This window comes from Equus caballus, chromosome 13, assembly GCF_041296265.1.
Source record: "Equus caballus isolate H_3958 breed thoroughbred chromosome 13, TB-T2T, whole genome shotgun sequence".
Taxonomy (NCBI): domain Eukaryota; kingdom Metazoa; phylum Chordata; class Mammalia; order Perissodactyla; family Equidae; genus Equus; species Equus caballus.
This window is the reverse complement of record NC_091696.1, coordinates 11,361,091-11,484,213: the sequence shown is the minus strand read 5'-3', so window position 1 is coordinate 11,484,213 and position 123,123 is coordinate 11,361,091. Positions and strand designations below refer to the sequence as shown.

Genomic DNA, 123,123 nt, shown 5'->3' with positions numbered 1-123,123 from the left:
CTTTTGTGTGTCCCTGGGCCCTCTTGTGGCTTGTTCTTAGTGCCAGAATCTGTGCTGCTCCCTGGCGCAGCCCCAGTGACATCCTGTGCACGCATGCGGCTGCCTATCGCTTCTGAACGGTCCTCCGGAGGCTGAGGAGCTGCTCTCATCCAGTCGGGGGCTTGACCATTGGGTCAGGCTCTAAACAGACATCTCAACACGCTGGGCGAAGACTGAAGTGTAGCCCAGGGGCCAGGGAGGCACCCGACCCCACCTGAGGGTCAAGGGCTTTCCTAGGGAAGATTTCCAAGCTGAGCCTTCAGAGGCAAATGGAAGTTAGTCAAGCAGAGGGGTCCAGAAGGAGGGAGGAAGAGAGAGCGAGACTTGGGGAGACCAGATGTGAATAGTCTTGCCCTGCGGCAGCCCGGATGGTGCCTGGGGGTGGCAGGAGGGACTGAGGGCTGAGATGCCAGTGAGAGGGAGACCGGCCTGGTCTTCCAGGCAGATGGGACCAGCCATGAACCAGGGCAGAAGAAGGGGGTTGGAGAGGAAGAGGTGGATTCCAGAAATACTCAGGAGTGACCCGAGAAATTGAGACTTCTTCGATGTGGGAGATAAGTCAGAAGGAGAGGCCGTGCCCGGGTTTCTGATGTGGGGCTGGGGGTGAATGCAAAATGAAGGCCCTTCTCTTCTGAATGTGGTCATATCACCCCAGCTTGCTTCAAAGCAGATCCCAAGGTTCAAAAAATGGTTAATCTTTTACAAAGATGGAAACCACCTGGTCAGTGGGAGGCCATCCTGTGGGCCCGCCTGACTGTGGGTGTTCTGCCCCAGGGCTGTGCTGGCAAGCATGGCGGGGTGTCACAGAATCACACAGAGAAGGGGCAGCAGGACCCGTCATCGCCCAGCACAGGCAGTGTCACGCTGGGCCCGAGTCACGCTCGAGAGAGTCATCAGCCGGACCCCAGCCCTGCACGGGCCAGCTCGTGACAGCTTGTGACAGCCTTGAGCAGAGCACACAGTGACAGCCACCTTGTGGAGAATCTTTTATTAAATGGCATTTCAAATTTTCTCCACGGCTGTATTTGGGGAAGTGCCTCCAAATCCATCGACCTGGAACGAAATGGCTCGGTGGTTAAAAACAAGTTCATTGTTAAAAAGGAAAAAACAGCAGCGATTGTGGGGATGACTCAAAGGTGAGTCATCAGGCCAAAAATCAAAGGAATTGGGATGACAGCAGGTGGAAACCAGGTGGCCCGGCACCACCCCCCTCCCTCTCACCGGCTGGCTTCACTTTTCTCCTCTGCATCTCTGAGCTGTCTGTTTCTCTCCACCATCCTGCAACCCCAGGCCAGCCACCCTTGTCTCTCACTGGCATGTCTGCAGCTGCCCCCTCACTGGTCTCCCCACACCAGCGTTCTTCATCCCCATTCCCCTCCCAGCATCCGGAGGGACCAGATTGTAAAGTTGATGGTGTCACACCCTTGCTCACAGCTTTCAGAGAATTCCTGCTGCAAGGACAGAATCCAGATTCATTGTCTCAGTTGTGAGGCCCCCTGATCCATCCTTTGCTCCCTGGATTCCCACTGCATGGGCCGCAGGGCCTTTGCACTTGCTGTTCCCTCACTGTAGAACACTCCTTCGCTTCGCTCCCCTGCCTGTGCATCAGTCCTCAGCTCCAATGTCGCTTCTTCAGGGAAGCCCCTCCTGACCCCTAGCTCTCCTAGAACCATCTTCTTTTCTTTCTCAGCACATTTTCTATTTTGTAATTAGACATTTAAAATATGAGTTTTGCATCTCCCCGGCTAAACTGTAAACTCCAGGAGGGCAGGGGCGGTTGTCACCAGGTGCCCCCAGAGCTAGTACAGTGCCCAGCTCCCAGTAAGTCCTTAAATATTTATTGACTGAATGCCTTATCAAAGGCAAATATATCTCCACACTCCTTTTCTAATATCAACTTGACTGAGATATAATTCGAATACCATACAATATACCTCTTTAAAGCATTCAATTTAAGGGGTTTTATTATATTCACAGAGTTGTGCAACCATCACCATGATCAACTTTAGAACATTTTCACACCTCCAAGAGAAACCCTGTCCCCATCCAGCAGTCGCTCAGTTCCTCTCCACTCCTGGGCAAGCACTCACCTACTTTCTGGACCCTTCATCGAAATGGAGTCACATGCTATGTGGTCCTTTGTGACTGGCTTGTTTCACTGCATGGAATTTGGGGGAAAGGAAACAGAAGCCCTGATGTCCCCTGTTGTGGGCTCTGTCACTCACTGCTGCTGTCACTTGGCTGAATCACTTCCTAATCATTTTTAATTGGGTGGAACTGCATTCTGGCGTCCAGTCTGGTAAAATTGGAGTCTCTTTCAACCACCCAGGACAGCCGCCAAGTAGGCTCAGTCTCCCCAGGGACCCAGGACCCCCAGCCCAGTGTATGCTCAGCCGCAAACAGCAGGAACCAACCTCAGTGAGTTAGGTGGGGAAAGAACACTCTAGAGGAGATTGGGGAGCCCCTGGAGGCTCCGACAGCCAGGCATGGAGACCACCCTAGGAATCCGAGCGCGGAACAAAGCTGTTTTCCCAGGGTCCCTCTGTGGGAGCTTCTGGCCCTGTCACCTCTGGAAGCTGGGCATGGTGGCCACTGCCCTGGCCAGAATGGATTGGCCATGGTACCTGCTTCCTTGTCAGGTGTGGGAGCGTGATGGATGGGCTCCCTGGCTGCACGGGAGGCTGGAAAGTCACCCACTGTGGCTGCTACCGTGGGAGGTGGGCTGGGCACCGGGGCGCCTGGGTGTGGGTGAGGGGGCCAAGTCTGCCCGGAGAAGGGACGCCTTCTGGGGATTCTCACAAAGACGTCATGTGGCTAGTGCTGGCTCTGGGAACACGTGCACAAGAAGGCAATGTCCCAGACACAAGGCAGGTGTGGCAGGGCTGGGCCGTCAGAAGGAATGGCAGCCCTCCCTCACGCCCGGGAGCATGACAGGCTTGAGCTTGGTTTACGATCACTGACTGACTGTCTGCAAGTACCACTTAATGACAGCATTTCATTAAATGCCGGGAGTTCTTCGGAGCCTCGCTGGCGTTTGTGACTGTCCGCCTTCTACGAGGGCCCAGGGCCAGTGTTGGGGTGACCACCGACTTCTCTAGGGATCAGCCAGGGGCATGTCGTACCCCACCTCGAGCCTCAGCATTCACGTCTGCACAATGAGGACGGTGATGGTCATCGCGCAGGGCTGCCGTGAGAGGCAGGGAGAGGAGGTGGTTGAAGGGTCTCATGAGTTTTTAAATTTTCTTTTGAGATATTTTTTGTTATTTCAGAGGAAGACCAAGCTGTGACTTTGACCACTCGTAGCTGTCAGCTCACATCCCCCACCCCCTCCCCAGGATGGGGACACAAGGACCCTCTGCAGAGCTCAGCCCCTTGCCAACGTCCAAGGAGGAAGCTGGAGCACAGAGAGGGCACATTCAGCACCTGGCCACACAGCTGGGCCGTGGGCTCCTGACAGCCAAGCCCGCTGCCTCCTGGGCCCCCTGGAGCCCCCTCCGCTCCCTGCCCACAGAGGCCAGGCCTGTCGTATGGGTGGTGCAGGCACCAGCCTGAAACAGGAGCAGAGGGACCTCGTCACAACTCACTGCGCACTCTGCAGCCCGCCCCACCCTCCCTGGGGGAGGGCAGTTGCCGGGCACCCACTTCTGGGCTGGGCGACAGGCCTAGGGACCAGCCCAGAGACCCCACAGGCCATGCAGAGGGCTCGGATCTGGTCCCTGTCCCCAGGGAGTGTCCCACTTGCTGAGAGGCGCACCACTGTCACAGACTGAGTCATGTTCCCTCAGAGCCCCGGGAGTGAGACAGGGGCCTGGGGGCCCCTTTGGCGCCTCCTCCGCTGTAAGCCCCGCCGGGCGGCCCTGACTGCCTCCCCGGGCCTCAGCCTGTCTGTAAAATGTGAAGCTCTCAGAGCTCCTGCCGACCGCTCCCTGTGCGCCAGGCGGGCTGGTTATCCACGGGGTGGGGGGAATGCCTTGCCTTTGACAACCATTCTTCTCCCTGACGTCTCACCTGAGGGACGGAGAGGAACCTCCCATCAATCATCCTGGCCTCTCCCTCCCTGTCTCCAGCCCCCTCCTTCTGCTCCCGGTGCAGGTGGCCCGCAGGCCTAACGATTGTTTCCTGGGAGCTCTGGCTCAGCTTTGCCCTCCAGTCCCTGTGCCTGGAGCCTGTCCAGGTCTGAGACTCCATGGGCCGGGCCAGTGGGAGAGCCCCCAGGGCAGGGGGTGGGCCGGGCTGGGGGATGAGCAGGAGGGGTGAGGGGCTGAGAGTGGGCTCAGGTCAGCAGAGGTCTCTGGGGGCCTCTTCCGTGTGGGGTCCTCTGCCAGGCAGAGCTGGGAGCGCAGACAAAACCCAGCACAGAAAGTACAGTGCAAAGGAAGGGGACCTGTGATAGGGCAACAAGGCGGTGGTGAGAGCCCAGGGCAGGCATCTGGCCCAGCTTGGAAGAGTGGGGGAACAAGGAGGACTTCCTGGAGGATGTGGTATCTGAGTGGAAGCCTTTGTTGAGGATGGAGGGGAGGAAGGCAGGGAATGAGACATCAGAGTGGGTTTGTTGATGGGCTTAGCTGGCCAGGATGAGGCAGGTGTGGAGTTGGGGGTCAAAAGGGTGAGGTAGGAGATGTGGCCTGGGGCCATGCGTGGGAGGCCCTGGATGCCACCCAGAGGAGCTGATCCAAGTGAGGCGGGGCAGACTGGGTTTGGGGAAGGCCTTCAGTGGCCCAGGTGGGATGAGTGACAGGAGAGGCGGGTCCAGGGCAGAGCAGGGAGGTGGCCTCAGCAGGGCCTCGGTGGACAGTGTCTCCCATGAACACCTCCCAGCTGCTCCCAGGGTTGGCACGGGGGTGCTGGGATGTCTGATAAGACAGAGGATCCCCCTCTGCCCCTGACAGCATCACTGCAGCCAGCAGCCAGTGCCAGGTGGCCCCAGCCACTTAGGCTCCGGTGCAGAGGGCTTCGGAGCTTCAGAAACACCTCCTCTCAAGGGCGGGCCTCTGCACAGCCCGGGGTGGAAAATGACCTTAGAGAGGGTCTCGCTGCCACCACGCTTGTCTCCCCGCTGGACCACCGCAGCAGCCTCCTCACTGGGCACCGCAAAGCCTTGCCCCCGGTGTTGGGCTAAATAGCATCCCCCAAAATTCATGTCTATGCAGAACCTGTGAGTATGACCTTCTTTGGAACTTGGGTCTTTGCCGTTGAGATGAGATTGTACTGGATTAGGTGTTTAAGTGGGCCCTATACCAAGCAGGACTGATGTCCCTATAAAAACAGGGAAATTTGGCCACAGAGACAGACACACAGATAGAACAGCATGTGAAGATGGAGGCAGAGATGGGGGTGAGGCCAGGGAGCACCAAGGATGTACGCAACCATAGGAATGAGAAGAGGAAAAGGGAGATTCTTCCCAGAGCCCAGAGCCTTTGGAGGGAGCATGGCCCCGTGACACCTTGATTTTGCAAGAACCGTGACAGCATAAACTTGTGGAGCTCTAAGCCCCCTAGTTTATGGTCATTTGTTATGGCACCCCCCAGCCCCAGTCTGCTCTCCCCACGGCAGCCCGAGGGGGCCGGGCCAAACCCTTCCTCTGCTCCAGCCCTGCAGTGACCCACGTCTCTCTCAGGGTCAAAACCAAAGTCCAGACAATGACCTGCACAGTCCCACAGCATCTGCACTGCCCCTTGCCCTCGAGGACCTCATCTCCTACAACTTCTCTTCTCCCTATTTAATCCCCCAACCACACTGACCCCAGCAAACCCAACGCCACCAAGATGCTCCCTCCTCTGGCCCTATGGGCACCGGCATTTCCACCCAGCCCTGTGTGGGTGCTACAGCTCCCTCCGGTGGCGTCTCCGCCCCTCCTTGATCCTGGGCCATCCTGTGGCTTTCTCTGGCCATAGAATGTGGCTGCAATGATGCTGTGTGACTTTCAGCCCTTGAGAGACCTGCCAGCTTCCATTTTTGCCCTCTTGGGCTTCTCACTGCCATGAAAAGAAGCTTAGGCTGGACCAGTGAATGATGAGCAATCTCACGGAGAGAAAAAGAGACAGCAAGAGAGGTGGGGGAGAAGGAAGAGAGAGGCGAGGGGAGAGGACAAGAGAAGAGGGGAGGTCCAGCCAGCCCCGAGCTGTTCCAGCCACTGCAGACATGTGGGTGAAGCCAAGCTCCCGGCTGGATTTAGCCACAGGAGGAAATCCAGCTGACACCCTAGGGAGCAGAAGAACCGCCCAGCTGAGCCCAGCCCACCCACGGGACCAAGAGAGATGATAAAATGGCTGTTGTTTAATCTCAGAGCTCTGGGGGCATTTGTTACACGGCACAGACAACTGACCTGGGACCTCGGCACACGCCTCCTTCTGCCAGTGGAGGACTTTCTCGGGGTCCCATGGTTCTCCCTCTCCTGGGCCATTCAGGCTCAGTTCATGTCACCTTGTTAGGGTTCCACCATCTCCCTGTCTGAAATAGCCCCATCTTCCCTAACTGCCACCTCCCAGCCCTGCTTTTGTGTCCTTGAAGCCTTATCACCACCAGACCTTCCATCAAGCCTGTATGTGTTTATTTAGTGTCTGTCCCTCCCAACCAGCTTGTCAGACTTGGCTTTTGTTCCCTGAGGTAACCCAGAGCCTGGCAGGGTGCCTGGCCCAGGGCAGGGGCCATGATGACCTGTTGGCGGAATGGATGGATGAAGTGCCCGCCCTTTGCCACCCTCCACATCTCCTCTAGAGCTTCTGCCCGCAGCCCATGGCCACGGCAGTCCCGGCACACGGTGGGCCCTCAGTGAACGGTGTGCCACTTGTACTGGGTGTAACAACTAGAAAGCCCTCAGTGTGCTGACCCCCAGCCACCTGGTGTCCAGCAGGGGGACACAGGCCCGGAGCAGGAAGGACGTGGCCCCAGGTTTAGGTGGATCAGTGACCAGCCAGTGGCATCTGCCTCTTGGCCCGGAAATTGTGAGAGTTTACTCAAAGGAGGCATTCCTCTACTAAAAGAGCTTTCTAGTTTATGATTCCAGGTGTATGATGCTTTAACTAGACTGGGGAGGTGGTGAGCTGCCTGTCATAAGGGATGTTCAAACAGACCTGGAAGGGGCTGGACCACTGTGTGGTAGAGATTTGGGGCCAGGGCAGGGTCAGTGAACCGTGGGGTCTCTTCCCCTTAATACTGGCACAGGTGGGTCTCTGTCAGGGTCTGGTGTGGCGGGGGAAGGGACTGGGTCATCTGTACATTCCCTCTCTGCTCAAAGTCCCAGGTCACAGATCTGGCTGGGGAGGGTCTAGAGAGCCTTGTGGCCCTCAGAGCCGCCCAGAGCTACCCCCGTGCGCCTCCTCATGACGCAGTGTGATGGTTACCATGGAGCCAGGGCCTTGTTTGGTGACACAGGGCTGGGTGGGCCTTTGGGAGCCTTTAGCTGGCTGCCCTGCATGACAGGGTGGGTGGGAGCTCCACCCTGTCTCATGAGTCACTCCAAAGGTAGGTCCTTAGGAACAGAATATTCCCCAGGGCTTGGCATGGCCACCTCCCTCGCCCTGCCCAGCCCCTCTGGGCATCCTGGGCCCCCTCCCTTCGCACTGCGCCTCAGTGGACCTGGGGATGTCTGGACCACGAAGAGAGGACACAGCAGAGAAACTGGCCTCTGCCCAGAAGCCACGACATTCTGGTCATCAGCCTGATGCTGTAAAACAAAATGGCACCCACGGGCCACCTGGCCAGATACACAGAGCAAGGAGGATCCGTATCAGCAGTGAAATAATTATTGAGTACAACTATTGCACCAGACCCTGGGCTCAGGCCTGGGGACACAGTGGGGGAACGAAAGAGACCCCGTCCCTGCCCTCAGGGAGCTACAGTTTAAGGGAGAAAAGAGGCATCCAGCAAGTAATGCTGTGGCCAACCGGCGACTCACGACGGTGAGAGATGGTTCATCCTGCGGTGGAGGAAAGCCTGGTGTAAAGTTACAGAGACTAAAATGGTCAGATACTGATGCCTGAAAAGACAGATTGGTCCAAGAAACGAGTAGCAAAGTCCAGAAGCTGACCTGCACGCAACACACACACACACACACACACACACACACACACACACGTGCACATCAGGCATGAGTGTCTCTGTGACCCTTGTGGAGTAAGGAGCATCAGAGTTCTTTGTTTTCTGTATCACAGCAACTCTGGTTCCTGGCATCTGCTCCTTCGGGCTGTGGGTCCAGTGCCGGTCACTTTGTGTGGCTTCTCTCACCTCCCGAGCTTGTGCCGAAGCCCCAGTGCTGACCCGGGCTAGCAAAACGGCAGGGAGCGGAGGGAGTCTCTGGCCTTGGGTTTGCCCTGGTCCCCCTGTTATTGTCGTCGTTTCTCCCACACAGTGGCACTGCTGGGAGCTCCTTTCTGGTGACGTCCACTTGTCCCCGAGTGAGAGCCAGCCGCCCGCTTGCTGGCCAGGCCCCTGTCCAGGACTGCGGGAGGGGGCATTCCTGGGCCTGCTGAGTCTTTGCTTGTCTGCTGCCTGACTCCTCTGTTGTCAACCTGCAGCGGCCCCAGGATGAATGCAGGACCCGGGTGGGGGGGACTTCCGGAGCCCTGTGGGTCTGAGAAGGAGCCCTCAGCCCTGCGCCCAGGGGCACAAACTGAGCAGGCAGGTGCCCCGAGCGGGCTGTGGGTGTGGACATACGAGAGCTTGTCCCAGATCAAGCTGAGAGCAGACACTGAGGACTGCCTACGTCTGCGGTGTATGATAAAAACAGCATTTCAAATCATAGGGAAAGAGCTGATTTTTCCGTATTTTAAGTTTTTTCGGTATTTTGGGTTTTTATGAAGACTTCATTGCATAGGCATGATTGATTAAACCCTGGGCCACCGGGATTAATTCCACCTCCAGCCCCTCTCCACGCCCTGGAGGTAGGAGGGAGGGGCTGAAAGTTCCAACCCTCCCACCACGTGGCTCGTTCCTTTGGCAACCAGCCCCATCCTGCTATCTCGGGGCTTTCCAAAAATCACCTCACTAAGGTAAACTCAGGTGTGGTTGAAAGGGGCTTGTTCTGAAAAATATAAAACACCCATTTCACCTTTATCACTCTGGGGTTGTTTCAGGGAACAAAAAGATGCCCCTTAGCAGCTCTGTGCTGGGCACCACAGAGGAAGATCATAATATGGTCACAGCAGCCACAGTAACTGGTACAAGACAGACTCCACACTGGCAGGGGGGCTTCTGGGGGAGGCGGCAGGAGTGGGATGGAGATGAGCATGAAGTGAAAAAATAAAAAATAAAAATGGCCTTGTGCAGAGCAGTAATGAACTGTGCCACAAACCGAGAAGGAAAATTAAGCATTTACTCCTTCAGGCCCCAAATAAAACACAGACAAAGAGTAAAGAGAGAGTCCTGCCAGGGTATCAGAAGACCTGGGTTGGTTTCCAGCTCTACACTGACCGCAGAGGGGCTGTTAGAAGCTCCTCTCTCTGGCAGGGCCTGTTTTTCTCATCTGCGTGATGAGGATGTCCGCCCTGCCCACTTCTGGGCATCTGAGCAGACGATGAGCAGATGAGTAAGAACGTGCTTTCAAAAGGATGAAGCAAGTTCTTCCCATGGTGTCATGTCTGCTTTCAACTGCCCTTCAAAAGGTAGACAGAGGGAAAAAAGTGAATATATATTTATTTATATATAATATAAAAATATATGTAAGCATATATATAATACCTACATATATGTATATAGAGATATGTGGATATGTAAAGAGAGTAACATAGTATATATACACAGTAAACATATATGTACATAGTAGGAGAGAGATAATTGAGAGCAAATATAGCAAAACGTTAATTGCTGAATCTGGGTGGAGGTATGTATACAGGCATTAATTGTATTACATACTTTTAACTTTTCTATAGGTGGGACCATTTCTATCATAAAAAGCTGGGAAATAAAGCCTTTCCAGGGCTCGGACCCACTCCTGCCCCCTCTCATGTCCGACCCTGCGCCCGGGCTGGGCTGGTCATGTTCTCTCAGAGGCCCACAAGTCTGCTTAGAATCCTGCCTGCCTGCCTCCACGTCCTACAACTGAATGCTGATGGCAGGATGACGTGCATCCGAAACCCAGCAGTATCACTGGCTTGCTGAAATGCCTGCTTCGTGGAGGGCCTTGTGGGAGACAATGGGAGCCCCCCACCCCCCACCCCTGCACCCCCATGAGTCCAGAGGCCAGTTCCAGCCTCTGCTGAGCTTTCAGCTGGAGCAGAGCACAGGCGTGGGTAGGGCCGCCCCTCGACATAATGATACGTTCAGTTGCAATGATTATAAGATGGGGGGGGGGGCAGGCCAGCTCCGTGGCCGAGTGGTTAAGTTTGCGCCCTCTGCTGCAGCGGCCCAAGATTCGGATCCTGGGCGTGGACATGGCACCGCTCATCAAGCCATGATGAGGCGGCGTCCCACATCCCACAACTAGAATGACCTGCAACTAAGATATACAACTATGTACCGGCGGGGGGGAGGTTTGGAAAATAAAGCAGGAAAAAAAAAGATTGGCAACAGTTGTTAGCCCAGGTGCCAATCCTTAAAAAAAAAAAAAGGAAGATTGGCAACAGTTGTTGGCCTAGGTGCCAATCTTTAAAAAAAAAAAAAAAGAGTGGGTCATCTTTAAGATCTTCTCCTTAACAACAACAACAACAAAAAGATGGAAGGGATGCTAGGTGCTAGGGGACCATTGAGTGGGAGACATCAAGGCCAACCAGGGGATGATTTCTAGTAGTGCTGACCCCCAGGATAGGTAGGGCTGAAGGACAAAAGTTCCCTGGGTCTTGCAAGGTCATGAGGGCCTGGCCGGAGCAGAGGGGTGGAGGTGCGAAGCAGCTGGAGCCCAGTAAGAGGTCGTCTCCATGGCCTTCCGCTGAAGCTCACCCCGGGCAGCGGGACCCACCGACCTCATTGGCCTTCCTGGGGCCTTCGCCCTGGTTTGGGCCCCCGCTCTCCTTGGGGCCGAGTCAATCACTGGTGAAATACAGTAATTTTAATCTTGAAAAGTCTGACACTATGTGCTAGCATGTCCGAGTAAAGAGTTGGTCACACAAAATCTAGCAGGTGATTACGTAGTGTCGGTAGGAATATTTTCCTCTTTTGAAGTTCACTGTAATGAACAATTGGCACAGCTTAAGTATTTTGGGGAAGAAAAATATACATGGGCTGGCAATCAAATAGAGTGTAAACGCATTATAATAACCAGAGAATATTTATAATTGTTTTAAAATATTTTAAAAAGTACTCCCCAAAGGAGTGGGCTGGGACACCATGGCCCTATCCATGTTCCTGAGGAAGAGAGTAGGGAGAGGGTGTCAGGGTCTCCTTCCCCTGCAACCTCTCCTCCTTGAAGCCTTCCCTGACTTCTCTTCCCCAGGGAGCCACTCCCACATCTGGGCTCTGTCTCTGTCCTCCATCGGTCCATCCATCCGTCCGACTTGTCCATAGGTTCACCCCTGAACTCCAAGAGGTCAGGGAAAGTTGTGTTCATTTCTGGGGTCCCACATCCAGCAGGGACCTGAGACATGGCAGGCACGCCATCAACATTTACTGAATGAATGAATGAATGAATGATGTGGATGGCTGCTTTACTGAAGGGAGACCAACCAGGGAGCCTCTGGAAGCGTGCAGGTGAGAGATGATGAGGACTGACCCCGGGCTGGGGCAGCGGGAAAGGTGGGGAAGGACTTGGGGGGCCTTGAGGCAGAGCAGCCAAGATGCTAGGGGGCTGTGAGGAGAGGGGTCGCTGACAAGGAGTCACAATTTCACCGTGTGGTGATGGGTCCATGCGGGACCCATCAGCTGAGCCTGGGGAGCCTGCGGGAGGGGGTGCAGGTCTGGCGGGGGAGCTGGCTGGAGTTCTGTGTTGGTCCTGTTGAGAATGAGAAGATTTGAGAGGACCAGGTGGAGCTGTCGGGTCGACAGGTGGGGACACGGTGAGAGGACTGGGCAAGACACGAAGGCAGGAACCGCAGCTGTGGAAGTGGATGTGATCCCGGAGGGAGAGCCAGGCCCGGGGGATGAGAAGCAAGCCCAGCACTGCGGCCAGAGAAAGCCCTGCATTTCAGGGACCGGAAGAGAGGCCCTCAAGGGCATGAGACAGAGCAGCCAGAGAGGTGAGAAGAGAAACAAGAGTGTAAGTGAGCTAGTTAAAGCGGAGAGACGAGGAGGCAGTGAGTGTATCTGGTGCTCAGCGAGGGTGGGGTGGGCGACCGGGTCTGCCGGCCTTTGTTAAGACAGAGCGGTTGGTGACCTTGATGAGACCCTGGGAGGGGGTGGGGGTGGAAACCAGACGGCGGTAGGGCTAGCATGACGAGTAGGTGGCGAGCAAGTGTAGACACCTAGTGTAGACAACCCTCTCAAGAACCTTGGCTTGAAGGGTCCTTAAATCCAAGTTAGAGAGAAAGATGACGCCTCTCTTCTCTCCACACCATGCTCTGTTGCTTGCCGCGGGCTGTGGCTGTGATGGTGATGAGTGCTGTGGTGCGGGAGAGGACGGTGACACGTCGCAATGGGGAAGGGCTTTGTTCTCACCTTGGGTCCTATTGTGTCATGTGACACTTTGAAACCAGGCTGGAGATGCTCAATGAGCAGCAGCACCTCCCACGGTCTGGCAACCACACTGCTTTTCTCTATGATGAGTCAGGGTTCCTGGGAATTGTAACACTGACAACTTCCACCTGCCCCAGTGCAGGCTGGGGCCAGAGAGGGTGAACGGTGCATGGCCAACCGGTTACAGAGCAGCAAGAAGGATACCAGACTGTGCCAAGTGCTGTGGGAGTACTGAGAAAGAAGGGATTCATTCTTTCTCGGGATTGGGGAAGCAGGCTAGGAAGACTTCACGGAGGAGTTGATATCTGAACTGGGTTTTGAAGTAGCAGTAGGAGTTTTCTTTTTGGGAAGGAAGTGATTCCAGGCAGGGGAATAGTAAATGCAAAGGCTCAGAGGTGTGAGGGAGCACTTAAAGGGAGGCTTTAAGAAGGAAGCAGCAAAGAGTGAATGAGTCTGATTGGGAGGACTCTGAGCTTTAAGTAGCTGGTGGCCTGTGATTCCCAACCTCTTCCTGCCTCAATGCACTTTAGGTTTCTGGCCTGTTTTGCTCATTACACAGGTTCCTTCCAGCCCTGGTCCTAGTGGGTCAAGGTGGATATCTGAATCCACCCAGTGGACTAAGTTATGTCACCTAGGGGACGCCTCCTCTTCACCTCAAAATGGAGACCACAGGGGATGACAGTCTGTCGGGTCTTTGGGAGAGATGACAGCGGGCAGGACGAGTTTTTGGAGGGGGACTCCGGCCGGGTGCAGAGGCTGGGCTGAGGGGGCCGAGGGGCTTAGAGCAGGTAGCCCATGAGCGGCTGCTCCACCAATCCAGCTGAGAAGCGGTCAGTACATGCTCTGCCCGCTCACTTTAGGCCCCCTCTGGGAACCTTCTGTCCCAGGAGGGATCGCCCTGCCCTAGTGGTGGCCAGAGAGATGGAGGAAGGAGAGAGGGCAGGCCACCTAGATAAGGAGGTGTGGGAGAGTGATTTCGGGGAGCCCCCTCCCGGAGCCAGGCTGCAGGGGGCACAGCAGAGCCCAGCAGGGAGTGCCCCCAAACTTGCCCTCAGTGTGACCCTCCAATTCTGGGCTCTGCCCTGCCTCACTCGGTGATCTTGGACAAGCCCCCATCCCCCCTCTATGCTTCATCTAGAGAATGAGGGCAACTCCCTTCCACACAGGGAGTGTGGGGAGCCCTGGTTGCCAGGCTGGGGACTGTCCAGATGAGGAGATTCCACAAGGCATGGCAGGGCTGTCCCCGGGGCTGCCTCCTCTGGTGGCCCCTCCTTGACCAGCCCTCCTGGAGTCGGGGTGGGGGTGTCCGGGCTTGTCTGTGAGGCAGCAACTGATTGTTCTCTTCAGACCCCTCCCTGGCGATGCTAAATCCATGGGGCCAGCTGATTCTGCCCCAAACCTGTCCAACCAGTTGTTTGGGAGGAGGGGGCACCTGGGAGGGGTGGCAGGAGGTTCCAGAAGCAGCCTCCCCCAGCCCAGCACAGACGGCTGAGCCTCTGGGGCTCTGGATGCTGCAGACAGACCCTCAGACGGACAGACAGTCGGACACTTGGCCTGGCCATGGGGCTCAGTGGGGGACAGTCTCGGCTGCTGATGCCACTGTTGCTGCTGTTGACCAGCCTCCAGCCCGGGGCGGGCCTGGGTGAGTGAGGGTGTGGGCAGGACAGGGGTGCCCACTGTGCCTCGGGCTTCAGGAGAACAGACCCCTCCTCCCCCAGCCACCTCTCGAGCCCCAAGTCTGGGGACTGGGTCCTGGGTGGGTGAGGGGAGACAGCCCAGCAAAGAGGTCATGAGACAGACACCTGCCCCCCACCCCAAGAGGAGGAGTGGGTAATGCTTCCTTGCTCTCTTTGGAGTTCTCATCCCTATGCATCCAGAGCCCCCACCCCAGCTCTCACCATGGCTCCCTCCTGCCTGTCCCTGAGGAGAGGTTTAAAGAAGTTGACAAGGACAATGCTTACCCCAAAGGGAGATTGCAGGTGTCGTCCATGGGTGGGGCTCGTAAACTGAGGGGTTTAGATGCAGCGCCCCCATCTCTGCCGCTCCACTCCTTTTCCCTCGTTAAGCGAACATTAAGTACCTGCTGTATGCAGTGTGCCCTGTGTCTCAGAGATAGAACCAGAAGCTCTGAGAAAGGAGAGATCCAGCCCTGAATCTTTGGAGCTGAGCTGAGTTACATGGAAATGAATCGTATTGATCTGAACAGAAAGGGGGAGAAGGTTCTGGAGACTTGCATGAGAGCCCAGCTCATGTCTCTGCTGCCCTCTAGTATTGGGGGCTGGAGAGAGGAGCACTCCTCTCTGGGGGCCCAGGAGGAGCTGGGGGTTCTGAGCTCTCAGAGCAGCAAGGCTGGCCCCAGGCCGGTTGCCCGTCCTGAGTCCCCCTGCCTGGGGGGCCCAGGCTTCTTGTCCTCGCCTGTCCCTGCCCTCCCCAGAGGTGAGGCTGTGAGGGGCTGAGGAAGACAGGTTCCAGAAGGGGAAGGTGCCTTGGGGTGGGGTGGGGGGTGTCAGAGCCCTGGGTGAGGAGAGGATGTCCCAGGCTCTGAGCCAGGATGTGGCCGCCCTCTGGGTGGGCCATGTCCAGGCCTGGGGTCTTGGCGGGGACCTTCTTGCATCACCTCCCCCCAGACAAGTTATTCATTCTTTTCATCAAACAAACCAAACTGGACCATGTGGGTGGAGCTGGAGGGACTTGAAAGGTGGGTAAACTGAGGCTCAGAAAGTCAGAGCTCGAGGTCACTGGGCTCCATCAAGAATCTGGCCTGCGGCTCAGGCTCCCCCAAATTGACTCTCACCCCAAAAAGGCCTCAGACCCCTTCCCCAGGAGAACTGCGCCTGCAGCTGGGAGGAGTGCCTCCATTTGTCCCCCAGCCCCGGCCCCGCCCATCACAGAGACCCCAGTGACCCAGGTGGGGCAGGCTGGATGAGCCACCCCCTGACGTCCCACAGTGCCCACCCCTAGTGGGCTGCCAAGGCAGGGGCCAGGGGCAGGACTCAGGCTGCCCACCCATGCCCCACGGGCACAGGGTAACCAGGGGGCCCTCCCAGGAGAAGCCCTAACTCCCCCCTCAGACTAGGGCTCCCAGGACCAAGTCTCCCCCCTCTGACTGGGGCTCCCAGGGCAGGGCTGTGCCTCCCTCCTCAGACTGGGGCTTCCAGGACCACATCTCCCCCCTCAGATGGGGGCTCCCAGGACCATGTCTCCCCACTCTGACTGGGCTGCCAGGGCAGAGCTGTGCCTCCTCCCTCAAACTGGGGCTTACAGGGCTGTGGGTTCCCGCTCAAACTGGGCTGTGGGGGTTTGTTTGTCCCATTGAACCTCTTCTCTCTGCGCTCCTCTCCCCCCTGCCCCAGAGCACATCAGCTATGTGCCCCAGCTCTCAAATGCCACCCTGGCAGGGACAGTCACCCAGTCCACCTTCACCCTGGAGCAGCCGCGCGGCCAGTTCAGTCACCCCAGCATCTCCGACTTCGATGCCATCTGGCTGGTGGTGGCCCACGGCAACGGTGGGTGTTGCCGGGGGCAGGCCTGTGAAATGGGGAGGGGCCTGCGAGGAGCAGGGGTGGGGGTAGATGGGGGAGGTGTCCTGGGGCTGTGGCTGAAGGGCTGTTTGCTGCCTGGCGGGATGGGTGGAGCCCTGCCCGTGTGGCCCCTGCCATCTGACCCGCGGTACCACCCTCAGCCACCCAGAACTTCACTGCCCCACGGAGCACAGAGGAAACCCCGGTGCCTGCCGACTTCCCCCAGAGGGGCTATTACCTCACGCTGATGGCCAACCGGGCTCTGTACGCGGGCAGCCAGCCCAGCACTCAGCTCCAGGTCCTCCGCGTAGGCAACGACACCCGCTGCTCCCCAAGGACTAGGGGCTGCAACCACCCCCTGCCGGGCCCAGGCCCCTACCGGTGAGGTGCTGCCAGGCCCAGCTCCTGCCTGTGCCAAACCCCAGTTGGGGGCAGCTCCCAGCTGGGGGCCTGGGCTCCCTGCTCTAGTTCTGCCATTGGGGGGGCATGAGGGGGAGGGGGGCAGGGGCCAGTGAGGCCTCCATGAATTCTTTCCTGAGCAGAGGACCCCCGCTCAAGCCCCTGGACCCCACACCTGGAGTGTCCCCATCCAGGCAGTGTGTGCCCCGGGGCAGGGCTGGCCCTGGCCCTGTTGCCCCTCACTAAGGGCTTGATTACTCCCCACACACCTTTCCCAAATGAGGACTTGGAGGCCCAGAGAGGGTGAGGGATGCGCCCAAGGCCGCACAGGTGGGCAATGTCACTGCTGGAATTGGAGCCCAATCTGGGGGGCTCTAAGCCTGTGTTTTTAAGCCCCAGTCCCCGCTTCCTCCACCCCCGGGCCCTGGGAGTCATGGGGACAGACCGGCACGGGGGCCAGAGGGTTTCAGGATGGGGGAACCCCCACCCTGAACGCTGGGTTTCCTGTTCAGGGTGAAGTTCCTAGTGATGAGTGACAGGGGACCGGTGGCTGAGACACAGTGGTCTAGTGAGACCCGCCTGCAGCAAGGTAGGGGCCACATGAGCAGGTCAGGCACTAGGGCTGGGGGCAGGGGCCTGGGGGGCTCTCAAGGAGGGAGGTGGGGTAGGGGGGGCTAGGGAGGATGGGCCAGGCCCCAACAGTCACTTGCCATTACCACCCTGCTGTCTGCAGGTGCCTCTCCCCCAGCCAGGGGGCAGGACAGGGTGGGGGTGACGAGTCTGGAGTCTGTTCCAGGTACCCGATCTTAGCTCAGATCAGATCTCTTTCCTCCCTGCCTGTGGGGCCCCCTAACGCCCTCAGCCCAGGCCCTCCAGGCTGCCCCAGGGCCTCAGAGTGCTGGCACCGTGGTCATCACTGCCGTCCTGTCCATCCTGCTGGCCCTCGTCCTCACTGCTCTCCTCGCCCTGCTCGTCTACACCTGGTAAGAGGACAGGGCTGAGATTGCCCGGGGCCTGGGAGGTGTGGGGTCCCTCCCCTGAACCGCCTCTATCTCCTTCTCCCTTCCTCCCTCCATCTTCTCCTGGACCCGCCCTCCTCGGCTCCCCCCTGCTAACCATACCCGAGGGGTTTTCCTCGAAGGCCAGACAAGGGTAATAATTACTGAGCCAGGGATCCCCGAGGTTCCAGAACCTCTAGGCGGGGCGAGAGTGCATTACCCTCTCCCTCCGTTGTCCATCTCTGCCCGCCGCCTGCCCGCGGCATCCACACTTTCTGAGCGGCTGCCAGCCGCCCCCTGGTGACAACAGCTGGGATTGCTAGTGGGGGCGGGCCGCAGACACTCCAGGTGGGACACAGGGAGGTGGGACACACCCAGGTGGAGGCGAATTGCTTTTAATCCAAGTGCTGGCCTGGTCTGGAGACTTCGTTCAGAGCGTGGGTGCTGGGGCCTGGTGGAGAGGGGGTGTCCACAAGGCCTGCCAGAGAGAAAGGGAAACCTGGTCCCAGGATTTGTGGGGGAAGGTGGGGAGGTGTCTGGGGCAGGTGGGTGGCCAGCAGCCAGGCAAGGCCGGGGACTTAATTCCCAGCTGAGGAAATGGGCTGTATCCTGAAGGCCAGAGGGCGCCAGTGGTGGGTTTTGATCTGGGGAGACAGGCAGATGATGTTTCAGAGGCATCCTGGGGGCTGGGTGACGACAAAGAACAGGGATGTGAGCTGGATTTGTGAGGTTTAGAGAAATAGCCTGGTTCCCTTTAGTTAATCCAGTCTGTCCAGTGGAGCCTCAGTTTCCCCAGTGCTCCTATACTTAGAGCCCCAAGCTCTAGGCAACAGCCGAGGGGGTTGGATCAGCACCCCCAACCCTTCCCCTTTATCCTTCTCTCTCCATCTTTCCTTCCCCTCCCCCTGCAGCTACGACACCTGCCAAAGCACTCCTATTTCGGGCCCAGGGGAGCCGGTGGGTGTGAGAAGATATAACACCCACCACATGTTCAGCCCTCCAGCCGTGGGGGGCTCCTGAGGCTCCCCATCTGCCCTGCAGCCTCCCTGCTGGTCCAGGCTGCAGAACATGGGCTGGGGGCATGCCTTGCAGCTTCAGACGAAGCCCTGGGAGAGATTGGTTCCAAATGAGGGGGGAGGGTGTCCTTGGCCCAAAGCTCGGGCCTCTCCCCATCAGAAATAAATGTCCCCAACACCCACCTGTATGTCTGTGTCATTGTACACCTGAGCAGACTCCCCACGCTCCTGTCCCAGCTCCTCTGGCGGCGGGGGATGCTCAGGAGGCTCCAGCACTAGGGGTGGGGCCCAGCGTCCAGGCCAGCTGAGCCATCTGGGGCAGGGCAAGCTCTCTTCGGGCCTCACTGTCCCTATCCGTAAGGCGAGGTTGATCACACAGGCCCTCCTGGGCTGTCATGAGGCTAGACCAAGGAAGTGGACATGCTCACCAGAGGCTGCAGTCCGGTGCTTGCTGCCCCCTCCCAGCCCAGCATCCTCCTTGCTGGCCTCACCTCCTGGCTGGAGGGCTGAGAGCCACTGCCTCTCTTCCTCCACTTCCTCCTGGGTGCACAGGAGGTGCAGCCTCTCAGCTCCACACACGCCCGTGTTCACTCTGGACCTGGGGGCAGGAAGTGCACGTGAAGAGGCTGCATTTGGAGAAGCCTGCGTTCAGTTCAGAGCAGACTCGGCCCAAAACCTAATTCTGGACACCCAGCATTTGTCAGCATCAGCCCCCCTCCAGGCTGGGCCCCCAGGGGCTGGAGATGACCCAGACAAGGTCTGTCTTCAAGTTGCCCACCGCTGCGAGGGGAAGGGAGGGAACCGCCATGCACAAGGATGGAAGGAGTGCCGTTGGCGGAGATCCCTGGGCAGCGTGGTGTGGAGAAGGAGCGGCCCTGTGCCAGGTGCACGTGCGAAGGGTGCCCAGGCAGAAGCAGCAGCGTGGGCCAAGGCCTGGAAGCAATTGGGGACTGGTGGCAGGTTGGGGACAGCCAGAGGGTGGGGTGAGGGATGCGGGGAGGCTAGGAGGCACCCTGTCCATGTGGAGGGCCTCGCCTTCTGGGGCAGAGGGTCAGGGAAGGAAGGTGCTGGTGGGGTCCCAGGTGCCTGTCTCTGGGAGGTGCAAATGGCCCTAATTGATTTATTATCTGGTACAGACACATCCTGCTCCCGCTGTGGAGGAAATACTCACAGGACCAGAGGGGAGCCGGGCTGCGAGGGGCAGGGAGGGGATGCCGGCAAACAGACCTCCACTGTCTGCCTACATCAGCCTCGGCCTCTCTCATGGCAGCTGTCAGCTCTGACCCTGAGGCTAGGTGACCCTAGACGGACCCCTTACCCTCTCTGGGCCTCAGTTTCCCCTTATGTAAAAAGCAAGTGTTGAACTGGGTGACTCTGAGGCACTTTGCAAACCGTCGCCCTGTATGGCAGGAAACAGATGGCAGTCCAGCAGGCGACTGAGAGTGTTTACAAAGGAGTGGGCAGCGTGTTAAGGGAAGCAACAGGAGAGTGTGGCCCAGGGCACTGGAGGGCCAGAAGCACTCCTGTACCAAAGGGCTGACCAGAGGGAGTTCAGCTTCCAGAGCCCGTGAACAGGAGCCACAGGCGAGAGTCTGCTCCGCAGGAACAGGGGCTGTGGGGAGAGGGACGCAGCCGCTGGAGGGAGCTGGGCGAATAAATACCCCGGCGCCTCCCTCCTGCCTCCAGCATCACATACTAACACCTCGGCTGACCACACCTCACCAGAAGCAAGACAGCAGAGGGGTCTGGATGGTGTGGTCCACGTCCTGGCCTCCTGGGCCCAGCGCAGGACAGAGAAGGGCCAAAAGCAGACTCACAGCACGTCTGATCCCAAACATGTGGGTTTCTCTCACACCAACCAATTCTCCAACTGGGTGTACCGCCCTTTAATTCAACTCTGACACTAACCACCTGGTGTCAGTGCAGACCCCACAGGTAAAGGGCTCCGTTCCACAAGACCACCCCTGCTTCAGACACCAGTCGCAAGTATTGGGGGCCCAAGGTACCCACACTTCCGTCCAACTTGGCTACAAATCAGGGATTCCCATGACCCCCTCCTCAGGCTCGATGATTTTCTAGAATGGCTCACAGAACTCAGGAAAACAATTTACTTACTATTACCAGATTATGATAAAGGATACAAGTCAGAAACAGCCGCGAGAAGAGCTGCACAGGCAGGGCGGGGGAGGGGCGTGGCGCTGCATTGCCCTGGGTGGGGGGGCGGGGGGGCGGGGGAGCCCCACCCTCCCAGCACCTCCACCTGTTCTCCAGCCCGGAAGCTCTCCAAAGCCCGCGGTCCAGGGTCAGTATGGAGGTTCTATTATGTAGGCATCATTGATTAAATCATTGGCCACTGGTGACTGAGATCAGTCTCCGGTCCCAATCGCCTCCCTGGTGGTCACTGGGGGCTTGGGATGGGGCTGAAAGCTCCAAGCCTCTAATCACATTGTCTTTCCTCTGGGACCAGCCCTCACCCATCCTGGAGCATCTAGGGGCCACCAAGAGTCGCCTCATTAGCATGAACTCAGGTGTGGTTGTAAGGAACTCGTCATGGATAACAAAAGATGCTCCTCTCACCCCAGCACTCAGAGAATTCCAAGGGTTTTAGGAGCTCTGTGCCAGGAACCGGAACAAAGACCAAATATATGTTTCTTATTATATCACAATATCACAGAGGTGCACAGGCGCCTTGGTGCTCATCCTGTGGAATCAGACCCTTCCCCAGACCCGTGGCCTCCAGATTGGAGAGAGGTGCAGACAGAGGACCATGAAGTCCTATCCCAGACGGAGGGCTGCCTGAGGCTGGGGTGGGGACGTGCAGAGGGGACTCTGCAGGAGCTGACCCCAGGGTTTGGGAAGATGGGGGATTTTGCCAGCTGGAGAAGCTGGGGCCCCTGAATAGCCCCTTCACCACTTTCCTGCCTCTTCCTTGCGGACACCTTCTCCCTGAAGCCCTCCTGAGTGGAATCTACCCACATGTTTCCAGATTGAGAGGTGGTGCATGTTGGGGTCCTCCTTGCTCCTCAACCCCATTTGGAGTAAATGCCCTGTGCAGCCAACCTCACAACTCCTCCCCACCCCATTCCTCCGCCCCTTGTCACCGGTCACTGCGCATATTCTGGGCCTGCACCGTGTCCTTGGGAGATGTTGGCCTCCTGTTCATAGCCGACCACTCTCCCAGGCCTGTTGCATCCCGGGCAACTTAGCTGACCTCTGGACCCCTCCTCATCAGCTCCCCTATCCCTGGGCACTCATGCCCTCCACCCCCTCAGCCAGCCCCATGTGCATTAATGATCCCCCAGTCTCTCCTCTCAGCTGCCTCTCATATGTCCTCGGTCCCCTGGCCACCTCTGACTGGACATCCCAGAGGCCCCTCACGCCACCAGGCCACCCCCACAGCCAAACCCAGAGCTTGCCCCAGCCCCACGCCGCCTCCTGGTTCCCTGGTCCTCCCGTCAACCTCTCCCTGACCACAGGCCCCCACTGGGGATATGCACCACTTTCTGTGACAGATACAGCCTGGCCACAAAGCTTAAGCCACCTCCTTGGGACCTGCTCAGTGCTGAGCTCAGAGCCCAAGCTCAAGGGCTGGTGGAGAGCCCAGCGCAGTGTGGGTGGGATTCTCCCCCACTCCCACTGGAAGCTCAGCCATGCCTGGGTCTGCTTCCCTGGGCTCTTCAGGGGCCTGGGGGTCCAGGACTGGCTGGAGGGGAAGGCCTGAGACAGGGTGCCCAGCCCCATAAAGCTGCCGGCCATGTTCCCTGTGGAGCAGAAGAGGGAGCCTCAGCTCCCAAGCCGTCTCGTGGGACCTGCCCTCGGGGAAAGCCGCGCGGAGCAGGGCCACACAGCGGCCAGGGCCCTGGGAGGGTCCATGTCTCTGCCCCAGCCCTGGCACCCTGCCTGACCCCCTCAGCCTTCTCATCCGTGAAAAGGATGGGAGAGAAGAGCAGTAAGCTCCTGCCCAGCTGTGGTCCTAGGATCATTAAGCGCCCCCCATTCATTCATTCATTCACTCATCCACTCATTCCCACATTCGGCAGACAGGCACTGACTTCAGCCCTGCTGGGCGCTGAGACGTGTGGTCCTGGCCTTCAGGGTCAGCCCCCCTCAGTGGGGATGATACACGCACAGAGATAACAAGCGGACCCTCTGGAGATGGAGAAGCACACACTGCGGGCCTTCCAGGGGCTGCAGGGGCTGGTGGGGTGACGCTGACCAGCTCTCAGCACAAACCTGGGGAAAACAGACTTGGTGACAAGGACCTTGACACGTGGGCTACGCATCACCTGACGTCAGCCTGATAAACTAACAAACAGGTAGGGGAGGGACCTGTTGCTTCCTGCTGTCTTTCTGCCCGTCTCTGTCTTTCTGGCTGTCTCTCTCTCTGTCTCTATCCCCCTCTCCTGTGTTTCTCTGCCTGTTTCGCCCTCTGCCTCATCTCCATTTTTGACTCTGACCGGCCGTGGGAGCTCATCTCCTTTCCTTGGGGGAAGCCGTCCGAGCTGGCCCAGAGACAGGCATCACCATTTCCTAATAAACACCAGATAAGATCAGAAGCTGGCTTCTCTCCCAGGATTGGGCTCAAGAGGGGACAGGGGCAAAAATGGAGCAGAAAGGAGAAGGGAGAAAGAGAATGTGTCAGGGATGGTGACCATTCACAGCCCACGGCCCCAAACCGGCAGGTACAGAGGGGGTCATCGGGGCCCCCCCTCCTGCTGGCCTTGCCCCCAGTGCCCTTTCAGCTTCCAGTCTCGCCATCTCCATGCCCTGCTCCCTCTCCAGACACCCAGTTGTCCCCTGCAGCAGGAGCCCAGGTGGCCTGAGGGACCGTTGTGGGAGATTAGGCAGCTCCCCCTCCTCCCGACAGTGTGCGTTTGCACCCCCTCTTTAGCATGCAATCTAGGGCTCCCCGGGGAATGCTGGCTCACGCACAGGGGTCTGAAGGCCGAGGGGGGTGCCAGAGCCAGGCAGGCAGGCGCAGCTGTGAGGCCCGGGGAAAGGAAGGAATCCGCTCATCCCGGAATCTGGGGTCAGGGTGCTTCTAGGTCTGACCCCATCATCCTAAGCTCCCTGGGGGATGTTTCCATGTCAGGCCCAAAGATGCAGGGCTGTGACCTGAGAGAGGGGTCTTTCCAGGGTCCCAGCCACCCTGTTGGGAGGCACCTCCCAGGGAGGACAGTCCGGGCCAAGGGGATGGCCACCTCTGCCCACCTGGGACCCACTGGTGAGCCCCAGGCCGAGATGTGGGCTGCTTCTGGGGTCCCCCTGAGGACGTGTAGGGATGCTGGGGACTGAGGTTGCAGGGGCCAGAACCCTGGGCCCCAGGTTCCTGTGTCATCTTGCTGGCCCAAGGGTTCACATGTGCTGCTCCCACCTCCCACCCTCTTCACCCAATCCTCCTGGTCCTTCAAGCCCAGCTCGGATGTCACCTTCTCCTTGTGGCCACCGGTGGCTCCTTCTACTGCAAATTATTTGTCCCCTCTGAATCTCAAGGACTCCAGGCTGGCTCCATCCACGCCTGGTGGGGAGATGGGACCGAGAGAGACAGATGGGGAACAGCAGAAACAGAGACGGGGAGACCCAGACCACCCTTGTCAGCCAATCTGGTCAGTCCAGCCCAACCCAGCGAATGCCACACACAGCGGGTACGGTGGGTGACTCAGAAGAGGGCTGCCCTTTGAACAGCACTTCCTGGGCACCAGGAACTGGCCTGAACAATTCACAGATGTCAACCCCGAAATCCAAGGGGCAATCTCGTCATTACCCTCATTTTACAGAGGAAGAAACGGAGGTAAGTGCCACCAGGGCACACAGGGGACGGGTCTCAGAGCTCGGCTGGAGGGGCGGGGGCCCAGGAGCCTCTGGATGGGGAGGCAGGGGTGCCTAGCTCTCCTACCCCTGCCTGTGATCTAGCCGGCAGCCTGGGTGGCTCCCCATCCTTCCTGACTCCCACCCCCAGCTTCCTCAGCGGGAGAATGAAGTAGGGCATTTCCACTCCTTTCTGGAAGGTTCCGGAGGTTAATGAAGACAAGGCACGTAACTCCATTCAGGGGGATGAACTTCTGGGAAGAGAGGAACCTGGGTTTGGGCTGAGGGCCAAGGGCGGGGTGGGCCACGGCCCCTCTGGTCACAGAGCCTCACGGCCCGCTGCCTCAGGGCCACGACTTGGCCTCTCTGAGCAGCCACTGGGCCCCCGGGGAGTCTCCAAGAATGTCAGAGACGCTGGATGGAGGCCTTCTCTGCCTGAGCAGGGCAGGAGACCTCTTCTCTTCCCCCCGGGGACCTGTTCCAGCCGGGGCGGTCTGCGAGGTGGGCTCTCAGGGCCCGGGGAAGGTGTGACTGCAGCGGCCGTAGTCGTCCCCAACTCGCCTGCCTTGAGTCTAAGGCTCAATTGGCCAGGATGAAGGAAAGAGGAGGTTCTGGGTCGCACCTGGACCCCGGAGGGATTCCAGGCCCGTGCTGAGGCCCCGGGAGGTTAAAAGCTGCAGAGAGCCTGGACCTCGAGCCTCCATCTCCAGCCTCAGTCCCCAAGGCGGGGACATTTGTCTCCAGGCTGCTCTCCCCCACCCCACCTCTCTGTGCGTCCCCTGGTGTCCTCCCCGGCTGCATGCTGGGCACTGCGAGTAGGAGCAGCTTGGCCACTGACCTTGTCCTATGGGGGGAGGGTGGCCAGGACAGAGGGACAGACCCCAAGTAGACAGTCCCAAAGTGTCATGAGAGGAGCTCTCAGCCTGCAGGAAGAAAATTCTGGGTCCTCTTAGGGGAAAGGGCTCTTTCCTTGCTGACCAAGCCAGTGGGTCCCTCAGCTGTGAGACGGGGGCCCTGGGCCCACAAGGGTGGCCGGAGGGAGGTCAGGAGGGCTGCCCTGCTCTGCCAAAAAAGGCTAAAGAACCCGGAGCTTCCGCTCCTGGGCCGCTGCAGGGAGGCGGAGGAGACCTCGCGGGCCTGTCAGGGAGACAGCGGGGATAGGTGTGAAGTGCCCAGGACGGGAGGGTCAGAACTGACCTGTCTGGGGTTCGGTGTTCTTATGTCCACCCTAGGACCCAGCACCTCCGCTCAAAGGTGTCTCCCAAGGGAGACTAGCAGTCATGTCTGCCCCGAGACATATGCAAGAACTTAAGTTCAGAGCAGCCTTATCCGTGACAGCCTCAGGCTGGACGCAACACAGATGGCCCCACGGGTGCAGGAGGGGGAAGCTGTGCAGCTCCAGCCACACCGCATAGAACCCTTCAGCAGTAAAGACAGGTGGACTGTGGCTACGCCAACGACGTGCATGACTGTCCCGGTCAACGCTCGGTTAGCGGAGCCAGGAGTGGAGGAACATATACAGTGTGAGTCCACTCAGTAGAGAGCAAGAGCGAGCGGGACCAACCCGCGGTGACACAGTTGGCACGGAGGTTAGCCCTCAGTGTGGCAGTGACTGGACTGGGGCACCAGGAAGCCTCCTGGGGACTGGAAATGTTCTAGATCTTCATCTGGGTGATAGCTACCCATGTATACGCATGTGTAAAAATACAGTGAGCTGTTCACTTAAGATTTGTGTGTTGTACCATGTTTATTCCTCAAGCATCTAGGGAGCACCCACTGTATGCCACTCCGGCCTTCGAGGTGGACAGACAGAGGCCCCTGCTCCAGGTGGCTAGGGCAGGGGCCCCAGGAGCTGAGGGCTGGGGCAACCAGAAGCCGGGGTCCCAAGCGCCCACAGGGCACCAGGAGCTGTGGAAGCGGAGGAGGGGGTGGCAGTGGAGGGGAGCACTGTGCACAGAATGAGGAGCTCTCTAAGCAGGCATCAGGCTGTGAAGCAGGAGCCACCGCCACCTCCTGTCCCCCTGCCAGCCTCCACCCTTCACGCCAAGGCTCCTGGTTCTTGTCAGCCAGGCCAGGGTCCAGTCCCCAGCTGGAGTGGGAGAGCGGTGGCGCCTGAAGCCACGACACGTTTATGTTCCGGCTGCAGCTGCAGTGGCCCCGTGCCAAGTCCTCTGGCTTGCACAGAAATATCCTTCTCCCCTTGGGGCCAGGAGAGGCCCGGCCATGAGCCTGGAGGCCAGGGTCTCCCCAGAGTCACGCTGTCTCCCCCAGACCTGGCCATCTCTGCTCAGTGGATGCTCTGAGAGCTGTGTCTGGCCACTTTGCCCCACTTCCTAGCCCTATCTCTACTCCTTCAAGGTCAGCCTGGTGCCACCTCTTCCAGGAAGCCCACTGGGAACATCTCCACCCTCCATGGGAAGGGTGGGCATTTGGTTGCTCCAGAGGCCGTGATAGAGATCTGGACCCAAGACTCGAGACTCCCACACTTCAGCTCTCATCACCCAGGACTCCTGGTTCTTCACCTGCCTTGCCATGCCTCAGTTTCCTACTCTGAGAAGTGGGAAACTAGTTTCACCCACAGGGACTGAGGCTGAGGGGCTTAAGGGACTGCAGCTCTGGGGAGGCCTCAGAGCTCCTTCTTGGAAGCCACATGCTGCCATCTTGGGATGCCCACGCCCACAGGGCCCCCAAGGGACGCCTGTCACCAGCCCTGTGCCCGCTTCTGCCCCCTTGGTTTCTGCCCAAGACCACTCTTTGTCACCTCATGGCTGCCCAGGGGGACCTGCAACCTGTTCCGACCCCACCCCCCAACAAGGGGTCCCTGGGGAGATTGGGGAGCCGCATCCCCCTTCCCTCTGCACCCCGCGTCAGTCTGGAGTCCAGAACAGTCCCCTCTGGAGTTCCTCTTTCTGACTTCCTCTCTCTCCCTGCTTCTGCGTGTCTTTCTCTCTGAGCGGGGTCTTTTTCTCTGTCCTCCCAGGGAGGTGGGGGCCATGCTGGGAGCGGCCACTTTGTCAAGGTGACTCTGCAGCTCTGTGCCGACAAAGCAGATGTGACACCGGTGCCGAGTCCCGGAGTTGTGCTGAGGATCCGGGCGATGAGGCACGGCCCACATGGAGTAGGGCATCCAAGAAAGGGGATGATGAGCCAGCCCCTGGCTCCCATGAGGACCAACGAGAAAGTGTCCCCAAAGTGCTCAGCACGTGAAGGTGTCTCCTGAGACCTGGTGACATCAGCATGCTCTATTCACAGCCACTCCATGGGGTGTAGCCACCATTGCCCCACTTTACAGATTAGACACATGAGGCCCAGAGAGGCTGAGTCACTTGCCCACAGTCACACAGCAGGTCCTCTTGTAGGAGTGGAGCCAGGATTTGCACTCAGCAGTCTGGCTCCAGGGCCTACACTCTTCGCTGTGGGTCTTGGTTTTGAAATTGTATTTAATGCTGTCTGTTTAAATGGAGTGGGGGGAGTGTCAAGATTGGTGGGGCAGGGGGAAGCTAGGGACAGAGATCCGTCTGGCCTGTGAATGTCTCTGGGCCTGCGCCCTCCTGGCTTCTCACAGCTGACAAGGCCACACTTCTTTTTTTTTTTTTTTTAAATAATTTGTACTTGCAAACTTTTTTTTTTATTTTTTATTTTTTTTATTTTTTTAAAGATTTTTTTTATTTTTTCCTTTTTCTCCCCAAAGCCCCCCGGTACATAGTTGTATATTCTTCGTTGTGGGTCCTTCTAGTTGTGGCATGTGAGACGCTGCCTCAGCATGGTCTGATGAGCAGTGCCATGTCCGCGCCCAGGATTCGAACCAACGAAACACTGGGCCGCCTGCAGCGGAGTGCGCGAACTTAACCACTCGGCCACGGGGCCAGCCCCAAGGCCAGACTTCTTGGCACACTGCTGTCACTCGGCCTAGAGCCTGTCGGGGCTCCCTGTGGCCCTGGGTTCAGTCCAGAGACCTGTACCTAGCATTCAGGGGTCCATAGCAGGGCCCCTCTGACCTCTGTGTGGGGGCTGCCCTCGCCACCCTCTGCACGTTGGCCCAGGTCCCCCTCCTCCCCCCCCCAACCCCGCTCTTATCCTCTCTGTGGCTTCCCTCCTGGGTCCTGTCTCCTCCCAGAAGTCCTCTCTTGGGGCCCTGGGCCAAGGCTTGGCACTGACTGAGCGGGGAGGACAGAAGCAGGGCAGGAGAAGGCCTTTCCTCTGGGCAGGGACAGTCCCCCAGGAGGCCCTGTGGGCATGGGGCCTCCAGCTCGGGAAAATCCTTGAGGTCTGGTGGGGGGAAATGCATTGGCTCCAAAATATTAAAACTGCAAACTTTTTTTTTTCTGCTTTTTTTTTTTTCTCCCCAAATTCCCCCAGTACATAGTTGTATATTCTAGTTATGGGTCCTTCTAGCTGTGGCACATGGGACGCTGCCTCAGTATGGCCTATGAGCAGTGCCATATCCGCGCCCAGGATCCAAAACAGCGAAACCCTGGACCACCGCAGCGGAGCACGTGAACTTAACCACTCGGCCATGAGGCCAGCCCCAAAACTGCAAACTTTTTAAAAATAGTAAATGTTGACTCAAATTTCTTCTAAATCTAACAGTATGTCAGCTTCATCCATTGTTACATTTAGTATTTTAAAACGTGTCACTGTGCGTGAAAACAATCTGTAGGTCACATTTTCTCACTTTGGATGAATCCCCAACAGTCCCAAGAATGCACGATGTCTGGAGAGAGGTCAGGGCCACCAGCAAATCTAACGAGTTCCTGGTCCCCAGCTAGCTTCAAAAGCTGAGTTATCAAACTCTTCTTTTCAAATACTTTTCAGCCAAAAGAATACATATAAAGTTGGGGTATATTTGCCTTTTTTTATTGTGGTAAAAAATGCATAACATAAAATTTACCATCTTAACCATTTCTAAGAGCACACCTCAGCAGTCTTAGTTATACGTACATTGTTGTGCAACCGATCTCCAGAACTTTTTCATCTTGTGAAACTGAAACTCTGTACCCATCGAACAGCAACTCCCCATCCTTCCTCTCTCGGCTAGAACCCCGGCACCACCATTCTGCCTTCTATTTCTAAGAATTTGACTCCTCTGGACATTACAGATCCGGGGAAGCACAAAGCACTTGTCTGTGACTGGCTTATTTCACTGAGCATAATGCCCCCGTGTTAATTCATGTTGTAACATGAGACAGGATTGCCTTTTTCTTTAAGGTTCAGTAATATTTCACTGTATATGTCTATACCACATTATCTTTATTCATTCATCCATCAATGGACATTTAGGTCGCTTCCACTTCTTGGCTGTTGTGAATGATGCTGCAATGAACATGGGGGCACAAATACTTCTTCAAGATCCCGTTTTCAATTCTTTTGGCTATACACCCAGAAGGGCAATTGCTGGGTCATATTATAATTCTGTGTAAATTTTTTGAAGAACCTGGTGTGGGTGCATTTTAATGATTTAATTTTTTCCAGTTTTATTGAGATATAATTAACACATAACATTGTATTCGCTTTAGGTGTGCAACGTGATGAGTTGCTATACATATATATTGCAAAGAGATCACCACAAGAAGTTTAGTTAACGTCCACCACCTCACATAGTTACCTTTTTTTTCTTGCGATGAGAACTTTTAAAATCTACTCTCAGCAATTTTCAAATACACAATACACTATTGTTAACTATAGTTGCCATGCTGTACATTACACCCCCAGGACTTATTTATCTTCTGTCTGGAAGTTTATAACTTTTGACCATTTTCACCCATTTCACCCGCCCCCCACTGGGCACATTTTTAAATGTTTATTGGGGTGTGGAGTGGAGCCCTGGCTGATGCAGGTCCAAAAATAGCCCTGTGTGATGGGCAAGGCATGAAGTGCACGAGCTCAGGAGTTCCCAAAGTAGAAGTTTATTCTTCTATCATTCAATGTAATCTGGATGGAACCCTCCTTTCTCATCTCAGTCAGTCTGGCAGTCAGCCGCCTCCCTGGGGCAGCACCCACGGGGCTCACCCTTGTCTAAGGCTGTTTCCCCATCCCTGGCAGAGGCCGGAGGGGTAGCTGGTCCGTCCGAGGCTCCTCTGATGCTCAAAGACGCAGACTCTGCAACTCAAACACTTTTTTCTTTCAACGTTACTGATCAGCCGTGAATTTCATCGGCAGGTGTTGAAACTCAGGAGCTGCCTCCCGTCCTGTGCCAGGAGCGCTGCGACCTCCACGAGCCCCGGACCCTTTTGACCGGCATGGGTCACCATACTAAAACTTTTATTCTATGACTTATATACATGCTTTGGTATAAAGATGAATACAATCCAGGCTGGATTCATTGTTATATATTCATTATTATTATATTCATTTTTTTTGTCTGATTCTAAAAGAAATTAAACCATTTTGGGGAGTCCCTAAAATATAAGGGCCTGGATACTCTGTTCCACTGCCCATGTGGGCGAGGGGTGCAGGAAGTTCAGCGTGGGAAGGAGACCCATATGCTAACACGTCAAAATGTCAATGCACTGTGCTTCCGGCACCCAAGTCCATCCATGTCACTCCTCTGCTCAAACCCCTCCCCAGTAGTCGAGGTCTTTCACTGGCTGATTCTTTGCTTTTTCAGTCTCACACACCATAAGCCTCCTACAACTCCCCTTTGGATGTTTCCAGAACACCGCGGCCTTCGTCCTGCCTGCACACTTTTGCTCAAGCTGCTCCCTCCACTGGGAGCATTCCCTTCCCACCTGGCCATGTCATGCATACCTGCACATCTTTCTAGATCCAGCTCAAATGTCACTTCACTGGGAAGATCCTCAGCCCCCTCCCTCTCTCTATGCCTCATTCACTTCTTCGCTCTGGCACTGACTCACTCTCTTAGTCCCTCTCTTCCTTTCAACTGGGAGCCCCTGGAGAGCAGAGTCCCCACGGATGGTTTTTCTCTGGATCCCCCGCGCCCAGCACAGGGCCTGGCACAGAGCAGGTACACAATGAAGGCTGCATACATAGCAGATGACAGTGAGTGAATGAGTGATCGAATGAATGAGGGAGGTAGCAAATGAGGGCAGGGGTCTGCTCAGCAAAGGGGTCCCCTCCATAGCACCCCCCCCAGACGGAGGGTCTGAACCGATGGTGGAGCAGGGGCTGAGCTCCCCTACGGGCCCCGCCCTCTGACTCACCCCCTCCCCAGAGACTAGTTTCTGGGAATGTGCTGGAAGCTTGGCTCGCCTCCCTGGCTGCATCATCCGTGTCAACCATGTTCTGCCCCAGGAGTCTCTGTGCTCCAAGGCCTCAGGGCCAGGGATGGGGCAGTGCAGAGGGAAGGGCCTCACGTGTCAGCGGGCCTGGGGTGAGGGGGACAGCAGGCTGAGACCCGCCACGCATCCCCCACGGAGCCTCGTTCCTTTGTTCTGAAGAGGAGTGCACTGCAGGAGGCTGGAGACGTCACCGGAATCTCACAGCAAAGGGGGTGACAGCACAGGGTGTCATGAGAACCAAATGGGAAAACTATGTGGGTGCTCAGAGTCCAGGTGGCATCTAGGGGCTGCTAAAGGCATGTCACCTGGGGTGTAACATGGAGAAATTGTCACTCTTTGGGATGCTCGGCACCAGAACCCCCTTCTTCTGTCTAGAGCCCTCCTCCCCCTCCCCCACCCCGCCTTCTGAGGTGGGCCGCCCAGCACAGACTCTGGCCATGCTGTCACTGGCCTTCCCTGCCTCGTGGTGAGGAGGGGGTGGAAGCAGCGCAGGAGCTGGAGCGGCAGCACCCAGGTGAGGGGTCTTTGGCCAGGGCCGGCCGCGGGGGCGTCTGCACCAGGCCACTTCTGGAGCGTGATGTAGGGCATTGTTCCTGGCTGGGTGTGGCCTTTGGGCCTGGTTCTCTGGCCCGTCCAGAGAATCTGGAACACATTTGATAGCTTTCTAATGAACCCCTTTCTGTTTAAATTAGTCAGAACTGGTTTCTGTTATTTGGAAGCAGAAACCAGGGCAGTGTGACCCAAAAAAGCTAAGGGGATTGTGAGTGGCATATTAAAGGTCTAGTGACCAGAAGAAGGGAGGGTTTGGTCCATTCATGTGTGCAGCACAGAGCACAGGAGGGAGACCCAGGCCTGCTCTGGAAGCCACACTCCAGAAGGGCCTGCGACAAAGTGGAGGCTCTCTAGGGGACAATGACCAGGTCAGTGTGGGGTCTAGAACTCATGGCGGGGGAGGCAGCCTGGCTTGGAGCTGAGTAGGCTGAAGGCTCTGGGGAGAACAGCCATGGTTCATGGCAGCTGCAGGGGGCCAGAGGAGGGGGTGTCCAGGCCTTGCTCACAGCTGGAATAGTTTGAAGATAGCACTACTTTTGGAGGACGTAAGCTCCCCAGCACCAGAGGTGAGTAAGGACTGGGCCCTGAAGCGGAGAAAGAAGCCCAGCCTGGGCTTCCCTGGCTCGGCCTTGGGGGTATATCTCCAGGCTAGGGAAAGGGATTGGCCTTCGGCAACACCAGGCCCCAGCAGAGGCCCTTCCGGCCCAACCCTCACCCCCACCCACCCCCAGGCCTCCATAACAGCCTACAGTGGGGGAGTGAGCCCCCAGTGGACCAAGAAGCCAACACGGCTTTTCTCACTTCCTGGGTGGCCTGGCCCAAACCTAGGGGTATCAGATGGGCGGGGGACATGCCTGAAAGATGATGAGGCAGAGGGGGCAAATCTCAGTAACCAAGGATGGCTGATAATGGCCCTGATAAACCACCTAAGAAAAACAGCCCTAAGCACCCTGAGAAACCATTATTTTCCCACTGATCACTTAGACAAGATCACAGAGTGATAAGGGGCATGACATGGGAGAGCTAGCACTCTCTCGGCTGTTGGTGGCCGTGTACACTGGAACAACCAGATGCAGGAAATTTGGCAAATCCTATGGAAGTCCCACACGTACATGTCGTCTGGCCAGGGATTCCATTTCTAGGAATCTATCCTTGGCTACATTCACTCATGTGCAAAATGATGTGTGAGTCATGCTATTGTTTGCTGAAAGCAAATGATGGCAACAACCTGCCCATCCACGAACAGGGGACCCATCACAGGGATGATGGTACAGCCACCCAATGGAAACTGGGCATGTGGCAAAGAGGATGAGGATGCTTTTTATGAATGGATATGCACAGCTCTCCAAAATAAAAGAAGTGAAACTAGAAACGTAACCAATAAGCTACTATTTGTGTACAGAATAAAAAAATATATGTCTGCTGATGCATTGTGGGCAGAGACTGTCTCCAGAAGGATGCATAAGAAACAGGAAATAGTGGATGCCCGGGCGGGGGGGGGGGGGGGGGGGGGACGGAATTTGTGTGGCTGGGAGGGCAGAGAGACTGATTTCATTGAAAGCATTGTAAACTTTCACTATCTTTCGAATTTGGTAAAGTGTGCATGTAGTGTACAAATAACAAAATAGGAAGAGAAAACAGAACGTCACAGAAAATAGAAGCTGTGCTAGATGCCAGCACACACACACACAGCATCTCCTGGAAACTCCGGGGGTGTCGCTGCTCCCTCTGTGCAGGTGAGGAAGTGGAACCAGGTCATAGAAGTTCAAGAAGCTGTGCAGCATCACCCAGCAAGGGAGTGGTGGAGCTGGGTCTGGGACCCAAGTCTGCCATGCTTGGGACAATGTCCTCTGGGGGAGCCAGCTGTCCAGGGCCAGTGGCCGCTGGACTGTGCCCTCTAGATCTGGGAGGGAACCACGAGGGGGACAATTCTAGAAACTCAGCTCTGGACACTGAGTCTGGGAGAAGGATCCTGCCCCAGTGGAAAGGCTCAGGGTCACTCCCTGAGTACTGGGGAGGTCAAGCCTAGCCCAGCCTGGGGCCAGCTGTGTGACCTCTAGCAAGCAATCTTCCCTCTGTGAACCTGAGCGCCTCCTCCAGGTTCCCACTGCGGGAGACGGAGGAGGCGTAAGTGAGATGACAACCGAGGACATCCCCTCCTCCCAAGGAGGCTCTCAAAAATGATCGACGTCTTTCAGACTCGAATGCCGGGTCCCCAAACCTCTGGCCTGCTCTCCTGGATCCAGGCGGCTCTAACACAAACATCCCTATTGTTTGCTAAGTCCGTCCCACGGTCCATTCAGTCGACTCACACCTACGCCGGGCCTCCCACGCGGCAGGCTCCCGGCGCCGGGGCGGTCCTCCTCTCACGCCCCCCGCCCGCGTGTCCCCGCACACACTCGGATCCAGAGCCCGGGGGCGCCAGGTCGGCACTCGAACCACGCCCGCCGCCCACACGTGCCCGGGCCACAGGCCACAGGGCGCCGGCGCAGCCACCTGCCCGCAGGGACGCCCGCCTTTCCCCCCGCGCCCGCCTGTGCCCCCGAGCGCAGGCCCCGCCCCTCCCGCGGGCGGCCAATGGGCGCGGCGGCTGGGGCCGGCTCCGCCCACCAGGGGAGCCCCGGCCGCCGATTGGCCCGCTGGGCGCAGTGTCCCCGCACGTGGGGCGGGGGCGGGGGCGAGGGGGGGGTGAATGGAGTGGACGCGATTCCCCGCCCCCACCCTCCGCCTTGGCCCGCGCGCCCCGCCCCTCGCGGCGCACAGTCCCGAAGCAGCCGGTCCGCCCGCCCGCCGCCTGCCCGCTGCCCGCTGCCCGCAGCGCGGGACTCCTGCGTCCGGCTCCCTGGGGCAGGACCCCACGGCGCGCACCTGCGATGGCCAAGCGCAGCTCGCTGTCCATCCGCATCGTGGAGGGGAAGAACCTGCCTGCCAAGGACATGTGAGCGCAGCCTGGGTGGGAGCCCCAACTTTCCGGGAAGGGGCGCTGCCTCTTACGCCTGACCTTTTCGGGGTCCGCACGGCCCGCCCACAAGTAGAGCAGCGACGAGGGCGTGGCGAGTGTGGCCGCAGGGGGAGACTGGCGGGGAAATGGGGACAGTGAGAAGATTTGCTGCGAGCCCCGGACAGGGGTGACAGGGAAGGGCCCGGGCCTGGGGAGGGGCGGGGATCTGTAAGGAGCCTTAGTGAGCGGGGAGGCAGAGAACGGCGGCGGCTCCGGGGAGAAGGGGCTTTGATAGGACGGGAACTGGGCGTGAGGGAGACATCGCAGGGGAGACGGCTGGGTTAACTGCCGGGGGTGTGGCTGGAGGGGGTGAGGTGCCCCCCTAGAAAGGAGGGGTCTTCCTCACTAGTTCTGGAACCCTTGGTACCTGGGAGTGTGCACCTGAAACACGCCCTAGGGCCCAGGGTTTGCCCCGGGGTTTCCTGCTGTGCACAGGGGATACGAGGGACTGGCCTGAAGAGTGGACTTACAGGTCGGGAGGCCAGGACCAGTGCAAGAGGGGCTGGCTGGGTCATAGCCGTTGCTCTTGCCCTTGGCTTTACCCCAGCCATTGCCCTTAATCCTCACAACCACCCAGCAAGGCAGTTCTCATCATTCTGTTTTATGGATGAGGAAACCGAGGCTCAGAGACGTGAAATGCTGACTCTAAGTGGCGAAGCAAGGTTTTGAGTGTAGGGCTCCTAACAAGCGCTGACTTCTAAGAGCTTTCCCTGGTCCCTGGTCAGATTTGAGGTTTCAGGAGCCCCTGGTCCCACTCTTCTCAGTAGGTCCCAGAGCTGAGCTGCCTGATCCCATCCCTGGTTCCATCAGATGCAGCCTGAGGCAGCTCCCTGTCCCCAAAGCCCCAGCTACCCCTCTGTAAACTGGAGGTCGAAATCTGTCTCCAGTATGAGCGGTGGAAAGCACAGAGCTCGAGCGAGGGGTGCTAGCTGCCTGGAGGAGGGGGAAGGGGAGCCCGGAGGCAGCATAGGGTCCAAAGTCTGCTGGGCTGGGGCCTCCCCACTCCCTGGGCTCCTCAGCCGGCTCCCGGATGCAGAGAGGTGGCAAGCTGGAGAGGGGGGTGTGGGAGGCGGGGGTGAGGACATCTTTCACACGGACAGTGACCCCTGTGAGTTTCCCCGCTCCCTCAGCGCCTTGAGCAGTTCCAGTTCAAGGCCCCCTGGGCCTGATGAGGCTGGGCTCAACAGTTGCCATGGCAGTGGGTGAGGGAGGGGGTGGGCAGGCTGTTTCAAGGTGGGTTTCTGTGCAGCGGGTAGGGGGAGGCGGGGTGGGAAGGCAGATGAGCTCTGAGAAGGGTCTCAGCCTCCAGGCCCATCCTCTAAGCACCCTTCACGCTGGCACTGTAACTAGGTCAGCGTGGCCTCCTCTGGCTGGTGGCGGCTGGGAGGAGCAGACCCTCCGTCTGTCGCCTCCCTCCCTATCCCGCAGCGCTGGCCCTAGTGCCTGGCTCCAGGCTCTCACCCGCCCAGGGCGGTGAAGCTGAGGACCATGTCTTCCTGGGAGCAGGGGTGCTGGTTCCCTGCTCAGCCCTGCCCTGCCTCTGCACAGCTGAGGGACTCTGGGCAAGGTGCCCCTCATCCTGGGGAGGGGCCGCCATGTCCTGTTGGCTCTGCCCCCGGAATCTCTTTCCTTGCCCTGCCCTACCCGCCTCCTCTCCCCTCCTTTCCTCTGCCTTCCCGTAGTGGCCAGTGCACACAGCTCTGATCTGTCAACTGTCTCTTAAATCCAGCTGTGACGCCCCTCAGCACCTCACATATGGGCTGCTGCCTTTCACAGCCTTGCCTTCTGCCTTCAAGCACTCCCCTTCAGAGTCCCCAGAAAACTCCTATTCATCCTTCAGGACCCTTCTCAAACTCCTGTTCCCCACCCCAGGGCTTTTCCTGGTGCCCTCAGGCAGGGTTCGTTGCCCCCATCCTGTGCCCTCCAGCACTTTGGGGCAGCTGGAGTTAGGATGAAGCCCTGGGTAGCAATTGCTCCTTCCTGGGTTGCCTGTGCCACGTGACTGCAATGGTAGGGACCATGATTCCTTCGTCTGGGTGTTCTGGGTGCCCTGAGGGGCACCTGGTCCATACTAGGGGCGAATAAGAGGTGTTTAGGACCTTCAGCTTTAATCCTCTTATTAGTCCCGTACAGTAGATATGCTCAGATTATAGATGGGGAAACTGAGGCTCAGGATGTGGAAGCCATTTGCCAAGGCCACACAGCAGGTAGGTAGAGAAGTCAGGATTCTAACCCACTCTGGCTGCTGTTGACAGGCCAAGAATCCTAGCTGGACCATGGTTGCAGGCTTGCCTTGGGGCTCAGTAGGGACTGACCCTCATGAATGCCATGCAAAACAATTGGCTGCACAGGTGGCAGGGGTTTGGAGATCCCAAGAGGCCCTCACTGAGTGCTGGAGGCAGGGGTGGTAGTGAGCCTGCCTCACTGCACCTCATCAGTCCCAGCTTATCTTCTGTCCAGCATCCCTTCCAGCCAGAGCTCGCACACTTCTGAGGACGGGGAGCTCACCACCTCGCATAGTGGCCCATCTTGCCTGAGGCAGTTCTGAGGAGGGAGCCTTTCTGACACAGCTGCCATCTGTCTCCCTGCCACTTCCACTCATTGGTTTTTTAGTCCTCTTAAGGGCACAGAGCATGGCTGTGCTCCCTGTCACCGACAGCTTTCAGAGCCCGCCTGTTCCTGTCTTGTTTCCTCCCACCATCACCCATCCTTGGGTGCCTGGGTCAGCCAGACAGAAGCTGAGTCTTACGGTGACTGGTGACCCACTGGCTCCCACGCCCAGTGGCCCTGGGGACAGCCCTGGGGCTATTTCAGGGTTTGCCCTGATCCTCTACCTTCCACAGCCTGGAAACTGCCAAGACCCTAAATATAGAGGCCCTACAAGTAGCCAGGCTGGGCCAGCGGCCGCCAGTGGCTTGGGGAAGGAGAAGTGGGAAAGCGGACCAGCCCAGGGACCTCATTAGGGCAGAGGGCAGAGGGCACAGGGCAGAGGGCATAGCGACCATGGTTGGGCTCAGGTCCTTAATTCTGGCCTCAGCCCACTCTTGACACTGTTCCCTTCACACTGCTCTGCTCCAGCCTCCCAGCTCATGACTGCTCCTGCAGACTCGAGTCTGTCCCTGCCCCTGGGCCTTTGCCCACCCACTGTCCTCCACATGAGCCCCAAACCTCACTGGTCATTCATGGATTCATCCATTGAGTGACAGCTGAGCAGTGGGCAGTGCTGGGCTCATAGGGGTAAACAAGAGGTTTCCTGTCCCCGGGGACTCCCAGGGACCCCCCCCCCCCAGACCAGGAGACAGAAGCAGGGCAGAGGGGGCCCGTGGAGGGGGCAGCCCACAGAGGTCTCAGTCCATACTGATCTCTCTTTCCTTCCTCTGAGCTCCTTGTTCAAATAGACGTGCAGCTTCTGGGCCCTGCTGCCCAGCCCAGCACGTGGGGCGCACAGGGCCCTCTACTTGAGGCCTAGAGTCCCCTGGCCTTGGGGTGGTGGGATGCAAGTGGGGGTGTTCCCCAGGGGCTGTCTGGAGGAGGGGGCTCTTGAGTGATGGGGGATGGGGTTACAGGCAGAGGAGCAAGGAGTCTTGGGCGGTGCCAACATTTGCTAAACACCTCCCACAGGCTGGCCCTCAGCTCATGTCAGGGCCCAGGGCAGCTGCCCAGTGAGCTGGCGTTACAAGTCCCACTCCACACGGGTGGAAACTGAGTCCTGCCAGTCAGTTCCCCCCTGAGTCGTGAGAGCCTTTGTTTGTCTGTCTCGAGAGGCTTCCTCTGCCCAAGGAGCCCCTTTTGAGAAGGGAAGTGGAACGTGGAAGTCCCCAACCTCCAGCAAGCAAATCCACTTCCTTTGTATGGACACCAGGCCTGAAGGGCACTTCTGCATAGTCCTCGCCCCGCTTCTTGCCCAGTACCAGCCCTGGGCCTGGCTGCCCTCAATGCCCGGAATCCCCCACCCACCTGGGACAGGTGGCACCAAGCGGTCCCAGTTCCCCCTCCGTCTTCCTTCTTTCCCAGAGGGCTGGGAGCTCTAGGGCAGACTGTTATATGTGTTCGTTCATTCACCTATTCATTCAACAAACACTCACGGGACCCTGTCTTGTGCCAAGCCCTGTCCTAGGCCCTGGGGACACAGAAGTGGTCCCCACCCTCCAGCCACTCATAGGCAGTGCATCGCTAGCTGTCCTGGGATGGAGGGAAACCTAATGGGGAGGGGCAGGCAGTGGGATGGCAGAGGAGCCCTTACTCCCTGCCTCTGGGACAGTGGCGGGCTGTAGAGGAGGGGCTGAGGCCGGGAGGAGAGACAAGGCAGTCCAGGTGGGAGGAGCAGCAGGAGCAAAGGCTCAGAGGAGAGTAAGGGGCTGACTGGTGTTGAGGGGAGGGGTGTCAGGAGCTGGCCTGGGGCTGTGGCTTGGGCACTGTTGGGACTCGTTTGTGTCCTCCCTGGCGTGGGGTGGGAGTGGCAGGAAGGAGAAGCATCGTTTCCTCAGCAGAAGGAACAGCCTCCTCCTGCACGTGGGGGCCTTGGGGCAGGTTCCTGTCTCTCCCTCACCACCGCCTCCCAGGCTGAGGGTGGGGGCACACGTTTTGGTCTAAGGAGCCTTTGGACCCCAACCCAGGACCCAGTGCCTGAGCCTCGACTGTCTTTTTCCTGGGGTGCCTGAGGGCCCCTGGCAGAGGGAGGGGAGCTGCTGGGAGGCCCCGCCTGCAGCTGGCCGCGCCCCCAGCCCCTCCTCTCCCGCCCCCTGTCTGTCTTGCAGCACCGGCAGCAGTGACCCCTACTGCATCGTGAAGGTGGACAATGAGCCCATCATCAGGTACCCCCAGCCCTGGGCTGAGGGTGGTGAGGTGGGCTCCCTCTCTGAGCAGACCACTCGCCCCCTGCAGCCCGTTCCAGTACGTGCACCTCAGAGGGGTGTGCAGTGTGTCTGGAGATGGGCATCTAACCCCTGGCCCCAGCACGCCCTACACATCTGCTGGGGCGTGAGAAAGACCGACCTGTAACCCCTCCTAATTGCCGGCCTTAATGCCCATCCGGGGATTGTCTGCTGTGGGCCGGGCACTTGGCCAGGGGCTTCTCCTCGGCTCTGTTCCTCTTTGCAACCCCCAAGAGGGACAGGTGATGATGACGATGAGTAAGAACAGCTGTCACTTCTGGAGAACTGTCTCCACCAGGCCCTGTGCTAAAGGAGTCCAGCTGTTTAATACTTACAATGCGCTGGGTACGCATTGTACCCAGCCGTTAAACCCCATTTACGGATGAGGACACTGAGGCTCAGAGAAACTAAGTCACTTCCCCAAAGTCACATACCTAGTAGGTGGCAAAGCCAGGCTGGAACCCAAGTCTGGCTCACCCCAAAGCATGAGCTCCTTCTCCCCTCCCTGGTCGTTGCTCTGACTTGGGGTCCCCGCTCCATGAGAGGGTCCTACAGGGGTAATCCCCCAGAAAACTCCTCTCCAGGCTGGGCGTCCCCAGCCTGCACTGAGAAGGCCCACTTCCGGAACTCTCTTTCTCCATGGGTTCCATGACTCTGGGCAAGGTCTCTGCTATCCTGTCCCCGCCCTCACGCAGGCCTCTGCCTCTGAGTTCATAGTCGCTTTGCTGTTCTGCCCGCCTGCGTGCCCATTGCTGACCTTCATCCAAAGTCGCCAGACTCTCAATTCTTCCCACCTGCAAACAGGGCCCCCGGCCTTTTTCTAGATTCTCTCCAAACTGTGGCCGTCAATGGGGGAGAGAGACATATGGCTCTGATTGTCTCAATGACAGACAGGGAAACCGAGGCCCCAGAGTTTACGTGACCTGTCCGAGAAATGGATGGGGTGAAGGTGGCCCCCTGAGCCTTCATCTGGGTTGTTGGGGGTTTCAGCTCCCACCACCCATATACCCTGCTGAGTTCCGTGAGTTAAAGGCTTTGCCCTGGCTGGGCGAGGCTCTGCCCAGACAAGACCCCTCTGGGTCAGGCCCTCGACCTGTGCTCCCAGGCCTCCCAGGAGGACTGGCTCCAGAGTTAACTTGGCCATCCCCCTGCCTCCATCCTCAGAGGGTCTGTTCAGGACATCAGGACCAGGGTGAGGCTGGGAGGCCAGGCTTCTGGTCCTAGCACTCCTGCTGTCCTGCTGTGTGACCTAGGGCCAGCTGTCAACTCTGGTCTCAGTTTCCCCAATGGAAAATGGCTTGAGAGAGGCAGCCTTACACCCCACCCCGGGCAGAGAGAGAGATCGGGGGGAGTGATCAGTGGTGAACGGTGGGGTCTGGGATAAGGAAACTCCTCAAGCTGTCAAATCACATCATTAAACCATCAAGTCATCAAAAAAATCAACATCACGAAAGCAGCTGTTGTTCCCAGGAGCGGAGGGGGATGTGGAGAAAGTTGGGCTCAAGTCACGCAGCCTTGCCTTGCCCCAGCCTGGAGCCTGCGGGTGGCCTGGGCAGGTGCTGAGTGTGCTCTCCTGTAGGACAGCCACTGTGTGGAAAACGCTGTGCCCCTTCTGGGGCGAGGAGTATCAGGTGTACCTGTCGCCCAGCTTCCACGCCGTGGCCTTCTACGTCATGGATGAAGATGCCCTCAGGTGGGTGGGCCCCGCTTTCAGCTGGGCCAGACACTGCCATCTGCCCCTCCAGATTGTTTCAGTGCTGGGGCAGCTGGTGGCTCTGTATTCTCTTTGCAGCCTGGAGGGAGGGGGAGCCCGGGAGGGTCTGGAAGGGTGCAGGGTGTGAGCGTGCGGTGTCTGTGTGTGGGGGGCATTCACAGTGCTCACACTACATCACACCTGCGCATGTGCGGGATACAGGCACAGGCACGCTGGGCTGTGTGTGTGGGGATGTGAGCTAGGAAATGGGCACCCAGAGAGCATGAGCTTAGCATGTGTGTGGGCACACGTGTTGGTCCGTGTGCAGAAACACATCACATGCCCACGAGAGTGTCCAGAATCCTGGCCCTGCAGAAGGGTCGTGGGTCCTGCTCCAATAGGCTCCTTTAAGTGACTGGAGCGTCAGCCTCCTTGCTCCCCACAGGACCCTGAATTGGGTGGGGGGGTGGTCCTGGGCCCCCGCAGAGCCCTGCCCAGCTCTGGCTCCCTCTCCACTTCCAGCCGGGATGACGTTATCGGAAAGGTCTGCCTTACCAGGGACATCCTGGCTGCTCACCCGAAGGGTAAGATCCCCCGGGGAGCCCGTGGCCCGCTCCTGCTCCCCCTCCCCTGCCTCCTGCCTCTCACCCCACTGTCTGCCCAGTCCCCAGCCTCCCCTCTACTCAGAGACCTTACTCTAGACTCTTTCCAGCCCCGTGCTCAGGGAAAGCTACTTCTCCCTCCCCAGAAGGGCCTGTGGCCATCTCCTACACCCCAGCCACCAGGCCCTGGGCCCCTCTCTGCCCCTGGATTGGGACCACATACCCCCTGAGGCCTCTGCAGGGAGAGGAAGGGGCCTCCTTATGTTCCATTGCTGAGGTGTAGGTATCCGCTTTTCCCAATCCGGCTGGCTCCTCTGTACCCCGTGGGGTCCCCACAGCCCCCCCAGTGCCACTCTGTCTTAAGTCTGGGATGCTGACGTTATGTTGAGGGGCCAGCCCTGCCCCAGCCTCGCTGTGTGACCTTGGGCAGGTGCTGCCTTCTCTGGGCTGAGTCCCCAGCTGCCATGAAGGTTCAGACCAGGAGCTCTTAGGTGCTTCACACTCTGCCAGCCCGAGCCCCTGTGACTCTTACGGGGCCTCCCCAGCACACACCTGCTCCTGTCTGTGAGGCTGGGGCACGCCTGCGGGGCCGGGGGGACTTTGCTGACTCATGGAGCCACTTAGCCCCTGCCAGAGGCCTCTCCTGCCCATGGCCCCAGCCAGGCCCTTGGGGTCCAGTGGCCCAGTGATGCCATTCTCTTGTTAAGATTGCCCATCTGGGTTTAGACCTTCCTCCTGGCAGCGCTAGGCAAGAGCCACTCGCCCCCTGTTTTAAGATGGGGAAACTGAGGACAGAGAGAGCATTTCCATGATGAGTCAGGGTCAGGGCCACCAAATCCAGCGTGGCACAACAGTGAGGACACAGGAGTCACTGGACTTGGATTCTAATCCTAGCTCTTCCAGCTGCTGTTGCTCAGCTTCTGTGCCTCAGTTTCCCCATCTGTCATCAGGGATAACAGCCACTGCCTCACAGGGGCTTGAGAGGTTTCCAAGGGGACTACAGAGGGGCCCCGTGGCACCTGGCGGGGCTGCAGGCGAAGGGCTTGGAGGGAGGGGCCTGGGCCCCTGGCTGAGCTGCAGCCCCGCAGGTTTCAGCGGGTGGGCCCACCTGGCGGAGGTCGACCCCGACGAGGAGGTGCAGGGCGAGATCCACCTGCGGCTGGAGGTGGTGAGGGGGACCCAGGCCTGCCTGCTGCGCTGCTCTGTGCTGGAGGCCAGGTGAGCCGTGGGGGCCGGGGAGTGGGACAGTGGGCTCCACGAAACTAGAGAAACCCGCTGTGGATGCTGGGCCTCCCCTCCCCACCTCCACCTCCTGGCCCGGTGCCTCCTCCATAAAAGCCTGCTCTCAGGGTCAGCCTGGGGAGGTTTCCTTGACCTGAAGATGCTTCCTGGATGACCTCACTCAGGAGGACGTGACCCTTAGGGGAAGGGGTGATGTTCTAATGTCAGAACTTCAGACATCACAGCACAGTGGGTGTCGCGGGGGAGGGAGGACCCTGAACTCTGACCATGGAACCCCAGTGCCGAGACTGGGCTTCCCCAGGTTTAACGCCAATATGAACTTGACATATTTTGGGCGGGGGGGTCCTCGGTGGGGTGGGGGGTGAAAGGAGTTGCTGAAAATCCCCAGATGGGGTTCTCCCCAGGAGAGACAGTGACTTGGATGGGCAGGTGGGTCTGAGTCACCTGTGACAGGGACTCCCCCACCCCCCCCCAGGGTATTTTTAGCTGCCAGTTCTCTCCCGCCCGGCCCTGAGTGTGAGTCACACGCACTCCAAGAGAAGCGCCTTCCTTTCTGGCTCCAGCCCACCACCACCGGGGCCTTGCTGCCTCCGGGGCAGGAGGGCGGCCCTTGTCCCCGGAATGCCGCCGTAGAGGGATGCCAGCTAGCAGCACCTATGGAGGAGCGTGTCCCACCATGGGGTGGTCAGCCTCTGAGAGGAAGCCGTCTCCTGAAAATGAGGACCGTGGCTCCCCCCGGCTTTGTTTTCTGTCCCAGGGCTGGAATGGGAAGAGATACAGCCAAAGGGAACTTGGTCGGACTTGGGCAGGGTCACGGTCCCAGTCACAGTGACACCCCTCACACTCAGTCGTTCTCTCACACGCGCATCCCCTGTTCACCCACTTCCTCCCAACACAGGCTCTGTGGCCCGAGTACACACTCATGCACACTGCTGCTGAGGTTGTTGGGGACACAGTGGCTGGACCCGCCTGGCCTCCTCTTAGCAAGTCCCTGGGGTTGGGGGAGTGAGTGGTCCGCCAGGCATCTCTTCAGAGTGTGAAGGGATGTGCCCCCCACTGTTGCCAGCTCAGACCCCAGCGGGGATCCTGAGACAGCGTAAGAGGCTGTCTTGGCTGCAGAGACAGAAAGAACGCCTTGTCCTCCTCCTTCTGGGCAGATTCTCAAGGCCATGCTCTGGAATTCTCTTAGATGGTTCTGGGGAGGAAAGAAAAGTGGGCAGGAGAGGCTTACAACTTACAGTATGGAAAAGAGCAGAAAATAGTATTATGGCAAATGGAAGAGGGGTGGGCTCTGCTGTTCCTCCAGAAAGGCTGGGCTTGCTGCCACCAGATTTGGGCTTTTTAAAGATTCATCTGTGCAGAGGGCAGGACGATCGATCGGGCCTGCTCACCAAGACCCCCTCAAGTGGGGGGCTGTTGTGGGGCAGGACTTCTAGAAGCCCGTTATCTCAGTTACAGGGATTCTTGTCTCCAAGAATCTGGTGAGGAAACTGAGCTCGGAGAGGTGGTCCCTGCTCAGGGCTGCCCTAGGCACAGAGGGTGGGCTGGGGGCCATGGCCCGGTTGCTCCATGGCTGCCCGTGCCTCCCCCACCCCCCGGTCTGCAGCTGCCTCCACCTTGGGGGGTCTTTAGCCTGGTGTGGGTGCCACATGGGGCACCATGGGGTGAACGCTGTGGGAATCAGGGTCCAGGAAAGGGAGAGGCACTGTCTAGTCACCCAGCTTGCCAGGGCGTGGATGAGCCCAGGCCTTTCCAGCCTTGTATGGTTGGAAAGGGGTCGGGTGACAGCCTAGGTGGGAAGCTGGTGACGCGTGGATGCTCTGCTTCCCCCCAGGGACCTAGCGCCCAAGGACCGGAATGGTGCCTCTGACCCCTTCGTCCGAGTGCGCTACAACGGCCGGACACAGGAGACCTCGGTGAGGAGGCCAGTGGGCTGTGGAGGAGGCCGGGAGGCTCAGGGCTGGGCCCTCCCCATCACCTGGGAGCTCTGTCTGGGACTGCCATCACACAGAGGAGGCTCAGAGAAGCGGGAGACCTCTCTGAGGGTGCAGAGCGGGTCTCAGCCCTTCTGGCACCAACCCCTGTGGCCTCAGCTGCCTTTCACTCCTGGCTAGCCTGGGCTGAGACAGCAGACGGGGTCCAACGCTGCTCACACTGCTTTTCTCGCCTCCGGGACTCAGCTGGGGTGGTGGCCTCAGCCCTGGGGGAGGGCATCAAGACCCGGGTTCTCAGTGCAATCAGCCATCTTTTTGCTCTGTGGCCTTGGACAAGTGCCTTACCCACTCTGGCCCTGTTTTCCCATGTGAGAAATGAATACGGGTTTGTCAGGAGGTTTTTACACCTGCTTTACAGGGCCTCTGGACCCAGGAGAGGAAGTTGAACCAGAGCCCCTGCAGCGAACCCGAGGGAGGCATTTGGGGTGGCTCTGCCCTTGGCTGGGCCTGGGGAGCCCTGTGGAGTCAGCTCCACCCCACTCACCCCGTTCTGGGCAGGTCGTGAAGAAGTCATGCTACCCACGCTGGAACGAGACGTTCGAGTTTGAGCTCAAGGAGGGGGCTGCAGAGGCACTGTGCGTGGAGGCCTGGGACTGGGACCTCGTCAGCCGCAACGACTTCCTGGGCAAAGTGAGCACCTTGCCCCTTCAGGCTACACCTGGCCTCCCTTCCAGTCATCCTGTCCCTCCAGCTGCCCCAGAGGGGGCACTCAGGGGGTCTGAGACTCCCCACAACCAGCCACTTGTACTCAGGGACCCTCGGAAGGTACCCCCTCAAAAGAACAGTAGTCAGCAAGGAAGAGACCTGAGGGTCCCAGCCCCAGCGTGGCCCCCTGCCTCTGCCCTGCCCCCAGGTGGTGGTCAATGTCCAGAGACTGTGGGCGGCCCAGCAGGAGGAGGGCTGGTTCCGGTTGCAGCCTGACCAGTCCAAGAGTCGGCGGGAAGAGTGAGTGCTTGCGGCTTGGCAGCAGGGGGCGGCTGGCGGGCCCCAGGCCATGGGGAGGCTGAGAGCAGGCTGCAGCGGGCAGGCAGGTGGGCTGTCGGGTGGATGGTGCAGCCCCACCAGGCCAGGATCCTTCTCCATCCCGGCTGGATGCTGCCTCCTCCCCCTCCTCCCCATCCTGGGCTCAGCCCTGTCCTCTGAGCTCTGAGGCAGGACAGGTCTCCTGCTTTCTGCCTGCTGGCAGATTCTGGAACAAGCCTTCAGACCCTTTCCCTTTAAGGGATTCTCTGCAGACCTCAGACGAGAGTTCAAGTCCCCAAAGCCCTGAGTCACTGTCCCTGCACCATAGCTCCGACCCTCCCCCAGATTTTCCAGGAATAGGGTTGCCAGATGAAATGCAGGACATCCTCTTAAAACTGAGTTTCCGATAAACAATGAACAACTTTTTAGTATAAGTCTGTCCATGCAATCTTTGAGACAAACTTATATTTAAAATATTCCAGTTTGACTGGGTGTCTTGTATTTTTGTTTGGCTAAGTCTGGCAGTTCTATCAAGGAAGCCCTCTGGCCTCCTTGCCCACCATTCAACCGGAAGTAGAGGCTCAGCAGTGCCCACCACCTCAGATGGTTCAGCTCAGTCTCCCTGCAGAAGGCCCAGACGCCCATCGCCCCCTCAGCAGGGCAGGCGCAGGGCGGATGGCTGTGTCCAGCCCCGCGGCGTTTCCCTAGAAGCAGCCAGGGCCATCTTGATGGCTTCTGCTGTGTGTGAGGTCGTGTGCCCAGCAGCATCCCCCAGTGAACCATGCTGTGCTGCGGGCAGCAGGGCCTTAGACACTGTTAAGCCTTGGGGGGCGCCCTCACCAGGGGGTTCAGAGCAGGGGAGCTTAGAAATTAGACCTAATGTGGCAAGTTGCTTAACCTGCTCAAGCCTCAGTTTCCCCGGCAGGTTGTCACGAGGATTGGGGTTTGGCTTCCAGGGTAAAGTGTAGACATGAAGGAGGCTGGGGAGCCCAGCGTGTCCCCGTGGGCCAAGCTCAGAGTCCCCAGGAGTCTAGAGGTGGCTGGGAGCCAGGCCCTGAAGATGGATGGGGTTTCCACCGTGTAGAGGCAGGAAGGCCTTCCAAACAGAGAAGACAGCTTGGGCAAAGAATCTGGGAGGTGGGCAGTGCAAGGAGCCGAGGTGGAGGGCATGAGCAGAGAGACTGTGAGGCTCACCCCCGTGGGGAGGACAGAGGCAGTGGGGCGGGGGCACAACCCAGGGTGGCCTGGGGCCCTGGTGGAGAGGTCACAGCCTGCCCATTCCAGGGGCAACCTGGGCTCCTTGCAGCTGGAGGTGCGGCTGCGGGACGAGACGGTGCTGCCCTCTAGCTGCTACCAGCCCCTGGTGCAGCTGCTGTGCCGGGAGGTGAAGCTGGGCGTCCAGGTGAGGGGGCCCAGGGGAAGGTGGGAGGGTCCACGGGCTGCAGGCCTGTCTTCCCTGTCCTTCTAAGCCCACTCTGAAGAACAAAACCTGAGTGCTCAGGATGGTGATGAACTAGCCAGTGCCTAGGGTCCCTCGCGATCCCATGGGAAAGTGTGGCCCCCTGCACCTCCCCCCGGGTCCTCTGAGGTCCTCAGAGTGAAGGGTTTGGGTTCCCTGTGCGTCCTCCAGCCCTACCTCTCCTTGCCGCCTCTTGCAGGGCCCAGGGCAGCTGATCCCACTCATTGAGGAGATGACGAGCACTGAGTGCCGCCAGAACGTGGCCACCAACTTGCTCAAGCTCTTCCTGGGGCAGGGGCTGGCCAAAGACTTTCTGGACCTGCTCTTCCAGCTGGAGCTGGGTCGCACCAGTGAGGCTTGGTGGGGAGTGGCCTGTCTGAGGGCATGGGGAAGAGGGGAGCCTGGAGCCAAGGACTCCGGAGATGCTGGGAGGGAAGAAATCTGGGAAGTCCTCCTGTAGGAGGCTGATGGGTCAGATTAGGGGGAAAGGGAAACAGCAAAAGGCAGAGGAGGGGCAGTGAGTTGGGCCAGCTTAGAACCCCCCAGACCCAAGGTCTTCTGTCCTCCACAAAGCGTTGTCCTTCTCCCAACCCCTTACCCACTGGAACCTCTGCTTTAGGTGAGGCCAACACCCTGTTCCGGAGCAACTCTCTGGCCTCCAAGTCCATGGAGTCTTTTCTGAAGGTGAGGGCGCACGGCATATTGTTCCTGTTTTACAGATGAGGAGACTGAGGTTCAGAGAGGCCAAGAGACAGAGTTGGAACTTAAATTCCAGTCTTCTGTCTCCACATCCAGGGCTCTTTAAAGCTAAGAATTTCAGGGTCCGGCCCCATGGCCAAGTGGTTAAGTTTGCACGCTCCGCTGCTGCGGCCCAGGGTTTCGCTGGTTCGGTTCCTGGGCGCGGACATGGCACCGCTTGTCAGGCCACGTTGAGGCGGCATCTCACATGCCACAACTAGAAAGACCTGCAGTTAAGATATACAACTATGTACCGGGGGGATTTGGGGAGATAAAGCAGAAAAAAAAAAGATTGGCAACAGTTGTTAGCTCAGGTGCCAATCTTTAAAAAAAAAAGCTAAGAATTTCATTCATTCATGCCTGCCTGCCTGCATTCATTCGTTCCTTCCTTCATTCATTCATGTAGTAGCAGTCTGTTGCACTGTCCTCCTCGTGTGTCCGGCCCCATCCTGGGTGGATACAGCAGGCAGGTGGTGTATGGGGTGCCTGGGAGGCCAGCTGCGGGGAGATGGAGGCAGTGGAGATGGGAGACAGGACCAATGTGGCTCGCGGTGGCCCCCAGGTGGCTGGGATGCGGTATTTGCACGGTGTCCTGGGCCCCATCATCAATAAGGTGTTTGAGGAGAAGAAGTACGTGGAGCTGGACCCCAGCAAAGTGGAGGTCAAGGATGTAGGGTGAGGCCGAGGGTGATTCTTGGTGGTGCCGGGGGCGGGGGTCAGCACCTGTCTGCAAATGTGTGTTTATGGCTCCTTCTGCCTGGGTCTGCCCCTCGTCGCTGTCCACCTGTGTGTCGTCTCTGTGTCCGGTCTCGGCTGATGCCTTCCGTGCGTGTGTCCCTGGGAGCCCCTGTCCTCGTCGTGTGTGCGGGCGCTGACCGCGGCCCTCTCCGCGGGCTCGTCCCCGGCCCACGCAGGTGCTCGGGGCTGCACCGCCCGCAGACCGAGGCCGAGGTGCTGGAGCAGAGTGCGCAGACGCTGCGCGCCCACCTGGGGGCGCTGCTGAGCGCACTCAGCCGCTCGGTTCGCGCCTGCCCCGCGGTGGTCCGCGCCACCTTCCGCCAGCTCTTCCGGCGCGTGCGCGAGCGCTTCCCCGGCGCCCAGCACGAGGTGCGCCCCCTGGCGGCGGGGCTGGGCGGAGGGGAGAGCGGTGGGCGAAGGGGGCGCGGTGGGGAGGACCGAGCTCACCTACGGCGGAGGGCGGGGCGGGGGCGGGGTCATGGGGACAGGCGGGGACAGCGCCAATGGGGAGGGGGCTGCAGCAGCCCAGGCCTAGGGGAGTCCAGCCCCCGCTGTCCTCACCTCCAGAACCTGCCGTTCATCGCCGTCACCAGCTTCCTGTGCCTGCGCTTCTTCTCGCCCGCCATCATGGCGCCCAAGCTGTTCCACCTGCGGGAGCGGCACGCCGATGCCCGCACCAGCCGCACCCTGCTCCTGCTGGCCAAGGTGCGGGCCTGTGGGCCCGGGCGGGATGCCCAACTGGGTGCTGAACATCAGGGGTCCTTGCCTGGACTGCAGTGTGTTCCCACCTGGCTCCGGGGACCTGTGGTGGGGACACTGATGCTCTCCCGTGGCACTGCACTTTACAGTCTGCAAAGCTTTCTCATGGTCGCCCAATGTCACGGATAAAGAAAGAGGTCCGCGAGGGGAAAGAGGTTGCCGAAGGCCACACAGCCTATCAGTGGTGAATCGGGGTCTTCTGACCCTCAGATCTACTCACTCCCCAGCTGCGCCTGTCTCCCTGACCCTGGACTGGGGCGGGGACGCCTAGTGGAGCAGAGTCTGACATTATACCTGCAGAGGAAAGTCAATAGGTTGGGCGCAAGTAGTCTCAACTGTTAGGTCCCCAAATGCCTCCAACTCTGGGATCTGTTCACCCCTGATTCCCAGTGGGGATGGAGTGGGTCCACGAGCAGAGTCTATGCCGCCGCTGCCTCTCATTCTACAGTGGGAGTAGCACAGACTTGGTGGTGGGGCGGGGGTTGCAGTGGGGGCCCCTGACCCAGCAGAGCCTGGCCCTTCCTGCTGTCATCCCCAGGCGGTCCAGAACGTGGGCAACATGGACATGCAGACTTCCAGGGCCAAGGAGGCGTGGATGGAGCCGCTGCAGCCCACCGTGCGCCAGGGCGTGGCCCAGCTTAAGGACTTCATCACCAAGCTGGTGGACATCGAGGAGAAAGAGGGTGAGGCCTGTGCGGCCCGCCCGGGGCCTCCTGTTGACGTTTGCTCCGCCCCCGTCCCATGGTCCCGCCCACCTCTGTGTCTCTCGCAGCTCCACCCACCGCCTCTGGTTCGCGGTTCCTCCCCCAGCCCTCCCCCGGCCTCACGTTTCGCCCTCCCTCCCTCTCGGCCCTGCAGAGCTCGACCTGCAGAGGGCGCTGAGCTTGCAGGCACCGCCAGTGAAGGAGGGACCACTCTTCATCCACAGGACCAAGGGCAAGGGCCCCCTCATGTCCTCCTCCTTCAAGAAGCTCCACTTCTCCCTCACCACCGAGGCCCTCAGCTTCGCCAAGACTCCCAGCTCCAAGGTGGGTAAGGAAGGAGGTGAGCAAGTGTGGCTCCGAGGGCTTTAACACCCTGGAGGCTCCTGTCCCTTCCTCGGAGCCCATCCCAAGGTCCACCGGGGTCAGAGAAGAAAGCTGGGCAGGACAGGCTTCTGGTATCAGCCACAAGGTCACTTAAGACCCATGAGGAAGAAGCTGCCCTGGCCAGGAGGGCATGGGTCCGGCAGCAGCTGCCGTGTCCAGCCCTGGCTCCTTGGTCAGGTGCATGAATGGAGTGGGGGCTCAGGGGTGCTTCTGGAAGATCAGGGAAGCACAGAAGGGCTGAGAGGAGTCCCGGGTTCCAGGCTGATGTACTTAGGTGAAGTGTCTCAACCTCTCTGAGCCTTGGTGTCTCAGCTTATAAATTGGGGATGGTGGTCCTGCTTACCAGATTGTTGAGGCTTAGATGAGATGGTCTCTCCAAGGGTCCAGAATCAGGGCAGCATCTAGACCAATAGTGTTACTAACAACACTCCATCCCCCGGCCTGGCCTCCCAGGAGCACTCTTCTCCCAAGAAGGGCTGAGCACATACTTTCTGAATGGACCTGTTGACCCCGAGCTGGGCGAACCTGACGCCCAGTCAGCCGGGCTCTGGGGACGGTCTGCCAGATGTGCCTAGCCCAGTCCTGACCTCCCAGGGCTGCTGGGAGCCCCCAAGAGGCTGGGTACTTGGTCCCCATCTGTCTGCGCTCTGTCCTGGCTGAGGTCACTCACAGAGCATGTTCCTGGGAGGGATAGGCACTCTGGGTCCCGTCTGCCAACCCTGGTGCCAAGAGGGGAGACTGAGGCCCAGAGATGGGAAGTGGGGTGGACCCTGAGCCTCCCTTCCCCTGTCCGCCCCAGAAAAGCACCCTCATCAAGCTTGCCAACATCCGGGCAGCAGAAAAGGTGGAGGAGAAGAGCTTCAGCAGCTCACATGTCATGCAGGTTATCTACACAGACGACACTGGCCAGCTGCAGACAGCCTACCTGCAGTGCAAGGTGCGGCTGTGGAGGGGCCGCTCGGGACGGGATGCTGTGGGAGCCCCTGCGTGGGCTGGAATGAGGAGCACGTGTCTCCCACCCCCATGGCCGCCACATCAGGCACAACAGGGTGTGTGGGATCTGATGTGCATGCGTTGCCCGTGTGTGCGTGTGTGTGTGTCTCTCCTGGGTCGGGGTGCCCGGGAGGCCGTGCCCATGTCTCTCCGTGGGCCTGCCTAGGCACCCACGTGTAGGTCTGCGTGTGGTCCAGTGCGTGGATGGCCGTGGCCCTGAGATTCAGAGCTTCGCCTTTTACACGTTTGTGGGAATCTATTTCCAAGCGTCTGAGTTGGTGCCTGTCCATTTCTGTGTGTGTATCAACACCCGACAATTACACGTACATGCAAGTGGGTGCTCTGGGTGCATATTCTCAAGCCCCCTTCTCATCTGTTCATGTATTAACTCATTCATTCAGTCATCTAAAAATATTATGGAGCACCCGCTAGCTTGCAGGCACTGTTCTGTGTGGTGGGGGGACAGCGGCCGACAGAGCAGAGGCCCTGCCTCATGGAGCTGACGCCCAGGGAAGAAGATGGCCCGATAAATAAATATTTAAAATGTCAAACGGTGGTAGAACCTTGAACGGGTGCTGGTTTGTAAAGGGTGGGCAGGGACGGCCTCTGACGGGGGTCATTCGAGTAGGGACATTGTGAGGGACGGAGCATCCAAGGGATGAGCTGGGAGCAAGTAGGGAGGCTGAAGTTGGAGGGGGCTTGGCTTGCTCCCGGGAGTGACTGTCCTGTGCAAGTGTAGGAGGTCACAGACCTGTGCCACGGGGCCCCATGTTCTAGGAACTCCCTGTTGGGTGAGAGTCCAGAGCCACAGGGAAAAAATGGTGACAGCAGGGCCGCCACGTATAGTTGGCAGGTTGTGGACTGCCCAAGGGGCATGGCCGAGGGGGCCAGGGGTGGCCGAAAGCCAGCCCACAGTCTGCTAACCAAGCCATGTGCTAGGTGTGGGCTGTGTCTGGGGAGAAGGGGCAGCCTTTCCTGGCTCACTCTGGGGGATGCATGGTCCTGAGCAGCACGGGAACTCCAGGGAGGGAGGGCTTCCTGGAGGAGGTGACCTCTAAACAGCACCCCCACATGCCCTGCAGAGTGTGAACGAGCTGAACCAGTGGCTGTCTGCGCTGCGGAAGGTGAGCATCAACAACTCGGGACTGCTGGGCTCCTACCACCCTGGCATCTTCCGCGGGGACAAGTGGAGCTGCTGTCACCAGAAGGACAAGACAGGTGGGAGTGGAGGCCTGGGTCTCTCTGTGCTGCATCTGTCCACAACAGGCCTTGGGCCCCTGGCTGGGACATGGGCCCCTTGAACCCTGGCTTGCTGGCCTGGCTGGGGAACCACCTGTGCACCTGTGAGAACTCACCTGCAGCAAACCAGCCCTTCCAGAAGCTCTGGGCAAAGAGGGTTCTGTGACTGGGTAGTTGGGGAGATGCCACGTGGCGTGTGTGATGCGTGTGGGTATGTTGAAGGTGCCGAGGAGCCCTGAAAATGAGTTAGAATCCTATTTCCAACACTGTTTAACCCAGCGCTTCCCAAACTCATTGGACAGGGAAGCCTTTTCTGGCCCAGAGCATGAGCCTCTTGCAGACCTGGGGTTCCGAGGAACACACTTTAGGAATTCCTTGCTAATGAGGGCTAAAGAGGGCCCCCGAGCCTGCGCATTCCCGGGCTGGCAGCCTGTTACCGGAGCTGTGGGCTGGGGTCCCTGGGCCCTGGGCACTAGAGGGATGGCAGAGAGGAGCTCCTACCAGAACTTCCTGCGGTGATGAAAGTGGTGTGTCTGCACTGTCCTGTGCTGTGCACGTGCTAGCCGTGAACACAGGTGGCGACCGAGCACTTGAAACGTGGCTAGGACAGGAACTGGGTTTCAAATTTTATTTTTTTTATTTTAATTAATTTACATTTAAATGGCCTTATGTGGTTAGTGGCTAACTTATGGGACAGCACGGTTCTAGAACTTTCAGGATCATCCTCCTTTATCCCCACCTGCTTTATGAAATTCTTGCTCCCCAGTCATGGAGGAGACCCAGCACCTGGATCCTGCGGCCTCCAGGCCAGGCCAAGCCTCAACCCTCGGAGCCTGGCGTGGGGGAGGCCCTCGGAAGCTGACCACCCACTCTAGCCCAGCCCTGGCCTTGCGGGTCAGCAGTGGTGGCTCTTTACAGGGGTTGCTGGCTGGTGGGCCTGACCCGCCGTCTCTGGCTGTCACCTTTGTGGCAGTAACCCTCGTCCTTGGGGAAGTGGGGCTCCCTAGGGCACTACGAAGCAGGGGCTGGTAGCCCCATTTTGTGGAGGAGGAAACTGAGGTTATCAAGGGCAGAAAGGCAGCAAGTGGCAGGGCCAGCTCATTCCAAAGCACGAACCCCTTGACTCCCCTCACGTGATCTTACAGTTCTGGGTACTCCCTGCTTCCTTCCAGGTAGGCAGCCTTCCAGAAGTTACCCAGCTCCTTGGGTTGGATCCTGCTCAGTTCCCGTGCTCTGCAGTCACGTGTCCCATGGCTCAGGAGCTGAACCCAAGGGGGATAAGCTGCTGCCCCGGAAACAAGGGGAGCCGTAGGCAGGCCCTAGGCCCGGCTTCCCAGGCTGTGCTCCCAGCCCAGCTCCTTACTGGGGGCCCCTGAGTCCAGCCCTCTCCGTCTATAGGCCTCAGTTTCCCTATCTGCACTACCAGGAAGTTCATCGTGAGCTCTCACACTGCCTGCCCGCAACTCTGCCCTCTCTCTGCCCCCAGATCTGGGCTGCGATAAGACCCGGTCACGGGTGACCCTGCAGGAGTGGAATGACCCCCTCGACCATGACCTGGAGGCCCAGCTCATCTACCAGCACCTGCTGGGCCTGGAGGCCGCACTGCGGTGAGGAGGCCTGTGCAGCCCCAGGGAATGAGGGAATGTGCGAGGCGGGGCCGGAGCTGGCACTGGGCTCGGGGCTCCTGGGGTGGCTGGTCTCCTCCCTTCTAATCAGGCCCGGCGCCTTCCGGCCTCTGGCAGCCACACTTGGGGAGGGGCCCCGGATCCTGCAGCATGAGGCCGGCCCCCGCTAGGACGAAGGTGCCCAGGGCTGCGGAAGCCCCGGGTCAGGGCCCTGGCTGCTTCCCGCCTGGGCGGACCCTGCCTTCCGGTGGTGTCCTCGGAGCCCAGGGATCGCCCTCAGCCGGTTCCCGGAGTTCTTCAGCCATCTCGCTCATTTCACTGGTTCTCGGTCCTGGCTCCAGTTTCGGAAAGAGAGGATGCTTTTCAGAAGCAACTTTGAAAAACAGGATGCCTGGCCCTACCCCATCGACTCAGAGGCTCTGGGGGTGGGGCCCAGCGGGGGGATCTCTTAAAGGGATCCTAAGAGCACTGCTTCCCTGAGCCTGCTCCAGTGGGGGGTTTCTCTCCCACACCCGACACCCGGGGCCTGCAGGGGTGGTGGGCATCCTCCTGGCCCCTCATTGACTCTCCTGGGGTTTATTTCTTCCTTAGAAACCTTCAGGGGCTGGCCCGGTGGCACAGCGGTTAAGTTTGCACATTCCGCTTCGGCGGCCCTGGGTTCGTTGGTTTGGATCCCGGGTGCGGACAGGGCACCGCTTGGCAAGCCATGCTGCAGTAGGCGTCCCACATAGAAAGTAGAGGAAGATGGGCATGGATATTAGCTCAGGGCCAGTCTTCCTCAGCAAAAAGAGGAGGATTGGCAGCAGATGTTAGCTCAGGGCTAATCTTCCTCAAAAAAAAAAAAAAAACCTTCAAAGCTCATGCCGTCAGACTAGAACCTCTCATCTCTGACCCGGCCTCCAGGCTAGAACCTCTCATCTCTGACCCGGCCTCCTGTCCACGGCCCTGCTGTGTTAGTTTCCTGTGGCTGCTGTAACAGTCACCACACACTTGGTGGCTTCAAACAACACAGATTTCTTCTCTTATGGTTCTAGAGGTTGGAAGTCAGAAATCAGTCTCCATGGGTTAAAACCCAAAGGGGCCCATGGCCCCTTCCTGCTCTTCAAAGTGCCTCGCTCTAGTCCCTGTTCCATTGTCACGTGGCCACCTCCTCCTTTGACCTTCCTGCCTCCCTCCTATAAAGACCCTGTGGGTACCTGGGGCCTGCTTTCCTCACCTCCCCTGCCCCACATCCAGCCCCCAGCAAGCCCAGCCCCTTGCCTTACTTTCAGGATGAGCCAGATTCGACCTCCCCTCGCATTGCCACCACGCCTCCCCACATGAGCCTCACATCTCTCATCACTGGGACGATGCAGGGGCCTCCTACCCGGCCATCCTGCCTCCCTAGGATCTACTCCCCACACAGCCCCAGAGTGATCTTCTCAAACCTAGAACAGATCATATCACTCCCGTGCTTAAAACCCCTGATGGCTGCCCACACACTTAAATCCAAAGGCTTTCCCCTGGGCCCTAGCTGGCCTGCCTCTTGGCCTCATCATCTACCACCAGCCTCTCTCTGTGCTGAGCTTGCCACAGCTGCCCTTGCCTTCTTGCTGTCTCTGGGCCACCCCACCCCAGGGCCTTTGCACATGCTGTGTCCTTTGCCTGTAGCCTCTTCCGCAGCTGTTCATGTCGTTTGCTCCCTCACCTGATTCAGGCCTCTGCTTAAATGCCACCTTGTCAGAGAGGCCTTCCTGGACCACCATCACTCTCAAACCTTAGGGAACTCATTGATATGTGCTGTTTCTTCACTTTCTGCCTGCCTCTCAGCTACACCATGAGCTCTCTGAGAGCAGATGTCTGGAATTTGCTGTGCTGAGCTCAGTTCTGAGACGGTGCTGAGCACATCCCGGCCCCTCAGTAAATGTAGGATCAGTGCATGAGCAGAGTGGGTGACGGAACAGGCTGGTCTGTGAGGTTGGGCAGCATCTCGCAGGGAGCGAAGCAGGGGAGGGCGAGTTCTGGGCAGCGGGGTCAACGCGGAGGAAAGGTCAAGGTGACTGCACCTGAGAGAAGCAGGATGCAGGCCAGGGGACCCCACAGGGAGACCCCACAGAGCCTAGACAGCATCTGAGGAGGAGGAACCTATGAGACTCAGCGGAGGGACATGTCTCCCAGAAGAGATCAGGCTGAGCGGGGAGAATTCCTGAGTGAGGCCCTTCAGGCCAGGGCCGTGGCTGCTTCCCCTCCCTCCGGTCTGCACTCGGGTCATACCTGGGAGGCCAGGGAACCTTGGAGAACTCTGGTTAGGAACAGTACTTGAGACGCCACTGTCTGCTCTTCCCACAAGAAGGAAAGTCAGGCCGTGGCCAGTGAATCAGCGGGTTTTCAGGCCTCAAGTGGCTGTTTTCCCGAGGGCCCTCTGAGACAGCGGGGACTCGGCTGGAGCTTGGTTTCCAGGTGCCTCCCGTTGACCCGCAGTTAGGGTGGGGAGGACCGGAGGAGGAGGCTGGGAGAGGGAAGGACCGGAGAAGAGAGGCCCGTGTTTCTTCCCCATCGATGGAAAGAGTCAGCCCCACACCCCGCCCCGTAGCTCCCACTCAGGAGGCTGCACGGGGGCCCCCAGCCTTCCCCTCAAGGGCACCAGGAACCCTCACTCTGCCCTCCCCGCAGGGAAAAGCACCAGGAGCTGAGTGCAGGCGCAGGGGCAGGCTCTGTGCCCACCGGCCCTGGCGAAGGTAGGTCCCTCCCCTCTGGACTCGCGCGGTGGCCTGAGCCCCCTCGGGGATGCTGTGGTTGGGGTTCCTCGGGCCCACTCCCAGACCCTCTGGCCCCAGGGACAGGCACAGGCAGGCGAGGCCCTACCCGCCCTGCCCTCACCCTGCGTCTGCTCACAGCCCCCGAGGACCCCCTGGCTCAGCTGCTCCAGGTGCTGCACGACCTCCGGGAGGCCCATGCATCCAGCCCAGCCGGCTCACCGCCCGCAGAACCCACCTGCCTCCTGCCGCTGCAGACGTGAGGCCTGCCGCACACTCCCTCGCTGAGCCCGGCCAGGTGCTTGGAGAGCCCCGCCACCGGGGTGCAGGGCCTCCGTCCCTCCTGGGCTGGCTGAGTCGGGGGAGCCAGGGCCCAGGGGCTCCACAAGTGCAGAACTGACACCTCGCCCACCTCAAGTCTCCAGGGGACTTCCGAGCTCCTGCTCCTCTGTGAGGCCTGGCTGCTCCCTGCAGCCCCTGCAGCCATTGCCACCACTATCACAGACTCCCCAGGGACCCTCCTCTCCTGCCCACAGCAGACCTAGCCAGGAACCACCCCGAGCATGGTGGGCTGACACTCCTTGGACCCAGAGAGGCGGGAGGGAGCATGGGGCCCAGGAGGCCACGAGGACTTGACCTCAGCACCCTCTCTGCTCACTGCCACCACCCACCTGCTCCCCTCATGGCCGCTGGCTGCACCCCCTGGGAGAGCATCGCGGTGCTCTATTGCCAACAATAAACCTGCTCTGACTGTCGCAACTCGGGGCTCTCGTGGTGGGGGTCAGGGGAGGGAGTAGGTGGGAGTGGCCAAGGACTGGGGCCACCAGCACAGCCTCTGTGCATCCCCATTGCCCCTTCTTTGCGTCCCCCCACCCTGGGGCGGGGCGCTCCTTTCTCCTCCCAGCTGTGGTCCCCACCACACCCCCTGGTCCCACTCCTCCACTCCCCACAGGCGATAGAGCTGATGTGTCTCACCAGCTGTCCTCTCCTCGCAGCCCCCAAGCGGGCTCTTCCTGCAAGTGTCCTGAAAACTGCACAGCCGGGTGGGTTCAGAACCTCGGATCATGTGGCCTGGCCCTGGCAGCGTCCCTTATGCCAACCCCCTCTGCCAAAGCAAGGTCCCCTCTGTCCTCACGTCCCCACCCTCATCCCCATCCATCTCTAGGTACAGGGTAACCTCCAACGTAATTAACGAGGCAGGGGAGGGGCAGGGGCTTCCAGCACCTTCTTAAAACTCATCCAGCCAAGCTTGGAACCTTGCCTGTGAATCCTAGCCTAGGACAGGCCCTGAAGGCCCAGGTCACAGGCAGGCCCCCTGTGCCAGCTGACCAGCCAGGCTCCAGGGCAGGGCCATCTGGGCAGGCTGCATGCTGGGTTCTTTGAGGGATGGTACAGAAAGGCAAAGGGGGTCGAAGGAGCAAGAGGCTGCCCCCTCCCCTCTACCGTGTGGCTTTTGAGGCCATATCCGCCTGTTCTCCTGGCCACAGCCTCGATGGGGACACTGTCCCCCCACAAGCAGCCCACCAGCTCAGCCCCTTGGTGGGGATGCTGCTATCGTGGGGGCCTCATGGGCCTCTTTGCAGAGCTAGGCCCCTCCCCCTGTAGCCCAGGCTTGGGTCCAGGGGTGGCTGAGCCCTGGCGCAGAAAGTGAAGGGAAAGAGAGGTGAGCTCTGACTGGGGCGGCGACAAGTCCAAGTCTGGATTGTGACGACGCACACGGCCAGCCACCCGACAACAGCCACCACCCTCTCCTGCAGCGGATCCTGGTGTGGGCGTGGCCACTGCGGCCAGAAGTGGGGTTAAAATGAATAAGTGCCTGGCACTGCCCCCACGCTCATGGACCCCTCACCCCAGCTTCTCCTCTCAGGCTCCTACAGCTCAGGGTGCCACATTCTTTTTGAAAGCCACCTGGAAAAGGAGAGGGACAGAAAAGACTCCTGCCTGCCCACAGCACAGGAGGCTGTGAAGGTCACACCTGCCCAGAGATCCTACACCCCCCACCTACCCCCCTGGATTGCCAAGCCTGCTACTCACCTGGGGCCTGGGGCAGGTACCCCAGAGGTCTGAGGGTCTGAGTGGACCCTCAGACAGGCTTGCAGACCAGGGGGCTGGTGTTCGACACAGGACAGGCACCCTGGGCAGCCCTGGGTGGGCCCGGCTCACATGGTACATGCGTCTTTCATCCTCCAGGCCTGTCCCGTGGGAAATCTGGGCCAGTTCCCACCAACCTCCTCTTGGGAAATTACTCTCAAAGTACAATTTTCAGATATATAAAAAAATGACTTATACAAATATGGAATGAACACGTGTCAGAGATTTATTACCCTTTAAGGAGGAAACGAGTGTTTGGCAAAGCTGGTGTGCAGAGCATTTTGAGAAGCTGGGTATTTGTAAGCATTCTGAGAAAAGAATGCTAGAAGAAGGTTGTGATACTAGATACAAAACTGGAAATGGAGTTTTCTTCTCTATGAGATAGAAACCTACAGGTTAATAGGTAACTTCAGTGTCTGGGCTCTAATGGAATAATATACATCAAATTAAACACGGTCCATTCCCCGAGATTAGGGATTAGCAAGCTTTTTCTGCAAAGGCCCAGGCGTGCAAGTTTTGGTCAAAATTACTATTGTAGCACAAAAGCAGCCACAGACGATGAGTAAACAAATGGATGTGGCTGAGTCCAATAAAACTTTATTTACAAAGCAGGTGGCTTGGGGGCTGGCCCGGTGGCACAGCAGTTAAATTCGCACATTCCGCTTTGGTGGCCTGGGGTTCGCCAGTTTGATCCCAGGTGTGGACATGGCACCATTTGGCAAGCCATGCTGTGGCAGGCGTCCCACATATAAAGCAGAGGAAGATGGGCACGGATGTGAGCTCAGGGCCAGTCTTCCTCAGCAAAAAGAGGAGGATTGGCAGCAGATGTTAGCTCAGGGCTAATCTTCCTCAAAACAAACAAACAAACAAACAAACAAGAAAACAGGTGGCGGGCTTGGTTTGGTCCACAAGCCCTCACATTTTACGATCTCTGCCCCAGTTAATGAAATAACCCTTGGCCAGGCCTGTTCAACAATGCTCCAGTGTGACATTGATAGATTATGCCACACTCTCCCCCTTCACCTTATTTCCAAGGTTGGATAATGGTTCTTGACACCCACATTCTAGCAGCCCCTTTCACAGCAGTGCCAGGCAGGTCTATCTCTCTTAGGAGATGAGAATGGTCCCTTGACCTCCCCTTTGGGCACATCGGCATTGAGCTGCTGAAGATTCTTTGGAGGGCTGACAACTTCTGAGCCCAGGCTTTCATGTTGGTCTGGGAATCAAAGGGCGAGTGAGTGAAGCCCCTGCTGGGTAAGAATCCTCTTCCCACTCTGTCCCTAGCCCAGTTAAGGGTGACCAGCCTCATCACCTCCAGGCCACAGTAATCCTGGCAATCTTTGGCCCAAGCTTTTCCAGGATGACCCAGAAGGGTGGGGGTTACAACCTCGGGGCATCTTTACCCTCCCTGCCTCCTATTCCTTATCAGTTAGAGACCCCCACCCACTTGGGCTGGAGAGTCAGGGTTCTGTGTGGGCCTCCAGCAAATGACATTGCCTCTCCCCAGCGCCCGAGGCTCAAGTAGGAAATGGCCTTTGCCAGGAAGTGGTGGTGGAAGCTCCAAATTTCCTTGGGGGCTCCTCGGCTGCTGCCCAGCCCTAGAGGAACAGCTGGAAAGCTGTTAGGGCTCCAGTCGCTAATCTGAGACCCCAGCCCCTGTTGCTTCACAGAGCTCAGGTAGGGCCTTATACTAAGCTATAGCCTGCAAAATAGCAACAAATCAAAACAGGGACTGATACACTTATCCCTCGCAGTGCCTCTCTCACACCTGTGTACACCTGCCTCCTCACCCAACTGTCCTCCTAACAAGAAGCTCAGTAGGCCACAAGCCCACTTGGCAAGCCAGTGACAAGCCAGCCGGGGGTCTTGTAGCAGTCTGCCTGGGCAGGGGGCTTATCCATCCACAACTGTCTGGCCGGCCCACCCACCCCCCCCCCCCCCCCGCCGGCCACACCTGCCTACTCCCTCATGGCTCCGTTCTCCATTCAGGGGCCTCTTGCTACGTATTCCAGGGCACACTTCCAAAGAGGGATCAAGGGTCCTGGGGAGCAGAGAGAGGCACAGCTCATGGTTCAGGCTTAGCCTGGACGAGCATGTCTCAGGACGAACAGAGCATCCTTCAGCGCTCCGAGCATGCGCCAAAGCGCGCCCAGATGCGAACCCCCGAGAGGAACTTCCGGACTCACGCATGCGCAGAGCCACCAGCCCCCCCCTACCCCGGTCCCTCCCTCGGGCGTTTCCCGCGCCTGCGCAAGATCCTCCAGTCCGATAGAGGGCAGTGAGCCGGTCCTCACGCGGGTTTGGCACCGCCGGCGTAACCCGGAAGCAGCCGCTAACCCGGAAGAGGTTGTGTTTTAGGGCTTTGGAGGGCGCGGTGGCGGCAGCTGCTACTTTGGAGGTGGTTGCGGAGCTACGATGAACGCCCCTCCCGCCTTTGAGTCGTTCCTGCTCTTCGAGGGCGAGAAGAAGTAAGTGGTGGAGCGGGCCGGGGCGGGGAGGGTCGGGCCGAGGGCCGGTCGCAGATTTGGGGGCTTCTCCTGCCGGTCCCCTGCCGGGGGGGAATGAAACAGCTTTGGCTTGAGCGTCGGCTCGGCCGAGTCTGCCAAACGTAAGATGACAGCAAGAACAAAACTGTAATTTAACCACATCCCAAAATGAACCTCACGAATATTTATAGGAATATAAAAGTATCCAGCACTAACAAGATTAAAGTCACAATTTCTTGCATATAAAAAAATTACCAAGCACAGCCCTGCGAGATGGTGGTGAGTCTCCCCATTTTGCAGATGAGGACACTGAGGCTCAGAGAGGTTAAGTAACTCCCCTGGGCACACGGGAAGTGGCGGGTCTGCATTCGAACCCAGACTGGCTCCAAAGTCTTTTTGCTCTGGAATCTGGCAGCCTCCTCGCTCGTCTCCCTGCCCGCCGCCTTTGTCCTCCGTGCTGCAGCCAGGGTGGCGGTTCCTAGACTCGTATCCGATCTTCATTCTCTTGCGTAGAACCTTCAGTGACCCCTCACTGCCTGCGGGGTGAAGGAGAGTGTAGTCTCGGGGTCGGACAGCCTGGGCTTGGCTCCTGGATCTCCCGCTTAAGGACTCTGTGTCTTTGGGCAAGTGACTCAGTCTGCCTGAGGCCCACTTTCCTCATCTGGAAAATGGGCTTATTACTGCATTGAACCACAGGGTTTTCTCTAAGGGGAGATTAAATGAGGTAGTTTATATCACGCGCTTAGTCCAGGGCTCAGCATGTGGAAGACCCTCTTAAAGGTTGGGCTTTCCTTCTCTGAACAGCCTGGCCTGCAGGGCTCTGTGGTCTAGCCCTTGCCAGCCATTTCAGTCTCCCTGAGAGCAGCGGTTCTCAACTGGGGACCATTTTGCCCCTAGGGGGCTTTTGGCAATGCCTGCAAACATTTTTGGTTGTCATGGGTGGGGGGGTGCTACTGGCATCTAGTGGGTAGGGCCAGGAGTGCTGCTAATATCCTACAACGTACAAGACAGCCCCTACAAAGAAGAACTATCTGGCCTAAAATGTCAGTGGTGCCAAGGTTGAGAAAGTTTGCTTCAGGAAAAAGGAGCCATCCAGAGTGGGCAAGGGTCCCCCAGGATGAGGGTGTGGCTGGGGTCAGGATGGAGACACCCTGCCGCTCTGAGTCAGGGGTCTTTATGGGATGAAGAGATTGGGAGAGGCTTCCAGGAGGACGTGGGACTTGAGCCTGCCGTGAACGGCAGGGTTTAGACTCAGGGGAGGAGGGGAGCCCCTGCCCCCCATCTGTTGCCTCTCCTCTTCCTAGGATCACCATTAACAAGGACACCAAGGTGCCCAATGCCTGTCTGTTCACCATCAACAAAGAAGACCACACCCTGGGAAACATCATTAAATCGTAAGTTCCAGGTCCAAGGTTCCCGGGCTGCGTTTTGTGGGGCTTTCTGAGGCAAAGCGCAAGTTCCAGAAGATTTTCTTGACTGTGTTTTTGTGCTAATGAGCGTGGAGAAGCAGTCAGGGTTAGCTCCCACCCACCAGCCCGTTTGTGACATGACCCCGGTGACACCTGGCGTTCCCCATGTGTGTGGCAGAGATTGGAACTGAGTAGAGTAGGAGGTGGGAGAGGGCTCTGTGGTCATCTGGTGCCCCTGGTGGGTACCTGACATTGGTTGGTGAGTATTTATTTACACCTGTGAAGTCCTGGCCAGGGTGGTGGTCATGACGTGAGTGCCGCTCTGGCCCGGAGACTTGTCGTTCTGCTGAAAATGCCATCAGTGAGGCCTGGCTCGCCCCGGTCTGCGTGCCGAGGCCGTGAGCAGGAGCTGCCCGGTCTCCTGGTATAGGTAGGGAGCAGGGTTGCCCGTCTTCTGTTCGGATGCCTCCCGCCCTCAGCCAAACCAGTGGTGCACCTGGGCTCTTCTGGGGCCCCGCTGCTCCACTCCTATGTGAGCCCAGTGTCCCCACTTGTGCTGGGGCGCTGCCTCTTGGTGCTCACACTTGACTGAGCTGCTCTGGAGAACAGCTGTGCTTGCCCAGGGCACAGCACACAATGTGCACTTCACGTCCCACAGCCTTGCAGAACGGTCCCCACGTGTGTGGACGGCAGCTGCCAGCCCATGTTGCCCAAAGGACTTCCACTTCCATTTCACTAACTGCTGGGAGCCGGGCCTTCTCCCCTGCTGCCTCTCCTTGCTGTGCCAGATGCTCTCTGGGGGCTGGGATGGGGCATTTGTGTTCTAGTTTACTGAATACTGACTGGAGTTTTACTGCCTAGGAAGATGTTTTTGGGGGCGTTGGCCCCAGTGCACTTGCTTACAGGCCTCAACCCACCAAGAAGCTCCCTTGGTTAGAAGGCCTGGTAAGCCCCAGGGACACTGGGCTCAGCCTCCTTCCCACTGCCCATCCCTGTGTCTCAGACAGCTGCTGAAGGACCCACAGGTGCTGTTTGCTGGCTACAAAGTCCCCCACCCCTTGGAGCACAAGATAATCATCCGCGTGCAGACCACACCAGACTACAGCCCCCAGGAGGCCTTCACCAATGCCATCACAGACCTCATCAGCGAGCTCTCCCTGCTGGAGGAGCGATTCCGGGTGAGGAACCAGATGCGCAGGCTCTATGGCCAGAGCCGCAGTGTTCTCACGCTCATGCCTAGGATGACCCCTGGGTGGTTTCCTGATTCATTTGGGGGTGTACAGAGGTGATGACAGAGCAGGGATCTCCACCACAGTCTTCAGGCAGCACAGACTAAGGGGTTATGGAGTTCAGCCCCGGGGCCTGCTGTCTGCACCCATGGGTGGGACCTTACCTAGCGCTCCAGGGTCTGCTTGTGAGCTCTTTGTGGTCCCTGTGGGAGCAAGGGGTGCAGTGCCCCATGGGGATGCTCCTCCAAGTCTCTTGTCTGTGGTGCTGGCTGCTCTGTGGTTTGTAAGGCCTGGGTGCTTCTAGGGCATTTGTCTGGCTAGGGGGCAGCTCATCCTAGGGTGGGGCTCCAGGAAGGGCCAAATGGTATGGTCACACCTGTTCCTGCAGGGACCTCAAAGTCTAGACTGGATTTAGAGGGAAAGATCCATCCCGTCAGATTTCTACATCTAAGTCAGATGCTCACCAGGAGGCACCTCTGCCCCACTGCCTCCCGCCAGGCAGCAGGACATGTGCTGCACACAAATAATGGGTTGGGCAGGGCTGGCTCAGAGGGTCCCTGGGGCTCGGCCTCCCTGCTCCCTGGAGCTGCTCAGGCCCGGTTTGCAGCCTCTGTTCAGTTCATGGCCGCGTTCTGGAGCAGGGCCAGAATTCCTGTCGGACCTCCGTCGGGGATGCTGGGCTTGCGTTCCCCATGCCCTCACCCTGGTCGTTCCAGCTAAGTGTGCTGTCTTCTTCCTCCCCCAGGTGGCCATCAAAGACAAGCAAGAAGGGATCGAATAGTGGGCTGGAAGGAGTCTCGCTTGGCCAGTTCCTATCCTGCACTGGGCCTTCTCCAGGCGCCAGGTGGAGAGCAGCTCCTCCCAGCTGTGGGCCTCCTTGTAGCTACCCCAGTGAGCCCCTCACCCCCGACACCCACGTGTCCTGTACATAGATTGTTTTATCTTCCTAATAAAGTGTGGCAGGGAAAAGACCCGGATGAGGCCTGAAGCAGGGGGGACTTCACAGCAAATGGATTGTCAGTCTCGGTGGAGGTAGATGACCTGTTGCAAAGCCACTCTGCGGCCACATTTCAGAGTGAATTGGCCCAAAGGCTCAGGTTTCTGTCAGAGGGTGGTAGGAACAAGCTCATTCTGGACAACTGGGAACCCGGGAGGAGGTGGTCTTGAGCAGAAGGGGACGGAAAACCTGTGGACTTCCGTGAGTCTCTGCTCTGGAAGCCTCAGCTGCCAGCTCTGCCTGTCACTCAAAGTAGGAGGAGCAGACGGGCCCACAAACGGCTCGCCACAGGCTTCTCTACCCCAGTAGAGTTTAATAAAAATAGTCAACTGTGAAAAGCTCCCTGTCATTAGCAAAAGCTGAATAAGTTAAGTTGTGTCCATGGGCCTCTGCATAGAGGCAGGAGCTTGTGCTCAAGGCTAGTGTTTCCTCCAGATGGCCACGATGTTGGAGTCCGTCAGAGCGGTGAGGTAGGTAAAGGTGGGGTTGGCCACCACTGTGTTCACCATGGTCTTCGTCACCGCCTGCCCGAGGGCCCGGGGCTGGGGCCACTTAAGGATCTGGTGGGAGGAGAGGGGGCTGGGCTCCGGCTTCCTAGACACCGGGCCCTTGTCCTGCACCAGGCCCCGGCAGGGCGGTGGGAGTGAGCTGTGCATACCTGCGTGGGCGCCTGCGGGGCTGCCAGTGGCAGAGGCTGCTGCGTCAGGATGCGCTTGATGTCGTAGACCCACACGTTGCCCTCCTCGTCCCCACAGAGCACAATCCCTTCATCTGCCAGGACACAGAGAGTGGAATCTCAGGTGGGGCAGGGGGTGGGCAGAGCTCCAAAAGGTGGCAGGTGGGACGGTGCGGGTGGGCTCACCAGGACAGGCGCTGAGTGAGAAGTAAGCCAACTCAGTGTGGGACCACTGCAGCCGAGCCAGGACCACTACTGCCACCGTGGACTGGCTTCCTCGGCCCAGCCACGTCTGGCTCCAGCTCCATAGGCAGATGGTACCCAGGCCATTCCCCTTGGAGGCTGTGCGGGGAGAATAGAGAACTGTGCCTGGGGGGGCCCCCTCTCCAGTCACTTCCTGTCCCACAGTGGGGACCCCTCTGAAGCCTTCAAACCTAAACCCCAGGCCAGGGAGAAGTGACCCATGAAGGCCTTACCAGGGCCCATGTGGGTCCCAGGAGGCCAGGCTGTTCTGAGTCAGGCCCACTCACCCACGACATCGTCATTCACAAACGCCAGCCCATCCACTCGCCGTCGAGATGCCTCGGAGCCCTCGAAGACGAACTCCACGTCACACACCCTGCGGCGGCAGAAGACGCTGGTGGGCTACTCCTTACACATTTTGTAAAAGCTGCTCATCCACTCAAGTGGCTGCCAGGGACCTACTCTGGGCTCTGCCCTGTGCAAAGGTCAACAGATGCAACCAGAGAGACCCCTCCCGGGCCTTAGAGGGGTTCCGCTCTGCCCTGGAGGTGGGAGCCAGCACCTCAGGCTACTGAGTCCCAGGTGCTGGGAACTCAGAAGCATGAGGGGCTGCTGCTTCCAGGATGGGAGTGGGCTGTGTGGCCAGGAAAGGTTCTGGAAAGAGGCAGTGTCTCTGGGACTGAGTGACAGATGAGCAGGAGTTTGCCAAGCAGCTGAGCACTGGGGACCGGAGGGGAGATTTGGAGCCTGAGGACAGTGGGAGTAGCTGCTGAATGTTTCCAAGCTGAGACTGTGTGTGGGGTCACACTGCTTGGAGAGGCCATGCAGCAGCAGCCTGGAGTCCTGAGAGGCCACCTGGAGCCAGAAAGGCAAGCAAGTAGCAACCATGAGAAGCAGATGCGTCTGAGATGCAGGAGGAAGGCCACACACAGGGCTGGAGACCAGGCAGACGTGGGTGGGCAGGGAGGGGGCAGGCCCAGGGCCACCGCCAACACATGGCTGGACAACAGCCACAGCCTGTGTGGAGACCTGCCCTCCTTCCCTCCCAAGCAGCTACGTCACCAGCCTACCCTGGCCCAGGTAACCCTGCCACCTCATCTTGTGCCATTTCCTCCAATTTTCCAAGCTGTGGCCAGACTTCCATGGCCAGTCTTCGGTGGTCAGCCAGCTCTCGCCGCCACCGGCCCTTGGCACATGCTGTTCCCTCTGTGTGAGCACGTTCCCTTCCCTGTGCCTGCCTGATGCCCTTGCAGGGGACACTGGGAGCCTGAGAACCCATCTGTCTACCACCAGTCCTTCTGCAGAGGCCCACTGGCCTCCCTGTCCCCCTCTCAGACCGAGACCTGATTCTCTTTCCTTTGTAGCTTTGTGGGGTTTGAAGTGGCCACCTTTGTTTAAGGCCTGTCTCCCTGACTAGGCTGTGGGCCCCACGAGGGCAGGGACCCTATGCCAAGCCATCTCAGGCCTTCTGGGTGGTACAGATGGGCCACAGGCCTCACCCTGGCCTTCCCAGGGCCTCATCCTTGTCTAGACACATCTCTCTTGTCCTCCATTAGTCCTGGGATGCAAGTTGCTGTCCCCACTTTACAGATGAGAAAATTATGCTAGGACAGAGAAAGGTCACTCTGCTGGGGGGGTGGCAGGACCTGGGGTTGGTGAAGCCCCAGGTTGAAGGGGAGCTGATCACAGCCCAGTCCCCAGCCCAACACCAGGGAAGGAATGGGTCACTTGGGCGTTTCCTCGAGAGACTAGGAGGAGGTGGGATGGGGCATGTGGTTTGGGCACCACCCCTGGCAGGTGTGCCTGGGGTCGGACATCTGGACCGGCAGCCACCTGGCTCAGAGGCTTGGCTTTCAAGGCATCCCCGCCTGGCCTCACCTCCTCTTCTGAGGCTGGTCCAGCCGCACATCCCAGCAGCAGCAGCCACCCTCACAGCCAGCCAGCAGGTAGGCATCTGGGCAGGAGGCCACTGGGCAGAGACGCAGGGGGATGGAGGTGGTATCGAGCGTGAGCAGCTGGCTGCCGGCACATGAGAGAGACAGCATGAGCCCATGGACCCAGGGGTCTGCTCACCCTAGCAGCCATTCCCTCCCCCCAGCCCTCCCCCCAAGCATCACCTGGCCTGGAATTCATAGTCGTGGTTGGGCACCCCAATGTCCCAGAGGATGATCCGCTTGTCATAGGAGGCCGCTGAAGGGGCGATGGGAAGAGGACGGGTGGCCCTGAGGGCCCTGCTCCCTCCCGCAGGCTACATCCCAGGCTGAGACCATGGTCCCAAGGCCAACCCTCCAAGGCCGGGAGGAAGGGCCATGGCTGAGAGACAGAGAACTCAAGGACCTACAGTCCCTGTCCCGCTCTAACCTAATGCACCCCACGCCAGGCAGCCATCTTTTGGAGGCCTCTGCTCACACAACACCTTTGTTGGGCTCACCACACCTGAGGGCCAGGGGTATCACCCAGGTCAGACAGAGTGGCTCAGCTTGCTGGAAAGCTCCAAGGCCACAGAGCAGGAGGAAAAGCAGGGTCCGAAGCCCAGTCAGTTGTCCGTGAAGCCACGTTGGTCCCACCACAGACAGAGCCGATCTCGCAGCCCAGTGTGAGGCCCACCAGCCACATGAGCTCCCACCATCCCAGGGAGCACTGAGGCATTGGGCTGCAGGACGGGGGTGCTGGGGAGCCCCGGGGGGATGGGGAGAGGGTCTTACTGAAGAGGTGGGTCTCGTGGGTGGGGCTGAAGCAGAGGGTGGCGATGGCCTTCTTGTGGGCCCGGATGACCCCGCAGCAGAAGCCGGCACGCACGTGCAGCAGCCGGACCAGCCCCCGCAGGCCTGCAGCCGCCAGCACGCTCCAGCGCTTCTTGTGGCCTGCCTGAGTGACCACCATCAGGGCTGTCCAGGCCACGGAGAAGAACTCCTTAGGGGGAGAGGGGGCATGGTCACCAAGGGGCAGAGCTGCGTGTGTGCACAGGCATGCAGGATAGGCTGGGAAACTGAGGCCCAGCAGCAAAGAAAAGGTCACCTGGTGCATAGGAGGCCGAGCCTGGACCCCCAAGACAACACTCCCGCCCCCAGGAGTCAAGGCTCTGCCTGCCACCCTGCAGGAGCAGGCCCTGGCACTCACCTCGCCTGGCGCCTTGTACTTGTGCAGTACGATGCCCGTCTGGCAGTCTATCACACACACAGCCTCCCCGCCACACGTGGCCACAGTCTGGGATGTGGCCCCTACATGCCCTGTTTTGGGGGGTCAGCCTAGTAAAAACATTTTCTGTAAAGTTCCCCTCTGCAGCTCCCTCTTCCTGGCCTTGACAATACTTTTAAGCTCTCTGTTCCTCCAGATTCCCCATCCACGCAGGCGGCCCCCTCCAGGCGGCATTCCTAGGTTCCCTTCTTGTTCCCTGTGGCCCCCGCCCTGTCCCTGCCTGCCCACCATGCATGTACCCTCCTCCCAAGCCGGCTCAAAGGCGCAGGCCCAGAGCTGCGTCTCCAGGTCCCGAGGGCTGTTGTTCTTGCTGTGGCATTGTAGGAAGTGCAGGGGCTCCAGCTTCGGGGCAGGCTGTGGGGGCAGAGTGGGGTCATGGCAGCCCCAGCCCTAGCTCCCCACCACATGCTCCCTGCCACCTTGCTAGGTTACCTGGCTGTCATCAGAGCCCACGGGGCTGCCCTCCACCGGGGCGGTGCACACCCGCTTGTTGGGAGAGAGGTTGAGTGGGACATCATCCGGCCGTTTCAAGGCACCTGGCTTGGCCTGTGGAGGGGGCAGGGGGCCAGGGGCGGGCTGAGGGCCTGGTGACCATGAGCTCATCCGTCCAGGCTTTCCTCCTCCCCATCACAGGCTGGACTGCACCCTCCATGGTGTGGGAGACAAGGGCCAGTCCAGGGTCAGAGGGAACTAGCATAGGCATCAGAGACTGTCTCCCGGCTCATTTCCTGGGCCCCCTCTTCCCTGCAGCCTCCCTAGGCAGGAAGGGCAAGGCAGGCCCTAGGAGCCCGGGGAGATGCATGGAACCACACTCACCCTGGGCTCCTGGGCAGCTGTGGCTTTTGAGGGCCTCTCCAGGCTGTCTGCCTCATGTACCTGAATCCCACTAGAGGCCACCAGTTCCTCAGAGATCATCCGCACCTGGATGGGGCCAGGCCATCAGGGAGCTGAGCATAGTCCTGGGGGCCCCCAGCCCCTCCCCAGATGCCTGGACAGCGGGAGCTTGTGCTTCCCAAGGCAGGAAAGGCCCTTTCCAGCCCATAGGGCTGCCTTCCCTGACCCGCCTTGGTCCCCACTGCCCCTCATGGCCAGAGACCTCCAGGGAAGCTCAGGGCACGGAAGCCAGCAAGGAGCTGGGAGAAATGACCCCCAGCACAGTGGGGTGAGGACATACCCGCCACTGGGTGAACTCGCTGAGGGACTCGGGCCCATAGCGGACATCCCTGATGGCAGACCTCACAAAGTCCTCCTGGGCCTTCTCCGCCTCCTCCTCTGGGCTCAGTGTAGCCATGAACTTCTCCCAGTGAGCTGTGACCTGACACCAGGCACCAGATTCAGGCCCAGCCCACCCCAGCTCTCCCGGACCCTTCATGGCACCTCTGCCTCCAACCTCACGGGCACAGCTGTCTCCACCTCCCTGTCTCCTGCAAACCACAGCCTTCTCAGCTGCAGGCTGAACAAGCCTAAGCAACACACACGAGTACCAGCCCCAGGAGGAGGGGCTGGCCCAGGGTAAAGGCACTGTGACGGCGTCTCAGCCTCCCCTGCGGGGCCCCGGCCTGCACACGGGAGGGCACGACCTCCAAGCACAAGAGGCCAAACACCACAGCCAGGCTCAGAGCGGCACATCAGGCCAGGGGCTAAGGGGCGAAGAGCCTCTGTTACCCCCAAGAGTCCTCCAAATGTGCACTTCTGTCACCCCATCCCCAAGGTCCCCGACTCCTCCCAAGGCCCAGACCCCTCCCAGCTCCCTCACCCTGCTGGTCAGCTCCCGGTTCAGGCTCTCCACCTGAGAGGAAGTGGAGGAAGCATCCTTGCCATTGACCTTACGGAGCTTGGGCAGGAGAAACGAGACTTTCAGATTGTCACTGACCTGGGGGATGAAGAAGGAGTGGCTTGGGGGTGCCTAGCCCCAGGCTCAGGGGCTGCTGAGCCCGAGCCCAACAGAATGCTGGCCCTGGGCATGGGGCTGGGGGTCCCCCACGTACTGTCAGGAAGGGGTTGCCCTCTAGGCTGAGCTCCTCGAGCTGTGGGAACTGGCACAAGGTAGTGACGTCCCCCAGCTGGTTGTTGGCGCAGCGGAGGATGCGCAGGTGGGACAGGCCCAGGTTGGCAGGCAGCGTCTCCAGTTGGTTGTTGGAGAGGTCCAGCTCTTGCAGCTGTGTCAGGCGGCTCAGGAGCTTGGGGTCCAAGTGCTCAGAGAGCAGCTTCAGCCCTGACAGGCTGGGGTGAGATGAGGGGCAGACCAGGAGGGCTCAGGGGCAGGCGGGCCTCCTCGCCCCGCCTCTGGCAGCCCAGGGGCCTCCGAAGGCGTTTTCACCTGGCCTCTCTTGCGCATGCACAGCCTCTCCCCAACATCCCGCTTTTTTTAAATCTTAGAACTCGGGCAGCATGGCCCGCTCAGGATGCTTTTCCTGACTCTCTGGGGGCGCTCCTCTGTAATTGTCGCAACAGGTTGCTCAGTACTCTTTCTGCAAGACTCCCCAGCAGCCCGGGCCTTCTTCAGGGGAAAGGCCACTTGGAGCCAGCTCGGCCCATCTCGTAACGAGAGGACGGCGTTTGGCCCCAGCGATTAGGAGAGTTCGCCGAACCGAGAGAGCCGTTACGGGGCAGGGCAGGGAGTCGGCAAGGGTCCCCGCCCTTCTTCCCGCCCGCCCGGCGACCACAGCCCGGGAGGCGGGCTGTGTGGCCTCGGCGCCGCGGACCCCCAGTCATCCCCGGCCCGCCTCTTACTCCAGGCTCCGGATCTTGCCCAGCCGGTCGCTCTTGGGTCGCCCCCGCTGCATCAGCAGCCGCGCTGAGAGGGGGCCCATGGCGAGGAGGCGCGGCCCGCGCGGGCCCGATCGGCGGCACCAGCGGCGGCCGAGCCCGCTTCTCCCGTCGGTGGCGCCGCGCGAGCCCAGGAGGTGGCGCCGCGCGAGCCTGGTGGCAGAGACGACCGGAAGGAAGCAGCCCGCGGACCTCGTGCCCTGCGGACCTCGCGCCCTTGCGCGCGGACTACAACTCCCAGCGGCCCCCCGGCCCGCGGCTCCGCGCCTGCGCCTTGCGCGCCAGGACGCGGCGATGGCGGCTGCGGCAGTGGCAGCCCCCGAGGTCCTTCGGGAATGCGGCTGCAAGGGCATCCGGACCTGTCTGATCTGCGAGCGGCAGCGCGGAGGGGACCCGCCCTGGCAGCACCCACCGCAGGTGAGGTCTGGGAGAGGAGCCGCGCCCGCGGCTCCGCTCTTCATATGGGGAAACTGAGGCCCAGGTTGGCCATGAAGACGGGCCCCAGATCGAACGGTGTCAGGGGCCCTCGCGGTGGGGCGTTGCGGGGAGAGGAGGTGAGGGCTTTGAGGAGGAGGCTTGGAGTCGGGAAGGGGCTGGGACGCGGGTGCAGTCCGACCACAGCGCGCCTCTGGGGCTGCGGGGGAGTCTGACAGCAAACCTTCATGTCGCCCCCTGTATCTGGGGCTTGGAGCTTCACGGGCCCTCGGGGACACGACACGGAACGAGAAGAGGGTCCGAAAACCAGGGCAGAGGGCCCCAGAAGGCCTTGGACGGAAATGGGCAAGGAGGAAATTAATGCAATTAATTAACCAAAAAGGACTCAGAGCCTTTGAGCTGCGCAAGGACGTTCCAGCGGGGGGACTGCTTGGGCAAAGGCCTGGGGGAGGTGCGTGTGCTCAGACGGCGTGATGCTTCCGGTGAGGGGGTGACACGGTCGCCGGGGCCTGGCAAGGCTGCACTGGTCCTGAGGCTGTGGAGAACTCCTGAGGGTTTTAAAGGAAGTTGCAAGTGAATTTGGGAAAGATCGTGGGAGGGGTGGGGCGGACAGGAAGGTGTGGAGGCTGGGAAGCCAGACAAGAAACTGTGGCAGTGTTCCTGGTAAGAGCTTGGAAGGTCCTGTGGGATCAGTTTAGCAGTTCCTCAGAAAATTACGAGCAGAATTACCTACGGTCCAGCCCTTCCACTTCTGGGTAGATACCCGAAAGATACTGACAGCGGGGTCTGGAAGAGATACTTGCAAACCCATGTCCGTAGCAGCACTATGCCAACAGCTAAAAGGTGGAAGCAACTCTAGTGTCCATTGACAGATGAATGGATAAACAGAATGTGCTACTTTACCACAATTAAAAACTTTAAATAGCAGTTAAGTTCACGGGTTCGGATCCTGGGTGTACATGGCACTGCTCATCAAGCCATGCTGGGCAGCATCCTATATACAAAATAGAGGAAGATTGGTACAGATGTTAGCTCAGGGCCAATCTTCTTCACCCCCCCCCCCAAAAAAAAAGCCAAAAGTCTGAACAGTGCCGTGGCTATGGGTGCGGAGACACAGGCTCTGTGGGGGTAGCACCTTCCCAACCTGATGGCTGGGGGACAAGTGAAATGTCCAGCGTGTCCCGTGTGAGGTGCCAGGAGAGAGAACGTGGTGGTTCAGGATGGGGTGGGGTGGTAGCAATGCCTATGGAACATAAAGGGGAGGAAGCAGAATTCACTGGGCAGGGAGGACCCCAGACTGCCTGTAGATCTGACAGTCACAGCCAGCCCAGCCGGAAGCTCCCGAGCAAAGACTGCCCATTAGGGAGTCCCGTGTTGGACAGAACCACTGGCAGGGGCTGCCCAGGACGAGGATGGCCCCCCTTGAAACCTGAGGCAGGTCCTGAAGGCCCTGTGGCAGGAGGTCGTTAGGCTGGCACTCCTCGAGGAGGACTGGCAAATTCTGATCTTTCTCGAAGGGAAATTGAGGCAGCGCCTGTGGCTGCCACAGCATAGGGCAGGGCCCAGAAACGTCCCCGCCTCGGCTGGAAAGGGCTTCTCCCCTCCAGCCTCCCAGCGTGTGCCGCTCCCTCCCTGGGCAGCCCCGGAGCCTCAGCTTTAGGGGTAGCATATTTCTCGAACTCCTGGTCTAGGCAGAATGCTTTCACACACTTTAATCCTCAGAGGCTGGAAGGACAGAAGATGCCCCACAGCCACAGCCACTGCCAGGGGGCAACAGTGTGGAATCTGAGGCTGCTTCCTGGCTGTGCAGCCTCGGGCTAGTTCCTTAACTTTGCTGAGCCTCATCTGTAAATTGGAGAGTGAAACATGATCATGCAGATGCTCTTCCTTGTTATGAGGAAAGTGAAAAAGGAGAGGGCTTAGGGCCCTTCCCAGGAGGTTCTGCCTCCTTCTGGACTCCAGCTGCCTTCCAAAGTGGCTTCGGGGAAGGATGACCCATCCGGCAGGGGCTGCTCGCGAGGGGCCTCAGGGGCACCCGTGTGCTGAGGCAGGGCTCCAGTGGCTCCAGGACCCCTTCTTTCTTGTGCAGAAAACACACCGTTTCATTTACTACTCTGACACTGGCTGGGCCGTGGGGGCCGAGGAGTCTGACTTCGAAGGCTGGGCCTTCCCCTTCCCGGGTGTGACGGTGATAGAGGACTTCGTGACCCGGGAGGAGGAGGCCGAGATGGTGCAGCTCATGGACCGGGAGCCCTGGAAGCCCTCACAGTCTGGACGGAGGAAGCAGGTAGGCGGGCCCAGAGCTGGGAGGACGGTCGCCCCGCTGGGCCCCTCCAGACTCCTTGTCCGGAGCCTCTTTGCTCACCTCCCTCTCAGTGCTCTCCTCCTCAGCCACACCCCTCGGCCCCCAGGGCCATCGAGGGGCAAGCCCCCTGACCTCAGAGCACGGTGGGCAGGGCTGCTGAGTGGTGTGCCTTGTCAAGGGGGATCTAAAGCAGACAGCCGCTCAGCTCTTTCCGCGCCTTTCTCTAGCTGGCCTGGTGCTGGTGACTGTCACGGTCATGGTCGGGTTAAGGATCGAGGAGGGTTTCTTGAAGGCTACCAGGTGCCTTCCTGTCTGAAATTCTCTCCCCATCACTGTCGTCTCCTCGCACCTGTTCTGCTGATCGGGCCTCCACATCCTGCACTTTCCCTGTGTCGGGGGTCACAGCTCCCTCCTCCCTCCGTTCCTGGGCTCCAGCGATCCTCCACTCCCCAAGGACCTCGAGCCAGCCATCAGGCTGCCTTTCTCTTTGCCTCCCCGGCCCGTCGGCTTTCCTCACCAACTTCCATACCATGGCCAGTTACACTGTCACTTCCATTTGTTGTACTCTTTGCCCTCACCCACAGCCCTGGTTGAGTCCAGCCCCACCCCGCCCCTGGGCACCCACTTGAGGCTTGCTGGCGGGGCTCCCCAGCTCTGCTCTCTACCTCGAGCTGGGCCTTTCCTGCTCCGGCAGTCACACCGCCCTCACCCCGGCTCGTTCACTCTGCTGCTCTCCTTCCACACCTTCTCTTTTCACTCCCCACTCCGCTGACGACCGGGCCTCCCTGAGAACACAGCTGCCTGTGCTGTGCCGACACTGTTCCCCTTACCTGAGCCCCTGGCCAGCTGGATGCTGTCCCCTCCCGCTCGGAAGACACTGTCCAGCGTTGTTCCCCTCTCTCTCCTCGAGATCAGATTTGCCTCAGCTGGGTCTTTTCCACCAGCCTACCGGTGAGCTCCATCTCTCTTGTCTCTGGAGCACAACTTCGCAAGAGCTCTTGGATCTCTTCAATTCCTCTCCTCCCTTAACCCTCTCAAAACCCGCGTCCACTGCTGACCTCCATGCCCTAAACCCAGCCCATCTGCAGGCTCGGTCCTTGGGGCTCTTCTCTCCCTTCTGTGGACGCTCCTTGGCTGCTCTGCGCGAGGCTGCGCACGCTGTTGGCGTATTCGGGACACCCATGTTCGTACCTCCCACCCAGGCTTCTCTCTTGGTCACACCCTGCACCGGGCTCTGGCTCCTTGTCCCCAGCTGCAGCCCCTCAGGGTCCCCATCTCAGCCAGCTCCATCTTCCACCTGCTCAGGCCGGAAGCCATGGGTCTTTCCAGATTTCTCTCTGTCTCTCCTTGGTAGTTCCTGTCAGCTCTTTCTTCCTTCAAACATACCCCGAATCTGAGAACACACCCCCCCCATCGCCACCCCCAGTGCAGGAGCTTCCCGCAGCAGCCCTCGCCCTTTGCGGTCAGCTTCAGTAGAGAGAAAAGTGAACCTGCTGATGTCCTGTCCAGTCGAGTCACCGCTCTGTCACAGAGCCTGCAGAGCCTCCCCTCTCAGCCCAAAGGCAGAGTCCTTACAGGGCCCTGGAAGGCCCTGCACTGGCCGCCAGCCCACCCTTCGTGTCTACTTCTGCTCTCAGCGTGTCGCCTAGGGCAGTCACCCAGCCTCCTCAGTGTTCCTTAAATACTCGGGCTTTGCTCCTCTACGCCCTGCACTCCATCTCAGGCTTCTGCCTGCTGCCACAAGGGGTGGCCTGCAGGAGCTGCCTCGCCCCGGCACTCTGCGACCTGCAGAGCCTGGGGGGGCCAGGACATTTCCACCGGGCGGAGCCCCCCTCCACAGGAGGGGCACCCGAGGGGGCAGGAGTCTGCGGATAAACGCTCCTCTCTTTCATCGCTCAGCCTACAAATCTGAGTTGTGTTCCAGAAGGCTCCTCTCTGATGTGTTTTTGTTTTTTAGAAAGCGGCTACCTACCATGAAATCGACCCACTTCAAGGGCACAATTCAGTGGTTTGATTTTTAGTATATTCACCATATTGTGCAACCATCACCACTACCTGGTTCCAGAACATTTTCATCACCCCAAAGGTGGTGATAATCCATTGGCAGTCACTCCCCACTCCTCTGTTCCCCAGCAGCCACTGATCCGCCTTCTGTCTCTGTGGACTTGCCTGTCCTGGACGTTTCACATAAACGCGAGTATATAAGACGTGACCCTTGCGTCTGGTGTCTTTCAGTTAGCGTGACGTCTTCAGGGCTCATCACTTTGGCGCTGCATCAGCGCCTCACTGCTTTCTCGGGCCGAGCGATATTCCACTGTGCAGAAGTGCGTCGTTCATCCATTCATCCGTTGGTGGACACTTGGGTTGTTTCCACTTTTTGCCTGTTGTGAATAGTGCCGCTGTGAACGTTCATGTGCAAGTTGCTGTGTAGACGCCTGTTTCCAGTTCCTTTGGGTGTGTAGCTAGGAGTGGAACTCTGAGTCATGTGCTCTCTTTGCCCTCGTGGTTCTGAACCCCAGTTGTGCCCGGCGCTGACCGGCAATGCTGCTGCCTTGGGTTGGCTTTCCCGCCCTCGCTGCTCATCCTTCCCAGATCCTTACTCCTTTGCATCACGTCCTGGAACAGGCCGCCTGCCCACGGGCCTTGTCTCGGCTCTGCTTTCTGCAGTACCTGGGCTAGGACATCCCCTCGACACTTCCTATCCCCCTTCGCTGCTTTATTTTTCTCCTTAGCATTTACTGCTGTCTGCTGTTGGCCGTTTATTTACACCTCCTTGGTGTTGGCCTCTTCCTGCTAGAATGTCAGATCCACGAAGTCAGGAATTTTTGCTTGTCTTGGTCGCTGTCATTGAATTCTTCCTACCTGGTCTGTGATCCTGTTTCTGTAAACTCACACGTTTCTCCACTTCTTTCTTGTCCTCGTCCTTCAGGACTACGGCCCCAAAGTCAACTTTCGGAAGCAGAAGCTAAAGACCGCTGGCTTCAGAGGCCTCCCCAGCTTCAGCCGGGAGGTGGTGCGGAGGATGGGCCTCTACCCCATCCTGGAGGACTTCCGGCCTGTGGAGCAGTGCAACCTGGACTACTGCCCGGAGCGCGGCTCGGCCATTGACCCCCACCTGGACGACGCCTGGCTGTGGGGGGAGCGGCTGGTGAGCCTCAACCTCCTGTCCCCCACGGTGCTCTCCATGTCCCGGGAGGCGCCTGGCAGCCTGCTGCTCTGCTTGGCCCCGTCGGGCTTCCCAGAGGCCTTGGTGGAAGGTGTGATGGCCCCCAGCAGGTCCGTCCTGTGCCAGGAGGTGGAGGTGGCCGTGCCCTTGCCCTGCCGCTCTCTGCTCGTGCTCACGGGAGCCGCGCGCCACCAGTGGAAGCACGCCATCCACCGGCGACACATCCAGGCCCGCCGCGTGTGTGCCACCTTCAGGGAGCTGTCGGCTGAGTTCTGTCCTGGCGGGAAGCAGCAAGAACTGGGGCAGGAGCTCCTGCAAATCTCTCTCTCCTTCCAAGGGAGGCCCATGTGAGCCGCCTGCCAGGGACAGGAGCTGGCGCAGGGTGTGGCCGGGGCCACCGGCGCCAGAGTTGACCACGTGCCAGGGCTGAGGGGGAGCCCGGCACTGGGGCCTTTCTTCCCAGCTCACTGGGTTTAGAGAGGAGACTGCACGACCCCCTGAGGCCACGGCAGTGGGAACCCTGCCCGGGCACTGGTTTTGATGGGTCTCTCAGGTCAGTCCCCTTTGACCTGCACCATGGCCACTTGTTCGAGTTATTTAATTTGTCACATTTTGAGGGCAGTGGCATAATTTGAGCTTAAAAATCATTGGCACCACTTAAAACCCTCTCCTTTATCTGCCTCTAACACGGTTTTCCAACGTCCCACCTGTGGTCCTGTCATTTGGGTAGCGTGTTGGATTGGAGAACGGAACTGGCAGATGATCTGAGGTTTTTATTGTTTCAGACTTCAGGGCGGGTGAGAGCTTCTGAGTCAGGCTCTGCTTGGTTGTGCCTGACCCTGGGGGTGCGAGATCCATGAGGACAGGGAACTCTCTCCTGAGAGTCGGGTACCCCCCCGCCCCCACAATACTGTTAAAAAGTTGGGGGGGAGGGGAACATCTCTTCAGCTCCCAGGACAGCACAAAGTGCTTCACTTTCTGGCACTTTCTGGATGGGTGGCTGTCCTGATGCACCTGCGGCCAGGTGGGGAGCAGGTCGTGGAGGCTGAGGGCGATGGCGTGGGCCCTGGCTTGCATGGCCAGCCCTCTTTCCTGCTGCTTCTATGACAAAGTACACTCGGCTCACTGGCCACATGCTGGGAGCCAAACTCTGGGGAGCAGGGCCCCATCACAGCCCAGAAAGCTTCACGTCAGCACTGGTCTTCACAGTCACTCTGGAACTTTCTGAGAGCTGTCAGGGTAGGGGAGCCGCTGACCACTGTGCACTATCTGCAGAGTGGCATCGCGGCTGCCAGGCCACTGGCTCGGGCTGGGGAACCCTGCACAGACCCAGTGGAGAGGCTGCTTGGGCTTCTAGTGGCTGAGGGAGCCCAGCTGCCGGTGCGGGGGTGCTGGGCTCCCAGCCACCTTGACTGCCGCTCCCTGGGTCAGCTTGCTCGGAGCAGGAGGGCTGAGGACAGCTTCCTCCCAGGTACTGTGACCTCCATGCAAGCCCTCTAGCTCCGGCTCCAGGTCCCATTCGGATGCAAGGCTGGGTGGAGCTCCAGCGATCCTGCTGCATCTGCGCAGCCAAGCAGGCTTGCGGGCTGCCTGTTCCACTGGGGCCAGCGGGGAGCCGCTGCCCTCACAGGCTGGGCCTTGGAGCAGCCCGCTCTGCTGCTTGGAGCCTGCAATATGCTCTGCTGACAGAGGGCTCCGGGGGGAACGCTGCACACCCAGACCCATTGGGGAGAGGCCTGTTAAGGCTAGGGGAGCCACTCGGCAAAGCCCGTTACCCCTGGAATCACCCAGTGCTTGTGAGGGCTTGACAGTGGGCCCTTCAAAACCATGCAGAACACAGCACAGGACGTGCTCCCTGCCGTGATGGTCAGTATGGCCCTGCAGGGGACACCGCGGGATGTGCTCCATCACGTCACAGTCAAGGTTGTGACCTGGAAGCTACTACATGAAGACCATCAGGCATGTGTGCCCGCTGTCTCACTTGAGCATCTGCTGCTCAGGCCACCCACTGAGGTGGCTGGGGTGCTTCAGCCACTGCCCTTGACGGGTCTGAGGGGCTGCCCCCAGGAGCCACAGCCTGAGGGGTACGCGGTCTAACCCCGTATTTCAGGTGGCCATTCCTGCATTCAGCACGCTTTCCCTAAGTGCCAGGCGGATGCAGTGCTGACTGTCTGCCTGTTCCAAGGCTCTTGCAGTGACAGACTAGAAGGCACAGGCCCCCGGGGACATGCTCGTATGGAAGTCCCCTCTTCCAGAGTCGAAGGGAGCTCAGCTGACACGCCTCAGCCTGCCCTGCTGTAGAAAAATGTTGAGGAAACTCAGGCCGTTTATTTGTTGGGCGGGCGGTGTGGGGGAGGGGGGGTAGCGGTGAGGCACAGGCTGCTCCTCATGGGGCGGGAGGGCTGAGCTCCGTCCAGGGAGACTCCTCCGGGTTATTCCTGCGCAGACTCGTGTAGAACCTGCCTGCACCGTCCCCAGCGACGCGTGGGGACCCACAGACATCGGGGGCTAGGAGGGTTCTGCGGGTTCTAAAAGGGCTAGCAGGAGGCTCTGGCCTCGCTCCTGTCCCACCTCGCCCACTGGGCCCCACCCAGGGCTCTGTGCACCCTACCTCGCAGCCTTCCGGAAGCAGCCAAGTCAAGATTGATGCTTCTCTGAGCAGCGGCTGGACGGTACGTGGTCCTGGCCAGGGCAGGCTGCTGAGCGCACTGGGGAAATGGTCCGTGGAGTGGGCTTGCCGGCCACGGCTCTGTAGCGAGCCCAGATCTTCGGGTTCCTGAGCCCTGGGGAGTCCTCCTTGGCTGCAGAGGCGGTCTGCCCCCTGGATGGGCAGAACCTGTCCATACAGTGGTGCCGGCTGCTTTGCACACCTGATTCCTAGGAGCCTCTGGGTTGAAGTGCCAGGAAGTTAAAAATAATAAAGGACAGAAATTCTTCCCTAGAAGGGGGCCTCTACCTCAGTGGGTGAGTGACTGTCACAAAACAGAATGTCTGGTGGGGGCCAGCCCTGTGGCCGAGTAGTTAAGTTCGCACGCTCTGCTTTCGTGGCCCAGGGTTTCGCTGGTTCAAGTCCTGGGCGCAGATACAGCACTGCTCGTCAGGTCATGCTGAAGTGGCATCCCACATGCCACAACTGGAAGGACCCACAACTAAAAATACACAACTATGTACCTGGGGGCTTTGGGGAGGTAAAGAAAAAATAAAGACAAAACAGAATGTCTGGGAGCTTCCTCCTGAGTGTCACCAGGCTGCGGGCGGGATCGCACTCCTGCTGCCCGGCTGGACCCCAGCCCCTGCGCCACAGGTCCCCGGGTTGGAGAAGGCCCCATGAAGCCAGAGCTCCGGAGGCTCCTCCGGGAGGGTGTGGGGGCCTTCAAGTCGCCCTGTCCAGAGGGGCTCTGGTGGTGCTCCGCCACACATGGGCTGCCCCTTGCCGTGTTTCTGGGACAGGAGAGCCTCCCTCAGGAAGGGAGCAGCAGGCAGAGGCACTCAGATCTGGGGGTCCCACCTGGGAGACCTCGGCATGTCTGGGTCTGAGTGCCCTGCAGTCCATTCCACAGTCCACCTTTCCCCCGCAACCCCTAGCCTGGGGCGTCTGTTAGGACACCGGCTGGTGACCAGCAATATTAGGAGGAGCAGGAGGGCCTCAGCAGAAGCCATCTGTCACCGAGGATGCGGCAGACACCAGGGAAGAACTGGGGCCTCCACGACCTCCACCAAGAGCACAAGCACGTTTCTTAGCTTTACTTGTTTATTCAGTTCGATCCAGGGCAACTGTCTCCAAAACCCATACACGGGACAGGGTGTGCACACCGGACGTGACGTACACCATGTCACGCATAATCGATCAGCACAGGATGGGTTGGGGCAGGTGAACTCCATCCACTCAGGCCCACGCGGTTTCGTCCTCAACAGACCTTCCTAGAAGACACTAAAGTACATTCTGCCTTTGCAGTTTCTAAAATAGAAACATGAGTTTTGAACCTTCTGGTCGGGTCCTAAAGGGAGCCGGTGTTCCACTTTGGAGAGGGCTCCGCCTCGGCGGCATGTGCCGTGAGCACCAGGAGGCTGTGCTGGAGGGGAGAGGGCAAGCCCGAGCAGGCTCCAGGGCAGCCCCTGCGCCTCTCCCCACCGAGAGGAGGCCCTGTACTCGGAGCACTTGGTCATCAGGCGAAACCTCCAGAAACTGAACTTCTGGCCTGTAATTTGCTTTCTCCCTCTCCCAAACCGCCTGCTGAGTTGTTCAGACTGCAGCTCATCCTGTCTCCCGACAAGGTCAGGCTGCCCTGAGGTTGCCGCCCTCCACCAGTCTCCAGACCACGGTCACCTCTGTTCCCGTAAAAATGCCCTTTGCCCCATGCCGCTGGGAACTAGAAAGGCTGGAGCTGGGAGAGCCCTCTGGACAAAAGAGAACAGGAAATCACAGGAACGTTATTCTCCTAATCGGAGTTAAAAACGGGGTATGTGGCATCTTTCCTACACGTGGCACTGTCCTTGGGCACCGAGCTGACCCTGATGCTGCCTGGGCCAGGCCAAAAGCTCTGCCCATGGACCAGATGTAACAAATGGCCCCCAGCTGGCCCTGATGGGGTGCTTCCCACGGTCTGGGCCATGAGGCTGACACACCTGGGGCAGGGGCACCAGATGGCCCAGGAAAGTGGGCAGTGGGAACAGACCCAGCACAGCCCCTCTCAAAAGGCTCAGGCCAGAGGAAGGGCCTGCTGTCCCCTCCCAGCTGTGGGGAGGAGCCAGCCTGTCTTGTCCCTGCCAGGACACCAAGTAGCTGTCTTGCAGTGATGCTGACATTCTTTACAAAGCAAGCACATATTAAACCAGACAAGCCTTTTTAATAAGGCTCCAGGACAAAATGGGCATGCGCTAGAGAGCAAGCAAGTCACGACAGACGCCTGCAGAAGATGCAAGGGACACACCCTTCTCCCTTCAGAAGATGCCAGGGCTCTTCTCTGGCCCCACGAGACATGCTGCCTGGGCTCCCCGTAAATGTCACGACTTGCACTGGGGATTCTGAGCACAGCTCCCAGGGGCCCTCAGCATTTCAGAGTCACGTGTTAGGGTTTCTGTGAGCAACAGTGTGTCACATTCCCAGAAACCTCAGCCAGGCCAGCCCAGATTTCTTGGCACAGGCAACCCAGACCCCACAGACATAGTAAGCTGTCAAGAGAAAGGCCATCGGAGCACGAAGTCCAATACTACTTAGGAAAACAGAAGAAAGGGCCTCCCTCCAGGTGGCTGCTGGCCAATGTGGTAAAGGTGGTTTTTCAGAGCAGCTCAGGGTGCAGCGTGCTCACACCCAGGCTGGGCTGTAGCATAAGTGTGTACAGCCAAAGAACCTGGGCTCAGGTCTCCCCGATGCCCGAGTGAAAACACCAGAACCCACATGCGCATGGCTGTGTAAACGTGTGGGCTGGGCCCTGCGTTTGGCTGCGAGGCCCAGGGGGCCCAGGCGTGGGGCACTATGTGGGCTCTTGCCTTCCCTGTGGTTGTTCCACATCATTGTGAGCAGGACCTGCATTTGCCAGGGCTGGCCCTGGGCTCCACCACACACAGACCAGGCCAGGCCAACAGCCTTGTCCAGACAGGAAGTCCCCCAGGCTGCCCCGTCCCACAGCTGGGACCACGGGTATCAGAAAGATGAGCCGGCTCTGCTACCTGAGCAGGTGCCCCTGGCCTTCTGCAGCCACAGCTCAGAGGGGCAGCTGACTCAGGCTCAGAGGACATTCTGTGGCCAAGAGACAGAAGCCTCTGGACTGTGGGCCCTTTCCCATCCTGGTGGCCCCAGTGGGTCTACATGACCAGGGCTCTAGGCTGGCTGAGAAGAGAGAATTTGAGCCTTGTGGGGAGCACCCCCCAGTTAACAGCCTCCTCAAGCGGGCATCTCACACGGGACGTGCACAGACAAGTCTGCACTCTGCCAGGCCTCTACCTTGCAAGTCTCCCCGTCTCCCTGGGGTCTGACAAGTCTGCTGCCTGCTGGAGCCCCGTACCTGCTGGGCTGACATGGGTCCCGGGCTCCTGCCCTCTCCCACAAGCCAGGCCACCCAACTCCCTCCAGGACAGGGGAGGGAAGCTCCAGGCCAAACTGTGATCCTGTGCCCCATCTAATCTCAGCAAGCTGGTACCATCAGATGTGCCACCCGACCACCACAAAACCCACCTTGGGTGTCACAGGGCAATCCGTTCCCTGGACTCACGGCCCTGCCCCGAGCCTCTGGGCCTCTGCACCCGCTGGCCACCCAGTCCATGTCTCTGAGATTGCCCTTGACTGCTGGGGGCTGCTCGGAGCCCTGCAGGAAATCCCCAGGGCCAAAGACTAGGCTTATCTTTCCCCTAAGCTCTTTGCAACAGAGTCTCTCATTTAATTAAAGATTTCCTTTTTCTAAGGGAAAATCCAGGTTTTATAGCATTAAGACAGGAGTCAAACTTTGGTCTTGAACGATCTGGCAGTGTCTAGGCAGCCTCCTTAGCAATCTGCAGTTTCGAAATTCTCCAAATCGCAGGCGACCCGGGCTCGGCCTGGCGCGGGGCCCTCAGGCCGCAGGGCGGCGCCTCACACCACCTGCAGGCTGCGCTCGTGCCCGTCCAGCTGGACCTTGAGCTTGTGCAGCTCCTCGATCTCCCGGTTGTGCCGTTCAGTTTTGTGGCGCACCAGCGAGCGGTAGAAGTGGATGGTGAAGACCACGAAGATGAGGCCCACGGGCACCATGATGATGGTGGACACAAGGGCCGCCTGCCAGCCCGTGTGGCCACCGGGGCCGGCCGGGTGTCCGGGCTGATGGCGCGCGTCCACAGGCAGGAACTTGATCCAGCAGAGCAGCACCACCTCGGCCAGGAAGAGCAGGATGCCCAGCACGGTGGAGAAGCCCCAGGCCAGCTCGATGTAGGGGTGCATGCGCTCGTGCGGGGACTCGCTGATGGAGTTGAGGTTGTGGATGTTGCTCACGGCCTCCACGTTGGGCAGGATGCACGTGCTGATGAGCAGGGCGAAGAGGTGCACGGCCACCAGCACCGTGGTACAGGCACTGAAGGCGATGAGCAGCGGCCGCGGGTACTGGTACTGCGTCTCCAACTGCACCTCCACCATGGCCACCTGCAAGGCAGAGCGGGCGCTGCTGGGCCGGGCCGGGCCCCCCCGAACTTGCCCGCGGGACTCAGCGCGTTCCAGGCCTCACTGTTCAACCACTTCGAACTTTCCCTTTTTCTAATGAGTTAAAGAGGATCTCACCAAAGACAAATCTAAAAAAGTCCAGAAGAGACTAAAGAAGCACAGGGGGGTAGGGGGGCCACCCTCTGGGGGCCTTCGCAGACACAGAGTCTGGGTGTATCTGGGTGCCAAGCTACGACCCAGGGCAGAGGCCACACTTCCCCGGGAACATGCAGCTTTGCTGGTGACATCGGAGCCAGGCTGCAGTGTGGCTTAGCTGCAAGATCCCTGCTATTTTTCAAAAAACAAAAACTGACCTTTCAAAAGGTAAAATAAAAACTGAGGCTCCTGGGGCCGGCCCAGTGGCACAGCGGTTAAGTTCGCATGTTCCGCTTCTCGGCAGCCCGGGGTCCGCCGGTTCGGATCCCGGGTGCAGACATGGCACCACTTGGCAAAAGCCATGCTGTGGTAGGTGTCCCACGTATAAAGTAGAGGAAGATGGGCACAGATGTTAGCTCAGGGCCAGGCTTCCTCAGCAAAAGAGGAAGATTGGTAGCAGTTAGCTCAGGGCTAATCTTCCTCAAAAAAAAACCCAAAAAACCAAAAACCCGAGGCTCCTGATGGCCCCCAGGCTCAGAGCTGCCTACCTAGACGGCCTCACACAGGCCACAGGGTGCATGTCTCAGCTGAGACCCAGAGCTGAAGGGAGAAAAACCCACATCCTAAAGGCCAGGAATGGTGATATCAATGAGGACAAGGGTGAGGAGGGAAGCTGGAGGAAGGGGGCTGGGGTGGGAAAGCAAACTGAATCATTGACCACAGTCACAAGATGCCAACAGGGAATGTCTGAAATGGACAAACCGAGACACAGCAGTCTCCAAATGTTATTTGGAGCCGGGCAGACTGAAGGAGCTGCAAGGGGCTGCCTCCAGGGGGTGGGAAACACGGGCTGGTGGGGTTTGTTATAAGCCCTTTAGCAGCACCTGTGCTTAATTTTTAAACTACGTGCATGTATTAACTGATAAAATAATTTTTTTTTTAATGCAAGGGGTAAAAAGGCCCACGGGGAGAACCAGAAGCCCAGCTTCTCTCTGTAGCAGCGAATGTCTATAGCCATTAAGGCGGGAGCTGCTCACCACAACCCTAAGGAGCTTTCAAACTACAGACTAGGCAACACGCCCCTCCACGATTCCCCAGGTCAGACCCAGTCCCTTCAGAATGGCTCCTCCCACCCCGCTCTGCCTCCCCACCCCGGCCCAGCACCGCACCCCAGCACTGTGGCCCTCCCCAGTGGAGGGTTTGGTCCAGACCCAGCAAGCGCTCCAGGGCTCACCAAAGGCCTTCTCAGTCACCCAAAGGTAAGAAACCAGACCAGTCAAAGAAAGGGGGCGGGGAGGCAGAAAGAGGGAAGCTAGAGCGAGGCTTTTACACCCATTGTGTTTGCCTCCTAGATCTGGGCCGTCCTTGTTTTTGAAAATTTACAAGAAAGATTTCACAACTTCTTCTAGCAACTACCACCTCCTAGAGTGAGAACCTCATCCTCTCAGTGGAGCTGGACCTTTTGGAAAATAAAAAGAAGATATGGCAGTCCTAGTGGACCACAGCCGAAGAGAAAAACTCAGCAGCGATTATTGCTCCAAAAAGACAGTGGCCATCCGACACGAGTTGAGGGGTGATCTTTTCTCAGTGCCCCTGTGGCCTGGGTAGGCTCTCGTTACCACAAAGGATATGGCCCAAAAAAAGGATGTTGGAAACCGCAGAGGGCACGGAGATAAACACAGATGATTAAAAGGTCTACAGGGAAAGCAGTTTTGTCCACCTCAAGAGAGAAAAGGCCAAAAGGGCATTTTCCAGTGTGTTTATGCAAAGATCTTACTAGGGGGCCTCGGATCAGTGGTTCTCTGCCTCAGGGGAAGGATAAACAAGGAGGAATATGCTTGAGGTCAGCCATAGCGCTTGTTGGACAAAGGCGCAGCTTTGCAATGCTAATCAGGGCATGCAGAATAGAAAGAGGGGCTCCGCCCAGCAAACTGCCCGACGGCTTCTCCAGGTCCCTGCCCTCAGCTATGGCTTCCATTGCTGAAATGCTGTGGGTCCGTACTTGTCACTCCTTTCTCCACAGTCTGAATAATTATCTGATTCAATGGTGCACATTAATCTAACCCAGGAGGCACGGTGCTGCTCGCCCCACCCCTGGGCTCGGTTGCGTGGCTTCCCAGTTTTCACTGTTTCGGCTGAATCTCGGGTACACGTTGGGGGGGGGGGCAGCCTCCCTGAGCGGAACCTTCTAGAAGAGAGGGCAGGGGCACTGTGTGGCTTCTGAAATGTATCCCCAGACTGCTTAAGGAAGCACTTGTTAGTACCGAGGCAATACTCCATAAACGCTGGAGGAGTGAATTATTACTGGAGAGGGCGACACACAGCTCTGGGGTGGCATCCGGAGTTTCCCACCCGGCTCTCATTCTAAGACCGCTTCGCGGCCCTGTGGCTGCCCTTCCGTCTCAAACGACTCCTCCAGATTCACCCTTTGTTTTCTAACTTTGTTCACAGGCTTGTTTTCAAATTTTTGTGGTTTTGAAGCCTTCAGCTTGGGTGAGCTTTTCGTTGGCTGGAAAACAGTGGAGCTTCCTCAAATTTGGAAACCCAAATGTTCGGAAGGCCGAGGTCTAAAGAGACGGCTGCCGACAGGAAGTGACTTGGAGAGGAGAGCCTCTCGCGGCAATTACATCATGCGACACTGCTTGGAGTTAGTTTCCCAAAGTTAAAAATAATAATAAGTATAGGCCAGGAAAATTTAATGCAATACTATAGTCCTTCTGATTTAAACAGCGATGTCTAAACTTCTCACACATATTCCTTAACGTGAAGTCTGAGAAAATATTCTGTCTTTTTAACGTGACTGAAACATGGGAAGAAAACTGCTACGAGCCAAACTTGGACACCACATGATCATACGGTTTGTAATTATGTTAAGAAAAAGTAAAACGCAACAGCTATTTAAGGCTTTGCTTTAAACTACAGACCTAAACCCGCATTTACTGCCCTCCAAGTTGGTGACCTCGGCCCTCCCGGATGAAGTCATGCACTGACTTTATGGTGTCTCATTTCTCCAAGGGTGGGCCACCCGATGACCAGGCAGGCCCTCGCCGCAGGAGTGGCCACAGTGGCTTGCTCTAACAGCTTTTTATTTTCCGCATTCCAATTTGACAACTGAGGAGCTCGGCTAGGGGAAAATGCAAATTGTTTTTACATCAAAAAAAATATTTGTTTCCAGGACCTCTGAGCAACAACGGAGAAAGCGGGTGGCTGCAGCTGTGTTCTCCCTCCGGGACAACTCCCTGAAGGGAGGTGGGTCAACCAGAGACGTGCCCGAGAAGGACTCCTGTCCTGGGGATGACTCAGAAGGAAAGCCGAAGCGGCAGCCAGGAGCCAGGCCCAAGGCTCTGCGCCATCACCCTGGAGGCCACCTTTGGGGAACATCTGCGTCCCCAGCTGGGCTAAACTGAGCAAACCCCAATCCATCCCACACTTCCTGCTCAAATCCCTCAATTTCCAAACCCTCGGCTGGCGCCTGAGATGGGCGGATGTGGGCGCTTTTCTCCAGGAAGCCCTGTACACTGTAGCTATTTTCATTAGCCCCCCCACTTCCTTGTCAGGGAAATACTTGCTGTGAATGTGAGTGGGGCTTCCTGCAGGCTCTGAGCTCGGGGACTCCCTTGGATCTGCCAGGAAAGCCCTCTAGTTGACAGAGCAGTCTCCCTGGAGGAGCTGGGACCTGGGGGCGCTTCCTAACCGTCCATCCTGGCTGCCAGTGGGGCCCAGAGAGCGTGCTTTGCTTCCCGCAGCATGGCAGGATCTGGATCGGCAGAGGCCCCTCGGGCGGGCTGCCGTCCCCCTGCGCGCCTGCACTCACCATGGCGAAGCCCGAGAGGAGGGCGGAGGTGCGGCTGGAGGCCTTCAGCTTGGCCCTGCTCAGGTAGAGCTTCCTCCAGGACAGGGCCTGCACCGAGTGGTGGTTGGAGGTGACCAGCTCCAGGTAGCTGCGGCGAACCCAGTCCCGGTAATCCATGCCCTTGTGGCCTGGCTCGGAGCAGGCAGGAGTGGAGGGGTCCACAGGCACGTTGAGCTCGGCGCTCATGGTGGGAGCCAGACTGGGGGCGGGAGAGACACACTCAGGCCTCCCACAGGGTTCCCGGGGCCTGGAAAAGCCAGAACCCAAGACCCTTAACCTTCCCTGGGGTCCGCTGCATAGCCCCTGTGCCAGGACCATGCGGTCCAGCGGTAGCAAGCGTGGGGCCCTGGTCTCCGAGGCCATCCCCACACGGGAATGTGCGAACTATCTGCAGGAGGGGAGGGTCAGGAGTGCATTTCTAGGAACCACCGCAGCGTCCAACGCTGTTCCAAACGCTGGACTCCGGCCTCCCATCCCAGTGCTCAGAGAGGCTCCAATCAAGTGTGGCTGGCGGGGAAATGGAATCCCAAGGTGGGCCAAAAGCATCTAAGGAATCCTCTGGTTCGCACCTGCCTTCAGGGAACAGGGAGCTGCAGCCTTTAGAAAGATCCTAGGTGCACAACTAGAAGGACCTGCAACTACAGTATACAACTATGTACTGGGGGCGCTTCAGGGAGAAGAAGAAAAAAAAAAAAAGACTGGCAACAGATGTTAGCTCAGGTGCTGATCTTTAAAAAAAAAAAAGGAAAGATCCTAGGAGCTAAACTTACCAAACCTAGATTTGACCCGACTGTGTGATCCTGAGCATGACCTCTGACCTTTGCGACCTCACTCATCCCCAAACAGAGACATCCCCACCCAACATAGGGCTCCTGAACAAGACAATGGACTTGAAGACTCAGAACTGCTTTTCGATGTTCAGGCGCCAACCACAAAACAAACATTCCCAAGTAGCCGCTCGTTTCTCAAATCCAGCTTAGACTGTCATCGGCATGGTTCACCCAAAAAATACTTGGTTTGTAGAACCACAGTGAAGCCACATCCAGGCTGCAACGGGAGCCTTCAGCAAAACGAAAAACTAAATCCACCAACTGACATGAACACGTTTTATGGAGAAATGGGGGGGCAAGCGCCCTGGCGCAGCAGTTAAATTCACATGTTCCGCTTCAGCGACACAGGGTTTGCCAGTTCGGATCCCGGGTGCAGACCTACAAACCGGTGGCAAGCCATACTGTGGCAGCATCCCACACATAAAGTAGAGGAAGATGGGCACGGATGTTAGCTCAGGGCCAGTCTTCCTCAACAAAAAGAGGAGGATTGGCAGCAGATGTTAGCTCAGGGCTAATCTTCCTCAAAAAAAAAAAAAAAGAAAAGAAATGGAGACTGGAGACCCCAGGAGTCATCCCAGCTAGACAGCTGGTCTGACAATAACACGGAATCAAGATCAGAAGGACTGATCTGTTGAGATTTGTGAATTTAAACCCAAATCTCCACTAATCCAAATAGAGGATTGGCGGTGTCCCGTGGCCCCAAGGGCCACCCGAGCAGCAGCTCTCCAGGATCGGCTCTAATTAATGTGCAGGGCAGGATTCAAGGGCACAGGCACCTCACAGCTCACTTGGCATCAGATATCAACTTGTATGCTCAGGCCCGCATAGGCCTCATGAAAAGCCTACTTAAGGCTGTTACAAACAGATCAGCGTTTCTACGTCCTAGGGAGCATGGCTGGAGGTGGCTGAGGGGTGGTGGTGAGGGTATTTACCAGGCTGAGGAAATGCCCCAAATGGATCCATTCATGGCACTCTCTAAAAGGGCTCTATGGGAAGGGGTCCTTCCCACAGGAGGGGAAAAGCTCTCTCTTTTGGGGTGCCTTCCTCTGTTCTCCGCCAGGCTTCAGAGGCACAGCTTTTACTGGCCAACAGGATCCCCAGGGAACAGTTCTGCGCTCTTCTCTTTCTGCCAGGGGATGCCAATTCCTAGGTCATTTATAGGAATGCTGACTTGGGAGCCTGGGTCACTAACCCCTTGCCCACACCTGCAGCCAGCAGCACAGCTTTCAAGCACTTCGATCACTGGAACGCCCCGTCCCTTGGGGAGAATTCAGAAATGCTGCTCACTAACCAATGTGTTGGGTAGCTCGAAATAATTCAGAATAGCAGATGGAAATGGGCTTTCTCTCTTTTTTTTTTTTCACATGTCACAGAAGCGAGACTACAGGTATGAGGAAGGCAGTATATGGCGTGTGGAGGGGTGAAAGGTACCACCTTTGCCCCGAGTATCCATCTCTCCATCTCTCATCCAACAGATGGTTACTGGACCCCAAAGTAAAACTGCATTTGGTACTTAGGCATCAACGATGAAAGAGGTGAGGCTCCTCTGCGGGAGAAAGGTAAGGGGGTGATTCTCATCCAGTGAGCTAAATTCTGCTTTAGTGGAGGTGGGGAGAAGGGCCTAGGGAGCAGAGGGGCTGGCTGGCTGCCTCCACCTTGGGCAAGGAGGAGATGCCTGCTAGGGAGCAAGGATATAGGGGACGAGGACGTAGGCGGTGAAGGCAGCACTGGCAACGAGGGGCTCTCCCTCAAAACAAGATGTTGTGTGCATGGGAGGGTTCTGAGAGGCAGGGGGACATGGCAGGGAGGCTGGCTGCCGCGAGGGTCAAGGGTAAAGGGGCTGAAAGACAGGATGCAGGGAGTATGTGGAGCCCAGGGCAGCCCAGACAGTCGGACTGTGCTGGACTTTCTCTGGCGGTGCCCGGCCGTGGGGTGTGGAAGGAGTCGGTGAGGGGAACAGTCTGGGGTGAGCCTGCTCTGTGCGCCCACTGAAATGGTTAGCTGACTGGAGGTGGGGGAGGGCCTGGTGGCCTCCAAAAGGATGAAGGCATGTCTGGAGCAAAGAGGAGGGAAGCCCAGGGGCCGTCAGTGAGCATGGCTGGGCTCAAGTTCGAGGGTGGAGAGTGGAGCTGCAGATGTCCTCAGACTGGCAGGGGGAGGGAAGGAAGGGCTGCCTGCCTGCTTAGAGCTGGGCATTGAGGCAGGCCTGTGGGTCCAGAAGAAAGAGAAGCCACATCCTGCAGAGGGAGCAGCCTGGACGGGATTCAAATCCATCCTGACCAGCCCCAGCGGCCTATCTTGTACTCCTCCTCCTGTTCCGGGAGGGGCAGAGGCTGCTCTTTTCACTTCAAGGCTCGGAAGGGTGGATGGGGGAGGGGGGGGCCAGACGGAGCCCGACATTTCTGTCAGGTGGCAGAGGCTCCAAACGATGCAGTCCTGGCTGAACCTTGTGGGTCTTTTTTTTTTTTTAAATAGGAAGCAGTCAGAGAACAGAGGTCTAGGAGGGTAACGGGTGACCCCTTCTCTAAAGATTAGCAACTGTCCTTGGCCGGCCTGTTTGAAACATTCCCAGGGGTGGGTTTTGGGGTTTGCCTGTCTTAATTTCCTTTAAACATCTGGGGCACGAGCAATGGCGAGTGCCACGCAGAAACGTCTGTTTCTGACTGTCTTCGTCGCGCCGGCGCGAGGCGGGGGCCCAGTAGCCCCGACAAGGGTCTCCCAGCGGCGTCCACTGCATCTCTGTCCCTTCCCCTGGGAAGCCCCAGCGGCCGCAGGACCCGGACTGGACCCGCGCTCCGACCTCGGAGACTTCTGGGCGCCGCACCCCGCCCGGGGATCCCGCGGGGATGGGATCCCCTGGCCGTCCCCCGACCCCGCAGCCGTCCCACCTCAAGCCTGCCCGGGAGAAAGCCGGTCCCCTCCCCCGCAGAGCCTCCCAGTGCCATCCCGCTCCCCGCGCCAGACGCCCCGCGGCGAGCACTCACCGAGCTGCCCTGCCCGCCCCGCCCGGCTCCGGCTCGGGCTCCGGCTCGCGGCAGGCGGCGCTGGCGTGGCCGTGCGGCCCGGCTGCCCCGTGGCCCTGTGGCCCGGCCGGGGCGCCGAGCGCGGCCCCCTCCCTCTTTCCGCCCGGCCCGCGGGGTCCCCCCGGCCCCGCCCCCACCGGCTGCCCCGCCCCCGCCGGCCAGCCGCAGCCGCTGCCACGGCAACGGCGCGCCGCCGTCACGTGACCGGCCCGCGGGGGAGCTGCGGGCCACGTGACCCGGCGATGCGGGAGGGGCGGAGCTCGCGGCCCCTCCCGGGGGGAGCTGGGGGTCCCTGCTGCGTGGCGGGAGCACCCCAGGTTGCCAGCCGGAGCACGGACACCCGCGAAGGGTGCGCATCTCCCCTGCTCCCCGGTGCGCCGCGGTCACCGGGGACGTGGAGTGGCGCGGCGGCGGCGGCGAGGCCCGCCGGAAGCCTGGGCATCCCTCGCTCTCCGCCCCGCCGGCCGTGCGGGCGCCCTGGGCCTGGGCGACAGAACGATGGGGCCTCGCTTTCTCTGACGCCTGGGTCTGGCCAGCAAGTCCAGGGCGGAGTGTGTCCTGCGCGGCTCGAGGTGTGGGTCTGAGTGCAGAATGGGGGCACGAGGTTCCCAGGGCGAGCCCCGGAGGATGCCCGGGACCGGCCATTGGCCACGTGGAGGGTTGGGGAGAAGCCAAAAGGGCGCACCCTGCAGGGAGCGGGAACAGGTATCCCGTTATCAGACTACAGGGTGGGCGGGTGTGAGGTGGGTGGCGTGCGGAACAGGGGCGGAAGGGGAGGCTCCGTTTGGGAAGGGCCCAGGCAGCCATACCCGGGTTTCCCAGCGCGCAGAGCGCGCACCGGAGCTGGTCAGGTGGGCGCCCAGACTGCAACCCCCACCCACAGGGGGCCCTAACCCGGGTGCAGCACTCTCGACACCGGGTAGACGCGCGCCCAGAGCTGTTCTGTGTTCTGGGTCGGCAGAGCACCTGGGGGAGAAAGCGTTTCTGCGGCGCCCCGGCCCCTTTCCATTCGCTCCTGCAGAGAACCGCTCACCCGGAATAGCGAACTCTCCGGTTTTACCACCGAGATGTTCAGACAGGAACGTGCTTTTCAGGAAGTGCACATGAGTAATTCACTAAGAGGTGAGATGGGTTCATATCAACCTGCCGTGCCAGACGGGCCCTCAGAGTCCTTCCTGTGTGGCCTACATAGGAGTTCTCCATCTGTCACAACAGCACTGGACTGTGACACATTTATCCAAACGAAAGAAAAATTCCACTCGTGTCAGCCAGTCTGAGTTTTCTGACAACTGGAAGAGTAGATGTTACAGATGCCAGGCCAAATGCATTTATACTTAAAGACTCATTTTAGAAGCCATTGCTGAGAGCCCGAATGATACCTTTTAATCCAGGAGGACACTTAAAAACAGACTAAGCCACTTTCTCCTTGGTCACTGCCCTATCAAATCCTGGGGTCTCATTACTGGCCCCTCCCTCCCCACCATGGCTGGCTATGGGAAAGGGATCATTTGAATTCCGGGGGCAAAGTCCTCAAAAAGCAGTCATAGTGTGTGGCTTTGAAACCTCCAGCTCTTGGTGAAATGACCTGTAGGACAGGAAGAAAGCACTTTGTAGACTAGAGTAGTTGCATCATAGATAAACATTTTTTCAGCAACAGCCTCCGCTGGCTTGAGTTCCCACCCTTGCAGCCTGACTGCCCCTCCCTGGGAAAACTTCCTCTGCCGGTTAGGCACGCCCCCACCCCCAGCACATTCGTCCAGCGTGCCTGCACAAAAGCACAGCAAGTCCCATTACCAGTGCTCCTCAGAGCAAGTTTCCTAACCAAACACGGAAAGTGGCTTTTCCCCTCTAGAAGATTCAGGAAGGGGACGGCACCATGTTGGAAGGAGAGAGCTCTACGGATCACAATACTAATAGCTGGAGAGCTCCTCGGGGCACAGGTAATGGAGTGGGAGTTACCCAGAGAAGGGGGTTCAGGTGCAGGCACACAAGTACAGCCAGCCAGCTGGGATGTCGGCTGCAGGCTGAGCTATTGCCCTAGCTGCTTGACCTTGCCCTCTGTGAAATTTTGAATTCGAATATCCCACTTTCGGACCTCTTGTTTCTCACTCAGTTCTCAACCCCCCACCTCTCTTCCTTGACTCTCTTTTCTCCCGCTCTGCCTCCTCTCCTCTTCGGCCCGACCCCTTCCAACCTCTCCTGCCACCACCTTTCCCTCCGTCACGCCAGACATCTCAGGAGAGCTGTCGTCACTTGCTTCAGGTCCTCCCCAGCCCTTTGCAGCCCACCGACATTGTGTTGCTAAAGCCAGAGGATATTTCGGCTGCTGCCTTGTCTGTCAGTGGGTACCCTTCCTTCCATCTGGACACACTCCTTCCTTGCTCCTGTGACCCCACCTGACTCTTTTCCCCCCTGTGCTGGCTCCTCCTCTGCTGTCTGTCCCCTGGATATGGGTGTTTCTCAGGCTTCTGTCTGGGCCCCCATCTCTATACTCACCCTGACTGGTCTCCCCACTCCCCTTGTTTCACAGAGTCCCATGACTCTCCAGTCACACCTCCAGCCCTGATCTCTCCCCAGGCTGGCAGGGCGTGTCCCACAGGCCCCCAACCTCTGCATGCCCACAGCCGAATTCCTCACCTTTCCCTCACATACCTGCTCCACCTCCTGGGTCACCTGCCCCAAGTCACTTCCCTCACATACCTGTTCCACCATCCACCCAGCTGATGACAGTATAGATCTGGTGTCATTCCTGACTCCCCTCTCCCCCTCGGGTCCTGTGAACTCTCCTGCCTAAATGTCTCTGGCATCTCCCTGATTTCTGCCTGTCCCCACTGGTGTCTACACTAATGCGGGCCATCATCACTTCTGTTCTGCATTACTTACTGCAAGAGCCTTCCACCTGACCCTTCCAGTCTGCTCTCCACACTGCAGAGAACTGCACCCCCCCCCCCCCGCCATTTCTCCCCCTTCCCCCTCCAGCCCTTCACTTTCCCTGCAGCCTTAGATCACTGCAGTCTCCTTCACATGGTGATTTAGAGGCCCAGGCTAGGCGTCCCCTCCCTCCTCGGGCTTGCTCTCTTAGCACAGCTGCATTACTGTGCTACCCAGGAGCTCGTCCCGCAGGCCTGGGTCACAGGCCCACACGACACCCTGTGCTACACCCACCCGACCACAGTGACCTTTTCCTTGTGTGTGTCCCTGATCGGATTTGGAGCTCCTTGAAGGCAAGGACTGCATCTTGCTCAGCACCATCCCTGATGCCCAGCAAAGTGCACTTAGGAATCCGCTGCATTTAGCACTTCGGAGTGCTCAAGAAACATTCGCCACATTCTATGGAATAATAACACTGAAGACTGCCTCAGGATGTGACCCAGGTTAATTTCTAAGGATGCTCTCCTTATTAAGTATGTTAATACATGGGCATCATAGCTCACTTTATCAAGTAAGCCAAAGAGTCAACATAAATTCACTTCCAAAGGGGGGGAGGAGGAGAGATGCATGTTTCCCACAAAGATGGCAAAGGAAACAGTTTCCACCCAGCACCCCTCCCATTCAACCTAGAAACTGGATTTAGTTATATTCCTATTTCCAAAAGTCAATAGAACATCACTCCTTTAACTCACTAGTTTTTGTTTTTTCCAAGAAGATAAACGTTGAAAACAGGGAAGTAAATGTAAAATAGTTAATGATACTTAGTATGCTCCAAACCAATGTTTCTCAAGGTATGGGAAGCGGCTCCGCAGGACAGTCTCCCGGGGTGCCTGTCTCTGTGCCTACTTGGGGCCTGCAGTGCGGTGACTCGGAGTCTCTGGGGTGTGGCCGGGGAGTCTGGATCTCTTAGCAGGCTCCTCTGCTGGGGCTGCTGCGCTTGGGCACCCCGTCAGCAGCCTCCAGCACACAGCTAACTGTGTACATCTACCTCCGGTTCTTCCCGCCGACACCGTTTCTCAGGGTCAACGACCTCCCTGCTGGCTTTCAGTCACTGAGATTTGCTCAGTCACTGACCTGACACCTGAACACCCATGATGTCCCAATCACTGTGCTAGCACTAGGGGTGCAGCAAAGAACAGGACAGGCAGGTCCTCGCTCTCACAGGGCTCAGAGGAGAGCCTGGGGTGTGGGGGTGCTGGTGTGGCAGGGTGCAGAGAGAAAACAAGTGATGGGTGCCAAGGGAGAACATGAAACAGAAGTGTGGTCGTGGGCTGGAGGGAAGCTGAGGCTGATGGAGGGAAAAGACCGAGGCAGGAACAGCTTCCAGGGACGCCGGGAGCAGGATGAGGGTAGTGGGCACGAGAGAAGCAGGCAGGGGCTGGAGAGCAGGCCTGGAGGCCCTGTTCACAGTGTGAGGGAACTACTGGCACTTAACACAGGGGGCGAGAAGATCTGGTTCTGCTGGCTGCTGCGTGGAGAAGAGACTTCTTTTGAGGGGAGGGGCATGAATACAAAGAGGCCACAGCATCCATCCAAGCGAGAGATGCTGGTGGTGTGGACTGGGGTGAACGGGGTAGAGACGATGACTGAGCAGGTCCAGGATCTGCTGATGGATGGATGCAGGCAGGGGGTGAGACAAGAGGGCCCGAGGATGCCGCTGAGTCCTGGGTTCGGCGCTCGAGCAATCGTGGATGTGGTGCTATTTACCAAGGCAGGAAGGCAGAGGAGGAAGGTGTTTAGGGGTAAAACCAAGCTTTTCATATACTGAGCTCAAGGTGCCCAGCAGATATCCATGGGGAGACGTCGGGTCGGCCGCTGGACGGGAGCCTGGGGCTTCAAAGGGAAGGTGAAGCCACAAACTCGGAAGACACCAGTGAGGAAGGGATTTACAGCCACGGGTTAGGTAAGATCTCCTGAGGCCTGAGGGTTGACAACAGAAGACAGCACTCTGGGTCACCCCAACATTGAGTTAGAGCAGCATGGAAGCGGGCATGGGCAAGGCAGACAGAAGGGCAGGAGGCAGGACTGTCAGGAAGGCCAGGAAGAGCTTGGAAACTATAGAGCGCCACCAAGGGCCTGGACTGGGCAAGCCCGGGGTCCCAGTGCAGTGACGGGGATGAAAGCTTGCGGAGGGAGGAGAGCGAGGAGAGCGAGGCGGTGGCAGCAAGCAGAACTTCTGGGGAGTCTGTGGAGAGGGGCAACAGGTGAATGGGGTGGGAGTTGTGGGGGAATATGGGGACGAGGGGAGACACCAGAGCTGCTTGCCGCTGGGAGGGCCTGCAGCTCCAGGGTGCTGGGCGGGGGCGCTCTGCACTGGCTCCGAGGCCCTGAGCCGGTGGGTGGTGTGGTGGGCACAAGGGTTGGCCTGAAGCTGTGCTTTCTCCCTGCTCCTGCAGACACTTACCTGCAAAATAGTGCAAAAAACCTGTCATTATGATAGACAAGTCTGAGCTGAAGCAAGAAGGCAGAGTACTGCCTTGTTTGACCTCAGCTGGGAATGGGGATCAGGCAACTCAGAGTTTTTGCTACTCTGTGCACGTCTGCAAATGACCACTATAAAATCCTTACATATTATGATGAACTATTCCATCATTATGCGCGCACACATTCGCCCCAGGGGGCTTATCAAAGGAGGGGTCTTCAGCCCCCAGCCCTGGCACAGGAAGAGCAGCACCCCCTCCCCCCAGGTTTGGAGAGCAGTACCTGGACCCTCCTCCCCGCCAGGTGTGGGCTCCACACAGCTTTACCCTCAGAGCAGCACAGTGCTATGGTGAGGGCTAAGATGATGGCTTCTGGAGTCACACTGCTTGGGTTCAAAGGCCACCTCTACCACTTTCTTGTTGAGTGACTTGGGCAAGTTTCCAGACCTTTCTGTTTAGAAATTGTGTTTGATAAATCCCTATGAGATATCTAATTGAAGGGCAAAGAGTATTCTTTTTTTCTTTTTGCTGAGGAAGATTAGCCCTGAGCTAATATCTGTGCCAATCTTACTCTACTTTATATGTGGGTTGCTGCCACAGCATGGCTGACAAGCAGTGTAGGTCTGCGCCCAGGATCTGAACCTGAGAACCAGGGCCACTGAAGCAGAATGTGCCAAACTTAACCACTATGCTACAGGGCTGCCCCTACAAAGAGTATTCTAATACAAATAACTAGGCCTGGCACAGGGCTGTCACATGAAGTGATCACAGAAGTTTGGTGAGTGAGTGTAGGCCTAACTTGTCTGGTGTCTCAGAATGCTTATACATGAGGCTTCCTGAGACAATCAAGTTATGTGCACCTTTTCTGTTCAATTCCAGACTCCTCCCCGCCCATGCACCAATCGACAAGGGCATTACTTAACAATTCTCCCCAGTCATGGCTTTTCTGAGTGGGGGCGGGCCCAGTACCACCCACTCCTTTTTCACTGATGACAGCTAATTGCTCCCCTTTCCCAAATAAACACTACCTTGAAGAACAAAGACCTAGAGTCCCTCAACAGAAGGTACTGATGACCCCTTAAGAACGGTCAGAAATGGCTGCAGGTCATCTACTAGGTAAACATCATTTTCTGAGCTCTGGTAAAGGTGTAAAACACACACATCCACCAGGCATCCTGTTTACTTAGCCATCTGCCCATCAGGCCACACACACCTGCTGGGGTGTTTCCCTCAGCTCCTGGCCAGGGGCACTGGGCAGAAGCAGGAAGTGACTGGCCCGGAGTCCCCATCGCAGCAGAGGAGGGGGCAGGACTCAAACCCAGGCCTTCAGGCTCCAAGCTCTGGCCCCCTCCACAGCCCCCAGTGCAAGACAACACCCAGGAGATCCAGGCCGCAGACTCAAAGCAAGAGTCGGGACACACGTTTTGGAGGCAGATAAGGAAACCAACAGTTCAAAGACAGGAGAACAAAACACACAACATGCAGCCAGGCCCTGACAGAGAAACAAGGGTTTCAAAATGTCCGGCCAGGGAGTGCACTCATTTATTAGGGCTGACTTTCCACTGCACCTTCCTGGGAAAGACAAATTCCTGTGACTTGAACGGTTGAAGGGACAGCAGCTAGGCCAGATGCCACGTGGCTCAGGGCGAGCCAGGGAAATCAACACAGCCCAAGTGAAGGAAAAAGTAGAATGTTTCTTAGTTTCCCTTCACTCAAAACCGTTATGTCTTTAATCCGATCAAATTCCACAAAAGGCACAAAATGTACTCAGAAACTTGGAGATAAATAATCCAAAAAGTGAGCAACGGCTCTAATGAGGAACCAACTCTGTCCCTCCTGTTGGTCTGAAAGGTTGCCCTTGGTCACCTCCCATTTTCTGTTCAGATCCCCTCTGATTTTAGGATGAAAATGCAGCTTTTGGCCAGTCCGTCCCCGTCCCTTCCAGTTCAGCCAGGGTTCCCCATGCCCTCTACTCTGTTTCAGCCCAGACTAGATTTTCTACCTGTTTTGTAGTCTCCAGCTGTTTTCCCCAAACTCCTTTCACACATCAAGGCTTCTTATGGCTCAGCCCCGCTGGTCAGGCCCATACCTCCCTTTGTGCATGCCTGGGGCTTCCCAGTATGCACTTGTGTACTGGGAGCTGCTGGGCAGGAGCACGTATTTGGGGGTGCAGTCTGTGCTCTCAGCTGCAGGACGCCCTGCAGTGAGAGTCAGCCCCAGGGCCAAGGCCACTTCCCTCATGAGTCTGGGACCAGGCCCATGTAATAGGAAATCTCGAGGCCCCATCCCTATCAAGTCATTTCACAGCCTTGTCTACAGCTTCTGTAACTGATGTCACACAGGCCTGAACAAAACAAACTTTTTCTGTTCTTTACTAAATAAACATTCCTTTCACAGAAACCAGCCCCAAACTCGTCACTGTCCAAATACGGGAGCACAGGAAGCAGGGGCAGAGGGCTATACATCTCCCCCTTCCAGTGGGAACATTAACGAATGCTGCTTGGCAGTGCGCTTGAGCGTCCAGGAGCCCGTCATCTGTCCCACAGGCTCTGAGTCCTGCCCACACGGGCACTGGGAGCAGCCAGCACGGGTGCCCACGTGCTTCTACCCAGTGAGGCCTTGGGAGGGAAACTGAGCTGAAACAGCGCCCTCCCCTCAGTCGTGCGGAGGGTTTTCTGAAGCCGTGGTCACGGTGTGCCAGGCTCCAGACAGCCGCTGTGGCACACGTCGTCACCGCCCCATGATGAAGCTGGGCTCCTCCTCCTCCTCTGTTCCAGACGCCTCCTCAGAGCTGCTGGACGGCTGCTCCTGGGACTGACTGGATCCTGGAATCACAAGACATTTGGATTAGAGACGTACAAACTCACTTGGAGAATCAAGGGGCACTTTCAAACAGGAGGAGAGGGAAAATTAAGAACTAGCTGTTTCCGGACAGGACAGCGAAGAGCCAGAGGAGGTCCTCACGTCCATCAGTCCCCAGTGCCACTCCTTGCGTATAACGGGTCAGTCACAAAACTGACCCACCACTGCTAGTGGGTGGATCTCATCCTTATAAAAAGGTCCCAAAGCACACACAAGAACCCCATAGGGGCCGGCCCGGTGGCGCAGTGGTTAACTGCGCACGTTCTGCTTCGGCAGCCCGGGGTTTGCGGGTTTGGATCCTGGGTGCGGACATGGCACCGTTTGGCAAGCCATGCTGTGGTAGGCATCCCACATATAAAGTGGAGGAAGATGGGCATGGTTATTAGCTCAGGGCCACTCTTCCTCAGCAAAAAGAGGAGGATTGGCAGCAGTTAGCTCAGGGCTAATCTTCCTCAAAAAAAAAAAAAAAAAAAAAAAGAACCCCATAAATTGGGCCTCAGTGCTTTTTCTATGGCCACCATTACCACCAATGTCTGTCACCTTGGCAAGGCGACGTTCCCCAGCCAGCCCTTTAACATTTAACGCTGGGCTGACAACACTCCTGCTGGCGCCTCAAGCTCTCACCGCAGTCTGCAAAAGGATTTTCAAAAACTGCATAGCAGAGGGCTCTGCCCACCACAGATATGCCACCTTGCCAGCTCTTCCCACAGACCCAGAAGCCTTCTCTCTGCACTCTACATGCAGCTCTGAATTCCAGTATTCCCCTGGCCTGACTGCCAGTACCCACAGTGCAGCTGAGCCAGCCAGAAGCAGAGCACAAAGACAACCTGCTCCCAACCCCGCCTCCCCTTCCCCTCCTCTCGGGAGCAGGGCAGTGGGCGAGAGCTGGAACAGGGCAGAGCCAGAGCCCAGAGAGGCAGACAGGCCCTCCAGCTCACAGTCCACTCCTGTGGCCACCAGCAGGCACGGTGGGCTCACCTGGGCCTGCCAATGGGCCTCCTCCCTGCAGACAGGCCGGAATTCACTCCAGCACTCCAGAGCCCACAGGCACCCAGAGCTTCGCTACTGCTGTCATCACAGGGTCAGACAAAGAGCTTCAGGTGGGAGGCCCCGGGACACCCAAGGCACAGCACAGGCTAAAATTCACCCTCACACCCCAGGAGGGGACACTGAAGAGCGCTCATGGCCATGGGCTGAAACAACCTCAAAGGTTAATTTAATTAATGCAGGGTATTCCTCCTTCTCCTCAATCTCATGTCAAGGAACGAGAAATTTCAAAAGTACAAACGGTGAGCATGTTTCAATAGCTACTATTCGTTGAAGACCTACTATGTGCCAGGCACTGGGTAAACCTTTACATACATTGTTTAATTCTAACAACAGCCTAGGAGGCAATCCATTTTATAGGTGAGGAATAAAGCTCAGAGAGGTTAAATAATTTGCTACTCAAGGTCTCATGATCAGTAAAACAAGGACCTAGGATTCAAATCTGGAGTAGCTGACTCTAGGTCTCTGCCTACCTTGCCTGCAGAAATGAAAAGCAGACTGAGGCAAAAGAAAGACAAGGTGGAGGCAGGAGTGAGGTGAGCACACTGCACGGACAGACACACAATGGAATGTGATTCAGCCTTAAAAAGGAAGAACATTCTGATACGTGCTACAACATGGACGAACCCTGAGGACAGTACGCTAAGTGAAATAGGCCAGTCACAGAAAGACAAATACTCTAGAATTCCTCTTACACGAGGTACTTAGAACAGTCAAATTCATGGAGACAGAGGGTAGAGCGGAGGCTGCCGGGGGCTGGGGGGAGGGAAGAATGGGGAGTTAGTGTCTAATAGGCATAGCTTCTGTTTTACAAGATGAAAAGGGTTATGAGGATGGATGATGGTGACGGCTGCACAACAACGTGAATGTATTTAACACCACTCAACTGCACACTTAAAAACCAGTTAAGATGGTCCATTTTATGTTACGTGTATTTACCGCAATAAAAAAGCGAAAAAGCCTGCTATGCAGAGATTGAGTGAGAAGCTGGAGATGGATCTAAAGCCTAGCTCTGAGCTCCCTGGACTCCTGGGGCAGCATTTCCAAAGCTCCCTCATGTCGAGACATGCGTGGAAAAGGACATTCTGGGGCCCCTGGGGCACCTGGTCGAAGGCCTTGGGCATGCAGTCTCCACCCTGAAGGCCCAGGGGATTAGGGCTCTGCCACTTGTAGCCGTTCCCCACACACCAGCTGGGCAGCTCTGCTCTGGAACCTGGTCTGCCAAGGCTGAAGCTGCTGGTTACTTCTGCTGTGTCCTGTAACTTAGTCCTGGTCTGTCTGCCTTGAGCCTTTCTAAGAACCAGCCACACCCACAAAGGTCTAAACCCAGCAGGACAGAGCCTAGGGTGCGATCTGTAATTCTGATCTTAAAGAAACAGTGCAACCCTGACTGACCGGATGTTTGTGGAAAGCTGTGCTTTAGATGCCTGAGGGGCTGAGGAACAGGAGGGCTCCGCGCATTCCTTGGGATTGATGAGCCCCTGAAAATGTAGTACCTCGCCTAACAGTAAACACAGCTGATTCCTGTGTGTGGAAACAAGCCACCAGGGCTTAGAAGTATCACTCTCAAAGAGGAGAAGCCTAGGAATCTGGCGCACATTCAAGTCATTTCGTAATTCGACAAAATTATCTCACCCGTTCATTCTTTCAACATAATAAATAAATAATAAAGTGCTTATTACTACTCTGCTTAATGCTGAGGACACAGAATTAAAAAGATGCTATCACACACAAATCAAAACAACGAGATACCACAACACACATATTAGAATGGCTAAAATTTTAAAAATTGACAATACCAATTGCTGACAAGGATGTGGAGCAACAAGGAACTCTCATTCATTGCTGAAAGGAATGCAAAATGGTGCAGCCACTTTGGAAGACAGTTTGGCAGTTTCTTACAAAGCTGAACACACTTTCTTTTTTTTTTTTTTTTTTTTTTTAAAGGATGTATTTTTTTTTTTTTTTTAAAGATTTTTTTATTTTTTCCTTTTTCTCCCCAAAGCCCCCTCGGTACATAGTTGTGTATTCTTCGTTGTGGGTTCTTCTAGTTGTGGCATGTGGGACGCTGCCTCAGCGTGGTCTGATGAGCAGTGCCATGTCCGCGCCCAGGATTTGAACCGACGAAACACTGGGCCGCCTGCAGCGGAGCGCGCGAACTTAACCACTCGGCCACGGGGCCAGCCCCTCTTTTTTTTTTTTTTTTTTTAAGGAAGATTAGCCCTGAGCTACCATCTGCTGCCAATCCTCCTCTTTTTGCTGAGGAAGCCTGGCCCTGAGCTAACATCCGTGCCCATCTTCCTCTACTTTATACGTCGGACGCCTACCACAGCATGGCTTTTACCAAGCAGTGCCATGTCCGCACCCGGGATCTGAACTGGTGAGCCCCGGGCCGCCGAAGCTGAATGTGTGTACTTAACCGCTGCACCACCGGGCCGGCCCCTGAACACACTCTTATCATATGATCCAGCAATCACCCTCCTAGATATATACTCAACTGATCTGAAAACTGATATCCACACAAAAACTTTCCCATAAATGTTTGTAGCAGCTTTATTCACAATCACCAAAAACTGGATGCAACCAAGATGTCCTTCCATAGGTGAACGGATAAACAACTGCGGTACATCCATACGACGGGATACTATTCCACGATAAAAAGGAAGGTGGTATAAAGCCACACAAAGACATGGAGGAACCTAAAATGCATTTTGCTAAGTGAAAGAAGCCAGTGTGAAAAGGCTCCATATTGCATGATTCCAACCATATGACACTCTGGGAGAGGCAACACTGTAGAGATGGTCGACGGACCAGTGGCTGCCGGGGACTGGGGTGAGGAGGAGGCCGAACAGGTGAAGCACAGCGGATTGTTTGTAAAGGTGGTGAGACTATCCTGTATAATATTCTAATGGTGGGTACATGATACCATGCATTTGTCAAAACTCACAGAACTTTACGGCACAAAGAATAAACCTTAATGTAGGCAAATTTAAAAAATCATTTAGGATGTCAAGGATCCCAGGATGGAATGCAAAAGGTGACATATGAATCCAACTGTATTACAAATGGATGAAACCACCTCTGTGAAGGCAGTGGGGGAAAGGTGCCGACCTAAGTAATTCTGGAAATAGTGGAATCTGTAAAACTCAATGCAAAAGGAACTGTACTCTAGCTGATAAAGTTGTTTCCCAAAGGCAACAGGTTAACAATTCTGAAACCATTATCCACGTATCCTGGAACTGACCAATTAAATAAACGGATGGTGGATGGTGGGAGCCAGGTTACTCACTGTTTGAGTGGGAGGTTACAGGCAAACAAGTTGAGGCGGCTAGAATGATCCATATGGCAAGGGAGTAGAGTCGCAGACATCAGTAACTCATGTTTAGCTTAATATAAATAGACACAGATGGTTACACACATACTCGAGTATCTGTAGATATGTGTATATACACTGGTTAGTATACACATACATATTTTCTTGCTTTGCAGTTAAGAGGGGCTAAAAACAACCACCCCAGTAGCAAAGTGCACACCTGGCTCCCAGATCTTGATCTCTAATGCCAGGACTCCTCGGAGAAATGGCTGATTCTAGGTTTCGGCAGGAAATATACAAGATAAGTCTGGAATATCTTGTAATGCCAGAAAGTAAGGACGTGCTAAACAAAGAAAAAAGAAACAAAACAAAACAAAACCCCAAAGCCCATAATGATGAGAATGTGCAAAAGGGACACAGGTGCCAAATGAAAGAGCTCCCAATGGCCAAAGCTGGAGCAATCTGAGCAATAAAAGACAAACAGGATTAAGCCTGAAGCATAAAATAAATATCCACGAGTCCATAGTGATGTATATAAACAAACAGGGAAGAAGAGACAAATCTGTGCAGAAGAATTTCAAATAATTTATGTGGCTACTCTGCTCTCACGGAGGGGGTGCATAAACCCCTACTCTTTAAATGTGGGCTGCACACAGTGACTTCCTTCCAAAGAGGACCGTGTAGGAAGGGGGAAAGAAGAGTAAATTTACAGTCGAGAATCCTGACAAGCACAGCCTCAGCCAGGTGACAAGGTCAACATCAACAGTAACGAGTCATCGTGACAGTATACAGCCTTGACAGGATGTGATAAAGAATGGGACTTTATTTCTGTGGTCTTCCTTCCAAGAATCAATACCACTAGTCTAATCATGAGGAAAACATCAGACAAATCCCAACTGAGGGACATTCTACAGAACACCTGACCCTCAAAACTCTCAAGGTCATCAAAAACAAGCAAAGCCTCAGAAACTGTCATAGCCAACAGGAACCCAAGGAGACATGATGATTAAATGTAATGTGATATCCTGGTTGGAATTCTGGAATAAGAAAAAGACATTAGGTCAAAACTAAGGAAATCTCAAGAAAGTATGGACTTTAGCTAATACATGTATCGATAGTGACTCATTAATTGTGACAAATGAACCATATTAACTTAAGATATTAATAGGGAAGACTGGGTATATGGGAATTCTCTGTACTATACTGTCTTTGCATTTTTTCTGTAAAGCTAAGACAAAAAGCTTTTTTTATTAAAAAAACACCAGACACTGTCCTACCCTCATGGAACTGAGATTACAGCTGAAGAGATAAGCACAGGATGTGATTTAGCAGATTCTATAACCAAGTGTGTGCAAAACCCTCCGGGAGCAAGGGGGAGGGAAAGGCTAGATGGGTTAGGCTGGGTGGGGAGGGAGGTTAGGAAAGGCTTTACAAAGAAAACACTGCAAGAGGAAGGTGCGGGATGAGCAGAAGCTCTCCAGCAAGATGGGGAGTCAGGCAGCATGAAAAAGAAAGGAGCACAGAGTCTGGGCAGGCTCAGGGAGGCGGGAGAACAGAGGTGTGAGCTCAGTGAGAGCAGAGGGTGTGCGGAAGGAAGTGGCCAGGCCAAACTGGCGGAGGGAGAGATGAGAAAGGGCCAGACAGGGAGGGCCAGGAATGCAGGGGCTGCTGACTAGGTTTTGGGTAAGCGCTGGGCCAGTGGAGACACACTATCTGGGATCAAATCCCGCCCAGTTGCTCAGGCCCCCTGCAGCTCTGCGCCTTCTGTCACCACTTGGCGCCTAAAGTCCTTCATTTGTAAAACAGGGATAACACCACCGCCTATCTCCCAGGGCTGTGAGGACTGTGTGAGTTAACACCCGCAAAGCACTTAGTACACAAACGTTCAGTAAGTGTTAGCTGCTGTTATTATCTAAGAAGAGGAACGGATGACAACCCACTCTCTGTTTCTACAAAGAGTGTGGAGGCCGTACAAAGGTGGGTGGTGTGGAAGGTGAGGTGGGAAGACAGCGAAGGCTGTACTGCGGTCCTGCCACATCTGGATCTAGATTTCTGTAAGGTTGTTTTTTGTTCTTTTTTTTCAGTTATCTTTTTTTTTTTTTTTTTAAAGATTAGCACTTGAGCTAAGAACTGTTGCCAATCTTTTTTTTTTTTCCTGCTTTATCTCCCCCAGTTCCCCCGGTACATAGTTGTATATCTTAGTTGCAGGTCCTTTTAGTTGTGGCATGTGGGACGCCGCCTCAACATGGCCTGACGAGCAGTGCCATGTCCACGCCCGAAATGACAAAACCCTGGGCCGCCAAAGCGGAGCGCGCAAACTTAACCACTCGGCCACGGGGCCAGCCCCCTCTGTAAGGTTTTTTTTTTTTGAGGAAGATTAGCCCTCAGCTAACTACTGCCAGTCCTCCTCTTTTTGCTGAGGAAGCCTGGCCCTGAGCTAACATCCGTGCCCATGTTCCTCTACTTTATATGTGGGATGCCTACCACAGCATGGTGTGCCCAGTGGTGCCATGTCCGCACCCGGGATCCGAACCCGCAAACCCCGGGCTGCCGAGAAGCGGAACGTGCGAACTTAACCGCTGCGCCACCGGGCCGGCCCCTGTAAGGTTTTTATTGAATCCTCAGTGAGACCATAACTTCTTCTGAAGTCACATTCTTATCCACGAAGAGGAATAATTTTTAAAAGCCAGTGCTGGCAAGGATATAATAAAAGTGTACCCTATTGCCCAGGATTGATGGTAGTAAAAATCGACACTACTCCTTTGGAAAAAAACTGGCAACGCATTTCAAGACCCATGCAAATCTTTTTATAGTCTGTGATCGAGTAATTCCCACTGCTGGCAATTTATCTTCAGGAAAAAACCCAGAAAGGCAGGAGGGAGCCAGGTACATAATATTCATTCAAGTGTCTTCTCAAGACGACAAACACTAGAATCAATCTAATGTCTAACAAAAGGGAAAGGGTTAGGTAGATCATAGCATATCAACTGCCGGATATTATCAGTCACTGAAAAAATTACGAAGGAGCGGAAATGCCTGCAATGTTAAATAAAATAAGCAAAACGGAAAACTGTTCATATATTATGATTAGAACTACATACAAATGCCATGTGCATATGGAGAGAGACTAAAAGAAAATGGATAGAAAGGTGATCTATTGGGATGATGATATTTGAGCTTTTCCCATTACTCTTATACTACTGTTCACATATCTTAAAATCCAGGAATCTGAGATTTTATTCAGATTACAGGAATACTATGTAAGATGCCACTGAGTGTAACTGAAACTGATATTAACTTTTTTTAACCAGATAAATAGAGAGACTAGAAAGAAATCCTTCCTTGTACTAGGGAATTGCAAAGACATGAGAAAATATTTGTAATACAATGTTATATGATAAAATGAGGACAGCTATAAATATGGTATTTATATAAATAGGTTTATATATGCATTAAAATGGAAACAAAAGAAATGTCATTAAAATGTTAAAGTGATTATTTTTAGTAAGGATTATAGATAATTTTATTTTTGACGTTGTTTTTTGCATATTCCAAAAATTTCTAAAATGATCATCTATTTATTCTCAAAATATCATACCTTTATTCTCAAAAGACACAATGGATATGGATAGTTTTCCAACATAGTACGTATAAAACTTTGGCACTGAAACAGACAGTTCAATCCGAAACATACATTAAGTGCCTTCTGAACACCAGATCCCAGTTGAGATATGACTCTTTTTTTTTTAAGATTGGCACCTGAGCTAACATCTGTTACCAATCTTTTTTTCTTCTTCTTCTCCCCGAAGCCCCCAGCACATTGCTGTACATTCTAGTTGTAGGTCCTCTGGTTGTGCTGTGTGGGACGCCACCCCAGCATGGCCCGATGAGCAGTGCCATGTCCACGACCAAGGTCTGAACTGGCAAAACCCTGGGCTGACGAAGCAGAGTGCACGAACTTAACCACTTGGCCGGCCCTGAGATATGATTCTTTACTGGGGGCAATTTTGTCTCCCTTTCTGACTAGGGAACATGCGGCAATGTCTGGAGACATTTTTGATTGTCAATGACTGAGGGGACCACTGGCATCTAGAGGGTAGAGGCCAGGACGCTGGTAAACACCCTACAATGAACAGGCTATAACCCTCACAAAACAGAATCACCCAGCCCAAAATGGCAATGGTGCTGAGGCTAGAAATTGCTCTTATACACCTGGTAACAAATCACCTTAAGGTCACCCTGGGTGTCTTTGGTCGGCAGGCCTATGTCAGGATAAGAAACACTGGTGTTAGAATACATCGTTTTGGGAGTCCAAGGCTTTCTTAATAATCCACATGGGCTTAAGGCCATCCGTGGTGTCATTCAGACAGCAGCCCCACACCACAGGGCCTCTTCACTGAATTACTGGACCCGCGTGGACAGCAAGCGGGGACACTTCCTCTCCAACAACAAAGCGGAACTCCTAGCTGGCTGCCCCTTACAGCTTTTGAGAAGAGCCAAAAAGCTTGAGAGATTGCCTTCCCGGTCCATCCAGAGCCCAGCGGTGCACAGCGCCACCCTGTGGCACAACTGAGCGTCACGACATTAAGTTTCTACTCATTTCAACCAGACAGCTGGGAAATCGATTTTCTTTCATGAGATGAAAAATAAGGAAGGAAACTGAGAAGGCGAGGTAAAAGGCACACAAACCATTTTTGTGACAGCTATTCCTCTAGCACTCTCTATCCTGCTCACTTGGTACGAAGCAAATACAACCATGTATTATTACTAATCAGTTTTTAGTATGTACAGGTGCTAACTTCACAATTATAAGAATAGGGCCCACGTACTCTAACAATGATTTTCAAATTTGACTACAGCCCATAGCCCACATAGAAACCGAAAGAAAATTTCACAAAATACCTATTCAGAGTGTGGTACTCTGCTATTTTCTAGTCTATTTTATCCACGTTTGAAACAGCGACAGCTGTAACTCCCACCCTGTTTTCTCACCCAGTGAGTACAGGGTCACAACCCCCAGTGTGAAAAGACACCATCCTGCTATGGTGTAACTCCATGATGTGACATGGGCGCAGACATCTATCTTCCTGATAGACTGAAGCTCAGGACAGGGGAGACCCAAGAGAGGGCGCAAGAGTGGAAGGCTCTGGACAAAATCTACCTGAAAGTATTCAAACCTGTTTTTGTGATCGCAACTATTCTTTACAGCCTGGGGCAAATTAAAGAAAGGTCACTGAAACTGCATGGTTACATGCACCTCATGTCTAGCGGGGTCAGAAAAGCAAGGGTTGGCTGAAGCAAGCCCAGCTCTGTGGATGCTGCCACTTGTCTCCTGCGGTTCTGGGAGCGGTTCCTAAAGAGCTAACGTGATTCCACAGACCCCGTACAGGTTCATGAAGTACAAGCCCAGAGCAAACTAACCTCAGTTTCTCGTTCTGAAAGCGTTCTTAGATTTACCAGTGAGGGAACTCCCCCAAAATACGATAAATCAGCAACACGTTCGGCAAAGTTATCAAATCGCAGAATTTTAGATCTAGAAAGAGCTCATCATTTTACAAGCTAAAAAACCAGTCTGCTCAAACAGGAGAAGCCAGATGCTTGAGGCCAGGGTGAGCCAGAGTGAGAGCTGAGCCTGGAACTTAACATCTGTTGTACTCACTCCCTGACTTCAAATGACCTCTTAGTTTCCTAGGACACCTCTGTGACAAGACAAGACGAAAGAAGAGTGAGTCTGGCTGATTCTTAGCTAGAGAAAACCTCCAGCTGCAGAGTAAGTGAACATGTCCGTCCAGCCTCGATGGAGCTCTCCAGTGGACGCTGGAGGGCTCTGGCCCCAGCACAGTGTGGCTCAACATTGTTACCAAGGACAGAGGAGGTAAGTCTATCAAACCTGCCATGACAACACTGGAAAGACATGGTAACATGCTGAATTCCAGAATCAGAATTCCAAAGGATTTTGGGAACCTGCATTAACAGAGCTAATAACACCAAGTTGAAATACAGAGGAGCTGAATGTAAAGTCCTGCATTTGAATTCAAAAAACCAAATAGAGGCTTCCAGGTAAGATAGAGCAAGCACATTCGACCCTGTCTCTAGACTGAATACAGCTAGAGAACTGGGACAGAAGACATGGACTCTGAAAAGTAAGCAGATTGAGGAAAAAGACCAGAATATAAAGTGCCACTGGAACAGCACTGAGTTTCCTGGCCTTTTTTCCCCTCCAGTATCCCTGAGCCTGGACTCAGGGTGATCCAACACGCAGAAGTGGAGACTGAATACACACAGAGCTCCAAGAGAAACCCTCCAGTTCTGCTTTGAGGAGTAAAAGGGGACTCCTAATGCCCAGAGTGAGCGAAATCCTTGTGTTTCTTTTCTCCGTTCTCTTACACCCTAGCTCCCAGGCAAGCCCACCAGGGGCACAGTGGCAACAGTGGCCGGGATGGCAACGGGGGCTTGCAGGCACAAAAACTCAGATGACGTCCAGGAACCTTTCTCTCTGATCAAAGGAGCTGTGGTCCTAAGATGGTCAGGCAAGCCCCTGGTGCTTTTCTTCTCCATCCTCCCACCGCTCGCCCCTGGATACAGGTGCAGATGTAGGAAGCACGTGGCAGATTGCGTAAGTAAAGCCCCAGCTTTCTGGGTCGAGGTCTGAAAAGGGGAGCCCTAGGAAACCTGAAACCACCGGGGAGATCACAGAGGGAGGAGATTAGAAGAGACATTCTCAAGTTGTTTATGGATCTGGGCTCATCCTGACAGAGCAGGCGTGGTTCTGGCCCTAAGCACCACACCAAACACTCTGAGAACTGAATTCAAAGAACCAAACCCTGCATGGCCACTGGGGGGCACATGCAAGACACATCTGGAGAGCACAGCAAAAGCTTCGAACACCAAACTGACAGTGGACCCACAACCCCACAAAAGGCTGGTCAGAACCTGTGCTCCAAACACAACCAGACTGACCGCCTGCTAAAACAACATTAACAAGACCAGAGCCTCATAATATAACATTCAAAACGCCCAAGATACAATAGAAAACTACCCGGCATACAGAATCAGGAAAATCTGAATATGCACAGGCAAGGACAATCAACAAATGCCAATGCCGAAATGACCCAGATGTTGGAATTACAGAATACGTTAAAGCAGGTATTTAAAAATTTTTCTAGGAAGTAAGGGTGAACACTCTTGAAACAAATGGAAAGATGGAAAACTGCAGGAAAAAAACAGAAAGTATAAAAAAGAATCAAGTGGAAATCTTAGAACTTTTTTGAAAAACCCAATAATAGAGATAAAAAATTCACTGGAGGGGCTGGCCCATGGCCGAGCGATTAAGTTCACGCGTTCCGCTGCAGGTGGCCCAGTGTTTCGTCAGTTCCAATCCTGGGTGCGGACATGGCACTGCTCATGAAGCCACGCTGAGGTGGCATCCCCCATGCCACAACTAGAAGGACCCACAACTAAGAATATACAACTATGTACTGGGGGGCTTTGGGGAGAAAAAGGAAAAAAATAAAATTAAAAAAAAATTCACTGGATAGGATCAATAGCAGAATGGGGAGGACACAGGAAAGAAACAGCTTGAAGTCAGATCAACAGGAATTATTCAATATGAACAACAAAGACAAAAAAAAAAAAAAATAGGAAAAAAATTCCCAACCTTGACAAAACACATATGCCTACAGTTCCATTAGCTCAGTGAACTCCAAACAGGACAAAGCCAAGAAAATCCATGTGCAGACACATCATAATCAAACTGCTGACATCTAAAGACAGAATTCTTGAAGGCAACCAGAGAAAAACAATGACGGGAGAACAATCTGAATGATCACAGATTTTTCATCAGAAACCATGGAAGCTAGAGGAAGAGGAAGAGCATTTCTAAAGTGCCGAAACAAAAAACTGCCAATCCAGAATTCTATATCTAGGGAGAATGTCCTTCAGCAACGAAGGTGAAATAAAGATAGCCTCATATGAAGAAAAGCTGAGAAAATTCATAGCCAGCAAACCTGTTCTAACTGAATGGGACTAAAGGAAGTTCTTCAGACATAAAAGAAATGATACCAGAGGGAAGCTTGGAACATCAGGTACAAAGGAAGAGCAACAGAAAGCGTAACTATTTTGGACTATTCGCCCCTTGAGATCTTTCTTTTCTTTTCTTTCTTTTTTTTTTTTTTTTCGCCCTGAGCTAACATCTATGCCAATCTTCCTCTATTTTGTATGTGAGTCGCAGCCATACCATGGCTGATGAGTGGTGTAGGTCCACGCTTGGGAGTTGAGCCTGCAAACCTGGGCCTCCAAAGCAGAGCACATCAAACTTAACCAGTATGCCACAGGGTTGGCCCCCTTGAGATCTTTAAAACATATTTTACTATTGAAAACAAAAATAATAACATTATCTGATGGGATTTTCAATGTATGTAGATGTAGTACATAAATGGTACATAACATAAATGGTAAAGGAACCTATGTGGTGGAAGTTTCTACATTCCACTTCAAGTGGTCAAATACTGATTCTAAGTAGACTGTGAAAGTAGCATATATATAGTACTCTCTAGAGGAATAGCTAAAAAGCTATAAAAAAGTTAAAAAGGGTATACTTAAAAACACAATAGATAATTAAAATGAAATAACAAAAATGTTCAAATAATCCCAAAGAAGACAGGAAAGAGGAAACAGAAATAAAAAAGAGGGAACTACCAAAAGAAAAAAACCACATAAATAAAATGGTAGCCCTAAAATCTAAATGTATCAATAAAAAGATAGAGATTGTCAGAACAGATTAAAAAACATGACCCAAACATTTAATGCCCACAGGAAACATACTCAACTACAGGTAAGTTAAAATTTAAAGGGATGAAAGTACTTTCCGAATGACAGAGTAAGGATCTCTGAAAATCTGCTCCTCCATAAAAGCATCAACAACACTGATAATAATCATCAAAAACAACTTTTTCAGAACTCTGGAAACGTTCATTGGATTGTTTGAGAAAAACGGCTGAAGTTTTGTAACAACAGTAAGCTTTGTGGCATTTTAACTTGCCCTAGTCCCTACCCTCTGTTCCCAGATCTGACATGGCCCCAAAGCCAACAGCCTCATAATCACAGTAGCTGTGAAAACCAGCAGCCTAGTAGCCACTGGAGGAGGTAAACTGCACTGGGAGTTCTTCAGACTTTCCATACCGTGCGCACTGTCCCTATTTGACCTGTCTGGCAGCTCTCTGGAAGCTTCCACTTTCAAGGCTTGTCTTTATTCAATCTGACTCAGTGCAAATCACTCCCCACCCCCCCCACCACCCTGCACCCGGGTGTTTGTCCAAAACAATCAATGGCAACGGGTTAACATCACAGCTGCCTGAGGCAGTGCTAACAGCTGAAGCAAACAAGAAATTGACCACAAGCTTAAGAGGAAAAGCTGAGAATCTCGAAGGTCGCATGCATGTGCAGAGCTGTGCAGATGTCTAAGAAAGACAAGTGATGGCCCCAATCTCACTTCTGGCTGACTTTGAGAGGAAGTAAAGGCTTAAGCAAAATGGTAAACTGCCTGCCAGAATGTGGAAGGCATGCTCCAACACACACCCAGAGCCTGTTGGCAAAGATTTGGGGAGACTTACTGGTTCAAGGCACTTAAGGAAATCTCTAATCTTCAGCTGACCACTAAGCTAACCAAGCAGAGACTTCAGTAGCCATATACAACAAAAAATACAGGCTTTATAGAATTAGTTCAGGAAGGTCAGTAAACACATAAATAGCAACAATGATAACCAGCAAAAACAACAAACCCTGGAAAGGGAGGATCAAATCACCCAGAGCCAAGGAGACTTTTCTATTTCTCAATATAATGGGTCCAAGCTACAGTATTTCCTCCAACAGAAGATGAGACTGGCTCCTGTGCCCAATCCTCCAGCCCTTGGAACAAATACTTCCACATTGCTCTGTGCGTGTGTGTGTGGGGCAGGGGGGAGGGCAGGGAAAGTAATGAGGTGGTTTATTTGAGGGATGAGGTCCTAGCAATCACATTTTGACATTGTAAGTAATTTCTTCTAGGAAATGGTGGGAACAGTCTAAAACCATACCATATATACTGTGTCACATGGTACATTTACAGCTCAGAAGGAAACTGGTCCTGGAAGGGGCCAATCATATTTCAGCACGTCAGTGAAAGTCTGACTTTATCATAAGACTAAAAATCACGACTGTCCAGCCAGGACCCATGCCTAGTCGATCAGGAAACAGCCACTGATTCAGTAATGTAGAGGACAGTGTCATTTTTTGGTTTCTTTGCATTCTTGGTCCTTTCCATCTGGGGTCCCTCTCTCCCTGATTCTCAGCCCAGGGGCTCCCAGGAAAATGGGTGGCACCTCCGGCCTTGTGATGGGTTCAGAGGTGGGCAGGACTGGCAGCACTGTGGGACAGGATACTGACACATTACTCACTCCCATTCCTCCTTGTTAACAAAATCTCTTGTCTGTCTAGGGTGGCAGTGTACTCAGCTCCCAGTGATGGATCACGGAAGGTTAAATACAGTCACAACAATTCTGTTTTCTAGTCATCTAACCTGATGGCAGCAAGGGATGATAAAGTGACCTAGTACTGACCAATGAGCTGTAAGGAGATGTCTGCTGGGTACTTCTAGGGGATCTTTTCCTCTTCAGTTAAAAAAAAGAAACACAGAGAAGTACCAGTCACCTCTTCCCACCCCCTGCCCCCCTTCTTCCTGCTTCGAACACAGGTATGATGCCAGAAGTGGCAGCAGCCATCTCATGCCCACAGGATAAAGGCCAAGAGAACTGCTGAGACGCTGGGCCTGACACTGCTGAGCTGCTGAACCCCACTGGGCTGCCACCTACCACCAGATTTGTTGTTACATGAGAAAAATGAACTCCTCTTTGTTTAACTACTGCTAGTTGACTTTTCTGTTTCTTGTAGCCAAAAGGATTCTTAACTGACTTGCCAAGTGACTCAAACAGAGCCAAAGAGACACAAAAACACTTTTCCTAGGGACATCCCCTCAGTCTTTCCTTCTAGGAACAGCTACAGATATCTCACAACCACAGGGAGGACATGAGCCTGCCTGAGGACAGGGAGCCAGGGGACAGCGAGAAACAGTGAATGCCAACAACCTCATTGAGCTCCTTTACTAGCCATGCCTGAAGGGAGGTTTATCCTGGACTTAATGTGAGCCACTATCTTTCTTTTTAGCTTAAGCCAGTCTGGCTTTCCGACACTTGCAATTAAATGAGTCCTAAATAATAGAAATAAGCCCTCATTTCTTCGGCAGTCAGCCACCCAGCTCCAAACTCTAAATCTCATTCTTGACAGGTCAGCTACTATGATCAAGACTGAGAAGGTTGCAAGCAAGAAAAGTGGGTACCACTCACCTTCTTCTTGTTTCTTTTGTTCAAGTTTCATCTTCTTTGCCATTAACTTCTTCTCTTTTAACTTCTGGCTACAAATGTAAAATACAGTCATGTGCTGACTAACGACATTTCAGTCAATGACGGACCACATACAATGGTGGTCCCGTAAGATTAGTACCATGTTGCCTAGTGTGTAGTAGGCTATCCCATCTAAGTTTGCGTTAAGTATACTCTATGATGTTTGCACAACAACAAAATCACCTGACACATTTCTCAAAACTTATCCCCACCGTTAAGTGACGCATGACCGTACATTAACTCCTTAACCACCTCATTGTATATTCTAGAAAATAAACATCTACTTATAGGATCTTTAAAGACTTATAATTACACAAACACTACAATAATAAAACAAAAGAAATACTTTCCCATCATTCTGCTACTCCAATATCATCATCATCATCAAACTGTTTTCTTCATGAATCAAGATCAAATCCTCGTGAGTCCTGAGGTAATGAAAGCAATCTCAGAAATACTGGAGATGCTTTTTCATCCAAGATATTTAGGGACTGTCTTGAGAATCTCCTCAGCTCTCTAAAAGTTGAGGGAGCATTTATTAAAACACACACACAGGAGCAGCCTGTATACTCATGTAGTCACTCAAGGAGGTCACAGACCCCAAAGAAGCAGCTAAATGGGAAGTTTGCTCAGAGCATCTTGTTAAACTTGATGTTAAACTACAGACATGAATGGGACACAGAAATCCACGTGATCACCAAAGTGCAGACCGCCAAGCTCTGGAGAATCTGTAACAATTTTGAGGGAGGTGTGGGGATGGGCACTAAGTGACTTGATCTCTCCCCAAGTACTAGAAGAAAAGCTCTTCCTCTACTGGGATGCTCCACAGTGGGCTGTAACACCCAAGACCTCTACAGGTCACACAGGTGAACTCTGGACCGCAAGGACTCATTCCCCAGCCATCTACTCTCCCACTTCCCGCGCTTCAGTCTCCTTAGATACGGGACACTGCAAAGCCCTTACCGCTTTTTCCGACGCTTTGCAGTCTGCTCCTCTGCAGCAATTTTATTCCTTTCCAGTCTCTTCTGAAACTCTGCATCCAATTTTTGCTGCAAAAGACCCCCCATCAGTTAGACACACTCTGGGCTGGGTATGAGAGCCCTAGAAGCCACACCACTGGGGGTGCTATAAGGCACATCTACGTCTCCAGGGCCACTGTAAGAGGCTGCCCCACAGGTGGGGCAGCAAATCAATAAATGGCTCTCTGAGGGCTAAGGAACTCTTCAGTCTGTTAACATACCACTCATGCACAAAATATGAGAGAGACAAAGTCCTCGAGGGCAGACGCAGCACTATAGCTCTGTGTGGCCAGGGCCTTGGCTGGTGTGATTTACTAAGAAATATGTATTTGGTCTCTGCTCACTGTTTCTGGCACACAGCTCCTAAAACCTTATAAATTTCCTATCTAAGAGCCGCAGGGGCATCTTTCATCGTAATAGTTTCCGTTCCTGGTTCCTGAAATAGCTCCTGAGATAAAGGTGAAACGGGTGTCTTTTGTTATTTCGAACAAGCCCCTCTGAGTCACTTCTGGAAAGCCCCTGAGGAAGAGGGCTGGTGGCCAGGGGAACTTTCTGCCCCATTTCCTGACCTCCAGGGAGGGGAGAGGGGCTAGAGGCTGAATTCATCACCAGCAGCCGATGACCTAATCAATCGTGCCAGTGCAGTGAAGCCTCCAAGTCCCACAAGGATGGGGTTCGGACAGCCTCTGGGTCGGTGACCATGGTGCTGGCAGAGGGGATGGAAGCTTTGCGCCCCTCTTCCACCTGGCTGTTCCTGAGGTATATCCTTTTATAACACACCAGAAATTAGTAAGTAACACAGCTTCTTCCATTCTGTGAGCCCCTCTAAGCAAATTAATTCACCCCGAGGAGGGGATCGTGAGAAACCTCCAATTTACAGCCAGTCCCTCAGAAGCACAGGTGACAACCTTTCAAGTGGTGATGGGGGGGGGGGAGGAAGTTTTGTGGGACTGAGCTCTTCACCTGAAGGATCTGACGCTGTCTCCAGGTAAACAGTGTCAGAACTGAGCTCAACTGTAGGACACTCAGCTGGTGTCACAGAATTGCTTGGTGTGGGGCAAAATCCCCAAACATTTGGTGACCAGAAGTGTCAGAAGTGTAGCAGACTACTGAGAGAAGAAGAGACACACAAGAGTGTGTTCTTTCTTTATAGACAGCGACCGGAGCTCAGCAGATGGACTGGTCAGAGGGCCAGAACTGTGGAATTTTCAAGTCCTAAGTGTTACAAGATATCAAATGACTGATTCTAAAGCTGTTTAACACGTACTGCCATCACCTGCTACTAACACAGACACAGACCATATATGTATATGTGAGTAGATATACCTACACATACATATATGCCTCTCTCCATCCTTTGTATTATTTCTTCCTAGCAGCTCTCTGCTCCTAAGCCTCAGTTTCCTCATCTAGAAAATGGGAGAAATAATAATTCCTCTCTCCCAAAGTCTTGAGGAAGAATAAAGAAATGCGATAACCTAGGAAAGCACTTGGAAACTTACAAAGACATCTACTGATATCAAGTGTCATCTCTGTTTCTTCCAGTCACAGCCATAAAGGTCAACAGTCTGCACTGCCAGGCTGTGTGGATCTGCTCAGAGTGACAGAGAAATGCTCTGAGGACAGGAATCATGAAGGAAAAAGGAAGGGTCTCCTTTCAAGAAGGAAATAGCTTTGAACAGGACAACTAGAAGGCTAACTACAAGCACTTGGTCTGTTCGGAAGCGGAGCTCTAAACATCTCCATCTGTGCTGCCAAAGCAGCTGCACTTACCAAGTGAACGGAACAGGGCCCGGCGGGCCGCTGCGCCTGTGACCCGGCTGTGGCAAGGGCTCAGGCAGGAGCAAGTGGGACGCAGCCTATGGGCGGTGACATCCCATCTGTCACTGGGAAAGGAGGATTCTCTTGCCTCTTCTTTTCCTTCTAACCTCAGAGCCTATCTTTCACCACGTGAAATAAAAACCTTTGTGTCTGCATGGACTCAAGGTTTGTGAAACATTCTGTCTTTTCTGTATTTTCCCTGGGTCTTTGATCAATATATAAAAACTTCAGACTAACTGATGGTATTTGAGACAACAGCCTGCTCTATCTTCCCCTCTAAAGTAGTTTAAAAGAAAAAAGTGCTTCCAGTGGTCTGTATATATAAAGTTTGGTTTATTCCTGACAGTACAAACTCATCACAGTGACCTGGTATAGCTACGTGACAAGCCACCTGAAATCTCCCACAGGAACTGAGAATGTCACAACCAGAGGGTGGCAGGAGCTGGAGACGAACCACCAACATCTGGGGGCCAAGAAAGGCTGCAGGAGAAGCAAATACCAGGTGAAAACTGCCAAGGCAATGATCCCATTCTGTTTCAAAATCATAAAGATAGTTTTCAAACTCAATTTTGGCAATTCCTATCAATATTTAGACAATTTCTTCTGTATCTTGTCTGTGTCTCTTCTTTTTTGCTGAGGAAGATTTGCCCTGAGCTAACAGCTGCCAGGGGAACTTTCCGCCCCATTTCCTGACCTCCAGGGAGGGGAGAGGGGCTAGAGGCTGAATTAATCACCAATCTTCCTCTTTTTTTCTTTTTAGTATGTGGGCCACCGGCACAGCATGGCCACTAACAGAGTGGTGTCAAGTCTGCACCCAGGAACCAAACCATGGCTGCCTACGCAGAACTCACGGACCTTAACCACTAGGCCACCGGGGCTGGGCCTTGTCTGTCTCTCTGCTTTACTATTGCCCCTAGTGTTTTATGTTGAAAATTTTCAAACACAGAAGAGTTGAAGAATTACACAGTGCATATACCAACCATCTGGATTCTACAAATGACATTTTGCTACTTGCTTTATCACATATCCATACCTCTATCCATCCATCAATCCATGTTATTTTATTTGATGCATTTCAAAGTAAGTTTCAGGCATCAGGACATTTCACCTCTAAAGATTTAAGCACGCATATCATTAACTAGAGTTTAATATTTTTGTATGGGTTTTCTATTTTTTCCATTTAAGGTAATACTTATATATAACACCCAAATCTCGAGTGTACAACTGGATCAGCCCAGAAGTTCCCTTACGCCTCTTCCCAGTCAACTCCTCACCCAACTCCCAGAGACAACTACTGTGCTGATGTTTTTTTCACACAGATTCATTTTACCTGTTGTAGAAATTCATATAAATGGAACTGCACAATTTGGTCTCTTTTGTGCAAGACTTCTCTCACACAGCATAAAGTCTTTAAGAATCACCCATGTTCTTGCATGTATCAGTAATTTCTTCCTTTTTATTGCTAAGTAGTATTCTATTTTTACACGTTGTTTGTTTTAATTTTTTAAAGTATTTTATCTCCTTTATATAACAAGAAATTCTAATTTTCTTTCCCTTTTTTTTTTAAGATTTTAATTTTTTCCTTCTTCTCCCCAAAGCCCCCCGGTACACAGTTGTGTATTTTTAGTTGTGGGTCTTTCTAGTTGTGGCACATGGGATGCTGCCTCAGCATGGCTTGATGAGTGGTGCTAGGTCTGCGTCCAGGATCTGAACTGGTGAAACCATGGGCTGCCAAAGCGGAGAGCACGAACTTAACCACTCGGCCATGGGGCCGGCCTCAGAAATTCTAATTTCCTATACAGCAAGAGAGTCGTATTTTTTTAAACCAAATTATCAGAAAACCAAATGCTCTCAGGTAAAGTGGTTTCCTCTTTCATAAAAAGGAGACAAATAAACATTATTTTAAAGTATCTGCATCTCTCTAAAATGCACCAATGTATTCCATGGCATCAGGGTCAGATAGAGGAAAAGGACTTTTCAGCACATGTTGTAAGATTAAGAACAAGGGGCAATCTCTCACGCACAGCGTTAAGGAGATGAAATCAGATATACAAAATAACAAAGAATTAGCCAAATGATATTTGATTTTTATTAAGTAAGGTGGGCAAATATAGGAATACTACACACAGGATAGTATTTTTTTCCTGATTCTCACTGGTAGCCAACAACAAAATATAAAGGACCACCCAGCACCAATGCAATCAGAAAACGTAAAATATCTTTGAACAAATGTGGTAAGATATATGCAAAGTTTCCATAAATCATAATGGAGAGATACAAAAAGATTTAAACAAATGAAAGACTAAGTTTTTTCTTTCTTTCTTTCTTTTTTTGAGGAAGATTAGCCCTGAGCTAATGTCTGCCGCCAATCCTCCCCCTTTTGCTGAGGAAGACTGGCCCTGAGCCAACATCCATGCCCATCTTTCTCTACTTTATATGTGGGACGC

General features: G+C 56.1%; 7 protein-coding genes and 2 long non-coding RNA genes across 31 annotated transcripts in view; 5 read left to right on the top strand and 4 right to left on the bottom strand.

The window, feature by feature from the left end:
• Window positions 1-13,742: 13,742 nt before the first annotated feature.
• On the top strand, window positions 13,743-18,698 carry LOC100060825 (uroplakin-3b-like protein 1). 3 transcript variants are annotated; one of them, XM_023655410.2, is made up of 6 exons: window positions 13,743-14,224; window positions 15,936-16,088; window positions 16,265-16,484; window positions 17,015-17,091; window positions 17,370-17,485; window positions 18,412-18,698. In XM_023655410.2, the coding sequence occupies exons 1-6, from the start codon at window positions 14,143-14,145 to the stop codon at window positions 18,475-18,477; spliced, it is 714 nt and encodes a 237-aa protein (XP_023511178.1). In that variant the 5' UTR covers window positions 13,743-14,142; the 3' UTR covers window positions 18,478-18,698. The 3 variants fall into 3 exon arrangements, with proteins under 3 accessions (XP_023511178.1, XP_023511176.1, XP_070086916.1); XM_023655408.2 differs by having other exon boundaries at window positions 17,365-17,485; XM_070230815.1 differs by lacking the exon at window positions 16,265-16,484 and having other exon boundaries at window positions 13,789-14,224; window positions 17,365-17,485.
• A 16,026-nt stretch (window positions 18,699-34,724) lies between these two features.
• RASA4B (RAS p21 protein activator 4B) lies at window positions 34,725-58,616 on the top strand. 3 transcript variants are annotated; one of them, XM_001492921.7, is made up of 21 exons: window positions 34,725-35,052; window positions 39,873-39,929; window positions 41,569-41,682; window positions 42,205-42,266; window positions 43,373-43,502; window positions 45,361-45,442; window positions 46,019-46,150; window positions 46,374-46,465; window positions 47,768-47,885; window positions 48,142-48,292; window positions 48,562-48,626; window positions 49,243-49,355; window positions 49,595-49,787; window positions 49,986-50,123; window positions 50,716-50,860; window positions 51,036-51,205; window positions 52,065-52,202; window positions 53,341-53,476; window positions 54,984-55,104; window positions 57,775-57,839; window positions 57,999-58,616. In XM_001492921.7, exons 1-21 carry the CDS (start codon window positions 34,988-34,990, stop codon window positions 58,118-58,120), a joined length of 2,409 nt encoding a protein of 802 aa, XP_001492971.2. In that variant the 5' UTR covers window positions 34,725-34,987; the 3' UTR covers window positions 58,121-58,616. The 3 variants fall into 3 exon arrangements, 2 of the variants coding, with proteins under 2 accessions (XP_001492971.2, XP_023511175.1); XR_011424616.1 differs by having other exon boundaries at window positions 34,807-35,052; window positions 52,065-52,314; XM_023655407.2 differs by lacking the exon at window positions 52,065-52,202 and having other exon boundaries at window positions 34,807-35,052.
• Window positions 58,617-62,210: 3,594 nt separating this feature from the next.
• POLR2J (RNA polymerase II subunit J) lies at window positions 62,211-66,043 on the top strand. Its single transcript, XM_001504471.7, has 4 exons — window positions 62,211-62,416; window positions 63,739-63,828; window positions 64,847-65,021; window positions 65,818-66,043. The coding sequence occupies exons 1-4, from the start codon at window positions 62,364-62,366 to the stop codon at window positions 65,851-65,853; spliced, it is 354 nt and encodes a 117-aa protein (XP_001504521.1). The 5' UTR covers window positions 62,211-62,363; the 3' UTR covers window positions 65,854-66,043.
• Window positions 66,044-66,365: 322 nt separating this feature from the next.
• LRWD1 (leucine rich repeats and WD repeat domain containing 1) lies at window positions 66,366-73,626 on the bottom strand. Of its 2 annotated transcripts, XM_014729911.3 has the most exons (15): window positions 72,920-73,626; window positions 72,175-72,409; window positions 71,943-72,059; window positions 71,361-71,501; window positions 71,003-71,107; window positions 70,619-70,732; window positions 70,426-70,540; window positions 70,109-70,218; window positions 69,694-69,901; window positions 69,106-69,178; window positions 68,867-69,007; window positions 67,276-67,364; window positions 66,932-67,087; window positions 66,728-66,840; window positions 66,366-66,629 (listed from the first exon to the last, which is right to left on the bottom strand). In XM_014729911.3, the coding sequence occupies exons 1-15, from the start codon at window positions 73,414-73,416 to the stop codon at window positions 66,489-66,491; spliced, it is 2,355 nt and encodes a 784-aa protein (XP_014585397.3). In that variant the 5' UTR covers window positions 73,417-73,626; the 3' UTR covers window positions 66,366-66,488. The 2 variants fall into 2 exon arrangements, with proteins under 2 accessions (XP_014585397.3, XP_023511170.2); XM_023655402.2 differs by lacking the exon at window positions 71,943-72,059 and having other exon boundaries at window positions 72,920-73,143.
• ALKBH4 (alkB homolog 4, lysine demethylase) lies at window positions 73,444-79,212 on the top strand. Its single transcript, XM_070232575.1, has 3 exons — window positions 73,444-73,509; window positions 75,480-75,677; window positions 78,625-79,212. The coding sequence occupies exons 1-3, from the start codon at window positions 73,444-73,446 to the stop codon at window positions 79,210-79,212; spliced, it is 852 nt and encodes a 283-aa protein (XP_070088676.1).
• A 3,382-nt stretch (window positions 79,213-82,594) lies between these two features.
• ORAI2 (ORAI calcium release-activated calcium modulator 2) lies at window positions 82,595-93,946 on the bottom strand. 3 transcript variants are annotated; one of them, XM_023655405.2, is made up of 3 exons: window positions 93,790-93,922; window positions 89,937-90,222; window positions 82,595-85,969 (listed from the first exon to the last, which is right to left on the bottom strand). In XM_023655405.2, the coding sequence occupies exons 2-3, from the start codon at window positions 90,159-90,161 to the stop codon at window positions 85,430-85,432; spliced, it is 765 nt and encodes a 254-aa protein (XP_023511173.1). In that variant the 5' UTR covers window positions 90,162-90,222; window positions 93,790-93,922; the 3' UTR covers window positions 82,595-85,429. The 3 variants fall into 3 exon arrangements, with proteins under 3 accessions (XP_023511173.1, XP_023511171.1, XP_023511172.1); XM_023655403.2 differs by having other exon boundaries at window positions 89,937-90,174; XM_023655404.2 differs by lacking the exon at window positions 89,937-90,222 and having other exon boundaries at window positions 93,790-93,946.
• Window positions 93,947-95,185: 1,239 nt separating this feature from the next.
• On the bottom strand, window positions 95,186-96,429 carry LOC138917105 (uncharacterized). The gene is made up of 2 exons (XR_011424614.1): window positions 96,325-96,429; window positions 95,186-95,413 (listed from the first exon to the last, which is right to left on the bottom strand). It is a non-coding gene; the product is annotated as an uncharacterized lncRNA (long non-coding RNA).
• Window positions 96,430-100,699: 4,270 nt separating this feature from the next.
• SH2B2 (SH2B adaptor protein 2) overlaps window positions 100,700-123,123 on the bottom strand; it is an 83,299-nt gene continuing 60,875 nt past the window's right edge. For 4 of the 15 annotated variants that reach the window (XM_023655389.2, XM_023655388.2, XM_023655390.2 and 1 more), the window contains exons 14-17: window positions 118,800-118,885; window positions 117,780-117,847; window positions 106,378-106,474; window positions 100,700-102,004 (exon numbers count right to left, since the gene is read on the bottom strand). In XM_023655389.2, coding sequence (XP_023511157.2) covers window positions 101,965-102,004; window positions 106,378-106,474; window positions 117,780-117,847; window positions 118,800-118,885 — 291 coding nt within the window. In that variant the 3' untranslated portion in view covers window positions 100,700-101,964. Of the gene's footprint in view, window positions 102,005-106,377; window positions 106,475-117,779; window positions 118,353-118,799; window positions 118,886-123,123 lie in introns of all 15 variants that reach the window. The other 11 variants (XR_011424606.1, XM_023655391.2, XM_070231699.1 and 8 more) reach the window with 7 other exon arrangements.
• On the top strand, window positions 112,114-117,295 carry LOC102149016 (uncharacterized). Of its 2 annotated transcripts, XR_011424609.1 has the most exons (4): window positions 112,323-112,461; window positions 112,796-113,017; window positions 116,875-117,005; window positions 117,131-117,295. It is a non-coding gene; the product is annotated as an uncharacterized lncRNA (long non-coding RNA). The 2 variants fall into 2 exon arrangements; XR_002812181.2 differs by lacking the exons at window positions 112,323-112,461; window positions 112,796-113,017; window positions 116,875-117,005 and adding an exon at window positions 112,114-112,276.

Bases quoted from the DNA above. Each gene is read 5' to 3' on its own strand.
- POLR2J (XM_001504471.7), top strand. From the start codon at position 62,364: ATGAACGCCCCTCCCGCCTTTGAGTCGTTCCTGCTCTTCGAGGGCGAG. The intron at 62,417-63,738 runs GTAAGTGGTGGA...TCCTCTTCCTAG, and splicing joins CTCTTCGAGGGCGAGAAGAA to GATCACCATTAACAAGGACA. The intron at 65,022-65,817 runs GTGAGGAACCAG...TTCCTCCCCCAG, and splicing joins TGCTGGAGGAGCGATTCCGG to GTGGCCATCAAAGACAAGCA.
- ALKBH4 (XM_070232575.1), top strand. From the start codon at position 73,444: ATGAAGACGGGCCCCAGATCGAACGGTGTCAGGGGCCCTCGCGGTGGG. The intron at 73,510-75,479 runs GTGAGGGCTTTG...TTTCTTGTGCAG, and splicing joins GGGCGTTGCGGGGAGAGGAG to AAAACACACCGTTTCATTTA. The intron at 75,678-78,624 runs GTAGGCGGGCCC...CTCGTCCTTCAG, and splicing joins AGTCTGGACGGAGGAAGCAG to GACTACGGCCCCAAAGTCAA.
- RASA4B (XM_001492921.7), top strand. From the start codon at position 34,988: ATGGCCAAGCGCAGCTCGCTGTCCATCCGCATCGTGGAGGGGAAGAAC. The intron at 48,627-49,242 runs GTGAGGGCGCAC...GGTGGCCCCCAG, and splicing joins CCATGGAGTCTTTTCTGAAG to GTGGCTGGGATGCGGTATTT. The intron at 49,356-49,594 runs GTGAGGCCGAGG...CGGCCCACGCAG, and splicing joins GTGGAGGTCAAGGATGTAGG to GTGCTCGGGGCTGCACCGCC.
- LOC100060825 (XM_023655408.2), top strand. From the start codon at position 14,143: ATGGGGCTCAGTGGGGGACAGTCTCGGCTGCTGATGCCACTGTTGCTG. The intron at 14,225-15,935 runs GTGAGTGAGGGT...CCCCTGCCCCAG, and splicing joins CCAGCCCGGGGCGGGCCTGG to AGCACATCAGCTATGTGCCC. The intron at 17,092-17,364 runs GTAGGGGCCACA...TAACGCCCTCAG, and splicing joins TGAGACCCGCCTGCAGCAAG to CCCAGGCCCTCCAGGCTGCC.
- ORAI2 (XM_023655405.2), bottom strand. From the start codon at position 90,161: ATGAGCGCCGAGCTCAACGTGCCTGTGGACCCCTCCACTCCTGCCTGC. The intron at 85,970-89,936 runs GTGAGTGCAGGC...TCTGCCTTGCAG, and splicing joins TCCTCTCGGGCTTCGCCATG to GTGGCCATGGTGGAGGTGCA.
- LRWD1 (XM_014729911.3), bottom strand. From the start codon at position 73,416: ATGAAGAGCGGAGCCGCGGGCGCGGCTCCTCTCCCAGACCTCACCTGC. The intron at 70,733-71,002 runs GTGAGTGTGGTT...CCCCCTCCACAG, and splicing joins CAGCTGCCCAGGAGCCCAGG to GCCAAGCCAGGTGCCTTGAA. The intron at 69,008-69,105 runs GTGATGCTTGGG...ATGTGCCGGCAG, and splicing joins GACTATGAATTCCAGGCCAG to CCAGCTGCTCACGCTCGATA.